Below are 144179 nucleotides of genomic sequence, written 5' to 3'. Positions count from 1 at the left end.
TAAGGAGAATAAAAAAGCAATGAAAAACAACCTTCTAAAATCAGAGAACACTAATTGCATCCTATCCTCCCATCAAAGGAAGAAATGGAGTGCACCTGCGCTCTACTCTTCTTATGGAGTAAATTTTGGAGTGTATTTTTCATCTGAAGTATTGTTTGCATGAAAAGGAATATTCCAGCTCTCTGTATTTTTCGAGTCCATGTTGTTGGATGTTCTATATAAGGTTCCATGGCCTAAATTTTTAAAAGTGACTAGGGATTTTGAGTGCTTCCATTTTTGGGTGTCCCACTTTAGTCACCTTATAGGGGTGTGGTTTTGAAAGGGCAGCCAAAATCATGAGTCATTTTCCAAAATGTAGGTGACTAGTGTGTGTATTGTATTTTTTTTCTTCAGTGCTCTCCTTCCTTTCTTGTGTGGATGGCCTTGAAGGGTAAACATTTAAAGAACTGTAAAACTGCCAAACATCAAACATTTACAACAAAGGAGTCTTAAGGTGTGGCTCTGACAATTCTGTAGTTTTCTCATCTGAATGTCATTTTAGGGCATGTCTACGCTGCAATTAAAAACCCATGGCTGGCAATGCTTTTTTTGCCTCCGTCTTCACAGACAAGGTCAGCTCCCAAATTGCCGCACTGGGCAGCATAGTATTGGGACGAGGTGAGCAGCCTAAGTCACGAAAGAACAGGTTAAGGACTATTTAGAAAAGATGGACATGCACAAGTCCATGGGGCTGGATGTAATGCATGATGTGATTGCAGAGCCATTGGCCATTATCTTTGAAAACTTGTGGCGATCGGGGGAGGTCCTGGATGATTGGAAAAAGGCAATATAGTGCCCATCTTTAAAAAAAGGGAAGAAGAAGAATCCGGGGAACTTCAGATTGGTCGGCCTCACCTCAGTGCCTGGAAAAATCATGGAGCAGGTCCTCAAGAAATCCATTCTGAAGCACTTGGAGGAGAGGAAGGTGATCAGGAATAGTCAACATGGATTCACCAAGGGCAAGTCATGCCTGACCAACCTGATTGCCTTCTATGATGTGATAACTGGCTCTATGGATATGGGGAAAGCGGTGGATGTGATCTACCTTAACTTTAGCAAAGCTTTTGATACGGTCTCCCACAGTATTCTTGCCAGTAAGTTAAAGAAGTATGGATTGGATGAATGGACTATAAAATGGATAGAAAGCTGGCTAGATCGTTGGGTTCAACGGGTAGTGCTCAACGGCTCAATGTCTAGTTGGCAGCCAATATCAAGCGGAGTGCCCCAGGGGTTAGTGCTGGGGCCAGTTTTGTTCAATATCTTCATGATCTGGATGATGGGATGGATTACACCCTCAGCAAGTTCGCATATAACACTATGCTGGGGGGAGAGGTAGATATGCTGGAGGGTAGGGATAGGGTCCAGAGTGACCTAGACAAATTGGAGGATTGGGCCAAAAGAAATCTGATGAGGTTCAGCTAGGACAAGTGCAGAGTCTTGAACTTAGGACAGAAGAATCCCATGCACTGCTACAGCTGGAGACTGACTGGCTAAGCAGCAGTTCTTCAGAAAAGGACCTGGGGATTATAGTGGATGAGAAGCTGAATATGAGTCAACAGAGTGCACTTGTTGCCAAGAAGGCTAACGGCATATTGGGATGCATTAGTAGGAACATTGGCAGTAGATCAAGAAAAATGATTATTCCCCTCTATTTGGCACTGGTGAGGCCACATCCTGAGTATTGCGTCCAGTTTTGGGCCCCCCACTACAGAAAGGATGTGGACAAATTGGAGACAGTCCAGCAGAGGGCAACGAAAATGATCAGGGGGCTGGGGCACATGACTTATAAGGAAAGGTTGAGGGAACTGAGCTTATTTACTCTGCGGAAGAGAAGAATGAGGGGGGATTTGATAGCAGCCTTCAACTACCTGAAAAGGGGTTCCAAAGATGATGGAAGTAGGCTGTTCTTAGTGGTGGCAGATGACAGAACAAGGTGCAGTGGTCTCAAGTTTCAATGGGGCAGGTCTAGGTTGGATATTAGGAAAAACTCTTTCACTAGGAGGGTGGCGAAGCACTGGAATGAGTTACCTAGGGTGGGGGTGGTATCTTCATCGGTAGAGCTTTTTAAGGTTAGGCTTGACAAAGCCCTGGCTGGGATGATTTAGTTGGGGTTGGTCCTGCTTTGAGCAGGGGGTTGGACTAGATGACCTCCTGAGGTCTCTTCCAACCCTGATCCTCTATGATTCTATGTGCTGGCTGACTCAGCCCCACAGGGCTTTGGCTAAGGGGCTGTTTAATTGTGATGTAGACGTTCGGGCTAGGGTTGCAGCTTGGACTCTGGGACCCTCCCACCTCCTACAGTCCTGAAGTCTGCAGCCTGAGCCCAACCGTTTACACCACAATTAAACAGTTCCTGAGCCTTAGTCACCAGCATGGGCCAGCTGCGGATGTCTAATTGCAGTGTAGACATACCCTTGGTGTAGTTTCTTTAATACTGTCTTAGGCTATGTCTACACTTAAAACACAACAGTGGTACAGTTGCAGCAATGCATTTGCTGTAGCACTTCAGTGTAAACACTTACCACAGTGATGGGAGGGGTTCTCTTGTTGCTGTAATAAATCCACCACCCCAAGAGGTGGTAACTAGGTTGATGGAAGAATTCTTCTGTTGATCTACTGCTGTCTAAAGGCTATGTCTACACTACTCACCGTACAGCGGCACAGCTGTACCGCTGCAGCTGTGCCACTGTGAGGTCTCCTATGTAGCTGCTCCATGCTGACAGGAGAGAGGTCTCCCACTGGCATAATTAAACCACCCCCAACAAGCGGTGGTAGCTATGTTGGCGGGAGAGCGTCTCCTGCTAACATGGTGCTAGTCCATACCGGCGCCTTTGTCAATGAAACTTGTCGGTCAAGGGTGTGTTGTTTTTTTTCACACCCCTGACCGACAAAAGTTCTAGTGTAGACAAAGCCTATGTGAGGACTTTAAGGTAACCTAACTATGTCACTCAGCGGTTTGGATTTTTCACACCCATGAGCAAGGTAGCTGATCGATATAATTTTCTAGTGTAGACTAGCCCTAATACTGGGAAGGAGGATATTGGTTAAGAGGCTGGTAATTCTCAGAATTATCTTGTGCGTTTTAAAGTTTCATGTGTTCCTCCTTTTTTTCTTTTCTTTCTTTCTGGATTTATCAACAGAGATAGCAACACTTACTTGTATCCATTTTAGCTGTGGCTAGTGGGACTAATTATGTGCTCTCTCTCTCTCTTTCTCTCTCTCTCTCTCGTAGATTAAAGTATTCTTATGTGGCATGCAAGTCCTGAACTCATTCAAGATACACCTTAGTTCCATAACCTCTGTATAAGAGGAAAGTAAATGGCTCATCCATTTTAGAACCCAATGCTGAAATCCTTGTGCACTGCTGATTCCTACTGACTTCGGTGAAAGCCATGGATGCACATGAACTGCAGGATCAGGCACTTAGTAACAAAACAAACATTTTTTTTTTGGCATTTAAGTGCTGAGCTTCCATATGCCTCATGGATGTCAAAGTGAATGAAAGATCCTCAGCACTTGTAAATCAGGCTGTAATATCCCCTGTAAATATTCAGGGTCTGTAGGACTAGCTGATGTGTCCCCACAGGGAGCTCTGAGAGGGATTCTGCCTCAGGAAACACAGCCCTGCCTTCTTGTTCTGCAGCATGCAGGGAGTGTGCAGGCTACACCACTCCTTTGGATGAGCAGGCTGTTCTTTGTGCCCCATTAGCTACAGGGGCCTATTGAGATGGGGGCAGAGCCACAGCTTCACCTTCTGCCTGCCCCTTTGAGGTGGATTGTATCCTTAGGAGTGTAACTGTAGCAATTTAAGTCAATGGTAAAATACCCCTTGGCTTTAATGAGGCTGGGATTTCATCCCAGGAGTGCCTGTCTGGAGCACACTCAGTGTTGTCCAAATTTAGGGAGTGTGGTAATCTCTGGCCCTTGTGTAAGGAGCACAGTGGCGGGGGAAGCGGAAGGCTTGTTGTACCTTCCCTGCTGTTGCACATCCGTTGGAGGGCAAGTTAAAATCTGTCCCTAAACAAACTTCCTTTGATCCCGATGGGACCCTGTATGAAGACACAAGATCAGGTACTCCTGCGCATTCTTCACTAGTTAGCTATGAGCTAACTTGGCAAATAGAAAAAACTATCACAATGCAATGTAAATATTACATGAATTCTTCTTGACATTAGCCATCCTGGAAAACTCGTAACAATTCCATTTGGTCAGGAGTTCCCGTCACACAAGCTAAAAAACCCAGCCATTCGAACCAACACAAAAATGACTTAGAGTCATTTTCTAAATGTTGAGCAGGGAATTAGATTCATGCCTCTCAATGAAGTTAAAGGGGTCAAGTGGCTAAATTCCCATACACCCCTTTGAAAGTTACCATTGAGACTTTTAATTAACCAAGAACAGAAGGGAATTTCAAGTTATATCTGCCATTAGGCCCTTCATACCTACAAATAAATATTGAAGCACATTTAGGGCCCAGTCCTGTTCACCCTATCCATGGGAATAACCCAGCTGATTGCAGAGGACTCATGTGTCAGGAAAAATGATCTTATGATAAAGGCATTGGACTGGGGACTCAAAAGATTTATGTTCAGATTGTGGCTCTGTTGGGTTCTTTCTGTGTGACCATGGGCAAGTCATTTAATCTTGTGCCTCCGTTCTCTATCTACAAAGTAGGGATAGTTTATTTATGTGCTTAGATTGTAAGCATTTCAGGGCAGAAACACTCTGTGTGTGTGTGTGTGAACACAAGGTGGGGACTATCGGGCCGTCTTTTGCATTCTGCTGCAGGTGCCGATGCCTTGACACCCCCTTCTCAAGAAAAACCCACTCAGAGTGGTCCAGCAAAAAGACTTGGCCATCCAGATGCCTGGAAGGGCCAGGAGGACAAACTGACCGGTCAGGAGCCAGTAGGCAAGTTAAGAAGGCTCATCTGCTTCTTCTTGGGGCATAGCTAGGTGAAGAGGGACAGAGAAGGGCTCCCTCCTCAGTGCTAGCCCAGATCCCGGGGTCAAGCCAGGGCTTTGCCCTCAGTGCTGCAACCTGAGCACTTGCTTTGGTTTGTTTAAAGGTACAGATGTCCAGACTCCGAGTGTTTTGTTATCGTTAGTTAGCAGTTTGGAGACTGACGCTGAGCTTACGGCACAGGCCAGCCTCCTCTGAGCAGGCAGCCGCAACTTGTGGACTAAGGCAGGGAGCCCCTGCAGCACCATACATGGGCTACAAGGGGTGCTACAGAGCAGCCCCACCCATAACAATACAGTACCTGACAGAATGGGGCCCTAATCTTAGCAGAGGCCATTAGCTGTAACTGCACTATAAATAATAATTGTGTAATGGAAGCGGGATTCAGCTCATGGCATGTAGGATCATGTACTGTTTTGAGTTTGTGTAAGAGCAAGAGGGCCAGTCCTGCAGCCTTTACTCACACGAGTAGACCCTTGCAACAGCAGTAAAACTGCAGATAAGTCTCCTTAGAGAGTAGTTACAGTTAGTCAGGTAAAGCAATTGCATACGTATTGTTAGACATTTTTATAAAAAGACCTCTCCCAGCCATGCTGAAGCTCTGTGCCCCATTCTCAGTGGCTGAGCGAGTCTAACCCCAGATGGGTTGCTGAAAATGAGAATGGTTCCAAAGTCTGAATTTGATGGACCCTGACCTCACTTTCACCTTTAGCACCTCAGGCAATGCACCTGGGATGTCCCACTGAACCAGATTGCTCTAAGGAAGGTTGAGTGGAGGAACCGATTACACAGGCATAGACAGGGAAAACTGAAAGGATGTAGGGTTTTGAACGAATGACAAACAGGTAACTGGGTACCACCTCTGGCTATGGTCAAATCCTGTTAGCTGCCAAGCATTAACAGTGTTCTATGACTCAGACATTCATCTGTAGAACAGCTGGGGCCTGAAATATTGCAATATTGTTGATGGTCTTCTGCAAGATGCTGAGCTCCATCAGCTCCCAATGAGAGTTATGGGTCAGAGTCTCACAGAATTGGGCCCTTGCTTATCAACAGTTAAGGTTAGCGGGTTTCTCTGAGAATCCAAGCAAAATCAGGAGCAGTTAAGCCAGCTGCAAGGTCATTAATTACCAAAGAACCTACTTTCAAAGCTTTATTACTGTTACAAACTGTAATAGCAATATTACATAATCATAATAACAATAGTACATCTCTAAATGGCTGCAGACTGCCTCCTTTGACAGCCGTGGTGGAAGATGAATCACTGGATAGTCATGAAATGTATATTTTCCCTAATCAGAACGGAGAGCTTTATTACCCTTATAATTACTTGTTTAGAAGTCACTTATTAGATATTTTTAAAGCTCTGTGAGTAATAAAATGAGCTTGTTTATTAAATAATATTTTAATTAGGAATCATTTTTAACATGTGCCATGTTCTTAATGCTTTCTCCTCTGCAATTTTAGATGAGTGCTTGTATCACTGATAACTCCATTCTCACGATCAGCCAAAGTAGCTATGCCGAAGTTCCCCACTATACGGCTGGTTTCAAATGACAGATTCCAGACATATTAACATGTAGTCTTGCCAGGATTTTAACTAGTAGCATCTCTATTTCTTTCAGTACATTGCATTTACAGCACTGATACTCTGAGCTCCTTAATGACTTTATAGTCCCTCTGAGTCCAGATATACCAAGTAAAACTCCCATTGACTTCAGTGGGAAAAAAGCCAGTCAAAATTTTCTGAAATTTTGATATTTTTCAACACTTTGAGGTGAAATTTCAAATTTCTCTCTCTCTCATGCTGACTCACATTGTTTACAACAAAATTACCTTGAAATGGTAATGGTTTGTGTTATTCAACCAGCTAAAAGCTGGTCAAACTATTTTGAACGTTGATGAAAAATTTACTTGAAATTTGAAACTTTGAGCAAAAAAGACTTCAAAAACTTTTACTAAACTTTTCATCTTACAATTTTTCCCCCTGCATTTCACAACCATCTCAAAAGGAGATTTGCCTATGAAATGACTAGAGGATTGGGTTCTTTCTGTCCTGTCCCCTCCCCGCCCCTTCCTTTTAGAGACTAGCTCTAACAATAGCACATGGTCCACAGCGTCTTTCACTTCATGGGTCAGATCCTCAGCAGGTGTAAATCAGCATAGTACCATTGACTTCAATGGATCTCTGCCAATTTGTACCAGCCTAGAATCTTGCCTGTGAGTGCAGATGCTTCCATTGTGCCCCACTCTTTTGACATGCTCTGCCTCATTTGTGTACCCATGTAAGGACTAGACAAAATCTGTCCCACATTGGTGTCAATGTATCTTAACTTGCTTGATATTTAAAAAAAACAATATTAAATATTGAATAGAAGCCACTATTTCATTTAGTATAATTTATAGCAGTCTAAATCATAGGTCCCAAATCCATCCCTGATGTCAGCCATTCAAAATCAATAGAATTCCACTTGGCCATTGTGTCTCGTCCATAAAATAAGGGATTAGGGCTATTCGGGTGTGACATTCTCCATAAATAAGCTTCTTCAGAGTTCTTCCTGCACGCAATTGACTGTGGGCAATGTATAATGGATGCAGAAGGCCCAGTACACCATTCAAACCCCATTTAAACCTTGGGGTAAGGGTTTATGTAGGTTATAAATGAAGCATAGGGGCTTGTGTGGGTATGCTGCACTGAGGTGAATGTTACCCAATATGTGTCCTGCTCTCCCAGGTGGGGAAGAGGAGAAGCATGAGCAAAAAATTCCCAGCTGCACTACAGAATCTCTGCTTTGGAAATGGTGGTTATAGATAGTTTGTCGGGGCTGGTCTGGCAATACGGAGGAAATTTGGGTTTGGCCCTTCAAGTATAAGGCTGGGAGTGCTCTAGAGGCAGCAAGCTCAGCACCTGATAGTTATACCTTGAGTGCCACAGTCTGATCATTTTAAAGAAGGGACCTGAGAGAGAGAGCCACAACCATTCCTTTGGGCAGGAGAGGGCTTTTTAAGAATGGTGGTGGTGATTGAATGGGGAAGGGGAATTGGGAGATCTCACCCTTATCAAAATGGGAAAATCCAGAATTTTGTCCATTAATCAGATTTATACTCTTTAGAAATTATGTGTCAGATCCCCAGCTGGTGTAGATCAGAGTCGCTCCATTGACTTCAGTAGAGACATGCTCATTCACACTAGATGAGAATCTGGCTCTTATCAGCTGTAGATTTAATACTGTCTGCAAATTGCAGCATAAACACACACTTATTTCTCCTTTGCTGCTAAAATTCTAGGTCTGCTGCTTGTAAAGATTCAGTTCCCACGTCATGTAAAACCTGTTAATTGTTTGTCCCCAGACAGAAACTGCTCTCATAACCAGCAATATTTCCTCATATTCAAAGAGGAGGAATAATTAGCAGATTAGACATACGAGGCAAAGTGTTACAAACAAATAAGCCAAGCAAAGATAAAATGCTTTTATAAAGGCTGTTTACTGATACCCAGACCCTGATTCCTGTTGCAAATTTGACTCCTGATTTCCTGTTGCTTGACTTCGGCATGCTTTGCTGACTCTGGGGACTAAATTCATCCTTTTGTGTAACTTCACTGACTTCAGTCTCTCATTGGATCTAACCCTAAACCATGAAAGTTTTGCCAGTGACTTCAATGGGAGTAAAATCAAGCCCTTAATGGAGTTACCCCAGGGTTGAATATAGGCACCATGTCCTGACTAGAGCCGGATGAGTAGTAGAAACACTTGCCAGTAAAGGTTTGTTAAAATTTGTGAACAAATTTACTTTGACACTTGGTGCCCCTTTTTGGTTTTGCTTTCCATGACCATTCTGGCAGACAGGTTTACTGGCAGGCATGTTTGAGGAAACTGCGCACTTTAAGAAAATATAGGACAGTAGTCCTTTAAAATTAACTTCAAAGTCATAATTGTGAATATGTGGGAGAGAATAAGAATACTGTTGCAAGGGGCTTGAAGATTCTGCTCTCAGTTACAAGGCATAATTGAGGAGTAACGCCACTAAGGGGATGAATGTACTCCTTTATAGAACAGGTGTAAGTGAGATCAGAACCTGGTCCAGTATGTATAAACTCTTTGGGTCCAATTTACTATAACCCTGCACTTTGTGTTGTCATTTACATTGGTGTAAAGTGGGATTTAAAACACTAATAAAACTAGGCTTCCCTATTCACTTACACTGGTTGGAGTACTTTACACTCTCTGGCACAGGTGAAAATTTTGACATAGGATAAGTGTAAGATTTAGATAGTCCCTGCCTCAAAGAGCTCACAGTCATTTACTGTACATTGGTAGAGTGCCTGGTAAAATGGGTTCCCAACTTGTTTGGCCTTTGGATGCTACCACAATATGAATGTATAATAATAAATAACAGTGCAGTAGAGTGAAGAATCAGTTTCTCTAAATTGCTAACTCCATCCTTGCCTTCAGAGGCTCAGCTTATGATAAAGTGCATAGCGAATGGCAGAGTTTGTCCCTGAGTTCTCTCCATAAAGCTGCTCCTGCCTCTCACCCAAACTGCACTGACTTGCACCGCCGCTGTATTAGGGCCAGATTGCAGCAGCATGGCTGTACTCTTTCTGTTCAAAGGAACATTCGAATCGGGTTCATAATTATTAATCGTTTCTGAACAATGTAATCGCTGAACACTTATTCAAATCTTCTATTATTACTGTTATACTTTTAGACAGGAGATCAGGAGCCAGATCCTGGTCCCTGGTTTGGCCTCTTTTTGTGGCTCCTGTGACACAAGAGGGCCAGAAAACTACTCTCAGCCAGAGGTTTCCCTGCAATATCTCCTGTAGCTATCTATATGCCATTCACTCTAAGCTCTCCCCACCCTCCCCCTGCAGCAGAGGGGACCGTGTCAGAGGGAATCCTGGGAGCAGGAGCCTGACCAGGGCACAGTAGCTTTCTGGTGGCTCCTTGGGGGCTGCTACCAGCTGGTGTAAATTAGAGCAACCTGAGGCTGCTCTAATTTACTTAGGGGCTAAACTAGGCATTGGCATCCTTGGCATCAGGGGCACACAAAGATGGTGCCCTCCACAGTTGGACTGAGGTTTGGACCCCCATATATCTAAACTATTTCTTCCTTTCTTAAAAAAGAGCCTTTTGATCATAAGATTGTCTTATCAGGACAACCTTAAAAGTCACCAAAGTGTTTGGAAACATTCTTCAGAATCAGATACGATTAGCTTCCCTTAAAGAAAAAAATGAGGAACTTTGGTGCTCTCAGGATTAACAGAAGCTTTCTACTTGATCAGTAAGCCTGAGAAGCTGCTCCCATGTCTAGCTTTTCTGGTATCAAGGGCAGAGGCAAACAATGGTTGTCAAACTTGACTCTTTTGAAAAGACACTAGCTCTTTCTCTGGTGATGCCCCTCAGTTTCCATTGCACGGACTTGTCCTATTTTAAATTTCTAATGGGGGAAAAAAAAGAATTCTAAAGCTGGTAATCATGCGCCTTCCTCGTATAAAAACACATCTTGTTTTTTATCATCAGTAACCTGTACTACATAAGAGCTCTGACACATACGTTTCTGGATAGATTAGGAATTGCCTGCTGCATTTACATAACATTAAAATCACTGTCTAGATACACAAAATAAAATGAATACCTTCCTGATTCCCCAGCATGGGCTTGCATAAAAATGATTTTACCTTGCTTCCATTTTTTTTAAACACACCAGTCCTTTTTATATATATTTCTTTACTGAGTTGGAGGGGACAGGTTTGCTAGTGGAGTGGGGGGGCACCCATGCAATCTATTTTCCTGGCAGCCTTTGGACAGCAGGTTTGCAGCATTTAAAAAAAATGTTATGAAAAAGTGTGTGTGGACTGTGTAACAGCCCAGCTCTCTCTGACTCCCCATCATTCCTTGCAGCTGCAGGAAGCCACCCGCCTGTCTTTCCAAACCACAGGCTCGTGTGGGTTATGATATGATTTCCTCTGTCTTGTATTTTTTCGAAAAAAGAAACTCAAAAAAACTCTGCACACCCGGTTAATCAAGACAGTCCTGGCCCTTCTCATCCTCCCTTTTGAAGTGATTCTTGCAAAACTGGGAAAAGCAGTTGGAGGATATTTGTCTCTGTCATGAATGGCCCATTCTCAATCTCAATATAAATAGTCTATTTTAATCGTTCTCTATTCTGCCCTAAAATGGGGTTATTTTATATTGGGTGATTTGCTTTGCTTTTGCTTTGTTTATTTGGGTTATGTCCCTTCTCACATTACTAAATAGCATTTCCCTCTAATCAAAGAAAGAAAATGGAAGACCTATAATCTGTCTGTCATTTGTACTAATGTAAAATCTTTATCAATGGACACTGATGAGCTAGTCAGTTGCCTATTGCGAGATGGAATTGCAGAATCAAGACTGGCTTTTTCTTTTATCATCACTGCTTTCTATCTAACATAGTTATGCCAATCTCAGTATATCTAGACATGTTTTAAATAACTGAATTTTTACTATGAAAAGTCACACTAGCAATGAGTTTGGAAGTGTCCATATTCAGATTATTGGAGATTTAAGGTACCACATTATTGTCCAAGCAGTCTTCCCCATGCAGATTTGCTGAAGTCACATTGTCCTCTAACTGTAACATCACCAGGCATTTATGAAAAGACTATTTCAAACAAACTTGATTTTAAATTGGCTTAATGAGAGAAAGTAGTAATCTGGTTTCCTAAACATTAAGAGCCAGAGGTGAATGGCAAAATGCATGTTGAGTTCAGTGTGGCGAGGATTTTACACAAAACGGACTCCAAAAATGTCTTAGCTAGGCACAAATATGTCTGCAAAACATGCAGTAGACTAAACAGGCTGTTGAGTGTGCAAATGCATTTGTTTGCCCAGGCAATTACCTGGTTTCACATGCAACAGCATAATTTGTGTCTGCAAGTAGCTGTGCTTGCATACATCCATTTTATATTCACACATGAGGCATCTGTTTTGAAAATATGGCTTTATCGTTTCTCATCCAGACAGAACAGTGAAGAATTAATAAAAAATCCAGGTCACATTTTGTATTAAGGTTCCATTTACAAATGGTTTATAAAGGGTTAATAAACGATTAATAGATGTTATATGCACATTACAGATGATAGTAGTGTGTGTTGTATAACCATCTATAAACATCAGTTTAAGGTGATACAAGTGGCTATTTACTAACCCCTTTTGGACTATTTATAAATGTGTGGCTAAAGTTGGATATCCATTTTCACACTTTTTTGTGCCAAAACAATAAAAGCGAAACAATGTCTATATTATGCATATTTTTCCCTGTTAGTCATTAAAAAGAATGAGCTGTTAATGGCACTAAATATTGAGCATGTTGTGGACACACACAAATTCTGCAGGGGAGACTGAGAGTTACTGAGAAGGCCACAAAATGTAGATCCCCATTATTTTTACTTAGGGCCTAATCCTGCTCGCTTAACTCATGTAAGAAGTCTCATCAGGCAAATTCTGTGCTGACTTACACCTTGTGCAACCATGTTGGGCCAGACTGGGGCTTTACAAAAAGCTGTATGTATGGGATGACCCATTGCTGCACTACCCAGAGATATGCACAATTGTCCCTTTCCTTTCCCCCTTACTCCAGAGGGCTAGTAATTTGCTACTGGCATAAGCCCTTCCTCCTGCAGATACCCATCTGCACTGGCCAGCCTTGGCTCCATCCACTCTCTGCCCACTTGTTCAAGGGGAGTATTTGGACACTGAGCATTTACTTACTCCTGTACACCCAGAGCAAAGTCTGGATAGCACGCACAGCACATGAAGGTTGGGGGTGAGTTTACTCTTCCTTACATCCGTGGGTGGCTATGCTGTCCAAGGAACAATCAAGCACACTGACTTGAATGAGGTTGCAAAGGGTTTATGGGAAGCAGTGTGGTCTTGGGCACTGGATTTAATGTCAGAAGACCTGCATTTTTTCACCAACTCATTCGCTGACCTGCTGTGTGATCTCAGGGCAGTTATTCTGAGGGGGATTTTCAAAACCACCGAAGTGGAGCACAAATCTCATTGGCTTTCAATGGAACTTATACACCTACGTGACTTAGATGGCTTTGAATACTCTACCCTTCATCCCTCTTTTTGCCTTATTTCTCTCCTTTGTTAAAGCACTTTGAACTCTATTACTATTAAAGCAAGCAAGATTTAACAGTAATGATTAATTGAAAATTGTATTTAAAATATATAAATAAAATCAGTGACGACCCACAAATATCAGCATAGCAGTCTAAATGTTAAAGGTGAACCAAAACACTTTTTATCTGCTAGATCTTGAGATCCAAGATCTGTGTTTCCTCTGCAAAAGCTGATGATATCACAAATTCCTGAAACTGCAGACAGCTTCTGACACTGCATTAGGTGTAATGAAGTAACAGGGGAAAGCAAGAACCCTAAATTCAGGTCTTGGAGGGTAAGTAAAGGATGGACTATTTTTCAAGTATTTTACTTGGAAAAGTATATATTTCTACATGGACCCTTTCCTGCTTTCCTTGTGCATGCTAAATTGCCCATGTGTCTTGTACGTTTAATGATTTGGGGCCTTAAACATTTTGTAATTTTAAAAAAAAATCATTTCAGTTCACCTTTAAATGATAGAAATGGCAATATTCTGGAACTTCTGAGTGTCAACCTGTTGAACTGATTTCTTTTTCTAATTCTCCCTGAAAAATCAGGATAAAGTCCATTACCAGAAACTCTTCTTTGTTTACAACTATTTCAGTAATTTTAATAACTCTATTGCCTTATAAAATGTCTGTGAACTATCATATGTTAAATGTTGAGAGCTAATGGACCAGATCCTCAGCTGGTGCAAAGGAGCTACTTTGATTTATACCAACTTAGGGTCTGGCCCAATTTACATAAATTGAGCTTTTTTTCACTGTGAGTAGTAGCTATCGTACCGAATTTTATCGTGTATGCATCTGGTGGGGAGTTTCATCTTATAAGATGTAACCTATATCAAGAATTGTTTAGTACTGACAACCGACAGCAGCACGGCAGTGGAATAACAGAAAAGAAACCATATTTGGAACATTTGTAAGCTTACTTGAAAGGAGGGGCAGAGCCATAGCTGATGTAAATTGTCATAGCATCAGCTCCAGTGGAGCTATGACAATTTACAGCGGCTGTGGATCTGTCCCAGTAATTCCAAGGTGTGCGCTAGCCATAGGTGCTAGGTTCCTGATCTTGCTGTCATATCAGTCAATGGGAATTGCGTCACTGACTCGGTTGGGTGCAGGATCAGGCCCTATACTTAACAATCAGTTAACTGTATTTTAGTAGTGGTTATTTTTTCATTCCTTTTATCTGTAGTGTCTGGGTACAAGGGTGGGTGGGTGCATGTTTCGTGCTCATTTCATAATATATACTTACAGAATTGCACCATTAATCCAGTAATCTGCACCCTTCAAAATGTTAAAGAAGCAGTATTAGCAATTACAAACGCTAATGTGCATTATGTTTGACCTTTCTTAAGGAGTTTCTTTACCCTCCTATTACAGGCATGGAGAGAATCTTCATGGACAATTAGCTCTTTGACTGCAGTAAAAATGCATCCACCATTACTTACTGACCTAACTGCTGGAGGGCTAGTTCGTCAAAGAATTGTTGTGAAGGTATAAGCACATATCCTCAACTATATAAAGGAAATGAGTGACTGCCCCCTTTACAGTGCTGTTAAGGGGTCCAGGCAATTTCCTTGAACTCAGTGGAAGCCTTTTCATGGAGTTTAATAGCAGCTGAATCAGGCCTATAAAGAATTGCTTAATATCTTTATTTTTTTAAAGAACAAATGAAACACCTGTGTATGAAATCCAGGCAGGTGAGGGTCACTTGGAGTCAGTACATTAGCTCTAAAGTAAGATTGTGTCAAACAAGAGTTCAGATGCAGAGCATGGAGATGTACAATGCACAAAGCATCTTCCCTGACTTCCTGACCAATGCATATCTGTTTAAACACAAGAAGAGGATCCCAAGAAATTAAAGATCATATATATATGCCCACCTTATAGCTTCCTCAGGATTATCTTCAGATTCTGTGAGGGGGAACTGAAATTCCAGTCTCTTGCCAGGAATATCCTTTTGATGCTGGGCAGGGAATGGGGCCGTTGCTGTTAGCCTGACTGCAACTGCATAAAATGTCTTGACCCATGAGTTCAATGGGCAGGAATACATAATTTGACCATTGTACTTCATATGTATATTGGATCCTATTTTTAAAAAACAATCTAGAAAAACATCACAAGATGAAGGTAAGCTGAATTGGTTTTTACTTCAAAATCGTGATAAAACCTTCCATATGGATCCCTTAATTAGCCCAGTAAGAACTGGTAGAACAGAAGAATTACTTTTTAAAAGTTATTCTGTAGAAGAGACAATCAGCAGGCAGAGATCTGAACACAATATATCTGGATACCTGAGTTGGGTGAATATAGTTGTTCTCTTGTCAAGGTTCCTTCCCCACTCTGACTCTAGGGTACAGATGTGGGGACCTGCATGAAAGACCCCCTAAGCTTATTTTTACCAGCTTAGGTTAAAAACTTCCTCAAGGTACGAACTTTGCCTTGTCCTTGAACTCTATGCTGCCACCACCAAGCGTGTTAAACAAAGAACAGGGAAAGAGCCCACTTGGAGACGTCTTCCCCACAAAATATCCCCCCAAGCCCTACACCCCCTTTCCTGGGGACGGCTTGATAACAATCCTCACCAATTTGCATAGGTGAACACAGACCCAAACCCTCGGATCTTACGAACAATGAAAAAGCAATCCTGATCTTAAAAGAAGAATTTTAATGAAAGAAAAAGTAAAAGAATCACCTCTGTAAAATCAGGATGGTAAATACCTTACAGGGTAATCAGATTCAAAACATAGAGAATGCCTCTAGGCAAAACCTTAAGTTACAAAAAGACACAAAAACAGGAATATACATTCCATTCAGCACAGCTATTTTACCAGCCATTAAACCATTAAAAGCCATTAAAAGAAATCTAACGCATTTCTAGCTAGATTACTTACTAACTTAACAGAAGTTCTGAAGAGCATTCCTGACCTGGTCCCGGCAAAAGCATCACACAGACAGACAGACGCTTTGTTCCCTCCCTCCCCCACCTCCAGCTTTGAAAGTAACTTGTCTCCTCATTGGTCATTTTGGTCAGGTGCCAGCGAGGTTATCCTAGCTTCTTAACCCTTTACAGGTGAAAGGGTTTTGCCTCTGGCCGGGAGGGATTTTATAGTTCTGTATACAGAAAGGTGGTTACCCTTCTCTTTATATTTATGACACCTCTGATTAGCCAATGTAAATAGCTACTTATTGTTTTGGCTCAGCAGATGTGATTGATAGTATTCACCAACCCTTGGCAACAGCCAATGAGGACACAGTTGTTTACATGTTCACCCTGGTTTTTTAACACATCTCCAGAATTATTGGCATCTGAGAAGGTAAAGAATAGAGAATATTCTGACTTATCATGTCACTGCTTTCAGCCAGTTATGAGTAAGGCTACGATTTTGTCAGGGATATTTTTAGTAAAAGTCAGGAACAGGTCATGGACAATAAACAAAAAATCATGGAAGCCATGATTTGTCCCTGACTGTTACTAAAACATTCCTGACAAAATAAGGAGGGAGCAGCTGGTGGGGGGGGCTTGTGGCCGCTGAGCAGCTCTGGGGTCCCCCTGCCACCGGTGGCTGGGAGCTGTGGGGCAGTGAAGGGAGGGGATGGCTGTTCGCAGAAGCTGAGCTGCAGGACAGTGGCAGCAGCTGGGCAGCTCAGGGGTCCTCGCTGGTGGCAGTGGCCGGTCAGTTGCGGGGGTCCTGCCATCCGCAGCTGCTGGGCAGCTGCAGGATAGTCGGCCGCAGAGGCTGGGCTGCTGCCGGGGTCCCCGGCTACTGCAGGGGTCCCCCACTGCTGGCTTCAGCATACGTTATTGAGCATGCTCAATACTCCTTAAGTAGCAAATTAGTTGGGGATTGGTCCTGCTTTGAGCAGGGGGTTGGACTAGATGGCCTCCTGAGGTCCCTTCCAACCCTGATATTCTATGACGTCAAATAGCAGTTTTTCACACTGCACTTGGCTGGTCAGCTGCAGAGGCCCCCAGTTGTCACAGAGATCGCTGGAAGTCACGGATTCCGTGACTTCCGCGACCTCTTTGACATAATCATAGCCTTAGTTCTGAGCCAAGATTTGCTTGAATGTAACAAGAAGCAGATATTGACTTCTATGTTGGATGAAGATACAGATGTATTGATTTGAAAGGTAAACAGTCAGCACTGGCACCTTGATCAATATTTACCTTGAAGAACAAAGCATCTTGATAGTCACTTCAGAGTAAATATATATATTATTGCATTCATTGCTTCAGTCAGGTCACTGGTCTAGATTTCCATCCAACTATAATAATAAAACAACACCATCAGGATTTTTTTCCCTCTTGAAATGAGCTTCCTAAGAGGACAAGGCAAGTAGAGGACCAAAAAAAGAATTATTGTTCTCCTTTGGGATAATATTTGTCAATGAACACAACTGAGGCCTGTCAGGATGCACTGATTTCAGTACGCAGTATGAGCAGTTAACATCCCTCCAGACCTCAGCATTATTGGCTTGTGTAAAGTTGAAACTAGAAACTCAGTGGCTCATCATGTGACAATGGGGTAGGAATTTCTTCTTGTATGAGTTCATTGACACAGAATTAACCATAAATTATATAAAGGTAAACTAATTCTAGAGTAATAGTGCAGTTGTGGTACCCATTTCTTTTCATGACATTTATTCTCTGTCCTATAATAGCTGTAATACTGTGTTAATCATTTTTTGCCTCTTCTTTATGGCTAATTTCCTTCTAATAACACCCATCTCCATCTTAGGTCTCCCGAGGCACATCAACAACTCTAAGATAAGGCCTTTCTTTTCTATCCACACAGCTAAACCTCTCAACTAGGCTTTTCATCCTATTGTGTCTTGATTACTGCCACGCAGGGCGGGCCCTAGACCAAATGGCACCCCAGGCAAGGAACATCTTCAGTGCCCCACCCTCCATTTGTTAAACTTTTGAATACTTTGTATTTTATTGCATTTGTAGTCCATTTCACGACCTTGACGTACGATTTGCATGCATGATTTATCCCTATCATATAAAACGATAAATTTGCACGCCAGGATCTGTAAATCTGTATTGATCCATGCCATACGTAAGAAAATAAAAAGAATTGTTTCCTCTTAGCTTATAGAAACTTTTTAATTTTAAGAATAACTGAAGTGTAACTTCAAGAAATTGAACCGTGTACCAACATTGGGTGGACCAGTATTAAATAGTGTTACAGTAGGTGACAGCCTTAGAATGTTAACCCTAGTCCTTTAGTTCAAGAGGTGCTTTTTTCACTTTTTGCCCTCATGAACTGAAGCACAGCATCCGAGAGATCCAAAGACAGGCTAATGGCATTTTCAAGCAATAGAATCGCAAGCAATGTCGATCATCGATCAAAGATATGTTTAAATGTGCCTGAGCTTTGAAAAGCTGCGTTCATCACTTGTGACTATGACTGGCAGCATGAGCAGGATCCTCAAAGCTATCCACACATTAGGAAAAGTGTCCTTCAGCTCCTCATCATTAATGAATTGCAGAACTTGGAACAGAGAGTGCTTCTCATATTGCAAAATGTGATGGATGTTGTCCAGTTCCACATAGGGGTCTTTATCATTGATGTCCAAACATTCTCCATGTGTCAGCATCTGGTGAAGGTCCATACAATTGTTCACAAGGGTTTTCCTGTCTGCCAGCAGCTTACTTAGGTCATAGAAAACCGCCCAGATCTTTTCGTGATGCTTTATTTTTCTAAACCTTTCTTCAATGGACACTCAAGCAGTGTCAATGAGCAAGCAAAAATACTCCCTCTTGAATTTTTCTTCTGAGCTCCCCATCACCTCATCTCTACCCTCGTAAACAAATTGTCTCTTCTTTCGATGAATACAGGTTTCATTGAAGACAGGCTGAACTCCTAAGTTTTCTGCCATTTCTTTGGCAGTAGTGATGGCATCTTCAAATCTGTTGTCTCTGTAGGCCACAATGAAATCAAGGCAGCTTCTCATCAAAGTAGTAGCGGTCGCTATGTCCATCAACTGAGTTTGTAATGCCTTGCTCACAATGTTTACTTGGAAGAGGATATTGTGCCAAACCACAATTCAGACCAGAAATTTGAAGTCAGTGATGTGATTTGCAAGGTTTTGCACCTTGTGTCAGATTCTGGCCTTGGCTTTACTCAATTGTGCCAGTTCTATCAGAGCATTGTAAACCTCAGTCATTTGCTACCTCACTGGCCTTACTCTCTCAATGCGGCTCTCCCAGCGAGTGTCATTTAGTGGCTTCACAGTCAGATTTGTAACATTGTCCATAAGGATCTTCCACCTGATAGTTGAGGCTGAAAATAGAACATATATCCTTTGCATGCTCCGAAGAGAGATACTGAATCAAAAGAAGATGACACTGCATCTGACAAAACCAGACTGAGGGAATGGCAGCCACAAGGCATGAAGAAAGCTCTTGGATTCAATACAAGGATTCTTGCCTGGATGCTGTTGTTTATTCCCTTCGTGTTCTCACTATTGTTGTAGCCTTGGCCGTGTTTTATTTTATTCTCATTCACAACATTCATAAACATTTTTGTTAGGCTTTTTCTAGTAAAGTCGTCCTTAGACTAGAAACAGATGAAGTGTTCCTTTACTTGGATACAGCCATCCTCATTGTCAACAAATCTTACTGTAAATGACAACTTTTCACTGTGTCTAATGTTGGGAGTGCAGTCCATTATTATGGCGTAGTATTTCGCTTTGTTGAGCCTCATCAATATGTAATCAAGCACCTTCCTTGTCATAAGGTCAATCAATTTGTTTTGAATTGTTTTGCTGCAGTAATAGTCCATACCCTCTTTTATGAACTATTTGACATAGCTGCTCATGCATGACATCGTCATGTTTCCCAAGGAGCTCTACCAAACTGGGAAATTACCGTTAGGTTCAGTGAATGTTTTATCTGATGAGCCCCAGAAAGCCAAAATATTTTTTTTCAAGGAAGAGGATAATTGAGATCAGACCCTTGAGCACATTCCTCCAATGTTGGGTTTCTATATTAATAATGCACTGGTTTTCTGCATCTGTGTGTTTATTCAGCTTGAGCCTGGACTCGACCTCCATCCATTTGGAGTAGGCTGTAAAATGGCCAGGTGATTTTTCATGCTACTTCAGAGCATTAGCTAAGTTATGCCAGTAATTGTACCTGGAAAGCGCAAGCAACAATTTGGCATTCCTGTCAAATATTTTGCAACAAAAACAGAACACTTTGTCAGTTGATTTTGAATAAACTAGCCAATGGCGATTCAGTTTCTCGCTATTCTTAAGCACTCTTTTGCAGTGTGACTTTGCCAAGTGTTGCTTCTGATCATTTACTGGAAACATCATATCCTTGATTTTGCCCAGCCCATTCAAAATTGTACGATCAATATCAGCAGAGTTTAGGATCACCAGCCATAAAGCAGGATCTGATATATCCATTTGTGGTGTGCAATTTTTCCTCACTGCTGTTTCTGTCACCATGTGGGGCTGATTCTTCTTTATCATTTCTCTCCCTTTCCTTAAACCACATTCTTCTTTATCATCACTCTCCTTTATGCCACCAGGAAAACTGGATGATTCTTCATCATTTTCATCACATTTCCATTCCTTATCTTCAGGTAAATCTGCTAATTCCTTAGGAATAGGACTTCTATCATTTATGCTGCTCTCCTCAATTTCTTCTGTACTGGGACGACTGCTATTGCTTAAAGCTCGGTCTATGTTGTTCTGTTTCAGATATTTTCCCATCAAATTTGCCCCTTGCTGCAAACTATATGCAAACGAGCTTTTCACTTCCTATACTAAGCTCCTGAATGCTTCTTCAGGGGAAAACAGACAGTATTAGGGAGAGCAAAAGTCTATGTTCCGCAGTCTTAGAAAGTCATTAAACATTATGTATTAAGCATGGCAAAAGAAGTAACAGTACTTCTTGTACATTGTTGCGTAAATAGGGGTTTGACAGATATCTCGGGCATCTCATTAAATATGTCCTTTATTAATTGCTACTTACACTCTTCAAGTCTTAAAACACAAGTACACTTTCTCAATTACACAATAAAACAAGGTTCACAATATTGCAGCTGGGCTCTCACTTGGTAGTTATATTTCACTGACTGTAGATGCCACACCCCTTGTATAACTGCGAGGGCATGGCTGACAATATTCTAGGAGGTTCAAGGAAAATGTAGTTCTCAGAAAGTCCGGAAGGTTCTGCAAGATTCTACAAAGGTCCAGAACATTCTAGGAAGTTGGTGAAAAATGAATCCACACATGGAATACCTGAAACATTTTACTTTGAACATTCCATTTCCCCTTTTGTTGCTAACAACAGAAACAGCATCCCGAGCCTGGTGCCTCTCTTTCACCCCCACCCCCACACCAAGCCCGGCAACCCAGGCAGTCGCATGGGTCGCTTACCCCTAAATCCAGCCCTGCTGCCACATCTTTTTCTCTGGCCTTGACAAATGCAATCTTGCCCCACTCATGTCCATTAAAATTGCTGCTGCATTCTCTTAGTCTATCGCTTGGACCATGTCACCCCTCTCTTTGCATCTCGGCACTGGCTCCCTTTATTCTATTGAATCAAGCATAAGCTGCTTGTCTTCCCTTTCACAGCTCATTTCCCACCCTACCTATCCTCCCATTCATTAGTGAGATGTCAGCTTCCACCGCCAATCTGCCAGTGATGCTAAGCTCCTTCGCCTAATTGTTAAATTTTCAAACAAGCATGTGATAGAACACTTGGTGCACTTCACTTCCTGAACACCCTGTAAAAGTGTTCCAAAGCATTTTGATGTTTTCTCCCATGCTGTCCCTCATGTTTGGCAGGAGATCTCTATAAACAGCCGCAAAGCTACCCGAGTATCCTCCTTCAGAATGCTTCCTTAAAATGCTCCTTTGCTGATGCCTACAACAAACAACTGGTAGGATGCTGTTGAACTGATACCACAGTCTATTATGACAACTAATATTGTCTCACTGTCTCCTTGTACTCCTCCATCTGTCTGTATCCTTCTTATAACCACTTGTCTTATTCAGGGTAGGGACTACATATATCTAACAATCTGTCCTTTTTGTTCTGTGTTGTACAGTGCCTAGCACAATGGGATCGTAGGTGCATGAATAGGGCTCCTAAATATGTCTGTAATAACATTTAGTGTGGCTGTTTACAAGCCTAGCAATTTAAGTTGCTCTTCCATTTATCTGAAGTCGACCTTGTGTCCATGCAATCTTTACGTTTTCTTCTCACAACACTGTATGGAAAACAGAAATACTATAATCCCCAGCTGATAAATGGGGGACTGTGATACAGAGAGGCTAAGTGATTTGCCCAAGGTCACACAGGAAGTCCATGGCAGAGCAGGGATGTGAATCCAGGTCTCTCAAATCTTAGACTAGTGACCAAACCATTGGACTGTCCTTTCTCTCTGTTTGTTAAAGATTTACACAGCAGCCACTTGGATTCTTTAACAGAAATTCTTAACTGTTATTAATCAAAGTAAGGTTTCCAAGGAGCGATAGAGATCACAGCAGCAGTCTGACCACATACCTGTCATTATTTGAAAGCTATAGTCATTTGGAGAGGAAACTAGGGGCACATCTCTTGGCTCCATTGAAATACATTGGAACAGAAGAATATACGGAAGTACAGAGCAAAAGAAGACAGATAAATTAGTGTTAAAAAGGGACATATGTAACCAGCTTCCAGAAACTGCTCTCCATTGTAGAGCACCCACGCAGTTCAAATGAGCACATAAGTGCAAGATCCCACAGAAACAGTGCCTTTGATTTTCAGAACAGGTCATTCTGTATATTTGGGGGAAATAATTCATTTTCAATATACGGCTTGGTCACTTGTTCTTTTAAGAGCTATCGAGAGAGGGAAAGTGAAAGGATCCCCATACTAGAAGGTCAAATTCCCCTCTTGTTACATGTATGGAGTTTACCTCCAGTAAGGAACAATCTCTGAACTTGATGTGTGCTTGAAACAAATGTCATGGTGTCTATAAAACACTGCAGACCAAATACACTCCAGTGTAATTTCCTAAGGCCAAATGTATCAATTTTTGTGTTTGCTTATTATAAAAAGCCAAAGAATTGATTTTTACTGACAAAAATGGTCGTGGAAAGCAAACTTCTCAGTCACATGTGCAAGTATTTACAGAAAATGAATTTTAGATTCACACATGCAAGTGTTCTTGATGGTCATCTGGCCAGGGTTCAGAAACAATGCTATGTGACTTATCTAGCCAATTAAAACTAAAGCAACACTGCATGAATTTTGAATATTCACAATCAGGGTATAGTGTGAAAAGTTCAGAGATATTCATTGAATAAATAGGAATAACAAATTAATTTGAGGAAATCATGATCTGCCCATGCATCTTCCTTGAGCACAAAAGAGGTTAAATAAGTAAATTAGTCGCTGAGAATGATTTGGTCACCTCTATTTCCAACCCTTCCACTTGCAGCCTAACAACATATTTCTCTATATAGGAGGTAACATGGACTCCTCAATGGACCTACTGTGATTTATACCAGTTGAGGCTTTGGCCCAGAAATTTAGGAGATGGTTAATTAGTCTCTGTTAGAGATATTCTTGCAGCAGTTCATAGGCTTAATTCCTTTACCTTATATTGATACAATTCTCTTTAGCAAGAGAATATTCTGAATTCTTCGTTTTGTTTTATGTTTGCCAGAAAATCAAAGGGTAATATTTAAGTTTGTTGCCCCTGTGCATGTCAAACGTAGTTGAAGGGATCCACCTGGCTGTTATCTATCTGCATTTCTAATGCTCCCTTCACTTTAATGTACAAGATTAAAGGTCATATTATATATGTCCAAAGATGGATCTAAACCTTCTCCCTGTTTTGAAGCCACCTTCTCAAGTGGGATCAACCTTAGTAGTCTTCCAGAGGAAATATTACCAGGCTATTGTGCTATTCCATTACTGGAGAAATCCCTAATTAACTAGATGAATCTTGCAATGATCCTGATGTGTGGCAAGACTCAAGATCATCTTGATCTTTGGTGTGGGTTTGGGTCTTCCACTGACTATGTTCTGCCCCAAGATATTACCTTGGGACAGTTAGCTGCACATCTCTGTCAACTGCAACTGCCATAATGAAACACATGGAGAAATTTTACAATAAACTTCTGTAATATCTTATGGGCTGGAGAACACAAAATGAGATGTGATGTTTTCCCTTTGATATGCTCCCTTGCATCTGTGTGGAGTTTACCCTCCAAAGCTAATGTTTTATTCCTGCCTACTTTTTGTGAAAAAGGGCAATTAACTTAAGCAGGATTTTAACTGGAGTATAGTTTTAGTCCACCCACTTTAGGAACTGACAGTCAGGGAAGGGTTAATCTTTCCAAGATTTGAACAAAATGGGAAATGACTGCTTAGGAAAGAATACTAGAGAAAGGGATCTGGGGGTCATAGTGGATCACAAGCTTAATATGAGTCAACAGTGTAACACATTTGTGCCTTTGATTGTTGAAAAAAAAATTCTGGGATGTATTAGCAGGAGTGTTATAAACAAAACGAGAAGTAATTCTTCCACTCTATTCTGCGTTGATTAGGCCTCAGCTGGAGTATTGTATACAGTTCTGCATACCACATTTCAGGAAAGATGTGGACAAATTGGAGAAAGTCCAGAAAAGAGCAACAAAAAAGATTTAAAGGTCTAGAAAACATGACCTATGAAGGAAGATTTAAAAAACTGGGTTTGTTTAATCTAGAGAAGAGAAAACTGAGAGGGGACATAAGTTTTCAAGTACGTAAAAGGTTGTTACAAGGAGGAGGGAGAAAAATTGCTTTCCTTAACCTCTGAGGACAGGAGAAAAAGCGATGGGCTTAAATTGCAGCAAGGGAGGTTTAGGTGGGACATTAGGAAAAACTTCCTGTCAGGATACTTAAGCACTGGAATAAATTGCCTAGAGAGGTTGTGGAATCTCTTGTCATTGGAGATTTTTAAGAGCAGGTTAGACAAACACCTATCAGGAATAGTGGTGTTGGAACAATTTGTATAGTGGGGGTGCTGAGAGCCACTGAACCAAACTGTAAACCCTGCATATGATGGAAGCCACTTCAAGCCAGGGGGTGCAGCAGCACCTTCTCCTCCACCCCCCCTTAGTTCCAGCACCTATGATCGGGGATAGCCTAGATAATACTTAATCCTGCCATGAGTGCCAGGGATTGTACAAGATGACCTCTCAAGATTCCTTCTAGTGCTACAGTTCTATGATAGGAAGTTTCAGACTGGATCAGACTTAAGTTCCACCTAGTTTAGTATCCCATCTCTGACAGTGGCCAGCACCAGATGCTTCAAAGGAAGGTGTAAGCAACCTGACAGTAGGCAGCAGTGGGATAATCTGCTCCCAGGAGTGCTGGAACATAGTGGAGGTGCTGAGAGTCATTGAACCAAACTGTAAACCCTGTATATCATGGAATCCACTTCATGGCAGGTGGTGCGGTAGCACCCCTAGTTCCAGCACCTATGTTTGCTCCCAAAAAATGTCTCACCCTGGACTCTAATAGTTTATAGATTCTCTTAAACCCTGAAGCATGAGGTTTGATGTCTCTTTCAAAAAATGTTATCATCATTAAGTATTATAAGTCTGGATCCTTTTGATATCCATACAGATGTCCAGCCCCTTTCTGAATTTTGCTAAATTCGTGTCCTCAGGGACATACTGCGGCAATGAGTACCACAGTCTAAATTATGTATTCTGTGAAAAAGTTTGTTCTTATATCAGTTTTGAACCACCTTTAAATTCATTGACTGTCCCATCATTTGTGTATTATTAGACAGGGAGGACAGAAGCTCTGGATCTGCCAGTACAACCTTAGCCCATGCCAACTACTGCTCATACTTTTTTTTTTTTTTTAAGAGGAAGGATCAGTACCTTTTCTAGTGATGCCACAGAGCTGGTTTGAATCGAAAGAGAAAGCTTAAGTCTTTTAGTAGGAGAGCCAGTTCAATTAACCATGTCCTCACCATGTCAAAGATTGTTTAAACTTAGCCAAGGCTTTAGCATAGAATCATAGAAATGCAGGACTGAAAGGGATCTCAGTGATTTGGAGAAACATGGTTAGGTTCCATCAAGGATGAACCTTACTATATGCATGTTGTAAAGTAATCGAGTCCCCCAACACCGATGAATTTATCATACAGATAGGACATATTTTCATTAACAAATAGTATATCTAAAACTTCAGTCTGGCTTTTTATTTTTTTCATGCAATAACAGGGTTGATCACTTTAACATTTGCATTTACCCGATATAGTCCTGGATCAAGTATTTTTTTACTACTCCTTTATTTCTCCCTCTCTCTCTCTCCCTGTAAACTTTAGATAAAATGTGTTGTTTTAGAAGAGATCACACAATCATTTTTACTCTTTTCTTTCACATTTTTTTTTCATTTGTCTGTCTTGTTTCTCTTGCAATTGCTTAGCTACTTTGGGTCTTAAGGAAAAATCTAGTAATCTAGAAAATCTGGTATTTCAGCAACAATTTATCAGGGCTTTTCTGTGTTGATGTTTGAGACAGAGAAAGTAACATAGTAAAAATTTGGCTACATAACTACTCTTTTTGTAACACGCTCCTTAATGTATGAGCAAAGTACTCTCTGAGTCTACTTGATGTAAGTTAGGGCTTGTCTACACTGGCAAGTTTTGTCACTGAAACTAATGTCTACATGAAAAAATTGACAGAAGTAAAGTCGCCAAAGCGAGTCTACATTTGCTCCCTCTGTCGACAGATCACGTCCACTTTCGGGGCACCATTGTCGACAGCAGGAGCAATGCACTTTGGGTATGTATCCCAGAGTGCCTGGCGACACCATCTGTCGCTAGGTGTTGTGGGAAGGCAGAAACGGAGCACAGCACATCCTGGGATGTGCAAAATGTCCCGTCATGCACCGCTTTGTGTTCCAGACCTCCAATGGTTTCTGGCTTCCTTTTGCACCATTCTGGCTTTTCTTTTGTGCCGTTTTTCCAACTGTCAGTCTTTGTAGTGCACCCCAGCATCTGCAGTGAGAGAGGATGGATCCCGCACTTCTCTCCTATGCACCGTTAACTGTCGTGAGAACATTGCATATGGCAACAGAGTTACTCGCAAAGCTACTGACAAAGGATGAATCGCAGGCACCCGAGTTTGATATGGACAGCAGCAACTTATCAGTGCTTTTGGCATTCACAGAGCAGCTGCATATGGTAGAGGGTCGCTTTTGGGCTAGGGAAACAAGCACTGATTGGTGGGATCGCATTGTCATGCAGATGTGGGATTACGACCAATGAGTACAGAACTTTAGGATGCGTAAAGAACCTTCACGGAGCTATGTGCTGAGCTGGCCCCCTGCCTGCGGTGCAAAGACACCAGAATAAGGTCTACCCTTTTGGTAGAGAAGCGTGTTGCAATCGCTATGTGGAAGCTGGCGAATCCAGACTGCTATTGGTCAGTTGCAAATCAATTTGGAGTGTGGAAATCCACTGTTGGGGCTGTATTACTCCAAGTATGCAGGGCAATAAATCACATCCTGCTGCGGAGGACAGTGACTCTGGGTAGAAAGTAGAATTTAGCCCATTATCTGTATAAGCTCAACTAACTAAAACTGATACACAAATTATATTATCATTTGAACCTTGCAAACAGCCACGAAACTGTTTTCAGTAGGCCATAGGTTTGGGATTTTGATTTCAGTTACATTTCAGAAAATTCTAACTTCATGGTTATATATCCAGAGTAATTGTTACTGGCCCTTTGAAATGAGATATGGGGTCCTACAACCTCGAATTTTATTAACATCAAAAACAGATTCCTTGTCTGCTGCACCTGGAGTCTTCTGATCATAGACATGCTTGACAATGTTTTCTGTTTTGCTGAGTATTTTAAAAGCCTATTTTCCCCCATCTACCTTACAATTATAAGCAGGTCAGGGGACCTGATTATATCATGGCTGTCTCCTGACCTGGATACAACACAGTTGCATTTTGCTAGATAGGATCTTATCAGCATTGCCTAAAGAGATTGCAAGTTCCCTGGGTCTAGGACTAAGTCTATCATAAACAAAGTAGGGAAATACAAACTAGATGGACCTACTATAAGGTGGGTGCATAACTGGTTGGAAAATTGTTCCCTGAGAGTAGTTATCAGTGGTTCACAGTCATGCTGGAAGGATAATGCGTGGGGTCCCACAGGCATCGATTCTGGGTCCAGTTCTGTTCAATATCTTCATCAATGATTTAGATAATGGTATAGAGAGTACACTTATAACATCTGTGGACAATACCAAGCTGGGAGGGGTTGCTCATGCTTTGGAGGATAGGATTAAAATTCAAAATGATCTGGACAAACTGGATAAATGGTCTGAAGTAAATAGGATGAAATTCAATAAGGACAAATGCAAAGTACTCCAATTAGGAAGGAACAATCAGTTGCACACATACAAAATGGGAAATGACTGCCTAGGAAGGAGTACTGTGGAAAGGGATCTGGAGCTCACAGTGGATCACAAGCTAACTATGAGTCAACGGTGTAATGTGGTTGCAAAAAAAGCAAACATCATTCTGGGATGTATTAGCAGGAGTATTGTAAGTAAGACACGAAAAGTAATTCTTCTGCTCTACTCCATGCTGATTCAGCCTCAGCTGGTCCAGTTCTGGGCACCACATTTCAGGAAAGATGTGGACAAATTGGAGAGAGTCCAGAGAAGAGCAACAAAAATGATTAAAGGTCTAGAAAACATGACCTATGAGAGAAGATTGAAAACATTGGGTTTGTTTAGTCTGGAGAAAAGAAGACTGAGAGGAAACATAACAGTTTTCAAGTACATAAAAGGTTGTTACAAGGAGGAGGGAGAAAAATTGTTCTTCTTAACCTCTGAGGATAGGACAAGAAGCAATGGGCTTAAATTGAAGCAAGGGAGGTTTAGGTTGGACATTAGGAAAAACTTCCTAACTGTCAGAGTGGTTAAGCACTGGAATAAATTGCCTAGGGAGGTGGTAGAATCTCCATCATCGGGGATTTTTAAGAGCAGGTTGGACAAACATCTGTCAGGGATGGTCTAGATAATACTTAGTCCTGTGCTGAGTGCAGGGGGCTGGACTAGATGACCTCTCAAGGTCCCTTCCAGGTCTATGATTCTATGATTCTATTTCTGTGTGTTCACAGTACCTAGACTGATGGGACCCTGATACTGACTGGGGCTTTTTGGCACTACCGTAATATAAGTAATAATATGCCTTCCTTACAAAATGGAACAGTAATCGGGTCCCTGACCCCAAGAAGGCCTAGCTACACTACAATTACGATGATCAGTCATCTGGCCAACAGGTTGGTTAGTCTGCAAGCGTGGTCAGACTAAGAATTACACAGGTGAGTTAGGAGGTGACAGTTTAGAATGTTGACCAGCAATCGTGGATTCAAATTGTATCTGGTTATGCTTGGTCCTGAGATGAAAATTCTTAGTGGCAAATTTTAGAAGGAAAGGTATTTTACCCATTGAAATAATATAAGCATAGACAACCCATGAGTCTGACCCTGCTTTTCTTGCACACCCCAAATTTCCCTTTTCTATAGTGTACAAATTTTTAACCAAGCTAGTTAAAATATATTTTAATAAAGCAAAAATATAAAGAAAACATATTTTAACCCCACTACAATTCCTAAATATGTATAATATGTATAAATCATGGGGAGTTTGCTGTTACAAAAATATTAATTCCTTAGACATTATCTGACATAACCTCCACTTCACTTTGTCAGTCATGATGAGTCAGATAATGTGGCAATCCCTAATGCAAGAAAATATTTCTTCAGTCATATTCAGCACTGTTATGTTCCCTTCCTATCTTCTGAATAGTATTTTTTCATTTTGTAAAAGTAAGATCCTATTAATAAAAACCTTACAATGGTCAAATAAATACAAAAGGTGAGTGAGGAAATCAGTAATAATATGTATGGAATTTTAGTACTTTAATTATATTTGCAATTTAATCGCACAGTTTATGCATATGGATACAGAGCCAAAATCTGATCTGAGTTACGTTGGTATAAATCTGACCCATTATGTGTATGTTACACTAGATCTAAGATGCTCACTTAGCCAATGCTGTCTCACTTAGTCCTTCTGTTGTCTCATCTGAAGTGTCAGGGCAAATAAGCAATATCTCTAAAATAACCCATCTTTCTGTTGTTGGCCTTGTTTACCTCTCTCCATTTTAGGAACAGCATGTGCAAAGGGCTAATTTTCATACCGCTCTGACACAAATTAAAAAACACCCACATCTGCTCTTATTATTATAACTATTTGTTTAAGGTAGTGCCCACAATGTGCTGGGAGCTTTCCAGACATTCAAGAAAGGCTGGTCTCTGCCTCAGGAGCTCACAGACTACGGTAGACACAGGTAAGGGTATCGAAAAGGATTTCCTAAATATATATAAAAAGATTCACTATAGACAACATGAAAAAACAGGTTTTTATGGGGGACTAAAAATAGAGAGGGTAGGGTCCTTGTGGGTGAGTTCTGGGAGGTCAGTCAGTGCACAGAGGGGTTGCAGGGAAGAGGACATGGAGACTGTTAAATGGGTAGACATGGGTGGGAACACTGGAGGAATGGAAAGGGTGATGAAGCTTGAGAAAAAAGAATAAGTAGGGCAAGGGAGACTGAAGAAGGTGATCACTAGTTTGAATATGATGCAATAGTAGATAGGGAACAAAGAGGGGAGTGACATGAACAATTTGATGGGAAAAGGAGAGGACTTTAGTGGCTGCATTTTGCAAGTATTGAACAGGAGCAATATGTGCTTTCGGGAGGCCAGGGATGAAGCTGCTGCTGTCAAGTCAGGATATAAAGAGCCTGAATGAGAGATTTCACTGTGAGGATAGAAAGGAAAGGATGGACTTTGGAGATGCTAAGAAGGAAGACGTGTCAGGTCTCTATAAAAGAGGGGCTCACTCTTTTTTGTAAATTCAAAAGTTCTGAGCCATTAAATAATTGGGTTGCAGTTGATATAAAGTACCACAACAATTGATGAAATAAAGGCATTCGTCCTCTAACTGCCTAATTCATTGCTAGGAACATCCTTGAAGAACTTCTCTGTCTTTGGGAGAGGTGGTCTGAAGAGATTTCTCCTTGCTGTCAGTTCCACTGGGGAAAGCTCCTAACAATGTTGCACAAGAATATTTCCTCTCAGATTCATTCCTATTTACAGAATGTACAATATTTGTACTACGGCATATTAAATTTACCATTCATGTGCCACACATTACTTTTTATAAGATGTAACATGAAGCTGTTGTTTTTTCTGTGTACTGCTTCCCTACATTATTGTCTGTTAGTATCACCATACAGAGTCACCTGTAAAGGTCTTATGTTACCTGCCGGTTATGTCAGCCAATGAAACTGCTGGATGGTTGACAATGAGTCATTACAAACATGTAAATAGTGAAACATCTGTCAGTCAGGAATCAACTTGATGAAAACAGCCTTAACTCTGATTATCTGAAACACAAAATAGGTTTGTTCTCTACACCAGCTAGAGTGCAGCAGATCAGAAATTCCATTACCATTCCAAGAGAACAGATTCTTATCCCCTTAATTTTGTTTCTTTCCCCACCTTCTTTTCCCCTTGTCCAGTTGTTTGTTTCATCTGCCTGTTATGTCTTGTCTTCTAGGCAAAGAGAACCAGGTGAGTGCAGGGGTGCACGTTGTTGATTCTCTTTGTAGGACTGAAGCCTTAAACTGTGAACACTCGGGGCAGGAGTTGTCATTTTATGTAGCTTTGTGTAGCACCAGAGGCCATGGAGATACTGACCTAGTTGAGCCCTCCACATACTAGTACAGTAATAATAAAGGAGAGAATTTTCAAAGGCACAAATGGCAGCTAAGTGTCCAATTACCATTGTGCACTTGAAAATCTCCCCAAAACTGATTAAGCATTTAGTATGATCAATTGTGTTCCACAATCTTAATTCTATATATGCACAAATATTGCGCACTTTTGCTCTCAGATCTGTGGATCTCCCACAATTTGGAATAACTTTGGTGCTGAAGAAGCTGTCGGCAGATTCCACACTGATAAACAGCTATTCTGACATTCTCCAGGAAGTGCAGATCACTAGATCTGCATGTGTTCCACATAATGTTTGTTATTGCACAGATGTTTCTTTTGTTCATAGGTTAAAGATCCGTTAAACCAGAGGGCTGATCTGACAGTTTTTTTTTACTTATGCAAAATTCCCACTGCAGTCTCAGGATTCCCACTGGAGGAAGAACTGTAGCATTAGGCCCTACCTGGGCACTCTGAGAAGTACTGAGGATCTCCGGCGAGTTGTGGATCACCCTCAGCTGAGACTGCCTTGTAGAGGGCACTCAGCATCTTGCAAGATCTGATTCAAAAATGGTAAAATAGCTCTGACGTGTACGGTTGGTGGAGTCTGACCTTACAACGCCTTATCAACTTTTCACGGAGAAATCACAGCATGTATGTTGTGAAATGCACTTAATTTTTTTTTTTTTTTTGCAAATATGGTTTCCCTTCCAGGACACACAAACTAGTCCACTCTATGAACCACTGCCCTGCAAAATTTCATTTAAAAATAATGAAGTAGCTGTGACTTAGAGGAGTTCCGAAAGCATAACTCTTATGTCACAATATCCAAACTCATTTTTTGTAGCAGAGAGCCTCTGGGTACTGCTAACCAGCTTCCACTTTCCATCCCTCTGGTGAGTGAAGTGCTCCCTGTGCATGTTTTCCTGCCTCACTGGCCTAGCATGAAGCTGAATTATTTCTAGTAAAGCTCTTTGGGTTCCTTGGATGAAAGGCACTATCAAAGGGCATGGTCGTATTTTCTTTTTAATGCAGGGGTGAGATCTTGACACACAGAGCCAAGTATTCCTTTCATTTACACACATGCAGTTGCACTGAACCAAATCGACGTGCTCCAGTGTAACTGAGATGAGGATTTGTCTCCAAGTTCCCGCCCCTAGTAAATCTGTATGATCCATTTATAAATCCCTGAAAACGGATTGATAATGGGAAAGACTGAAAACTTTCTTGTTCTCTAGTGACAAATCACAGTTTTTAAAGTATGGCATACATCAGGTACATTTCCCTTCTTACGTTTCCCTAAAGTGTTTGACTCGGTACCACGTGATATTTTTATTAAAAATCTAGACTGATATAAAATGAGTATGGTATACATTAATTGGATTAAAAGCTGTCTAACTGCTAGGTCTCGAAATGTAACTGTAAATGGGGAATTATTGAGTGGTGTGTTTCTAGTTTCCTTCAGGGAATGGTTCTTGGTCCTCACTATTTAAGATTTTTAACAAAGACCTGGAAGGAAACAGGAAATCATCACTGATAAAGTTTACAGTTGACACAAAAATTGGGGGAGTGATAAATAATGAAGAGGACAGGTCACTCATACAGTGTGATCTGGATCCCTTGGTAAACTGGGTGCAAGGAAACAATATGCATTTTAATACCGGTAAATGTATACATTTAGGAACAAAGAATGTAGCCATACTTACAGGATGGGGGACTCTATCCTAGGAAGCAATGACTCTGAAAAAGATATTGACATTCATGGTGGATCATCAGCTGAGTATGAGCTCCCAGTGAAATGTTGGGGCAAAAAGGGCTAATGCGGTCCTGGAATGCATAAACAGGAAAATCTTGAGTAGGAACAGAGAGGTTATTTTACCTCTGTATTTGACACTGGTGCAACTGCTGGAATACTGTGACTAGTTCTGTTGTCCACATGTCAAGAAGGATGTTGATAAATTAGAGAGGGTTCAGAGAAGAGCCATGAGAATGATTAAAGGATTAGAAAACATGCCTTATAGTGATTAGACTCAAAGAGCTCAATCAATTTAGCTTAACACAGAGAAAGTTAAGGGGTGACTTGATTACAGTTTATATTCTGTAAGTACCTACATGGGGAACAAATATTTGATGATGGGCTCTTCAATCTAGTAGAGAACAGTGTAACGTGATCCAGTGGCTAGAAACTGAAGATAGACACATTCAGACTGGAAATAAAGCATTTTTTTTTTTAACAGTGAGGGTAATTAACCCTGTTGGAACAGTTTACCAAGGGTCATGGTGGATTCTGCATCAGAGGCAATATTTAAATCAAGATTGGATTTTTTTAAAAAGATAGCCTCTAGAAATTATTTTGGGGAAGTTCTATGGCTTGTGTTGTACAGGAGGTCAGACCAGATCATCACAATGGTCCCTTCTGGCCTCTCAGGCGTAACAAATATAATATTCAGATGTCCTCGTCTGTATAGTCCATATCAATGCATTTGTGCAAAGTTTCCTGCAGGGAGAGGAGATTGACACTTGATTTTAGGATGGGACCCTTGGCTACAACTTTATTATTATTATTTATTATTTGTATTATGGTAGTTTCTGGAGACCTCAGCTAAGATCAGGCACCCATTGTTCTGGGAACTATACAAATACACGGTAAGAGACAGATCTTGTTCCAAAGAGATTATAATCTAAAATCCCAATCCTGTAAATACTTACACACACGCTTATCTTTACGCCTGAGAGTAGCCCCGTTAAGTCAAAGGTACAGCTCACATATACAAAGTTATTCACATACTTATGTCTTTGTAGGATGAGGGCAAAAATAGACAAGACAGGATGGGAAAAGGTTGTAGTATTATCCTCATTTTACAGATTGGGAACTGAAGCAGAGAGACACTAAGGTTCCAGTCCTGCAAACAATTATGCATGTTTAATATTAATATTAGTTGTGTGAGTAATTCCATTGAACCAATGGGGCCCTGGATTGAAATTCAGGCGATATGGGTTCAATACCTAACTCTGCTGTACATTTTATGCATGACCTTGGACAAGTCATTTAAGTTCTGATCCTGCAAATATTTGATGCATGTGTTTATCTGAACAGTACCCATGTCCTTACAGTTTGACTGATTGGGCTGTTAGTGTAAGGACCATCCTTCCTTTCTAACCTCAGCTATGGCCACACTACTCAGAGGCTGAATTTGAATTGATAGTGTGTGCTAGCTCACCTGTTTAATTACTACAGGACACTGAAAATAATACATATTTGGAGATTTTGAAGAATTTACAGCAGGTCAGATTCTGATGTATATCAGTGTAACTCCTGAATAATTCTATGGACATCAGGGGAGTTATTCGAGATTCACACTGAGTTAATCTGGATCAGAACCTGGCCCACTTTGTGTACGTCGCTCGCTTGTGTACGCTTTATAATACCCTTGCTAAATTCTATTTGTCGGGGTTGCATTTTTCTTTGCTGGCCAAGTAAAATATCATGACAGCAAGGGCAGGTGAGTTGCTTTTCTGCCTAACTTTCAGGATGGTTTTTCCACAGGGCGTTAAATTATTTTATTCTACCGCAAGTGGTCATTGGGTACCCATCCCCAATGGGGCACTTTTACGAGGCTTAAGTTCAAGGTCCCGAGGCTGACCAGCCCCTGGGGAGAAAGCCAGTGTTGTGCATAAAAGAGGAGAGGGGCTGGCTCATCCTGCAGCGCACGAGGGGTTAACAGGTGGGTCAAGGAGAAGCCCGGTCCCGCAGGGCAGCGTCCTGCTGCAGAAGAGGCTCGGTGAGAAAAGAGGGTGTTGCCCTCCTCTGACAGCCTCCGCGAGTCTCCTGCGCTCTTCGGGGCTGCTGGGCTCGCCTTAAAATGAACTGCTCTGCAGGGCGCGGGGGAGCTTAGCGGGAGCGAGATGCCCGCTGGAGCTGGCCGGCTGCAGTCATGTTGCATTGGAATGAGGAAGTGGAGTGGAGAGGGGAGGGACTGAGAGCGGAGCTGCCTCCTGCCGCGGCTCTGCTGCGAGGAGGAGCCGCGGCACATGGAGCTGGAGAGGACTGGGAGAACTGTCTGCAGCCAGCCCCGGCCAGAGCAGGTACCGTACTAAGGGGGCAGCGGCTGAGCTTGGCAGGGCTGGTCTCCTTCGGCGTTGCCTTGCTGCTCGCCCTGCGCCGCCCTCTGCCTTTTGCTGGGCTGCGAGGAGCCGGGGCTGGCACCTGTCTGAGCACTTCGCTGTGCTGCAAACTTTTTTTTTTTCTGTGGGGGGGAGGGGGTCGGGGGAGGAGAGGACAAACTTTGCTGAGAAGAGGGGGCCAGGGGTGAGTGTGGATGGTGCGAGCGGTGGGGAGCTAACTTTTCTGCTTAGGGCAGGAGAGCCCTGCTAATGTTTGTTAGGGGCCAGCGCTGGTGTCCTATCCTGGTGGTCTTGCGATCTGGGATCATAGGATGGTCACAAGCCGCGGACAAGGGGGAAATTTGTCATTTGCAGGTGCCTAGATAAGGATGGGCCGTTTCTTTCGTGGTGCTTTAGCAATGAATATTTGCTTGTTTGCATTATTATTCTATATTTGCCCTGCTAAAAGCGGATCCGCTTCTCCCCCCCCCCCCCCCCATGGATCCTAACCTCCTCCTCTTCAGAAACAGGTAGTTTTAGATGAGATCCTGAGGAGTCCCTGGGATTTCTCTGTGTGTATAGTGTAAATTCCAGGGAAATACACAAGAAAACCTCAAACTAATACAAGGAAGGCTCGCGTGTTTTGTTTTATTTGAAAGAAATAGGGAACAGTGTGAGTTGAGTAATTTCAGGAAGTTGTGAAAGAAAACTGGGAGATTACAGAGACTAAACAAGCTGGTTCTCTCTCTCTCTCTCTCTCTCTCTCTCTTATTTTTTAAATTAATGTTACCAATGTTCCTTCTTATCCTGACTATGCATGCTAGTAGGAAATAAATGTATTGAAATGTAGGTTGCAAAAAAGAGCCAAGATACTTTTGAATTATTCCCTAAAGTTTTTAGAAATAGGCAAAACCAGTGAGATATTTTAAAACAATTATTCGTTATTTTTAAAAAAAATCAGGAGGGTGAGGAAAGTAAGGGGACAGTAAAAACATAATCCCCTCTCAGGAGCATGCTTCAGTGTCTGTGGATCACCCTCAGCACCTAAGTTCATTCAAAGCTGAAATTCAAATAGTTTGCCCCTGTAAATTACAGAAAGAAGGCAGTGGGGATTGCATAAACCATCAGGGACTTGTGAGATGAGCAGAATATATTTATTTGGAGATCTGGCTATAAGGAAGGAACCATCTTCATTGTTTTGTTCATTGTGGTGTAGGCTCTCTCAGTTGAAGATTTGTTCTTTCTCACCACACAGCACAACTTGTTATTTCCATAAGTGACTGTTTTGCCCTGTAGTCACTTTCAAAAAATTAGTATAAAAACAACTTCACACTTCAGATGTCATTTATAAAGAAGCTTCTAATTTTGTTTTTGTTTTTTTAAATTTAAGAAATGTCTTATTTTGGGACAATGTTCTACAAAGTACAGCAAGACTGTCCTGCATTGTACAAAGCATCCTCTTAGGATTTTGAGAGTTAAGATCCTTGATAGTATTGTGGTTATTTTCTGTTTACAGATAACTCTTAAAACTACTATCCTAATACAGTTTATAATCTCAAGCCCTTAGTATGAAACCGGTGTTTTGTAGAATGTAATAGTTTTTAAAATGGTATGGTCTACTGATCAAGCATAGCAAATAATTTGGGAGGAAAATAATGCACTTTTTTTTTAAATGTATAAATGAGCGTGCTTGGTATTTACACACATTAATGGAACTGGAATTTTCAGAAGGGCAAGGGTAAAGATGGAGAACAGAAACAAGACTGAGGACTCTCCAATTCTATTTTGTCCATAGTTGGACAAACATGTCAGTAGGTGGATGTCACATAGGTTGTATCCAGATGCATCCACTGTCTTACAATCCTTGGAAAAAACACCAAAAAGAGTAGCCTACAAGAGAGATTTTATTTGTTTCATGTGTTCATGACTACTTCCACCTTTGCAAGTTTTGTAACAATTAGTTCATTTTAAAAGTAAAAGACAAACTAAGGGCCAGATTCTGCAAACTCTCACATACACATGCATTAACATCAGTGGACTGCTCATGTGGATTGTAACTCATGCAGGATTACACCCTAATTAAAATTGGATACAATAAACAATCATTAAAATATAAAGTTAAAATATTACATTTAATCCCCACTTCCCCACCCAAAACCTGTCAAATAAACTAAAAAGTTTGTCTTGCATCAGTTAAAACAAGGAAATTACATGAGTTAGGTTGCCACTCTCAACTTGCCCTCAACTTCCCTCTTTATGCCCTTGTATTTCAGGGATCTAATGTGAGGAGTTCATGAAGCACTTCTGCTGCAGTATCTAGACAAAATGTGAATTAAAGATGGAGTGGCAGTCTTAAATTGAAATTTCATTGCCTCTGTTGATTTTACAAGCCACTTGAAAATTATTTTAAAAAAGAAGTGGGAATACGTTTTGTTTTTTAATGTAGAAAAATTAAGAAAAAGACAGAAAAAAAATCCATGACTACAGTATTGTATATGAGCTTACTTTAGGCCTGGTATTCCTGCTCATTCGGCTGATATGGAATGCACCAAAATGTGCAACACTTCTTGAAAAGTAATTACTTCTTTCATGTTGGAGCTGCTTTTCGAATATAAATTGTCCATTTACATGATTTGTTTTGTTTTTAAATCATGAGTGTACATCAAAAAGAGAAATATGTTCATTTCAGACCCACGTCTATGTTCATAAAGTTGGAAAGGGGAAAAAAAAAACATAACACTTGATCCTGCATTGAGCACTTGAACTTTTAGTCTGAACCGAACTTGAATGCCCAAGTGCTAAATCTCTGTCCTCTCAAAGAGCAGCTCATGGACGCAAGAAATTGGATGAAAACCCTGTGCACCCAGAGTCTCTGCTGACATACTCTCCTTTTAGAAACTACAATCCTCATTAGCAGAACTGGGTGGGGGAAGACTCGGCTAGCTTGTGGAGCGCTACACTTCACTTTGTATGCGATCCTTCCTTGTTCTAGTGATATCTAGTCCCAGAGATGGGGCCAGGTTTAAAAGTCTTGTAATAAATGTTAACTTTTGGGCATCTTGGAATTGTGTTAACTTTTTATTGGTAACATTTAGTTAAATATTTCTTTTCTACCAAGTGTTGTAAATGAAAATGTGAATATAAATATAAAATAATTAAAGTTAAAATTCATAATCTAAGAACCCACTTTCTGAGTGAAATCCTGACCCTGTGGAAGTCAGTCGGAGTTTGGCATTGTCTTTAATGAAGCCAGGATTTCACCTCTCATGCATTAATATCTGGAGTCAGGACCTACCTTGAATATTTTTCTTCCAGTGGAGCTGCTTTGGAGACACAGGCATAGTGTGAAATTTTGGAGACAGTGCACATTTTCTCCAGAATTAACTGTTGTTACCGGTCAAACCCTGATGTTGAAGGGCACAGCACATGAATTACAGGGCTTAAATGCTTGCCTGTTCCACTATATGCTCATAATAATTGTGGAAACTTAAATGTTTTTCCTTGGTGCATTCTTTATTCCATATAATGTTTTGCTGAGTGGCCACATATCCTGAAGAACACTAAGTAAATTGCAGCATTTTGTAGCATGTGCATAAATTGCAATGGAGCACAAGACCTGTCATACATCTGATACAGCCTAGGTGGCATGTCAAATACCATTGCTAACTTTGGACACAGATTGGTGGAATGCTTCGTTGTGTAAGTGTGCGTATGATAGTCACGCAACGTGCAGCATGATAACAAAATGCAGCAATCCCCATTCCAATATTAATAAAGCAGTTTTTTATTCTGTTGTGAGCTTTAAAGGCTAAAACCTGGTTCACCCGTTACTTCCACTGAGTAGCTACACTAATGTCAAGTGGGGGAAGAGAATCAACCTGTGGTATTTTAAAATAGTGGTAGAAGATTGTATCCATATTGCTCATCAAATAAATTGGATAACTCGAAAATGATGCCACAAACCTTTCCACAAAAAGAAAAGGCGGACTTGTGGCACCTTAGAGACTAACAAATTTATTTGAGCATAGGCTTTCATGAGCTACATGCAGCCGATGAAGTGAGCTGTAGCTCACGAAAGCTCATGCTCAAATAAATTTGTTAGTCTCGAAGGTGCCACAAGTCCGCCTTTTCTTTTTGCAGATACAGACTAACACGGCTGCTACTCTGAAACCAAACCTTTCCAGATATATTTGTATTTGAACTGAGAGATACTTATACCAACTGTTTGCACATTCCAGAGGTAAGGAAAATGCTTTGAACAAGACAAAACACCGAATAAACTATATGTCCTATGTTGGCAGTTTGTGCTAGGAAACTTTAAAAAAAAGAATCCAGTAGGTGTTAAAGTCACTTACCCAACCCAATCCTGTATCTCTTTGGTAGGTAAAACTTCCACTGAAGACTTCAGTGGGATTCTCGTATTTATAAGGACTACAGAACTGGGCTCAAGAGTTAATTTTGTCAGGTTTTCTTAATGTGCACCAATGTACTTGAATGCATTTTGAAGTCACAATTTTTCCTGCTACACAGTGTAGAAGAATTAAACCAAATTTAAAATAAATAGTAATGTGTCGAGCTGATTTTAATATTGGCAACTTTAGAAGATGTTAGCAGCTGTACATGTGCAGGTGCTGATGTGCTGCTAATATTTTAAGGGGTTCCCACAAAATTTCCATTTTGATAATTTCTGTGACAAAACCCTGTGTTCCAGAGAAGCATGTGATCATACAGAGGGGGGGTTGTGAATCTAATAATTTTCCATTTTATAATCTTAAATGGGGAGAAGGCAACATCCCTGGACAACTAAACTAATATTAAGTGCATTTGCTGGAACTGTTTAGAAAAATATGGGGTATATGTTGTGTCATTTGAAATGTGGACAATGAATACGCTTAAAAACAAATAATGTCTGCCTGGGTGTTTGATTCTCTGGGAAACATATTGAAAATCCCTGCCACTTAGTGAAGCAGCCCAAAGGCAAAACCACTTGCTCTTCTCAAGTGTTTTTATGAGCCCCAAAGAATCATTTGCCTGTGGCAGGGAAGATTTAGCAATATCCAGAAAGGTGTGTGAACCCTGTCAGAGGCAAGGAAATTACCCCAAATCACCCTTCAGTTTGGTGGTGAATTTTAACAAGGGGATGCGCCAAGCCCCCTCCAACACGTTATGAATAACTATACCGTCGTATCTCCCTAGTGGCTATGAGTCGGAAGTGATTACGGAGGGCAAGTTGCCTCTACCAAGGTCAGCTTTGACTTGCTCTCCTCAATCCTACATGTGTGCATCATTATGATTTAAAGTCAGTAGGAGTTTTACATGTGGATTGAGCCCTAAATTTGAACAGAACTGAGAATTTTTGCAGAGAGTGGAATGGACTGTGGTACATCTTAAAAAAAAAAAAAGGCAAAAAAAACACAACACCCATAAACCACACCTTTTCCCCTTAAGCCATGCCCTCTTTTGTGCTCTGAGTGTTTCAACATGAAGAGGCTGTGGAATGGGTAGTGATTGACACTACTTTGAGCTGAGTAGACTGTAACCAAGTCAAATTGTACCTGTTGAGTGCAAATCTAGGCCCCAAATCTGCAGACTGATGTATATTCTTAACTTTACTCAGAGAGTCATCACATTGGGAAGTTGTGTGCGTTAGTGCAGGACTGGGGGCTTACCTTGTGAGTGTGCTTCAATACAACAGAATGAATTCATATTGCATTTTTCCATGAGGCATCACAGGGTGATTTAAATAAAATATAATCTAAAATATTAATGATTTTAAAAGCAATGGGAAGCATCTGTTCCTTTAGCTTAATAAGATATATTTTTAATAAAAAAAATAAAACATTTCTATTCCCAGGTTGATGTTTCATTAGCCTTCTCAGTAAAAGAGACACTGACTGACTGATAGATTGTAACCATGAAACTGACTACATACCGTAGACCAGACCCACAGTTAAAACAATGAAGTGACAGCAGTGTAAAACTGGAATAATCAATAGTGGTTTGGGTCCAAAGTATTGCAAAAGACAAAGTAACCAAAAGAAAGAACTAGAGGGGGGGAAATTTGTTAATTTATTTCAATTATAGTAATTTTTAGGAGTTATTTTTAACTGTAGGAAACCCCCTCCTCCTCACATATAATATACTGTTCCAAGCTAATAATGCCCCTTTATCATCTTAAGCAATTTGAACACTGTGAAGAGAAATTAGGAAGTAATTCCACAATCATGGGTATAGGTACTAAACCCCCTTGTCATTTTCACAAACTAAATTGACTGCTGATTCTTACGTCAATATATGGCCTGGGGTATTTGGTAATAAAAGTTCCATCAAATATAAAAATGTCCCTTTCTCTCAACTGTTTTGCTAGATTTGCTGTAATAAACATTTCTGTGTTTTTAAAGTAATACATACAAATTCAGTTCTGTATGGGATGTTCCCCCTGACTTGAGAGGCAGTGTGCAAGAACGTCCTAGAGCAGAATTTGGCCCTTGGATAGTGTGCTTTGTTCGAAGGTAGAGTCAGTGCCTTAATTTACACTCCTGACTTTTTTTACTCGGTTTGTTTATTTGATGGAGGCATGAGTCTCTTCTGTATGATCTTGATTTTGTTTGGCTTAATGAAGAAAGGAGTCGGAGTTCAATGAATTAGTAAAGCATGGCCTCAATTAGGAAAATTGTCTCTTTATTTTTCTCATTGTGCAAAGCAATTTTTTTTTAAATGAATCAGGTTGCAATCTAAACATTTGGAAGATCCTTTTAAATTTTTGCTTTGGCTCAGGTAGGGATATCTGAAAATTGCAAGAATTTGTATACAAAGTGACTAAAAAGGGAAGATATGTATTCCTTCCCTTCGTAATATACTGCAATAGAGATAGAACTGAAATCTTATAGAAAGCAAGTAAGATTATATATGGAATGTATGTACCTTTTAAAAAACACCATCTGCAGTGCTCTTACAATAAATTCCAAAAAAAATGAGAATTATATAGGATGTTTGTTTCAACTTTTTTCAGACCCTCGCAATTGTTCACTAACATGGAGATTAATTTTACAAGTGCCATACATATAAATATTTTGAATCTGTGCTTTTAGCAGAGTTCTTTTTTTTAACTCTCATGTCTTGAATTACAGTGCTTTCCTCATTTTATAGACAGAAACTCTCAATTGTATTTTGACTGTATGTTTATAATTGTTTTGTCAATTCCCATAGTTAACCAGAATTTACCCCTGCTAGGAGTAGAAAAATGACTGCATTAAATAAACTCCTCCCTCGACTTTTTGGAAAATGTTGACTGTAAACTGGGTAGAAGAGAAATTGTGATGGTGAGAGGGAACGATTGATCTTTGTTTTAAACTTCTTCTTTTTATAGAATCTCTTAATAGCAGTGAAGGTATTTTTAACTGTTATTGGAAACATACCGAAATCCATAATGTGATGCTCAATTTTCTGTCTTTAGAAGGGGCCCTTTATTTTTCTTCTGAGTTACTATTTATATTGAGTAGTGTGATGGGGAGGAAATTAAAATAGAATTAAAATGGTTCAAAAGTAGCGTCATTCACAGAGATTGTGAAGTCTACTTTATTAAATTACAGTGATAAAGTTAATTATCATCTGCTTGTAGAGATATTGAACACTTTTAATTAAAACTAGTTTACAGGTTTCTAGCAATTTTCTACAAGTATTTCCACCGCATCCTTCTCAGTTGATTCAGAATATGCTACATTTTACAAAACTTAATAACCTTCCTTCTTTTTCCTTCCTCTTCATCTACCTAATTTGGCAGTAAAGGGTCCCTTAAAACAAAATGACCTCATCGACAGTAGATGCATTTTTTAAAAAAATAGAAGGATAAATACTTTTACAGGGTTTTTCCACTTTGTTAGTTCATCATCTCTCCATGGCCTTTGGTCCAAACCTCAGCTCTAGCAGATTTGAGGGAATTCTCTCAGTAACATTCTGCAGTTTGAAACCGTTTGATGCAGTTAAAGATACAGCTACACTGCAGTTATGCAGATGCTTGCAACGGTTGACTTTTTTCATTAATTGGGACCCGTACATGCCACTCCTCGCTTAGTCATGCTATTAATATACATACACTTTCAAATACTTTGAATGGTATATTCTTTGATGGTACCAGGTTTGCCAGGAAGCTATCTGGGTTGGCTTTATCGAGTTTGACCTCTCTCTGTATTGTTGAAGCTACGACTCATGTGAGATGCATTGCTTTAGCTATGGTTTTTTTATGTTGTATCCTGTCTGATCAAGAGCCACTGAGACTTATATTTCAAAGACCACAAAAAAGGAGACTCACTATAATAACATCAGTAATCATTTAAGGCCAGGTCCTGCAATTCTAACTCAAATGAGTTCCGTTTACTATTTGTGTAAATGAGGGTTGCAAAATCAGCCCTTACTCTGTATGGCTTTGTTGGGGAGGGTTATGGGTTTTTTTAGAATAGACCTATTAGCCCATGGTCATAGCAATGGAAGAGTCCCTGTTCAGCCATCATGTGTGCTGTATGCTTTTTGGGTGGGATTTTCAAAAGTGCCTAAGGCAGTTAGGAACACAAGACTAATTGTAAATAGTACTTGTTCTTCTGACTCCCTTATACACTTTTAAAGCTCTTACCCTTTAATTGTGCACATAATCTGAGAGAGCAGTATCACTGGCTATGTGGTTGTTTAGTTGTGCATCTCTGAGACCTTTCCACTTAGGTATTGGGGCTTAAAAATCCCACAAATTGGGTAGGAAACAAGTAGCGAGGAGTGTAATGTAGTTACCTGGGCCCTATTCATACTTCACAAAATCAAATAAGAAGAACTATATAAACAGAGGGCCAGATTCTGATCTCAGGTGTGCTGGTGTAAGTCCAAAGTAACTGCACTGAAGTCAATAGTGTTACTCCAAATTTTCATCAGTGTATTTGAGATTAGGACTGAGCCTACAGTGTGTTATTATAAGCCTTGATCCTGCAAACATGTATGTACTTAACATAGGCATGTGGGTTGTCCCATTGAAGTCACTACCCAAGTGCTTAAACCAAAGAATGTGGAAATGTAGCAGGATTGGGATAGTACGTTGGAGTTGATTAGGCAATAGGCCTTATCTGGAGTCTCTTCACACTCCAAAGTCCCATTGGTTTCAGTGGAAGTTTTGGTTGCGGAGGATGCAGGCCTGAGCTCTCATGCTTGTACATCATTTTGAATGTATAAAGTACTTTGTAAATGCTATGCTTTAATGTGTATGGTTTACTTTTAAATGTTCATTGAAAAATAGGAGATGAAATAATACACCAACACTCCGTTTGCAGAAAACAAGTTTGGTGCATTTTGAAGGGCAACATCCTGAGTTAGAAAAATTAACCTTTATAGAGATTTCTTCCCCCTAACAGCAGCCTAAAGGACCCCATTAACTTTTGGGCCCAAATTCATCATTGACATAACCCTACTGCAATGAATTGCAATTGATGTGAACACTTAATCTGGCCCGTTTTGACCGTTAGGTGGGGAAAAAATAGCTTGGAGTTTAGAATGCGCGTATTGGGCCACATTCTCCTCTCACTAACAGCGGTGCAACTCAGCTGAATTTGAATGGTGTTGCATGGGAGTAACTGAAGGCAGAGCTTGACCCACTCAACTTTTCTTCAGCCTATGAAAGGTTAAGTGTTCCATGTGAACACATTCAAAATTGTGCATGTATTACACTTAAACATGATGTGGCTGGCATGTGCATTTGCCATGAACAGTGCATAGGCAGAGCTGTAGAGAGGAGTTGACAAGAGGAAAAGAAATCATGTGCATGTCTGCATACACAGGATTTGACCAGATGGTACCCTGTACAGATTCTGTGTATTTGTGTGCATATAAATTGTTTTCTTATTTAAAGCATCATTTTGTGTAAAACAGGACCAATATAGTCCTTCCATTTTAGTGTGTGTTTCTCTAGGATTAATAATGTCACAACCCAAAGATTTACAACATTTTGTTTTCAAAAGCATTATAATTAATTTTTGCAATCAAGTCTCTAGATTATTAAGAGGAAAATGTATTGGTTTGAATTCAATTTCTAAGGAGATTTGAAGAAACTATATAATATTTTAAAGGGAGCTTTGTCAATATTTTCTGTAATGGCGCAAGCACTTAAATCCATATTTAGGCACCTAAATAAAAGAGGCCAGAATTTCCAGAGGTGCTGAGCACCTGCACCTCCCATTGAAGTTAATGGCTCCTTATTTGGGTGCCTAAATGTGGACTTACGTTTAAAAACGTTGGCTTACATTCACTGTTGGCATAAGCAGGGGCAACTGTGTAGAAGGCAGTGAAATTGCACACACTTGTGCCTATAGTGAATTTGAGTTTAAAATTATTATGAAAATTTGCAAGGGGTTGGTTGTTAATGTTTTTCCTTTTACTAAATAATAGTGCTTTCCCCCAATGTCTCATGCCGTATACACTTCTGCAGAAATCCTTTTGTGTCCACCTGTGATAACATTCAAAATCCAGTCTTAAATTGTAACTTTGGTGGGGGGAATCCTAGTGTCCTTATTTAGGACTATATCCTGCTCCCCTTGAAGTCTATAGCAAAGCTCCCATTGATTTCAATGGAAGCAAGATCAGGTCATCAGTTCTTACTCACGCATATACCCATGTCAAAGTCACTTGAACAGGTAGTGCTCTCATTACACAAAAATTTGGCCCAATGGGAGATTATGCCTAGGTAAGGATTTAAAAACCTTTGTACCAGTGCAGGGTTACAAAAAACGTATTGTCCCAGCACTTAGATATGGGTCCAGTCATGTGTCCCTGGTAAACCTAAAACTTTCGTTGGAATTGGTTGGGATTTCACTGGTACCTACAATCTGAAGACACTAGCATTACACTAGTATTTTCCCCCCATCAAATTAGGCATCACCTGCTTTAATATAATGAATTTACCTTTATTGAATGATCAATGCTGTGGGTGCTGAACACACATAAGACTAGTTATGAGGTCCAAAAGACCATTTCAAAAAAGACATTCCTTCTTCTTTCCCAACCAAACTAATATATTGCCCATCCACTCATTCCAAAACCCTAATCAATCTCTTGTCCCCCCAAAAAAGCCTGGGGAAAGAAGTGAGCCTGAGAGAATGTACTGAAGGTGAGCAAATCTAGGCTTTCACAGACCCAGGAGAGGCATGTGCCAGAGTGGAGGATCTCTCCTCAAGAACACTCAGACACCAGTCCTCTCCTATCTAAACCAGGGGACCTCCCCACATTTAGAAAGGGGAAGCCTTTGCAAATTTAACTCCATGTCTGACTCCAGCTAAAAGGCAAAAAGGAGCATGCGTTGGGAGAGTAGGAATGATTCAGTACTTGGTATACTGCAGAAACGTTGGGGTTGTATGGTTTGTCATGGTAAAGGTGGGTAATTATGGGAATAATAAAATAGAAACGTTCATATTCAAATATCCTTTTCTGCCGAAGAGACCATCCTTAATGGATTTATTGAGGAAGAAGAAACCCCCCATATTTTGCTTTGTCTTCTCTGAAGCCCTGGAAATAGAACTCGAAGCATTTTCTAATTATTCTAGAGACACTGGTTAATTAATGTATAGGATTCCCTACCATTGTAAATATTTTCTTGAGTTTTTGTTTGGCTGGAGTTCACCATGACACAATGAAACTGTATGTTAATCAAACAGCTGGATGATCATCTAAGGCACCAAGAGATGCATAGGAATGTCTTTTCCTTCATTTGTGTTCAGTGACCCTTGCAGGAGAACTAAGGGAGTGTGTATATGGAGACTGGGCTTTTGTACAGTCCCACCTACCAGTACATACCACATTTCCAGTAACTGAACAGGTTACAATTAGAAGATGATGCTGGATTTCCCCTCCCTCAAGATAAGTAGTCAGTGGGAAATACAGCCTATCTTTATTAAAAAAATGGACAAATTGAAATCTCTTCTGTCCCATAGAAGTTGATGTAAATTGTTGGGTGGGAGGAAGCTTTTTGTGTTTTGCAAAGCTACAATCTATTTTAGGCAGTGATTTTTTACAAATTGTTTTGGCTGGGACTAAAATTTGGGACTGAAATAAAGCAAAACAAAACGTTCTGGTATGTTGAGTAGCATTAGGGCAGTTATGCAGTGGGTGGAATGCCTGGTGGCATTTGAAGGCATGGTAGCAAAATGCGGAGGGTAAAAGTCTGCTCTTAAATCCACACAGCAGATGTGCACGCTGATACTGGGATCTTCCTTGTGCACAAAGCTTCCATTGACATGAAAGGGAGACTTGCATGTGTCTGAAGAGCAGACTGTTAGATCTGAGGTGCACTGTGTGGGTTCTGAGACTTGCCTGGGAAGTCCATAACATTCATTGGAGAATTAAATAGGACTACTGCTGTTACAAGCCTTTCCTCTGCCATTTATTTGGTATCACGTTACTATCCCCAACAGTACTGATGGTTTCTTTCTTTCTTTCTTTCTTTTTCTTTCTTTCTTTCTTTCAGAAAAAGAGATGTTTGAGGATTTGAGAAGAATGGATGTTGTACACTTGCCCCAAACATCAGACTAGTGTTATAACTCTTTGTACAGTAACGCAACCACTGTCTTCCTCTGTTTCTAACTCTTTCATAGAAATAGGTTTCCATTGCCACCTTTCTGATTCCAGAAAACTAGATTGGTGGTGGTGCCTTGAATGCAGTGACGTCAAAGGAGCCAGATTCTCAGCTGGTGTAAACTGTCATAGTTCCATTGAAGTCAAAGAAGCTATGACAGTTTACATTAGATGAGGACATGGCCCAAAGCCTTGTAGTAGACAGAGTTTACAGGTTAAAGAACGTTTTTCTCCTAAGGTTACCTGAGTTGCCAGCACCATGCTGAAAGTTTAGTATCAGGTTGTGCTGGGAATACCTGCTCTAGTAAGCCATTTATTATCCAAGGCACTACCAGATGTCCACCATAGGCACTTGAGACTTCAGACTTGTAGGCTTGTGCTCCAAGTGAAAATTTTAATTTTATTTCTACCCACTAACCCTCAGTGTGCTTCTCCCCAGAGTTTGTGGTCACTCGCAACTTACTCTCAGAACATTATGTGTTGCAACAGAAGGGCAGTAGCTTCCCAGTATTTGTTACCAATCTGTGGAGCCAGCCATCTGTCAGCAAAACAGGAAGGCCTGGGTTCCCTTTGTCTCCTGGGCTTGTTTTGCTATTTTAGGGAGCTTTACTTCTCCCTGTGTAGAAGAAAACTGATGTGGTCTGAAGCCAGGGCTCCTGAAAGAGTGAGGGCCAAAGACTGAAGCTGCTGTTTTGCCCATCTGCCACTGCTTGAGGTGTATTCATTATTAATGGAGGTAGTGGCGGTTGCTGCTCAGATATGCAGCCCTGCCTGGGTAAATGAGACATTCTTCAGCAAATTGCTTCGTTTTTTGATTGCTGATTGTACGCGTGTCACCAAGCTGACTCAAGGTTCATCGATGCATGCTCAGTAAATTAGAAAGAACATAACTATGGATCAACCAAGAGAATGAATTCTGTGCCTACAATGACCCAGGGCCATTTAATTTTCTGCTTAATTTTGTTGCAGTCAGTTTGCATTTTGGGTTATTATGCAGTAGGAAATTAACAATAAATAACAAATTTGGTCCTCCTGTGCTTGTAATGATATTTTTATAAATCTTTGTAATGCTGTTTTAAAAAGGATCAAGGTCTGTGCCAGTCTGATACCCAGGTATGCAGGGAGGAAAATAAAGAGAAAAATACATTATTCTTGCGAGATAATCTCATAGTTAAATAGCAAAGGATTTTTCTTTCCCCCCACCCCACGCTTTTTGTCTTGTTTTTTGTATTTCACATTAACTTAATGCTCTTCCTCTCTTTCTTAGATTACTTGAGGAAAATGGAAACAGATGAGGCTCAAGATATGTCCCAGGTTTCAGGTGAGATCCTTAAAGAATACATCTATGATGAAAATCCTGAATTCCTGTTAATCTCTGTACCAGAGTGCAGTGTTGTTGTTATTGTCATTATAATTGCTTTGGATCTTTTGTAATGCCAGAGTGGAAAGCAGGGCATAATTAATGGTATCACTTAATATCAAACCTAGTAGTGCATAGGCTTTTTTAAAAGGAACTTTATAATTAAAGAAGCCAAGGAAAATATAAGTAGTTTTGCATTAAACCTACATTAGTATTTCCTTGAAGCATGGTCAGATGCACGTTGTGGGGTATTTTTGGGGGACGGGGGGACAGATAAAAGATTGACTGGTACATGCCAGTTTCAGGACAAATAAACTTCAGTCATGAGGGGAAAATATTAATTAAAAAAATTGCTCACCAAGTAGGTTTTTGAAATCTCTCCCACCCCCTGCCCAAACTCTATTTGGCTTAAGAAATAAAGACTGGATAAATAAATATCTGGGTAGATAGTAAAAGCCATAGCACCAATAGCATTAGACTTTAAGGGTCAGAACTCTTTTATTCCAAGGTGTCAATGCTTTGAAAGAATGTTTAAGTGTTGCTTGGAAGAGTTAGGCCTCTAAAATTTGCCCTGTGAATATCATGATTAGGATTCTACAGCCCCTTGGCTTCTTGCGTTTCTCCCATTGGGAGTTTTATTATTGACTTCATTGGGGATAGGACTGGTCCCTTGGCAAGTCTGGAAATATAATTATCAAGATAATATTATTCTTAATACTTTTGTGCTTCATCGCTAGTCTCAAGGAGCCATATAGTTTGCCCTCTCCATAGGTTCTGTAATTAATATTTGACAACAGCAATGGCAAATGACTTTCAGTTTTCACTCTTAGTATGCTGTCTAAAACAGGCCACCTTTGTTCATTGAGGCCTCCATCCTGCAGACACTTAAGCAGGTGGTTCACTTTAACGGACAACTGTCACAGTTAAAATTAAACATGTGCATAAGTCTTTGGAGGATCAGTACCTAAAGACCAGCTGTATGTGATCATAAAATGGCTTGGACCATAGAACTGGTCAGGGCATTTTTTCATTCAAGAAATTAGATGAAAACTGTAAATATAATTTTCATCTATTTTTGAAGGAAAAATGAAAAAGTAAATTATATATATATATATATATGCAGAACTAAATTTTGTGTGTGTATATATACAAAAAGATTTCTAGAAAACTAAATTTATACATATATAAATTTAGGTTTTTAGAAATCTTTTTGAGTTTTCATCAGGAAAAAAAAACATTTTTTTTTTAAATTTTTTAGATGAAAACCTGATAAGTTTAAAATAAAATGGATGTGTCCCATGGAACTTTCTGTTTTGACCAAAACAAAAAACCCCAACCCATTTTCCATCATACTTTTCAACAGAAAATTTTCAGCTATTCTGTATGGGTTTGTTGATTTCCCCCAAATCATCATCATCATCATTTTTTACATTATAACTAAATATATTGAGCTTCAAAGTTTTATTGCATATTGAAATAATTAAAAACTTGCTATCTGTGTATAGTTTGACACATACACTGCTCAACAGGAAAATCAGTGGAACACAGATCCTGTATTCCTTATACAGACAAAATTATTAGGATCTGTTTAGACTAGAGCTTTTAGTTGTGTTCAAATTCAGTGATTCTGTGTGGGGCAGAATCCCTTACATGGGTGCCTCATCGGGATTGGGCTCTGCTGGGTTCCAGGGGGTTGGAGACAGTTGCATCTTTCTCTGCCTCTATGGCAGCACATGTCCCAGTGGATATCCACACCCAATGTTATGATGCTTAAAATAGCATTAACTTGAACTCCACATCTGCTCCCTCTTGCAATGGTTGGTCAGAGGCAGCATCACCCCCATACAAGGTATGCTGCTGTGAGGAGGAGCAGTATGGTGGGCTAGCTCTCCAGGGGACAGGAGGCTGCTTTGACTCCTGGGTTAGGAGGCGACACTGTCTCCCTCTTTCCTTGCGGGGGAAGATTTGAAGGGAACTCAGTAGTATTTCTAAGTGAGGGGAATGCTTCCAGCTCTCCAAATGCTGAAGGATTGGTACCACTTCTAGTATTTCCGCAGCATCCCTAGGTGACAATAAGTCAGATTCTTTGGAGGTGATTTTCCTTTCTTAAAAAAAGTGGACTCTGAGGTGAATTTTAGCTCCCTGATATAATCTGCCCACAGCAAATGCCCTGCGTAAACCTCCCCACTCTGCTGTGCCAGTGACCCATTGATCTTTTACTCTTGGGCTCCCTCGGAGCAGAGACTGTTCTGCTGAACAGTTAGTTGTGTTTGTGATGTGATCAAATGGCCACAGAATAGCTTACGCTTGCTTTCATTTGTGATCTGAGCTGTGTGTGCACTCGTCATTCCAAAAACAACAGACTAGTGGATTAATTCCTACAGGTTCTTGACTGAGCCCTCATTAATACAAGTAAAGTATTCTGATGTTGATGGTGACATCATCCATAGGTCAACTGCTGATTCAATAAATCCTTTCAATACCTTATTTTTCCATCTGATATTATTGTGTATGTGATGCTGTGTACAGTAGCATGGCCTGGTTTTCCTGCCATGACAAGCAACTTGGGAGCAGGGGGGCAGAATGCTCTTTGGAGCTCACAGGACCGTTGCATGCTGCTTAAACCCCTTTAAGGGGTGTTTCTTATTTCCTTCCCATAAGGCTGGCTAGCTCTGCTGGCCAGTAGGCATGGGATGAAGGGAATCATGCCCTATTGGTATGCTTCCAGGGACGTAGTTGCAGGGCAAGTCTTCTGTAATATGTTGGGGACAAGCTTGGCCCTCGGCCTGAGGGGTCATAACTGCAGCTGTAAATTACCTTGATACTCTTCTCCTGCACTGTGCTTAGTGCTCCTCAGCCCCACTGTAAAATCTGAACCAATGGGCAAGATGTGCCACTGCCTTTCGCCTGGTATAGTTATTTATACTGAGTGAAGTAGGTGTAAGAGCCCTGTCAAATCAGAATGGTAGCATTTGGAAGCCATTTACTTGCATAGCTGTAACTGACACAAGGTGTATCAGTGGAGAATCAGGTCAACACCGCATAAAATGGGCATAAGTGAGATCAGAGTCAGGCCCTTTGTGTTTGCAACACAAATGTTCCCGCTTCTTGGAATTCGGTCACTGCTAGCTCCTAAAGGAACCAAAATGCTCTTTGATAAGCTCAGAGTTCACCCTTTTTTTCTCTCCTGAAAGTGATATTTCGTGAGGCAAGCAGTTGCAGTTCTGAAATGAAGAGAGAGCTGACATACATTTAACCAAACAGTATCCGGTGCCCATACAAAAGAATCAGAAAACACAGATAATATCTCACTTAACTAGCAGTGTTTATCCTGCTGTTTTTTTTTAGTTCTAGATTGGGTCTAACAGTTGAGGGAGAATGAAAAACCAATGTGAATGTTTTCACCACTATCACACAAAGATCTCCCCAAGGAATCACCATTTGTAGTTCTCCACTTTTGCCAGTTGATGAGAAAACAGGGAAGAAGATTTTACTTTTGACATGGCAGGCTAGAGCCTCAGCTCGTGTAAATCAGCTTAGCTGCATTTAGCTCCAGTCACTGGGTCTGATTCTTTTCTTAAACCAGTGTAAATTGGGAGTAATTTAATCAATCTCAGGGACTTTACACCAGTTAAAAAGTGACATAAGTGAAAGGAGAATTAGGTTTCTAGTCTTCAGTCAAGACAATCTTATTTCTTTCTTCTTGCATTACTGTGTAAAAAGAAACAGAGTACTTGTGACCATAGAGTTACTACTCAAAATAACCCTAAAGCTTCAGAAGCCTTTAGCTAATATTAGTTTCTAGAAAAGTAAAGATCCAGTATTTCTAAAAGAAGACATTCACTGTTTTACTTTTAATAATACTGAATGCTTCTAAAGCACCTTTCTGGCCTGAACCTCTGAGGCGTCAAAAAATTGTGTGGAGGTGCTGAGCCAGCTCTGTGCCCATTGGCTTCGCTGGGAGTAAAAAATGCTCAGAACATTCTTGGATTGGTTCCGTAAGCTTCCCAAAACTCCTGTTTGGTAGTCAGTGCTATCATTCCCATGATACAGATGGAGAAACTGAAGTACAAAGAGTTTGAGGACCTTCAGTCTGCAAAATAAACAACTTGCAGGGTTGGGCCCTAATGCTACAATTCTAAATATGGATTTGGGTGGCTGATTTTAGGCATCCAAGTTTAAAATTTTTGGCTTAAGTGACTTACCCAAGGTCACCAAATGACTCAGTGGCAAAGCCAGGAATAGACTTCAGATTTCCCAAAAGTCCTGTGCTTTCCCTCTAAAGCTTTTTATAAACAAAGGCATGTTTTAAGGCTGTTTTTTTTCAAAAATAGAATTTACACCTAGATGCTAGACTGCCCTGTGTGTGTGTGTTTCACACACTTTTGAGCAAAACTATGTATAAGAATGAAGTAAATGGGTGGGACTTCGATGATTTTGTGACATTTTAACAAATGGTCCCAGTGCTCACTATGAGCTTTACAACTGCATCCCTTACATCTGTTGTTATTCTGGACATGCCTGTAAGAAATTAAATGGAGAACTGTTTCTCCCCCCTCCCCCCCTTTTCCATTTTTAAATTCATCTGCAAGACATTTTAGTGAGATTGCAAATCTGTAAGATTGCCATGCAGTAGTGAATTTATCAGGGTGTAACAATTTAGATGTAGTTAAGGCATGAAATAAGAAGATCATGATCTGGAATCCAAGAGAAAAATCATACATAGCCATTTAAAAACTATTATTTTTACCCAGTCTTTTTGTATACAAGGATTGTGCTGTCATGTGCAGTGGGAAGAAATCCCAAGCTTCTGTGACAAGAGTTATTAAAGCAAAGTTTGCAAAGTAGAGTTTCCTCAAACAAAGTAATGTGTTTGATCTTCAGCTTGTGTAAATCAGCTCCACTGAGGTCCACTGATTTACACCAGTTGGGTGTCTGGCCCCATTCTTTAGTAAAACTAAACAAGCAGTAATCCATATCCATCTGGCAAACCTGGTTATTTACTGTAAACTGCCAAAGTGCTTGACCTTCTAATTTTACTTTATTTTTTGAATCCCAAAAAGATTCCTTTAAAGATGTGGTGGTAGGATGCTTAACTTTGGGGAGGAATGAAGTTCTGATTTTATGCTTGCTATTCCATGTGGTCTACAGTTAGCTATTTAAACTGGTCTTTAGAAACACAAGCCAGATGCTTTTTATGATCACTCTTCTCCCAAATCTAGAGTACGTATGTGGGCTTTAACTGGTGTAATGGAGAGCACAATAGGGCCTTGAAACTTGCAAGTGGCTTTTGATATACAAAATTTTAAAAAAAGAACAGGAGTACTTGTGGCACCTTAGAGACTAACAAATTTATTAGAGCATAAGCTTTTGTGGGCTACAGCCCACTTCGTCGGATGCATAGAATGGAACATATAGTAAGATATATATATATATATATATATATATACATTTTGCGAAGGAAAATCTACGATTAGGGAAACCGGTTCTGATTGGGAATGACCCTCGCCCATGAGTTAAATTTCTTCTTCTTCTGCCTTTTTTTTTTTTTTTTTTAAATAGCTCAAATGTTTAAGCCGTATTACCCCACTCTCTGCCTCCTCTCCGTAAGATGCAGCTCAGCTTGGCAAGTTGTGACTTGCAGTGAAAAAGTTGTTAGCAGTTCCTAAGTTCCTTAAAGCCTGTAAAGTAGTCAAGGAAATTACAGGGCTAACTTCACAAAGGAGCTGAGCAAATAACAATCGAAACATTTTAATCAGCTTACTTCCTGCTTTGTTCTTTTTTGCTCTGAGTTCATGCTCCTTCTTTTCCCTTACCCAACCCATCTTCAGCTGGGCATCCACATCTAGTCAGTATTATTTGTCTCTTTACAGAAATACCATAGAAGTTAGAGATGTGAAAGAAATTTTAACTGATATAGTCTGTCCTCCTGCCAGTGCAGGGATTAGTACCCACAGTTTATCCTGAAGTTCTTTGTCCACTGTAGTTTTAAATGACTCATCTGATGCTGCTCCTGGTGCTTCCCTTGGGAGACTGTTTTACAATCTGATAAATTCATCATTAAGAAATTAAGTCAACTTCTTTTTTTTCCCCTTCTAAATTTAATCCCCTTATACCTAGTTATGTAGTCACAAAGTCCTTAGCAGCACTTTCCTTTCTACACCATCTTCAGATACTTGTAGATGATCTTCATTACCTCAGTAATTAAAGCTGTTAAAGTTAGTGGTGTTATTCCAACATCAGTGAGGTCAGAATCCAGCCCATTGTCTATTTCATTCTTTTATTGTTTGATAAAAGAATTGTCTTTTAATAATGGTGGTCTAAATTAATCTCCTAGATAACTCCATTGGCTACAGTAGAGTGACACCAGGCCTGAATTTGACCCATAATGTTTAAAGCCATTGTAAGAGGGCCTCTTGGCAGGATAATGCATGCTATAGTACTACACAACAAGGTTGTACCCACAGTGAATGAAAATTAACACAGGAAACCTCCCCATTTGTCATAATGCAGTAATTAGGAGTGGAATTATTTTCTGAAATGTCTTGCGTTTGGAACTGAAATGTTACCTTTTTAAAAAATCGCTATGGAACCTGATTTGTTTATTCTGCAAAAAGCTTGTATTCAAGCTATTGGTTTGTTTCACTTTGCCAACGAGAGATGACAAAACACAAAGCAGTACCATGTTGGGTTGTACTTGATTCTGGCAGCAGTGCACTGGCAAGCCAAATCATGCAAGGCGCTGAGCAACAGAAGTCACTGGGAGCTGAGACAACTAAGCTTCTTGTAGCGTCATGCCATTTTTAAGCCTGTGTTGTGAGCCAGCCAGTGAGAACTGTGGCTAAGAGTGAAGCCATGCTGTAGACCAGGGGTGGGCAAACTATGGCCATATCCGTCCCATCAGGCTATTTAATCCAGCCCTCAGCTCCAGCCGAGGAGCGGGGTTGGGAGTTTGTCCTGCTCCGACACTCCAGCCGGCATGACCCTCCCCCCCTCACTCGACCCCCTCTGGCTCCTATGTAGTACGCGGGGGTGTGGCCAGGCAGCTCTGTGAGCTGCCCTGTCTGCAGGCACCGCCCCTTCCGCAGCTCCCATTGGCCACGAACCGCAGCCAACGGGAGCTGCAGGGGTGGCACCTGTGGATGGGGCAGCGCGCAGAGCCGCCTGGCTGCACCATGAAGCTGGAGGGGGGGACATGCTTCCGGGAGCTGATTGTGGTAAGTGCTGGCTGGAGCCTGCACCCCTGAGCCCCCCCCATGCCCCAATCCCCTGCCACAGCCCTGATCCCCCTCCCGCCTTCTGAACCCCTCAATCTCAGCCCAGAGCTCGCACGCCCAGCCAGAGCCCTCACCCCCCCCCCCGTGCCCCGACCCCCTGCCCCAGCCCTGATCCCCCTCCCACCTTCTGAACCCTTCAGTCCCAGCCTGGAGCCCCCACCTGCACCCGAAACCCCTCATCCTCAGCCCCCACCAGAGCCCTCACCCCCCCGCACCCTAACCTGCCCAGTACCCTGAACTCCTCATTTCTGGCCCCACCCCAGAGCCCGCACCCCCAGCTGGAGCCCTCACCCCATCCCGCACCCCAACCCCCAATTTCGTGAGCATTCATGGCCCACCATACAATTTCCATACCCCAGTGTGGCCCTCGGGCCAAAAAGTTTGCCCACCCCTGCTGTGCATACTAGTCATTTGTGAGGAGCGCATTTAGAGCATTTAGACAATTTGTCAGTATAGTTTTGCTGTTAGTAGTTGCTAGCACCAGAGCAAAAATCTACTTTTCTTTATGTAGCATCCAGGGAAGAAAGTAAGAAGTCCCTTGGTGTTATGGGTAAAGTACATCTAGCAAGGGTGTTCTTCCGTGCATATAACTCCCACTGCAGGAGGAGCTTTTCATGCAGGAGGATAGCAGGCTAGGGTCCCTGAAAAGTATTTTAGCTATTCCAGCCAATATTATTAATCTTACGTTATTATTTATTCTTCTGTGACTAGGCAAGGAAAGTCCTCCAATAAGTGATGTCCCAGATGATGCAGATGAGCCCATGCCTGTACCAGAAGACCTTTCAACCAGTACAGGAGGACAGCAGAAGAATGACAGAGTTTTGGGTAAGATGGTTGGTCTGTTGTGTTTAGAAATATTAGCCCACCATAGTATTAAACAAAACATTGTATAGTTGACTGGTATACTAGGAAGTCTTCATCCCCTTTAGTAATGGTAATTCAATGAGGTTGTTCAGTGCTTTCCACCCAGCCATCACGTAGGGGAATGCAGTCTGCAGGCCAGTTCATCCTAAAGGAACTAGAAAGATCCTCCCACTTGTCTAGTTTCTAAAGCATGACTGGTTACATGCATCTCCCTCAAGGAGATGAAACCCTTCTAATTCTGCATAGGAAACTGTTCTGCTGTAGAGATCAGTAATAGATTATGAAGTAAGTGGTTCCAAAGCAAAATAAAGCTCACTCCAATTTTGTTAATGTGTGGAACACTCAGTTTTCTGATCTGAACATTAGCTTGGCCATTAGCACATTAGCTCTGTGCTTGGTGAATTTTTTCAGACGTTTCACATTATGGTATATGGTTTGCTCATAACTTGCAAAGTCTTTGGCTATGTATGTCCAACCTTTTTACAAATTGCTCTGCAATGATGCTTACTGTTTTTATTGTGCATATCCTGAAAATCACTTGAATTTCTCTTTCCTGTGTAATCTGCAAAATGGCCAAATCCATTAGCTTACCGCTAATCATGAACCAGAACTGATTTGCAAAGTGCTGATACGTCTTAGACTAAGGGCGGGTTTGCTTCGCCCTTTAATCCACAGAAGACGGGTGTGAATTCTAATGAGCACTGGTGTGTTAAGCACTAACTGGCCCATGTTGACCCTCCTGGCACGCACTAAAAGACCTCCACTGTGCATTAATGTAGTATTGTTGGAAATGGAGCTATGTTAACATGCACTAGGGAAGTTTTCATGCATGCCAACAGAGTCCACAGTTAGTGTGCAACACGATAGTGCACACCAGAATTTACACCTGTCTGTTGTGGACTAATGCAGTGTGTAGACAAGCCCAGAATCATTTACCCACAGCCTAGTGTGCAGGATTGGGTCTGTTGCTGCTTGACACACTCTACTCTGGTAGAGTAAAATATTCAAATATGCCTGTTCTGCTCCTTGTCTACACTGAGGTGGCCCACTCAGAAGGAATTTACAGAGCCACAGAATCAACGTTTCCTCTGCCTTCCAAATCTGGGATTAATACCAGGAAAGACTGAAATGTCCCTTTTGGTAGGAAAAGGCAATACATATTAAAATGCCCTTCTTGCCTGTCTGCCGGCACTGGGGGTTAGTAAAATTCCATTGATATTTGGATAAACAGAGGTGCCAGAAGAAGGGTTTATTTGATGGTAGCAATTAAAGGCCCCAGTAGAGATGGGGACCCATTGGGCGAGAGCCTGTATAAACAAAAGATTGAGAGAGTCCCTGCTCTGAAGAGTTTATACTCTAAACAGAGAAGACACACGAAGGATCGGGGGGAAGAGGAGTCACAAAGAGGGGAAATGGCTCACCCAAACTGACCCTGCAGGGCAGTGGCGGAGCAATGAATAGAACCACCAGCCCAATACTGCCTTGGGAGTCTTCATTTTGCTCAGTGCTTACGCAAATATTCTCAAAAGTAGGAGCATAAAATTAGGCTCCTAAAGCCATAGTTAGGCAAAATAAGTGGTCTGACTCTATTTAAAAAAGAAAAAAAAATGTACAGGTGCTCAGTGTAACCCACACTCTTCCTGGGTGTGGTGTTCTGTCCCATCTAGTGGCACCGAGATCACTTAGAGAGAGATTAATGAGTCTGCTCTACAGCCTTAGCAAAGAGGCAGATGGCTTTTAGCTCATGCAGTAGAGGTTCATGCACTAAGCTCCAGAGGTTCCAGGTTCAATCCTGCCTGCCGACAACTGGGGTCTGTCAGTGTTACACTCAGTAGTTTTGAAAATCAGGCCACTTGTGAATTTAGGAGTCTAACTTTAGGCACCTGTTTTTGAAAATGTTGCCCTTTATATCTTTGTTAACATGATCAGTAAACTGAATCACTCCCCCACAATAACCTGCTATTACAACGTATTCAAATCTTGATTTAAAACCTCCTAATCAAATAACTGGTAAATATAGATAACTTTTAAAACAGCCAATATTTTGATTACATCGAATTTATTTAACCACACACAGATTATGCAAAATGGGCCATGCTGAAACCAACCTTTGCTGGTGGTGCAACTCTCCTATAGGCTTCTCAGCACGCCTGTAGTGAGACTGCAAAGTAGTACGTATCTACAGTGAGTTTTTGTAAAATAAACACATTGTTCTTGGGTTTCCCTGTACAATGAAATGTATCTCTTGTCCTCATAGGATCCCAGTGGTAAAACAGGTCTTCATCATCTTGACTGCAGCATATCTTTCTACAGCTGCTCAAAGACCCTCATGTTCTATCCATGGCTACTTGGGTGACAGGGGTTACATTCTTGCAAGGAAGAGATGCTCTGCCCTATATAACAATAAAGACAATTTGCAATACTCTGCTCTCTGGGCACCATTCATTATAGCCACTGAATCCAACACTTACATTATTTCTCTAGACCCCAGAGCTGGATTTGCTTTCCTCCTTTCTAATAATCTCTTCTCCTGGAGCTAACCATAGTTTTTCTTCGAAAATTATATTATCCTGTTTAAAAGGCCTCAATTTCATAACAACTACCTCATATGCCACACAATCCTAGTGCTGTCTGGAGTATAATACATGCATCTGCTTGCTACCTTTTTTTTAAAAAAAGTGAAGATGGGATTCATAATAAGGGAGAATCTAATTCTGCTTTCACAATACTTATCAGTGCATGTTCCAGGGTCCCTCCAGCTGAACAGGCAGGCATTTTGTTTATCATTCCATCTTTGTCAGAGTTAAATACCTGACTTTCATCTCCCATCAGCAAGGCTTGACATGCAGCATGCATTTTACATAGTCAGTGAAATATGGCCTCCAGAGGCCCTTTGGTTTGATATGGTGGCTCCCCATCCAGAAAAAGGTTAATGTCAGTCAAGGTTTAATGAATGCAATAGCAGAGATACTACAATGTTTGGGCCAAATAAGTTGCTAGAGAGCTAGGAGTAGAACCTGTTACCACTGTGATGGTGGCATAGAAGTGCAGAAACTCCTTACATTGCACGTGAAAGGAGTCATTGCTACTCCAGTTTCTTCCCCTCTCTGTGTGTTATCCGAGATCATAAGTCAAATATCAAGACGACCTTGGAAGGCAGTTTGGAGGAAAGGGGGAGATGGTTGAGGACAGCAGATTATTGTAATGACCCACAAGTTCTATACGCGCTGTAGCAGAGGGAGAGCATGTGGCCCATGGTAATTACACAAGATACAGATGAAAAAAGATGGCCGGGCACATTTTAATCCTAAAGACTTTCCCAGTGTTCTATCTGGTTCCTTAGGCAATGGCAATACTCTGTGCATTCCAGTGCCTTTCAGCCTGTGGTTTTGTTTGTACCATGACCCCTTAGAAGATCAGTTCTCTCCTTACTGCATGCATGTAGCATTTACTGTTAACCAGAATTGTGGGCGTGTGTGCTGAAGAGCAGCTAGACTCTGGAGAGTAGCTGAAATGTAAGCCAACTGGAGATATCATTGGAAATTACTATTTGGTGAAATGGAAGGAGTAACTATTGTCCACCATGAACTGGTAACATTAGATGAGAAATTTTGAAGGGATGACATACCCCTGAGGTTGAAATGTTCCAAATGGACTGCTTGCTTAGTCAGATTTGTAGTTGCACTGAACGAAACGTCTAACCTCATGCTCAGAACGTTAGTTACCTTTATTAATCCATTTAGCATTTTAAAGGTCAAAAGATCAGGGAACATAAGTTATTTTAGACAGAAAGATAGGCACTTAACTCCCCTTTGTGCCTTTGAAAATCTCCTCTCCCACCTCTTCCTATGGTAACCTGAGCGTTGAACCTTATGCTGCAGACCTGCTAAAAAGGGAACATACTGAAACTCTTTTCCCTTGACAGGAAGTGCTCGCTGCATAGATTGGCCAATGCTTACTAGCCTGTCCCGTGCACATGTGTGAATGGTAGCAGGTGGTTACAAGACTGGGGAGAAAGAACAATAGATCAACAAACATGAGCCTAAGTGCCTGCAAAATGCCCCACATAAGCTCTTCTTTCCTTTGGTGAACACTGTGCAGGTGCTTTCACACGTATACACAATACATTCTTGTTAATATGCCACCGTCTCTCAGAGAAGTGAAGGTACAGTTGATTCCTTGAGTAACAGAACAAAATTCACCAGCCAAGATTTTCTTTAGTGACTGGTGATTTTGGGGTGTGTCGGTTTTTGTATGTCCAACTTGAATCAGCTTAAGGGACCCAGATTTCAAGGTGTTAGTGCTCAGCAGTTGTTAAAAAAATCAGGCCTCTTTTAACGTGCCTCAAGATGAACACTCAAAAATGGAGACAACCAAAATCTCTGTCTCTGAAAACGATAGGCAGCTTTGAAAATATTCTGTGCAGAAGTAAACTCATCACTGGCTTCTGAGAATACTCTAAACCAGCAGAGCAAAGCACCAATAAAGAGGGTCAGGGGACATAATTTAAGTCATTTATTTCCCTGATCAGCTTGTCAACTTCTTTACCATCTAACTCCTGGATCATTGTGAGGTTGAATAGCTTCCTCCTTCAACCTCTACTTCTGCTGCCTTGTCTACCAAACCTCCTTCCTGCCTTTCTTCTCCACCCTAGATTTCTTTCTTGTTCTGATCTGGCACCTATAACCGTTTCTCTTTTCTTTTTGCTCTGCTCACCCAGATCCTCCTACTCTGAGTTTCAGGATCTTTACTCCTAGAAACCACACGTGAGATTTTCAAAAGTGCCTAAGTGACTTAGGAGCACAAGTCCCACAGAAAGCCACTGACTTGTGTTAAGTCACATAAGGCCCAGCTTCTCAAAGATATTTAGGCTCCTAACTTCAATGGAAGTTTGAGGATCTGGGCCTTTGGCACTTCTGAAAATCCCATCCTTTGGTGATAAGTGCATTATAACCTTGCATAGATGCATAGTCCTATTTCCCATGTTTAACTGTTAATTAAAAAGCTGACCTGCAATATTTGGTCCCCATTCCCACTGCCCTCATTCAAGTTTTGCAATAAACATTTAGAGCAGCTGCTGTGAATCGTCACTGTTGAGCTCCTTGCATTTGATAGGCAGTTACAGTTTAAGATCTTCTCTGCCCTGGGAATTTGCCCTGATTTGAGCCATCTGTGGCCCGCCACTGATGTGCAGATCCTTAGAATAGACCAGTAAAGCCCCCATTTTCACTGGTGTAACTTATCTTCATTTCCACCAGTGCAAATAGAAGCTTCCTTTGCTTACGTTAGAGTTTACATAAGTGCACCTACATCAATGGCTGGCCACTGATGGCTGAAATAGGAGGCAAATTCCAAGCTTAGATGAAGCCTCAGAAAAGAAATCGTGGGCCCAGGGCTCACTAATTTTCTGAAACTGTAGCTGCCAACTAAAGGTGGGTATCCATATTGCTTACTCACAGCAGCTGCTTTAAACATTCATTTCAGAATTGAATGGGGGCAGTGAAGAGAACCAGTGGCTTTGTAAACAAAAGGTAAAAGTGGCCACCAGCTCAGTAGCAGGTGATTGCTATGGGCTTGGAATTTATAGACCATAAGACCATTCCTCCTCCCCAGAGGAAGTGGGGAAAACTCCTCCCCACAGGTTGAAATGTGGACAGACTGTGAGGTAAAATGCCCAAAGTCACAGGTTTTAGAGGGCGGGGGCGGGGGGTTACTCCTTTTAACCCAAGGCATGATGGCTTTTACTGTAAACTAAAAACTCCAGTCAGTTTTCTCAACTCATTTAAAAAATAATAGCGGGGTGGGTGAAGGGGAAGGGGAGAGCAATAGCTATTCCTCTCTCCTCTGTGTTTGGTAAATGGCTGTTACCTCCCTCCGACAGACCTAATTTGCAGTAGGAGCCTGCTTAGTTACTGAACCTCAGCACCTGGCACCGCTGGGACTCTGACACATCCCTAGCATCCTTTATTCCAGGTGCCTTGGCGATTCAGAGGAGATGTGACTTTTATTACTGCCTTCTTAGATCTGGTGCATACCAGGATTCTCACTCCTGGATACCACGGTCTTTTATTTCTCCTAAAGCACTCTAGCACCTGGCAAAGAGGATACCAGGGTACACAGGTGTCTGAAGGTTCCAGCTACTACAGCTCAACATTAAAATAGTTCTGTGGCAACTCACAACTGGGTGAGTGCAGGCAGAGAAAAAGTGAGAGAAGGCTGCTAAAAAAGAGGGAGACAAGGCAGGAAAACAAAAGGGGAAGTGCACCACCCTAAATTGCAAAACACAGTCCAATTGGTTGCAATAAGTCCATATTACTCTGTCCAGTTAATTGCTATTTTGACAGTGGAACTGTGGGCCCAAAACTATTAAGCATTTAGGAGAGCAACAGAACTAAACTCTTTACGGTCACCCAATCTGTCTCATCCACTTGGTGGCCAACAAGGGTGTGTGCTGTGTATGTATAATAAAATACTTGTGTGTGTGTAAGAGCTCAGAGAGAGCGAGAGAGAGAGTGAATGTAAAGCTGGAGTGTGGCTTAAAGAGTTCACTTTCATCAGTTTGGGATGTCCATGTTGCTCACATGACTGGCAAAGTGCTGAGAGAGTTGTGTGAATCATCCCGAATAAGTGCTGGTAAAACCTTGTGTGTTCTGTAGGCACCAAAGATGTAACAGAAAACTACTTTAGAAATGTTTGGGGAAGACTTGCATGTTTGTATTGGAAGTTCTCTATTAAACCTCCAGAATAAAGCCAGATTTCTGCTGTATCATAAATCCAGCTGAAGAGGTTTCTGACGGAGTGAAAAAAAAATTACAGCCAATATGTTTTAGAAACTTTTTAAAATAGGGAAGCTGGGAATCTCCCCTCTCATATGGGCTAAAGCTTCCATTGAAGGAGTCATGAGATACTGGACCTTAAAACTGTCACTGGTGCAGCTCTGAATATTGCCTGCAGTTGGACCCTGGCCAGTATGATTTTGTGGGAAATTCCACATTTGAGAGGAAAGTAGGAAATATTTTTGTAGAGGTTGTTCTTTTTAAAAATATGGCTGAATGAAACAGCTCAGGGTTTTTGTATATTAGAGTAAATAGGGTGGAGATGGGTTAGTGGGCAGAGTGCAAAAAGGACTCTTAAAGGTGCATGATAAATTACACAAATATCATTACCACATATGTGGGGTGTGGGGGGGTATATGTGATGTATCGTTTATACATCAGCCTGGCAAAAATTCTATTTGCCCATTAGATAGAATGAGACCGTGCACTACACATATTTATATGGATTGCTGGAGTGAGGCACTAAGGTGATGGATGTGGAGGGCTAATGGAAAATAGAAGGATTTTGCCATGCTGCTGAAAACAAGCTGTGCAACACAGACAGGTGACGGTTATTTTCACTAGCTTATAAATGCAGACAAATAGGTACAGATTTCCATGAGGCCCATGAAAGATATTTCCCTGAATCCAGAATTATGTCCCTGCTGCATTTCAAAGGCCTGCTGCAAATAATGGCATGATAACTTCTCAAAACAAAGTTGCAAGAATCATTTATATTGGTAAATGTTAGGTAGTGTAATCATACAGGTCACTGCCTTACTCCTATCATAAAATACTTTAACAAAGGGCACTGTGGAAGGTAAGCCTGGAACCCACCATAAAACCTGTGTCAAATTCTGGTGTTGGGTATAACCACTTGACTTCAAGGACTTCCTTGAGCCCAGAAGTTATCCTAAATAGGATAATACTTTGGGGCAGTGGATGTTATATTCTACAAGCAGCTTTTTCATGCTTTATCCTTTAAGTGGAGGAATGGCTTCTTTACCCAAAACATGACAACATTCTGGGTGGGAATGGTATTTTATTCTTTTTTCATCCAAGTTGTGTAATTTGTAGAACTGATGCCATTTTAAGGGTACCAGAGCATTGCTGAGGGCTGTGCAAACGTCCATTAGTAAATGTCACTTGCTATGCCAGGGAAGAAACTAAACTGTCCAAGTGTTATTTTTTCACAGTTGAAAGTAAGGCCTTGCCTACACTACAAAGTATTGTCGGCAAAAGCTGCCTTTTGCCGACAAAACAGGGGAGGTGTACGCACTGCAAAACTACTTTTGGTAGTAAAATAAAACCACTTCAGCGAGAGGCGCAAAGCTTTTTGCAGCAAGTTAAAGCAACAAAGTGTCAGTGTAGACACTGCTGTGCATTTTGTCGACATAACTGGCTTCCACCAGTATCCCACAATGCCTGTCAGAACCATTGTGCTCACTGTTTTGATCTCTGCTGCCCTGCCGGCATGCCCCGTCCTGCCCTTTCAAAGCTCCGGGAAGTATCTAACAGCTGTGTGTGCTGCTCCCTTTGGGGAACAAAGAGCAAATCACTAACGTGGAACGCTCCTGTTCTGCCCTGCGCTAGGAACACAGTGGCTGGTGGTGGGGAGGGGGGACAGGAGCCATTGCTGTGCTGCTTTGACATTCATGCATGGAGTGCTCACAGAGCTGCACAGGATGCCCCGCAGTTGAGGAGGCTGTGGGAGAACTCGGAGGGAATCACAGAACTATAGGCAGGCAGGCAGAGGAGGCGGCTTTGGGAGAGACTGCTGTGCCGAGCAGAGCAGGGGGCTGACTTGGGGGGTCCCCTCCCCCCTACCTCAGCATAGGCCAGTCAGCCTTCTGTCTCCCCTGCCCCAGACACACCACTCTCCTCTCCCTTCCCTGCCCCCTTCAGTTGAAAAAGGGGCTGATAATCTACTAGGATGCCCCTGGAATGATGGGATTGAGAAACCTGCATCATGTGACGCTGTACCTGTACCATGAGGCATTGCAAACCCTTTCCAGATCGCCTTGTGGCCAGTTGCACAGTGGGATAGCTACCACAGTGCACTGCTCTCTGTGTGGATGCAAGAGTTGCTAGTGTGGATGCACTCTGCCACCACAAGGAGCTCGTGTGGACAGGCAACAGCTGTTTTAATTAAAGCGCTTTAATTAAAGCAGCATAATTTTTGACAACAAAACTTTGTAGTGTAGACAAGACCTAAGCAAGCAGTGAGCTTTGGCAAAACTGGAGACAAGCAGCGTGCATAGCTATGTGGCTTTTAAGTACGGATACTGAGCCTGCTGATCTAATCTACGGTTAAAGGAAGTTGTTTTTTAATCTGTGAAGCACATCTCTTCTGCTCTGATAAGCTCCATTCTAGCTGGGGAGTTAAAATTATCTAGCAGGATCTCAGCCATGGCTGCAGCAGAGCTCAGACAAGTTGGGCTTTTGCTGGATGTGGGGGAGCAGATTTTAGATTGGGGAGGACCTTTGTGACAGTAGCTTGCTAAACCTCAGGTTATTTTAAGGGAATGACTGTGTATAGAGAGCTTGGATGGGTCTCAGGTCCACACATTTTTATATTTATTATTTGTTGTTTACTGTTTGGCTCAGACTCGCTCTCTCACATGTGCAAGTTCTGACTAAACATGAGCATGCTGTAGGGTTGTAGCCAAAGCAAGAAGATGATTGGTGTAAGCCGTAATGCAAAGAGCAACTGTTGCCTGAGCTTTGGAGCTAACTGCTCACTCTGCTTTTTCTAATAGCATATTATCCTCTTGCCACACATGTGTAACTTGGGCTAAAGTTGCACTGCATAACTTAGCGCCAGATTTTCAAAGGTACGCAGGCCCCTAAAAGTTTGGATAGGTGCCTGGTGGGATTTTCAAAAGTGCCTAGACATGTAAGCACATTGCTTTTGAGACTCCCCCTAGGTGTTTATCTGCATCTTTAGGGGCCTAAATACCTTTGAAACTCTGACCTTTAGTGCTTGTGTACATCAGGGGCATTGGCACTGATGTAGTTGTATTGATGCAAACCACTAATATAGATGTGCTATACCAAAGCAAAATGGAGCTTGCACTTGCACCAGGATTACAATAAGTTGCTCCAGGGCAGTGTGTCTACATTAGTGGTTTGCACCAGTGCACCATGTCAGGGTAGCTGCAAATTTCCCTAATGTAGGCAGGCCTTAAATCTCTGATCAAGAAGGGGAAAAAGAAAAGCTCATTTATTTATTCCGGTTTCCTTTTCTAAATTCTTGATCCCATAAAGTCCATAACAAAAGCTCGCTGAGTTCAGTGGGACAGAAATGTGTCCCTGGATCTTTCCAGTTCTGTTAATTGAAGTCCTCTCCAACCCTAATCAAGATGGATCCCTGTAGGGAAATTGTGCACTGAATGCAGAAGGTTGAATTCCTAGCAGCACACTTTTTGCTCTTTTCATTGCAAACCGATGAGACTTTTAGTTATAGAGATAGTGTGAAGAGAACAGGCAGCTGACTTGTGAGCTAAAAGGAACCTGTTCATCAGAGTCATGGCTTCAGGAAACAACTTGTAGAAAGTCCAGCTCTGACCTCAGTTATATACACTTTGGAATGCATAAGATAGAAGAAGAAGAAGAAGCAGGCAGTAAAAAGCTGCACATGCTCTACCTAACATTACAGGCTTCCCCCTGCCACTCCTACCCACAAAGACGGAATTTTATGTTGTAAAGATGAATGTGGGAAAACTAAATATCAGGGTAGTACTCAGTGTTTTTTTTTCCAGTTTGCTGCTCTTTCCTTGTTTCATTTACATTTTTAGATTAGGGATAACATTTTCAAAAGTGACTTAGGACACCATTTTGAAGGTATTTAGATGCCTAAAGATGCCTCGTGGGATATTCAGAAGTGCCTAGTGGTCTAACTCCTGTTGAAGTCGATGAGCTTGAGGTGCCTAACTATATCATTTTTGAAAATGGGACATAGGTTCCTAAGTCACGTGGGCCCAGATTCTCAAAGGTATTTAGGCATCTAACTCCCATTGGAATCACTGAGAGCGAGGCACCTAAATACCTTTGAGGATCTAGGTCTTAGGAACTTTTGAAAATGTTACCCTGGACGTGTAGACAATTCTGTCTATAAAGCAGACAGCTAATTTGCCATTAATTTCCTACTGAGCAGAGAGATGTTTAAATAAATCCAAATTTTGGTTGCCAACTGTCACTTTTGCTCCTCTCCTGCGTTCCCCTCCACCCCAGTTTAGTCAGAATTTTTCTTCCACTCTCCAAAGTGAGCTACCAGAGAATTTTAAAAGCAGAAGAGACTCATGTACTCACTAAAACGTGTAAGTAGAACTTAAATTGTAAGCCAAATTTTCTACCCTATTTTCTGCCCTGGAAAATATATCTTTTGAGGAAGTTGCTCTTACAAAGTTTTCAGTAACCTTGTTTGCTCTGGACTATTATGTGAAAGGAGATGAGCCTTCCTTTTTATTTATTTATTTGAAAAGGAGCTTTAACAGAAATTAGAATTTAATAACCTAACAGAAATTTCTAGGGAAATGAAAGGTGTGCTTTAAGTGAATTTGGAGATGCTTTCAGCATGTGCTGCAATTTATAAAAAAAGAAAAAATATTGTCCATATTTCATCACTTAAAATCATCCTGTATTTACAACAGGCTGTGAGCAGCAAACATCCCCACTTGGATGGATGTGAACTTCCAGACTTATAAATGTTTGCTTCTTCTTGTTGTTTCGTTTAAGCCAGGAGATCTGTGTCTTAATTTTGAATCCTGGCACAATTTTGGGGAGTGAAAGGCTGGTCCTTTCCCTTTCAAGATACATTTGCATTTTAGTGTGGTGTGAACTGGGTTATATGCATGTAATTCCTGTGGTAAATATATGTTTCAGTGTTTGCAAGTGGCATCAGTAGTTGATGTTAATGCAGAAAGTCTTCATTAGCACTGAAATGAGCATTGCCAGCCAAGGAATATCACTAAGCCTGCTTCGTTCACACGGAACAGTCTCTTTTTTGTAAAGACAAGATGGGTGAGGTAATATCTTTTATTGGACCAACTTCTGTTGGTGAGAGAGACAAGCTTTTGAGTCGCAGAGAGCTCTTCAGTTCTGGGTAAGGTACTCTGAGTGTCACAGCTAAATGCAAAGTGGAACAGCTTGTAAACAAATTTTCAGTCTGCCCACATGACAGAGTCTTTTCAGAGAAGAACCTTGCGTGTTTCTTCCTGTGCATGTAAAGAGATCCCCACTAAAAGTAAACTGATAGGTATAATCCTACTCTTCTTACTGCAAGGTCAGTGGGCTGGAGTCTACCCTACTGCCTATAGGTGGGCCCTGAGAGAATTCACCCTTGGGAGAGAACAGACATTTGGCTGGAGAGAACGGTTTTGATTTGCAGCTGGGTTTCATAGGAGCCTTGATGGTGCAGGCTGACTGGGGAATGCACTGAATTGGCCATGTCCCCACCCTGGCCAGCCTTGCTCCCCTTTTGGCCTGAGCCAGCCAACTGCAAATCACTCTGCTTCATCTGAGACCCCCTTGACTTCCCTCCCCACATTCCTCATGCTTCTGCCGTACATTGGTTACTGTGAGTGCACAGCTCACTCAGGTTTCCACTGCAAGCCAATGAAGCAGTGGCTCGCATGGGGATTTTGACTAAACGCTGCAGGATTCCCCCATGGTTCTGTATCACAAGGACACTTGCACTTTCCTTTCTGTACCTGGACTGAGCCTTTCTCCCAGAATCTGAACAATTTTATCACTGAAACATCACTTTGCTGGAATTAGAAAAGGGCTGCTGAACTAAGGGGATTGCTGGAGCATGTTTATACTGCAGGTCTAGAGCAACATTGTTCTAAAAATGAAGTGGGAATTGGACTTCTCTGTCTTGTTTTGTTGCTGCCTGTTTGAACACACAACTGTCGAAATAAGTATAACAAACGTTAATACACTAACAGAAGATTTCAATAGCCCATCACATGCAGAAGGCATGGAATAATTAATGGTAATGAGGTATTACCTGCGGTATGAACACATTTGCTTAATCTTACCACAGCGTTGCAAGTAGATTCTAGTGAAATTGGTATCCTATCATGGGCTTATTGTGATGTTAACTGGAATTTGTTACTCCTTGCAAAACAGTGCAGGAAATGTCTCATTTTGTTAGTTCTGTAATTACACATTAACAGGTCTCCCTCCATGCTATGAAAGAGACTGATTTATAAAGTACAAGTTTGAGCCTTTGGTGTTACAGGGCCAGTGCCGAGATATTTTTAGTTTAAAAATCCTCATCTTTATTTATTTTTTTTTATTTGTTTTTATGGTGACCCCCTGGAAGCTTGAAACAGCAGTGTTTCCGAACCAGCCACTGTATGTTACTCCACCATGCATGAGTTCTCTCTCTCTCTCTCTCTCATGTGTACACACACACACTTATGTATAGAAACACTATTCGGTGTTTGTGTAAATGTATGTAAATACACCCACACCCACACAAGGCTACATTATATACATTTAAAATCAAATCGCACATACAGAGATTTATTGGTGTAGGATTTCTCTTGAGGGCAGGCTTCTAGCAATTTTTTAAAGAACAAAGAGCACTGAAGTATGCATTTTGCAAAATAAATACAAATAACAAAACAGATTTTTTTCAAACACAGGAGAGGAAAAGATTAGTTGCCGCTAATTTGACAGTATCCCTTCTAATCTGACAGAGCTAGCAGTGTAAATTCCACTTGGGAAGTGGGCAGGAGCTGGGGCGAATATGTTTAGTTTTTAGTTTCGTATTCATTGCATCTCTCACAGGTTGTGTAAATGCAGTGTGCCCATGAACACTGTCCTGCGAGCAGCAGAAGAGAGTACGAAAATAAAATGGGCCAGAAAAGTCTTACAAAGACAGAAACAAAATCAACGTAGCATGCTGCACACCCCGTCCACCCCATCTTCACAAGTCCCTCTTTCTTCTTGCCTCTGAGCACTATACTCTGCTACATGGATTTAAGTTAGTCATTAAAGGCAGCATTACTCTGAGGGCCTGATTCTCCTCTCACTCACGCTAGTGTAAATCAGGAGTGAGTGACTCTGTTGAAGTCTGAAGTTATACTAGTGTAAGTGAGGGGACAATCAGACCATCAGAGTCCTCTCTGCAGCATCTACTGCACAGTTAGAGGATGGAGGGCATCCTGTGGCATCATGACTCCCAAGGGAGGTGTGCTGTTGAAGGTGGAAGCCTGCAGAACAGCCCACAGATTCCCTAGGATCCAAGGGATTGGGAACAGAGTTCTCCATGGATACCATGACTCCATAGGTTTAGCCCTTGCCATCTCCAAGGCCCCAGAGAGTAGCAATAGGTGGACACTGCACTTAGTTTCCTGGGTGCCCTGTTTCCTTCCCACAGATAGGGTTTATGGGTGGAAGGGCAAGATGTGGGCCTTTGTCGGAAGAGATGCCACACTCCTGTATTGGACCCAACTGAAGTGAAGGGTAATTGTGCAGTTTACTTCATTGGGAGCAGGATTATCCCCTAAGTATACACAAACTCAGATGCTAACTCACTGACTGGCAAGTGTGCTTTATTTCTTAAAGTTGTTACGTAGAGTGTCAATCAAGTAGAGACTCTATGAGAGACAGAAGGGCAAGTTAATGAAACTTTAAAGGGTTAGTTCAGCATATTCAGCTCTTAGCATATAATTTTTTAGATCATTAAGTCTAATTTTTTACTTTTTTATCATCTGATAGCAAATTTAGTAATGCACACTAGTACTTTTTGAGGCATCTTGTCCTTGGAACAGAGGGATATCCGTATCATGTTGAAAAAACAATCACATAGAAAATACAGATACAATATCTTGTATCTCCTGTTTGACATACGCTTCCCACTAAAAGCTGATGCATGCCTTCTAGCTTGATAACGTAAGAGATGTTTCAATAATGGATTGAGCAATTGAATATGAAAGAGCAATTAAAATAAAGAACAACTCTGAACAGAAGTAGTTAACAATGTTTCTATTCTCCAGTCCCAGAAAATGTATGTGATATTTAAGAAACCACCTCCAATACAGTGCAGGGGACCTACAGGTTGGTGCAAAATACAGCACTTCACAAAGCCTAGGCTAGTTGAGCAAAAAGCAGACCCCAGCGTTCCTGTGTGAGGCCTGGTGTTTGCTGTGTGATCTCCCCCCCACAACTCCCCGCCAGTGAGACAGAGCGCAAGTACTTATGTTACTTGCGTACTTCCTGAGAACACAGTGATCCACACATTCTGGGCTGTGGGTTGTGTTTTTCACATTCAGGCATATGATGGGAGTTCATCAGATAGCTATGGGTAGCTCTAGCGAATAGCATATTTGCATCGGCAGAAGCAATTTCACAAGACCTGCTGGGAAGGTTTCCCACAGCGGGCTGCGCTCCTGCAGTACTAACAGGCACTGCACGTTCGTTTGATGTAAAAGATGAGCCAGAGAAAATGAAACTCTTAACGTTTTCCTCTGTCTCCCCTCTGGGACCATGTGAGAGCCACATTTTACCCTCAGATGCCTGAATGCATGCACACAGTGACTTTGCTGGGAACTCTGTTTCCATTTGTGGTAAAAATTGGAAGAAACAGATGACCCATCTTTTGACAATTTAGATGGCAAACTCTCCAGGCTAAGGACTATTGCTGTGTGTTTGCCTAGCACAATGGGGCTTCAGGCGCTACTGTGATATTATAAAAATAATAATAATGACTGAGAATTTCAAAGGAGCCTAAGGGAATTAGGTGCCAAATCCCACTGAAAGTGAATGGGAGTCGGGCATCTAATCTCAAAGCCTCATGTGAAAATACAGCCTTAAAATGCAGTTCTAGTATCAGAAAAATTGACTGTGTAAAAATAGATGTTCCATATTTTTCTCTGTGACTTCCAGGTCAAATTTGCTTAATTTACAAGTAAAAAGATAGTTTTCTAATGGCCAGCCCTCAAACACTCACATTGGGCTCTGAGAATCTAACTGGGTTGCTTCTGACTTAGGGTTTGTCTACACACACAATTGTTCCTGAATAACTCCATGTATGGACACTTGTATTCCGGAACAAGAGTACTTTGTTCCTGTTCAGCTAAACCCACTAGGTTACTGCAACATCCTTTTCTCTGGCCTTGACAAATGCAGTCTTGCCCTGCTCATATCAGTTCAGAATGCTACTGTCAAGATCATTCTCCTAGATTGTCACTTTGACCATATCACACCTCTTTTTGCATCCCTCCACTGGCTCCCTTTTCTCTATCACATCAAACATAAGCTACTTGTCTTCACTTTCAAGGCCCTTCATGGCTTATCTCCACTATACCAATCATCTCTCATTCAGTATTGAAAGGTGTACTCCTGCCTTCAGTTGGCCAGTGATGCCAGCCTCTATTTCCCACTTGTTAGATTTTTAAACAAGCCCCTTTGTGCTTTCTCCAGTGCTGTCCCTCATGCTTTGGAGGATCTGTGCATAAACGTCCATAAAGCCACTTCACTGCTCTCCTTCAAACCCCTCCTTGCAACTTTCATATGCCATGAGGAAGAATAGTAAAGGACCAATATGGCTCATCCAGGAGCTTTTTAATGACCTAAAAATCCAAAAGGAACCCTGCAAAAAGTGGAAAGATGCACACATGGCTAAGGATGAGTACAAAAGACTAGCACTAGCATGTGGAGACAAAATCAGAAAGGTTAAGGCACAAACTGAGTTACAACTAGCAAGGAACATAAAAAAGAATAAGAAGAGCTTCTGTAAGTACATTAGGAGCAAGAGAAAGATGAATGAATGTGCAGGTTTGCTACTTAGAGGGAAGGAGAGCTAATAACTGATGACATCAAGAAGCTGGAGGTGTTTAATAACTATTTTATTTCATTCTTCACTAAAAAGGTTATTGTAACCAGATGTTTTAGCATAATTAATTTTAACAACAAGAGGGAAGGAATGCAAGCCACAATAGGAAAAGAATGGGTTAAAGAATATTTAGATAAGTTAAATGTTTTCGAGTGGGCTGAGTCTCATGAAATTCTCCCTAGGATACCTGAGGAAATAGCTGAAGTGAGCTTGGAACCATTAGTGATTATCTTTAAGAACTCATTGAGGGTGAGGTCCCACGGGACTGAAGAAGGGCCGACATAGTACCTGCCTTTGAAAAAGGGGACAAAGAGGATCTGGGGACTGCTATGCCAGTCAGTTTAACTTTTATACTTGGAAAGATATTGGAACTAACTATTAAAAAATCTGTAAGAACCTAGAGGATAATAGAATGATAAATAATAACCAACATGGATTTGTCAAGAACAAATCATGCTAAACCAACCTAATTTCCTTCTTTGACAGGGTTACTGGCATAGTGGATCGGGGAAAGATGTAGACATGATATATCTTGATTTTAGTAAGGCTTTTGACACAATCCCACATGATATTCTCATAAATAGACTATGGAAATGTGGTCTAGAATAAATTACTGTAAAGTGCGTGCACAACTAGTTGAAACACCATATTCAAAGTATTTGGTATCAGACTGGGAGATTTATCCAGTGGGGTCCCACAGGGGGAAGTCCTAGGTCTGGTACTATTCAATATCTTCATTAATGATGTTGGTAATGGAATGGAGAGTATGCTTATAAAATTTGCAGATGACACACACTGAGAGGGATTGCAAGCAAGTTGGAGGGCAGGGTTAGAATTCCAAAATGACCTTGATAAACTGGAGAATTGGTCTGATATCAAAAAGATGAAATTCAATAAGGAGAAGTGCAAAGTACTACACTTAGGTAGAAAAAAGTCAAATGCACTACAAAATGAGAATCAAATATGTTAAGAGCTGTTATAAAGAGAAAAGTGATCAATTGTTCTCCATGTTCACTGAAGGTAGGACAAGAAATAACAGGGTTCATCTGCAGCAAAGAAGATTTAGGTTAGATATTAGGAAAAAATTTCTAACTACAAGGATAGTTAAGCTCTGGAAAAGGCTTCCAAGGGAAGTTGTGGAATCCCTATCACTGGAGGTTTTTAAAAACTAGTTGAACGTTTTAAACACCTATCAGGGATGTTTGAGGTGTACCTGGTCCTGCCTCAGCACAGGGGACTGAACTAGGTGACCTCTTGAGGTCCCTTCGACCCCTACATTTCTATGATTCTATGAGGCCTACAAAGAAATTGACAGAGGTTAGGTTGTGGTGTGCTGAGATGACCACTACCTATCATGCCGACCAACATTGTCTCATTGTGTACTCCCCTGTCAGTCTGTCTGTGTGCATCTATTGCCTCTTCTCTTACTCTTAGATTGTAAGCCCTTTGGGGTAGGGGAATGTCTTTTGTCTGTATTTGTACTGCACCTAGCACAATGGTTTCTGGTCCAGACAAGCCCTTAGCCATCAGCGCTAGTAATAAAGATTGTGTAGCCCAAATTCGCTCTTCAGTCATACCTGTCCTCAGATGATGAGGGGAAGAAGATATTTTGCTTCATGGATCTTCTTGTACTCCACACTGCACTGTGGGTACATCAAGGGTGTGAAAGTTTGCTTGAGCTGATAGAAAGTAGTAGCCTCCCTGGAGCTGTTCTGCAGCTGGTAGAAAAGGCTTTTCACCACATTCAGCTGTCCATCACCGCAACCCAGCTACTCTGGCTAGGTGCTGGCATGAGAATTTTGCATGTTGAGGACTGAGTATCACTTCTTTGTGGGTTTGGATCAGCAGTGACCTTACAAGCCATTTGAAGCAATAGTGGACTGACGTAGGAATGTATTTGCTAGGGTTTTTTTTTTTTTTTTTTTTTTTACTTTTCAAGGAAAGGAAAGTACATACATTTTGGACACAACTACTATTTTTGATTTGGTTAAGCAGTGTAGGAGTTGTACTTTATCTGTCCTGGAAAGAGTCTAACTTTCCAGACAAATGGCTTTTCTAACACACTATGACAAGGTCCTAGGAGAAAAACAGTCAAATGTGAGCTGTCCTTCTGGAGCAGCAAAAGCAAGTCTCACACGAATGATGTTTGATAGGATCCTATTCTACCTGTTCTCAGATCTTGACTTTAATGGTGCTGCTCCCATGCATTTTACTCACCTGTTTTAGTGTTTGCAGAATCATGACAATATTTTGGATGTATAAGCAAGCAGTCTATTATTAGTCACACCAATGATCTGTATGCTTGTAGGTATAAATTTGGTCAACTATGTTATATTGGTGAAAACTGAAGGCAGTTAAATTGACAGCTGATAGAAAAAAAAATCCTGTTTCCTGAAATTGATACATGATGCTTGTTGTTTCAAATTCAAATGTTGTAATTTACCTTAAAAAATACACTGAGCAGATGCTTTAAAAAGTCACAGAAAGACTCAGGCAAGCTAATGGCCCCCACATGCTATATGAAGCGTGCAACTAAGAGCTGACAGGAAGTTTGACAAAAACTTTGTCTGCTAGACATTTTTGAAGATTCCATAAAAGCTAGGAGAGCAGGAAACGCCTTTGCTGATAATCTTAACACATCATGAACGCTTGCAAAAGGTAGATGGCCAGATTTTGATCACTCACTTCATGGCTGTCACAATACAGAACTTGTTTTGACTGTGCATAGTTGCATATCCAATATGTTTATTAGCTGGATAAAATTACTCCCCTTGATCTTTTCAATATCTCATTGTTTATGCAAGATTTCAGCCCTGAACAATTGCTGGGGGTAGATTAAGACGTTGACAGTACCTTTTATCTAAAATTGTGTTATTTATTTGTACTGCAATGACATGTAGGGACCCCAATGATGGATCAGGGTTCCACTGTGCTAGACCCTGTACATACACACAACATAAAGATTGTCCTTGCCCCAAAGATCTTACAATATAATTGCCTGTCTCTCCAACAGAGGCAACAGAAAAACTTTGTCTCCATTCCAGTATGCAGTGGCACTGGTTTGACATGAGACGTTACAAGAACTTAGTTTTGTTTAAAACAATATGGCCTAAAAATTCAGAGAGTAAGAATATCCTTGGATCTAAAAATATAGCACAGAATAAATATCAATTTCATTATATGTGGAAGCAAAATAAATAGCACCAGTGGATTATTTTGGGGAAGTTCTATGGCCTGTGTTATACAAGAGATCAGACTACATTATCACAACGGTCCTTTCTGCTCTATGAATCAGGTAAAATAAAAGTTTGTAAGTCAAGTTAAATATATCCTGCAAACCCCTCATTTATTTTGCAATTTTTAAGTATCTGAGCTGCTAGTAGCTGAAAGTTGCTCAGAGAAGCAATTTACTATATCACTCTAATTTCGGGAGGAGAGGAGGAATGTTAACAACTCCTGTGCCTGATTCACCACGGCATTACTCCAGTGTTAAGTCTGTGACTCAATGGAGTTACCCTCATAAAGGAGGCACAATGCAATGATGAAACAGGCCCATTTTGTAGAGATGTGAAGTTTTGGATGTAGGCCCAAATTGATTGAAGTTGAAGGAGCGTGTTTTGGTCTAGGCCTATCTTTGCTACTGTGCTTTTGAGGCTATGGAGGGTGCGAAAGTTGCTTACAGAATAAAAACACGCTGACCATTTGTTTTTGGAGTGAGATTTCACATCTCATAACTGAATTTGAAACATGCATGTTTCAGCATGAGAAATGCTTCAAGAGCCGACCTGGAGATAACATGCACTTTAGTGGTTAGTCATTTCCTACAATAAAGGTGCAGTTTGAGCCTCTTTTTTTCTTTTCTCTGACCGCTAAGAACGTCTGTCATGGCTACTGCAAAGCATGGGGACAGTAAAAATATGTTTTGGAGAAAGGCGGCACTGTGCAAATTTTTCTCAGGATGGTTCAGTTTTGTTTCATTTTTTGTTAACTGTAGGTTAAAACTGAGACTTTACATTTCACCCTAAGTAGAGGGCAGGGCAGGAGCAGCCTAGAAAAGAAATTACAACTCAAAAAGTCATTATTTCCTTCCCTACTTCCCCCAGCACTCCAGGGGAGAAGTAAACTGCCTGTTGCCCTTGACCAGTAGTAGATTACATCTCCCCCTGGAGCAAAGGTCAGTTGGTGCTTTGTGGTGGATAACACCACCCACTTTGTCCCCTGATGCATAGATAGGGTGGCCAAATGTCCTGATTTTATAGGGACAGACCTGATATTTGGGGCTTTTTCTTATATAGGCTCCTATTACCCCCCACCCCCGTCCCGGTTTTTTACACTTGCTGTCTGGTCACCCTATGCATAGACAAGTAATGTGGGAGCATTGTGCATGGAGTAAAAGGTGTGTTTTTTGCCCTTGTGCTGCTTTGTAGTGCAAGATACTGTCTAGCCCTCAAAACATAGTGGCTGAGCTTTTCAGAAGTGCCTAAGGCCAAGATCCTCAAAGCTATTTAGGCACCTATCTCCTTTTGCTTTCAATAGGAGTTAGGCACTTAAATACCTTTTGAGTATCTGGGCCTAAGTGATGTTGGAACTTAAGTCCTGCTGAGTTTCATTGGAGAAACAATAATCCCCATTTTTTACAGATGGGGAAGTGAGACATACGATAGATTAAGTGACTTTCCCATGATCACAAAGGAAGTCTGTGGCTGAGCTAAGAAATGAACCTAGATTTCCTGAGTCTGAGTCCAAGTCCAAGTTCATTGCCCTATCGCCTAGACTCTCCTTCCTCCCTGAAGTCAAAGTCTGGCACGCAGTAAAGCTCATTGCAGGATCAAGCAGGAGACTATGGGCTATGAGAGAGAAGGCTTTTTAAAAGGTAAAGTAACGTTATCAACACAAAAAGAAGTGAAGACAGTCCCTGACCCCTGAATGTCCATTTCCATGGTTACTTCAATGTTCTCCTTTTCCAAGTTTTCATCAGTGTGAAAATCCCCCTACAAAGTTTTTCCTTGACCAGATAACCCACAGTGATAATGCATAGAACCACTGATTCCTTCATGTGTGATCAGGAGCCTCTTGGCCCTTCCCAGCAGAGCCAAAGTTCCATTTTTAAAAAAAATTAACAGCTGTACTGCTCTAAAGATAAATGGCCTTAGGACTGTCCTGGCAGGAAAGCAAGAATATTCTGCGTCTTTTGCTTGCTATCTTTTGTCCAAAATTAAATGGAGAAATTATATCCTTTTGCTGTGGAGAATACTGATAGCTTAGTTACATATTACAGTACTTTTTTTTTTCTTTACAAGGAATTGTATTTAAAACAGATGTAGGCCTGATTTTTCTTTCATTTATGTTGGTGTAAACCAGGAGTAACTCCACTGAAGTCAAACCGGGTGTCAAAACTGATAGCAGAGTCAGGTCCTATGCCTCACGCCCAAAGGTATGCCAACCCTCCTTCGAAATGTCTAAGTGACATTGAGCTGCCAGAAACCTGTAAAAATCACTCACACTCTCACGGAGCATTATTTACTTTCCTTTCAGTTTTGTCATATCTGCCATCACTGTCAAAAAATGCAATGAATAAATAGCTGGTATGCCAGTATATAGGTAGTGACAATATGACAAAATCAACAATACAGTTATCATTTCTGTTGTTTTGATGTTTCTATTGTTGCTTTTACGGTAAAGATAAGGATAGAAAGCACTGTAGAGTAGGTGAAAGAGATCAGATCTCCAGCTGATCTTAAAGGCTAAAGGAATAAGCTGATACAACATAATACAGAACAAAGTAGATAAATAAACAGGTGAAATAAGGTAAAATTCCAAGTCCCTCCCCTACCTAATACACATTAGGCGCAATTCATCCCTCCTCCTGTACAAATCCAGAATAAATGAGCTTTGTGCCTGGAACTAAACATGAGTTGAGGGAACCAGATGACATTCTCCCTACCCACAGGCACGTTGTAGGACTGAAATGCAGCCATTGCCTCTTGACATTCCCTTTGTAGGAGTTCTTGGTGCTCAGATCCAAGAATGCGTAGATCCCGTGGCTCCTCCACTTGATCACTTCATGCCAGCCTGTTCTGACCCATCTCTGCAGTTCACAGCCCCCCACTTGCTTTACGTCTGCTCTGTCCATTTCTCCTCACTCCTCATAGAGGACTGGTCACAGATGGCTTTGAGCGAGCTTGCCCCAGGAGGATGGCTTTTTACCCAGTAAAGAGTAACTAAATATGCCCCCATATATTTTTGGTATACTTCTGTCATGCCATGTCCTGCCTTCATTTACATGTAGTGCGTCACCACTATACTCGTAAAGCAATCTGAAAGTCAGCTTGCCTTAGTCAGGTCCTGAAGTTCTACTCCACCCTTAGTCAGGCAGACTCCTGTTAAAGTCAGTGGGAGCTAGAGAGAGTAAAAACTAAGCACGGGCTGCTGGATCTGGTTGTAAAGGAGGTTTGTATTTTATTTTGTGACTCTTCTGCCAGCAAATGGAGAAGAGAAAACACTTCGTATGAATTTTAAAACCCTTTCTGCTGTCGACAAGTTTCATTCTGAAGTAGTGGGACAGAATTGTACATTATCTCATTGGAAGGACTTCCTAAGTTGTCTGCTCCACCCGCTGGCACTCGTACATGATTGCCCAATAGGCCAATCCTTGCCAGTGTTTAATCTCGTCTCCTAAACCCCTCTGCTCCATCTCCTCAATGGCCACCTCCAGCAAAGGAACCCATTGTCTAATCGACCCTTCTCACCCTTGGAAAAATTTAAACTAGACATTCTGAGCTATTTTCTTTTGAGTTTCTCTCTATTCCTTCTTGTTATGCCCTCCTCAAATTGTTCTTCCCCCTCATTTGAAGATTTTTACAATGCCCCATTATATCAACACCTATTTTGGGGGCAATTCCATCTGTGTGCAGAATTTTCACAATTCGGTAACTGTCTTACGATGAAAAAAATAAAGCCAGAGAAAGCCAAACAGGAGTCTTAATTTAAAAGGTTGATTTAGAGGCAGAAAAGCCAAGCTTATTTTTTTTAAATTGTTTTTGTTATTTTTTTGCTAAGCCACCGAGTGCAATTCCTGGTCTGTGCTTCCCTTTCTGTCACTTCTCCATAATTCTTAGCATTTCGGTTGGGCTGCTGTGTCTCTGCTGCTTCCTCTTTTCCTGCATTCCTATATTTCATTATTTTGCACTTCTTCCTCTTCGAGTGCTTTTACAACAGTGCGAGGAGGATGTGGAAACCCAGTTACAATATGACACACAAACTGCAGAGTCACAATTGCTTGTATTCGGTTTCACCTCCTGGAGTGTGGAGCTGAAGGGTGGGGCAGTGGAGAGAAAGAGACCCATAAGCAGGGGAGGTTCAAGCCTAGAGGTTCTGGAGCAGGGGTTTGTGATGGCAGCTTTTAATGTATTTGTTTCAGTATTGTCTGACGGTGAAGAAGACATTAGGGCAGATCCTCAGCTGGTGTGAATTACTGTGGTTCCATTGTCTTCAGTGAAGCTTTGATGATTTAAGCAGCTGAGGATCTGCCCCATTCCATTAAAGCTGTATTGGCCTAGACCCAAAGTAAAGACTAAACTAGCTGCAGTAAGTATCTGACACATTCAGTCCTTCTTAACTTGCCAGGCAGCTGTGAGACCCCTCCGCAACAATGTTTGCAACTCTTGTACTATAGTGTAAGGAACATTGCCACTTTCTAGGTCTCGCTGTGACCTGGGGCCTCTGCGTTAAGTGGTTCCTCAGCCACAGAGTTTGCTGCGGAATCTGGGCTTTGCTTTTCTCCTAAAGATAAGAGTACAGATCTAGGCCTCATGTTTGTGAAGCGAACCCTTTAAAGGGGTGGTAAATGTAAATGGTGCAGTGTGGTCTTCCTGAGATTGCAGAAAGCCAGAAACACTTGTCCTGAGAGATGTGTACTGCCCCCATCCACTTCAGAAAGGCATTTTCAGGGTTGCTATAAGCACATATTTTACATGGGGGCCTTCTGAAGCCTTTGAACTGGGCTGCCTGGATACGAGGCCTGAGAACCCGTGTAGGACTTTCTCCAAACATCTGTTCCATGATTCACAGGAGGGAAGGGAGCAGCTAAGGAGACATACAAGTGTGGCATGGGAGGAAATAGGTAACATGTCCAGACTGCTGTGTGTTTGTGGGAGCAGTTAGAGGAACAGTAGCTGTAGGTTTCCTGTTAAACCCGACAAGGGGGAAGCTGTGATATGCCTCAGCTATGGCTGAGGTGGAAGAATAGAGATCCTGATTCCTTAGGGGACTCAAGTCTCATGGCGTTCTCAGGGTGAGATTTTCAAAAGCACCCAAGTCCCACTGTGTCAATGATGTGTTTAAAAAATTGTACCTTCAGTCACCACAAAGCAGCTTGTACTCCATGCTATTCAGCAATGGAGCATGACCAGACAGGGGCGCCTACAGCTGCAAAATTGGAAGCAATGTCTGAAAAAGCTCTGGTTGTGGACTCTGAAACCTAAAGAGGACAATACCTGTTAATAATGTTAACTGTTTCTCTGCTGATCATATTAGCAGAACAACCCATCTAATGTGTATATCCCACAGCCCCAAGATACCTTCCGCTCCTCCCCAGATGCCAAAAACACCAACTAACCACTACCCAGCTGACAAAACCTCCAGCTTATCCCCTGACAACTTCTATGACTATGTCTACACCTACAGCGGCATGTAGAGTACCGGCACTGCATGTGTAGCTACACAGCACAGTGAAAGGCTCAGTTAGTGGGGAAGGCAGTGGGGAAAGCCTTTCCTGGAGCCTCTCCCTGCAGCGTCCCCATTGCTGGAGCCTTTCCCCATTGCATCTCCCTGCTAGAGCCTTTCATTGCTGGGGGGGGGAGGGAGGAGGAGGAGGAGGGGGAAGTCTCTGGCAGCAGGGAGGCAGCAGGACACTGCACTGCTTAAAAACAGCAGTGTAGACATGGGAGGCAGTGCTTGGGCATTAGAGAGCAGTGTAGTGTATACATTGTGGGGGTTAAAGCCTGGGTGCTTTCTCTACTCACCTGTGTCTCACCATCTATTCTGCAGTCCCCTCTGTGTTGTCAGTCCAAAAATTGGCAACATGTTAAAAACAAGCATAAGAAAAATTGAAATTAAGACTGAGTCAATAACGCAAGGGCTGCTGTGCTGACTGGATTACTCATTTTCATATTTAATTCATTAAACACTCTCCAGTTTTGAATGTGGAATGAAACTGCTTCAGAAACTGCTGTAGAAGTTTTAGTCTGCTGCAGAAGTCAGGGATACTTGTCTCAGAATATAGTTTAGCTCTCCACAGGCCTATCTATATGTTAGGATAGACAAAACATGTGTGAGAAGCTACCAGAATGCATGCGTGCACATGCACGCATATAAAAAGGGCATGGCCACAATTTTCAAAAGTAACTGGTGATTTTTGGTGTTCATTTTTCGATGCTGAACTTGAGATACCTTAAAAGGGCCTGCTTTTCAGAGAATGAGTGCTCAGCACTTTTGGAAAATCAGGACCTGTAAAAGGGTCTCAAGAATGAGCACCCAGAGATGGAGGCACCCAAAATCATGAATCACTTTTTAAAATGTTTTCTTCTAGGGGTAGGTGAGCAAATAAAAAGCAATTTATTAGGCTTGAACAAAGGAGCGAAAGCTGAAGTTAGACAAATTCAGACTAGAAATAAGGTGCACATTTTTAATAGAGATGGTAATTAACCACTGGAACAACTTACCTAGGGCTGTAGTAGATTTTCCATCACTTGAAGCCTCTAAATCAAGACTGAATGGCTTTCTAGAAGATACTATGGCTCAACCAGAAATTATGGTCTTGATGCAGGACTTACTGGGTGGAATTCTGTGGCCTGTGTTATGGAGGAGGACAGACCAGATCATAAATGGTTCCTTTTGGCCTTAAAATCTATGAAGCTACTAAATATGGGGTGGTATTTATGAGGGCCAGTTTATCAAATGGATTCTGTTTTGGGGATTTCTTGGAGGTATTTGTTTACTGCTGCCAGCAGAAAGTGGTCTGTGGTGCCTTAGTTAACCTCTCTTGTGTGTAGATAAAAATCATTAGAATTTAAGATGCTGGCACTCTGAAAATAATGATTGTTTTGTTAATTATTGTATAAAATAAGTGTGTGATCTCGGCTACCTTTCTAGAGATTATTAAAAGTAAAATTGGCTGCATAATTAGAGTGGTCACTACTGAGCGCACGGCTATCCTTCTTGTCCATTCCCCAGCCTGAAAGTACTGCTGATGTTTTTCTGTTTCTAAATCAGGACTGAGTTTCAGTGGGTTACACACTAGTCTTTGACATCTAGAACCCTGAATTCAGAACCTTATTTAGGGCCCGCTCCAGCTTCCTTTGAAGTAGACATAATCCTTTTCATTAACTTCAGTGGGAGTTGGATTGAGGCCTTAGCTCAAAAGTGAGAATGAATGTTTTTGTCTCCTCCGATTCTCCTATTCTGTATCATAAAACCACTGCACTATTTGGTCTAATTCAGTGTGACTGTCTGTCATAGCTCAAGAGAAGTTCAGGAATTGATTAGCTGGAAAGTTGCAAGTCATGACTCACGTGCATTTGAAGCGCAGAACAGGGAAGCTTGCACCAACATTGCCCACACTAGGTCTGATCCGACTTTAATTGACAGGTTTCAGAGTAACAGCCGTGTAAGTCTGTATTCGCAAAAAGAAAAGGAGTACTTGTGGCACCTTAGAGACTAACCAATTTATTTGAGCATGAGCTTTCGTGAGCTACAGCTCACTTCATCAGATGCATACCGTGGAAACTGCAGCAGACTTTATATATACACAGAGAATATGAAACAATACCTCCTCCCACCCCACTGTTCTGCTGGTAATAGCTTATCTAAAGTAATCTTCAGGTTAGGCCATTTCCAGCACAAATCCAGGTTTTCTCACCCTCCACCCCCCCACACAAATTCACTCTCCTGCTGGTGATACTCTGAAACATGCACATTGTGTAAAGAGTTGTCACTTTGGATGGGCTATCACCAGCAGGAGAGTGAATTTGTGGGGGGGGGTGGAGGGTGAGAAAACCTGGATTTGTGCTGGAAATGGCCTAACCTGAAGATTACTTTAGATAAGCTATTACCAGCAGGACAGTGGGGTGGGAGGAGGTATTGTTTCATATTCTCTGTGTATATATAAAGTCTGCTGCAGTTTCCACGGTATGCATCTGATGAAGTGAGCTGTAGCTCACGAAAGCTCAGACTTTAATTGAGTTACTCTTAATTGACATTGGCATCAGTGAAAGGGGAATACCATTCACTGTGCTTGGCCGAGCCAATGCTATCTGTCTTTCACTTGCCATGCACACTATTGGGTAGGTGTTCAGCACTACAGGGAAGACCTCAGTTGAGCTACACCACTTTATACCAGCTGCAAAGACTTGATTCTGATCTCACTTGTACCAGTGTAAATCAGGAGTTGGTGTCAGTGGAGTCAAACTGGTGTCTGTGAAATCAGAATCAGGCTCAAAAAGCTCAAATTATAAATTGTCACTTCAAATCATCAGCTTGGTCAATTTGACGGTAAACTCCTTTCCCGCTGGTGTCTGGTATGACACCCGACTGACAGCTGTTTTCTTTGAGCACCAGCTTTTTCCTATAGGTGCTGTACTCTCCAATGCACTAGTGTCTTATCGCATACCTGATGTGTGAGGCAGCAGTGAACCTGTTAACAGAAATGTGAGGTCCATGGTGCCAAACAAAGTTTCTTATGGCCTGGAAAAAAAGGAACAAAATTCAGTGCTAAGACAGCACTGTACTAGCTAAATCAACAAAAAATACATCGCACATTGACATTACTTAACAGCACAGCTCAGTAAAAGTGGCCAACAAATTCTAAAAACATACCTCTAAAAGCATACCTTTAGTGCTAACAGATGGAAGGAAAATTTAGAATAGGCCCAAATCTCAAAGCTATTTTATGTCAATCACAGTTTAGGTCATAACAGTTCATCTCACCTAAAGTGGTTACTGACCTGCAAGTGCCTCTGCCTTTTTGTTACAACTCAGTGTAATGTCCCCTGCAGTTCAAGAACCGCCTTTGATGTGGACACAGTGGTGAAATGAGGATAGACACATGGGTGGATTTTAAGTGGCAAGCTGCAAGTTTTATTAAACTTAAACCCAGGGGAGAAGCGCTCCCTGCCCATCACCGGTATTACCCTATAGCAGGTACTTAAGTGGTTCCAATGTGGGGTTTATAGGGCTCCTACCATATAATCCATAACTTGGGGTGGGCTGTCCTCAGCCTCCCCACCAGGACTGTCCTTGTTCTGAGTCCTACCACCACCACCCCCCGCAAGGGGGAAAGAAGGTATAGAAGGGTGAGGACCTCAGCCCATGAGGTCCACAAGGTATCACCCTATTCTATGAAATGAAGGCCCATCACCATAATTCAATGTCTTTTATCTGATTCTCACACTGGAAGCTGGCTGCAAGTTGTGGTGAATTACCACCTCAGCTAGGTACCAAGCACATTCCTACTTAACCCACAGTGGCTTGAAGGTGCTGCAAGAAAGGTGAAAAACTCCCCAGTCCTCTGCCAGTTGGCCCATTGAAGAAAAAATTCCCTTCTGCCCCCTAAACAGGAGATCGGTTAGACACACAGCATCTTTCAGACCGGGTTCCCATTCCTAGTTCAGGTGGGTTGGGTGGGGATGCTGGAACAGAGCCAAAAGAGGCACCACCTGTTCCAGCTCCAGGTGAATCCTGGGAGCTGAGGAATAATGACACTCAACACCACTCCCCCTCAACTGCCAATGGGTGCCAGAGACTGCCAGAGAGTGGAGGAGCTACTGGGCATCCCTGAGCAAGTGTCTCCCTCCTTCACTGCTGGGACTGTCCCCTTTCACCACTGGCCTCATTAAGTTCCCCCAGCCGTTGAGGCAGGTGGGTGGCATTTCTGAACTTCTGTCTTTTTTTAAATTGATTGTGAGTCACTGGGGGTTACACGAGTTCTCACAATCTCCGCTGTATCAGCTGTTATCTTAAACTCCCACAAATTCTGGGTTTGTCTTAGCATTGTGTTCTGAGGTATCTCAGACCTTAGGAAAGCTGCAACAGGCAACATTTGGTTAGAGCTGTTGGATGCAGCACAGAAGAGAAAATTACTTCAGAGACTTCCTCCCACCCAGTCCCAATAATAGTTGGGATCTGACTGTGTCCAGGGGAAGGAAGAAGGATTTGTTTTTTCCCTTGGATGAGGATAAAGAAGTTGAGGATGTGGAAAAGGGGACGGGAAAGTCAGATAAAAAAAGAGACTTTAAAAGGTTGGGATAAATGTAGGCTAAGTAAGATGTTTCCAGCTTGGTCCAAACCTGTTAGTCCTTTGAGGTTCTCCCATCACTGTTCGGAACACCCAATTATTTTTAGCACATACTGGACATTTTCCTTGTCCATAATACCAGATATACGATCCCCACGCTAGCAACAGATTGGCTGCAATACACAAGGGGGAAGGAATCATTTTGTAAAGAGACTTGCTTCAAGGGCTATCTCCATCAGTGAGATCCAAAAAGCTGACACAAGTTTTCAGTGTAATAGTTTTAGGTGTCCTTCCCAAAGATTTAGATCTCATCACAACAGTTGGCTGCTATTGGCTCTAACATCTGAGAAGAAAACGCATCAAAAGAGTCAGACAAAAGTGTCTAACAAGGCAAAGGGATACTGTCATGACTAAGGGCCTGTCTACGCTGCAAAAACACACTAAACCCATAGCAGCAAGTCTCAGAGCCTGGGTCAACTGAGTCAGGCTCTGAGATGCATCCCCCTTGGCTGAGTACATCTCCAGCCTGAGCAGGAACTTTCCGCATGGCTATTTTCAGCACTGTAGCACAAACCCAAATCAGTTGACCCGGGATCTGAGATTTGCTACTGTGGGTTGGATTTTTTTTCACCGTAGACAAATCCTCATAGGCCTGAAACTTAACCTAACTCAGAATTATTTTCCCAATTGATCTAACCCTAGGAAAGAGGGAGGAAAAAAATCTATCGTTTCCATAAAATAAGGCCTGGAACATTATAAAAAATCAATTTCTCTTTTCAGTGACCTGTCTACAAGAGATGGGGTGGCAAGATTCTTGTCTATTTCAAGGTTTGACCTATTCTCAAGAGCAGAACACACAGGCAGCGCAGAGGGATGATGGGATTTGTACAGACACACCCACAAACCAGAACACAGCTGGTAGATCTCATTTTAGGCCTACCAACCTTTAAGACCTCAGCGGTCTCTTAACATACAGTACAATGTGTCACCATGACAGCGGAAGAACCCCTGGTAATAGTTCTATGCCATGCTGCTGTTCTGCCACCAGAGGAGGAAAAGGAGTCTGCTTCATAGTGAGGTTATATCACTTTAAATATGCAAACTAGTACTGAAACAGATCAGTTGCATTTAGGAGCTGATGTAAATCTGCATCCTTCCATAGAAGTCACTCAAGACATGTAAATTGTTCATCGAGTTTGAGCATTGAAAAATTTTACCTTCTTTTTGCAGGGGGTAGTTAATACAGTGTCTTTAATTAATACATCTCTTTCCACCTAAACCATATTAGTCTTATAAATGATCATTCTTGATGTATCCAGCATGTACAGGGATTTCACAGAGGGTTTTTCAGTGGGCTTAAATGCTCTCCCCTAACTACACATCACTTATATATACCTGACCACCAGTCTGTAGCCTTATTCCACTGTCTGGGTTCCTGGATCCCCACCTCATTGTGCCCTTCCTTTGGCTAGGAATCTCTCCAGTGTGGTCTCTTCTGGTAACTCAGCACTGAGCTTTTACACATATAACTACAATGCTTCGTTTATGAACACACCTGTCTCTCCAGCCTGGTAGTTTTCTTTAGGCCCCACTGTTAATTCCTTACCTCAGTGAACCTGCCCTCTTCAAAGACTGGTTCCGCACCAGTCAGCCCTTTTATTGCAATACTAAGTGCTCTCTTTGTGATTGCAAAACTCTCATCTTAAAATTCTCTGGTGTTGCCACACTCCAAATCAGAAAGTGGAATCCACACACAGCAAGGCAGTAGATTTTGTTGTTGTTCTTGTTTGTGTTTAAAAACAGCACATCCTAGAGTGCAGATCAACACTGATAAGTTTCCCTGAAGTGTCCTTGGAGGAAGGATTTGAGAGATAGTGGATGTCTCTCCTATCAGGAGAGGTCATTATTGGCGTTAGGTGTGGTCTGCAGCAAAAAGTTAGGTCGACCCACTATGTTGCTCAGTCCAACCCCTTGAGCAATGGAGTTAATTCGACCTAACCCCTGGTGTAGACAGTGCTAGGTCAACAGACGAGTTCTTCTGTCAACCTAGCTAGCACCTGTCAGGCAGGTGGATTACGTCCACTCGCAGGAGAACCCCTCCTTTCAGCATCGATAGTGTGTACACTGAAGTGCTACGGCTGCTGTGTTGCGGTAGCATTTCAAGTTTAGACAAGCTCTTAAATTATGATATGTATCAAGTTCTGCTTCTTTTGGAAAACTGTTGGTACAACAAAAGCCAGGAAGTTCTGTATCTATAAATTCTTTGCCCCTTAACTGTATGCATACACACAGATGCGCCTATGTCCACTGTGAATATTTTCATATCTGACAATGATTTCATATAACCTTTATTATATATTGTGACTTCCATTATTTAAAAATTCCCCCCAAATGCCCTGGTGTTATTTTCTTATTCTTTAATGTGCCTGCAAAATAAATTCAGGTAGAAACAGAGGAGGCAAGGCACTGCATTTGTGCAACAGTGTGCCCCTGGGTGGGTCACTGTTAGGGAGAATCAAACCTGGAGTTCCTGTACTAAAAGCATGAGCCTTTGCTACCAGTCTTAGGGCATGTCTATAGTACACAATTAAGTTGATTTAAGTTAAGTTGACACATAGCCACCACAGTAATTAAAGCGGTGGTTCATGCCCACACTATGCTCCTTCTGTCAGCAATGCACATCCTCACCTGGAGCACTTCCATCCACTGAAGTGGGGCATTGTGAGCCACTATTAACTGGAGCCCAGCCGCTGCCCTGAACCTGACAGTGGTATGTATGGGGCTGTATGTGTGGGGCTCACAGCTGCCCCACCCCAATTGTCAGCACCGGGGCGGGGGAGGGCAGTTTTGAGCCTGTCATCTGGGGCTGACAGCCAACATGCCGATCGAAAGTTACACAGTGTCTACTACACTGACACTAGTACTGTGCCTCGTGTGGAGGTATTGTGTCGGCATAGCGGACCACTTACTTGAATGCAGAAGCAGCATTCTTGCATAGACGCTGGCACAATTAGGTCCATGTAAGCTGCCTAGCATCAGCCTAACTCTGTAGTGTAGACCAGTGGTTCTCAGCCACGGGTATGTGTTGGGGACACCAGAGCATCCATCAACTCATCTAGATACTTGCCTAGTTTTACAAAAGCTTACATAAAAAGCATTAGTAAAGTCAGTACAAACTAAAGCTTCATACAGACAATGACTGCTTATACTGCTGCATGTACTCTACACTGAAATGTAAGTACAATATTTATAGTCCAATTGGTTTATTTTATAATTAGATGCCAAAAATGAGAAAGTAAGCAATTTTTCAGTAGTAGTATCTTGTGACCCTTTTGTATTTTGATGTCTGATTATATAAGCAAGTAGTACTTAAGTGAGGTGAAAGTTGGGAGTACGCAAGACAAATCAGAGTCCTGAAAAGGGTACCGTAGTTTAGAAAGGTTGAGAGCCACCGGTGTAGACCAAGCCTTAGAAAGCTCACCTTGAATGGTCTCTTAGAATGTGTGCTAACTACTTATGCTAAACCATCTGTTCAATCTTGTGTTTAGCTGTGACACTCTGAGTACCTTTCCCAGACTTGAAGAAGAGCTCTGTGTAAGCTCGAAAGCTTGTCTGTCTCACCAGCAGAAGTTGGTCCAATAAAGATGATATATCATCCACCTTGTCTCTTACAAATCTCAGGTTGTTAGCACCTATAAGTGGCACTTGGCACTTGATCAATGTCTCTGTCTGATAAAACTTTTCTTCCTTCCACAATGCATAATTTTATTGATACTTCAGGTGAACACCAAACAGGCAGCTAGTTAACAGAGATGGGCCAGATAAACTGCTTGGATTCAAACACCCTTCTAGTTTAGATCAGGCCCATTGAACTGATTATAAAGCCCTCTAGAACCTAACTAGTTAGGCCCTGCTTCAGCAAGGTACTTCACATGCTGAAAGCTGGATGCATGTTTAATAGATTTAAATAGGAATACTCACATGCCTAAGTACCTTTTTGAATTGGGACCTTAGATCTGATCATTGTTCTACGTCCAAAATAGTTTCCCACTCCCTAGCCCCCATCTGCTTTTGTTGGACTTTACCAGATCACCTGCATTGCTGCAACAGAATTCTTTGGTGCTTTCTCTTCTTGGTGTGGTGGGGATTTCTTGGATAATCGGACGTTAATAGGAGGCTGTGCATAAATCCCCACAGGCCTGGAGAAATAGAAACCCCTTTTGTGGACATACAGAAAGGAGTGGCTTTTTATGTCCACTCACTTGCATTCACTGTGCACTGACTTGCGTGTTGTACTTACAGTTCCACAAGAAAATGCCAATCTGTTTGCATGACACAATAAGCAAAGGGCAACTTTATTCCTTCAGTAAGAGAATATGGAAGCAGGGGTATTTTGCTCATCAACTGTCATACTGATGTGCTGCTTCTGTGAACTCTAACTCAGGTTTTGCATTTGCAGTGGAAGGAAATGGCAGCCTCAGATCACCAGATGGGTGGAGCTCACCAGAGTGGTTGTCCTGTGGGAGATAGCTTATCTGAAGGCTCCTGTGTGTCTGGAATCATGTATATTTGAGTAAAAGCCAAAATTGGGGTAGGGAACAAGTTGATTCCAAAGGCTGATTGTCTAGGAACCTTGAGTAGAGGGAGTGGTTGAGTTTACTTCAGAAGGATGCATCAGGAATCCTCCTTATCCCACATGCCCAGTTTGCTGCAGTTGCAGGGGGCCTCAAGGCACTGGTGGATCTTAGTGATAACCCTTCTTCTTTTTTTCCTTTTTCCTTTTAAAATCCATCTGAGAAGTGGATGATTCTGAGCAGCTGCCCAATTATTATGAAGTACCTGCAGTTTCATCCACAGTCTCTTCTTTGCCATTTTGGAATTTGTGTTACAGTAAATGACTCACAAACAAGTGGTTGTGAAGGGAAGTCGGCCTATTCTGTCACTAGGTTTACTCATCTGTTTCAGGAGTTAGCTTATATTTGTCTTACTGGTTCTGCTGTTCCTTGGCACACTGAATTCTTTTAACAGGTTGAATCCTTTTCTGATGAAAGTGCTGTACTGGAATTTGTTCAGGTTGGTTTGTAGCCAGGTCGTTTAGGGGGTTGGGAAGCTTTTTTAAAAATAGTTCTTTTATCCATGTGAATAGTGTATTTCAAGGTCCAAATGTTTAGTCAACCTTAAATGGCATCTAGTTTTTTTTATTATTATTATTTCACACATGCAGTGCTTAATTTGTGCCAGAACTTGCCAAGGCTGAGCCCCGGCACCTCTAGGCTTGGCAGTTCATAGCCCTGGCACCTCTGGGCTTGCTGCATCAGTTATGAAAGTAAAAAAATTGCTTGAGCCCTGGCACCTTGTTCATTAAAAATTAAGCACTTCACACATGTAAGTATCACATATGCATGTGCCAGTTGGTACTTGTACATGCAAGTGCAATAACTGCACGTGCAAAATCACAGGCTACTTTTAAAACAATTTGGCCTCATCTCCTTTTTTCTGGAATTCAAGAATCAGTCAGTTTGGGATAAGTCTAGCAAGGCCATATTGTGTCCCTTGAACTGGTAACCTGGACCAACCCCATAAAAAAAAATGATCCAGATAAGGAAACTCACACATTTCTTTACTTTCTCCTTGAAGTGAATGACTGAAGCTATTATTACTTATTGTTATTAACCTCATTATTATCGTTATTAACTTCTGCCCAGACCTTTTAAAAGATATTTCAGAGCTCCATGGAGAAAGCTTTAAAAAGGCATGGGGGGGGGGGGGGTTGGGAAAGAGTTATTAATAAAAAAGTCAAACTAGAGAATAAACTTCATTCATTATTTTACAAGCCAGCCCATGAATTTTGCGTCTTTGAAAATCATTCTGTGGATAAACGCCTCGCCTGTATGTCTTGTATTTCTGTGAATTGTTTCCTCCCTTTGGTCTGTTATACTAAGGATATTTCGGAGGCATTCATAAACCCAGCTGCTTCTTCCTCACCGGTAGCACTGCTCCTCTTTGTGACAGCAAAATTGTTTCCACAGCAACTCGTTGTGATGTCACAGACTAAGTGACTGTGACTTCAGCTGGATAATTAGCATCACAATCTGAGTCAAAACCCCTCCCCACTTTAAAAAACAAAACAAAAACCCCACCACCTCTGATTTTATTTGAAAATCTTCGTAAAATAAAATAATGTGAATTACTGAAAGTATTATATTTAGGCAGACTTTTACCAGGGTGAATGAGAGCAAAGTCTCGCTCCATGTGTTGTCTCAAAACTTGGATTGATTTTCTTGTTCATTTTTTAAATAATAAATAATAATCTGTTCCTGTCTTCTTCAGCAGTATTGTCTGTAATTTCCTAGCAAGGATGGTATTAAAGATATTATTCTCTTCAGCACAACATTTTAAATCCAGTATTCAAATCAATTTGCTCCTGTTGTAGCTTTATCCATCTTCTGCTTCCACAGTTATAGTATCCTTCATGCAAAAATCTTGCTGTATTTTAAATCCATCATTAAAACATCAATTGATAGCAGCAGAATACTTCCAACTTCCCTTAAAATATCAAATTAAAACAAAATTTGCACACACAAAAAATAACCCAAACACTCAAAAGGACCTTTCCTTTGCTATTGACTTCTAGGATGCTGCGAGGTGGGAGGGTCTTAGAATCTGGGCTGTAGCCTGAGCCCAAACATCTGCACCGCTGTTAAACAATGCCTGATCCTGAGCTCCGCGAGCTTGAGTCAGCTGGCACAGGCCAGCCGTGGGGTTTTAATTGCAGTGCACAAATACCCTTAAGTATCACAAAATGAAGATTCCCTAGTGGGATTTTCAAAAGTGCCTCAGCAAGGTAAACCCTTAAGTCCTATTGAAATCAGTGTGACTTGGGCACCTAATTTGCTTAGGTGCTTTTGAGTATCTCACTAGGCATCTCTTTGCATCTTTAGGCACTTAAATACCATTGCAAATCTAGCCCTGCCATCATAAACTCCTTGGAAAATCCCAGCTGAAGAGAATAAGGGTAACATTTTCAAAAGCACTTAAGTGATTTAGGAGGTTTAGCCCTGGTCTACACTAGGACTTTAGGTTGAATTTAGCAGCATTAAATCGATGTAAACCTGCACCCATCCACACGATGAAGCCCTTTATTTCGACTTAAAGGGCTCTTAAAATCGATTTCCTTACTCCACCCCGACAAGTGGATTAGCGCTTAAATCGGCCTTGCCGGTCAAATTTGGGGTACTGTGGACACAATTCGACGGTATTGGCCTCCGGGAGCTATCCCAGAGTGCTCCATTGTGACTGCTCTGGACAGCACTCTCAACTCAGATGCACGATTGTTTGCCGTTGCTCTGACGCAGGGAGGGGCGACTGAAGACACGGCTTACAAGGTTGGCTTACAGGGAGTTAAAATCAAAAAAGGGGGTGGCTTTACATCAAGGAGTATTTCAGGCAGGACTTCACGGAGGATTCCAATAAGAAATGGTGCACCTAAGTTATTGTTCTTATTGGAACAAGGAGGTTAGTCTGGCCTCTGATTGATACATGGCTAGATTTACCTCGCTGCACCTTCTCTGTGAGTGACTGCAGTGTGACCTAGAGGAATGAGTCCCCTAGACGGGGGGGGGGGGGGGGGAGGGGGAGGGAGGGTTTGCAAATGAGTACAGAACAAATCTGGTCTATTTCTTGTTTTGATCCACTCCATCTATCTTCTACATCTTTGGCTGGCAGCAGACGGTGCAGAAGGACTGCATGCCATCCACATCTCATGGCTGCTTGGCAGAAGATGGTACAATAGGATTGCTAGCCATCCTCATCTCTTGCCTGCCCGGCAGAAGATGATGCAATAGTACTGCTAGCAATCCATATCACCTGCCTGCTCACCATGAGATGGTTCAATAGGACTGACTGCAGGACTAAAGAGAATGACCTGATCAAGTCACTCCAAATTTAGTCCCTGAGCCCATGTCTGCCCAGGCGCTCCTGATCGACCTCACAGAGGCGACCAGGAGCACCTCGGACATGACGATGACGGCTACCAGTCCTATTGCACAGTCTGCTGCCACAAGGCAATGGGTTGCTGCTGTTGTATAGCAATGCAGTACCACGTCTGCCAGCACCCAGAAGACATACGGTGACAGTGAGCTGAGCGGGCTCCATGCTTGCCGTGGTATGGCGTCTGCACAGGTAACTCAGGAAAAAAGGCGTGAAATGATTGTCTGCTGCTGCTTTCACAGAGGGAGGGAGGGAAGGGGGCCTGACGATATGTACCCAGAACCACCCGCAACAATGTTTTAGCCCCATCAGGCATTGGGATCTCAACCCAGAATTCCAATGGGCAGCGGAGACGGCGGGAACTGTGGGATAGCTACCCACAGTGCAATACTCCGGAAGTCAACGCTTGCCTTGGTACTGTGGAAGCGCTCCGCCGAGTTAATGCACTCAATGCACTTAGAGCATTTTCTGTGGGGACACACACACTCGTATATATAAAACCGATTTCTAAAAAAACGATTTCTATAAATTCGACCTAATTTTGTAGTGTAGACATACTCTTAGTCCCATTTTCAAAAGTGACAAATACTTAGGGCCAGATTTTCAAATCTATTTAGGCACTTAAAGATGCAGATAGGTGCCTAATTCCCATTGAATAATTCCCACCTTACTCTCCTAAATAGTTTTGAAAGAATGGCCCGTAAGACCCTTTGACTTTCAATGAGTCTTAGGCTCCTAGATCCCTAAGTCACATGGGGCTCTTGAAAATTTTGCCTTGTGTCTTTAGGCTAGAGTCAAGCCATTCTAAGAACTGATGCACAGACACCCAGGGAGAGGATAGCATATAAAAAGGCAGTTCCTTCTCCCAGCAAAAAAATGTAGCTTTCTTTATATGTGGGTTGCATAAAGGGATTTCAGAGCTAGACTAGAAACTATAATCCAGCATGTAAAACAGACATTTACTGGATCGAGACAGTCATAGTCTGTAAACAGCAGGATTTACTGTTTCACCAGAAGTTAGTTAAGTTCTCTGACAAATGGCCTGTTGATCTTGCCTGACTATATTTCAGCAAAGGCTTTTCATTGCTCAGTGAGAACTCTTTTTGCCTCAGATTTCCACCTATTAAATTATACTGCATCCCATGAATAGTGAGTCAAGATTTCTAAGTCGATTCCTTACAACAAGCAGCTTGCACAGTAAGGATGCTTCAAACTGAGGCACTGTGTCTGCTCGGATTCTGCAGCTTCATGGCTTGTGGCTTGAGAGGGGGAAAAGGAGGAGAGAAGAAAACAAAAGAGGAGAGTGTGGGTGTTTCCTTTCCCTTCCTGTGACAAAGTTCCGAACACCCGACTCAACTGCCGAATCCTCTATCAGCTATTAAGAGCCTCCTGTTTCCCAAGCAACCCATTGTGGTCTCTCTCCCACTTCTTCCCAGATGTCAAATCTTCATTCATGACAAAACCCCTCATTTCTCACTCCATGTTGTCCAGCTCCTCCCAGGGGATCATGGGGCACCTAAATACCTTTGAGGGTCAGGTCCCAAATCCTTTTCTCAAAGGGCCAAAAATAACCCAACCTCTCCACCAGCCACCCCTTCACCATAACAGTATGAAACAGTCTCTGTGTAGCAAAAGCCCTGATTTCCTCCTCCAAACCAACAAGAATCCTGAACAGCATTCTGTACACACACAGAGAGAAACACAAATCTGACCTCTATCATCTGAAAATCCCTCTGTCTTCCCTTAATACTTGCTATGCTGTAGTTACATTTTGCTCGTACCAAGTCCCCTGTGTACTGTGCGGAAAGCTGGGCCTGTAACTTCTGCCACTAGCTTCTTAGATTTCTGCAGCACTCTTGTGCAGCAGACTGGAAATCTTGCAGCAGCATCATTTCAGTTTAAAAATTGAGGTTTTGTTGAAACACATGTGAAAAGTAATAGAATAATCATTACATTAGCCCTGCTCATATACTTTGATATTAAACTCAATTTGCTGTCTGTCCTTATATCTGCAGTTTCCAACGTGCTGCAGGTTGATATTACATACCAGTATTGTGGAAATAGTCGGGCGTAGGAAGATGAAGGATTTGGTATGTGGCTAGGAGACAGAGGTGCTTTGGACCCGTGAGGAACCATGTGAGGAAGCTGGGGATTGTGGGAGATGTACATTGGATAGATGGTTCTCTTAATATCATGGTCTCTTAAAATCTGCAAGATCCTCTTTTACCTTTCAGTTGCCTTTCCTGCAATTGTCTTTTGGCATTTATCACATCATTCTTGGGGGACTTGGAAGTTCAGTCACATTGGTGCAATATATGCATTCATCACAGTGAAAGTGGATTCTGATTTAACCTCTTATGTATCTGGAGCCTAATTCACCACCACATTAATCCAGAGTTTTGCTGGTGTAATTCAGTGGCATTACATTAGAGTAAAAATGAAGTATCACTGTGTTGAATCAGGCCCAACCTGTATAGGAGCTTAAAAGGTCATCTCTAACCAAATTTAAGCATATTAATTAAAAGAATAATGGTTTGACTGGGTTAGAAGGGCTAGGTTTTCATAATAATAATATATCATATAGTGTGCCTGGGTTAGGTTATCTGTACAATACTGGGCAATTCATATTTTGTTGTCTGGAAAACATAAAGCATCAAATATTTATTGTTGCATCAATAAATCTGAAATACAAATCCTGCTCCCTGCTCAGATGATGTGACATCACAAGATGATGTGACACTAGAAATACCTCTGTAGAAGGGAAGGAGACCATACAAGGCTCATCTTCCAACTGAAACAGAAAATGTTGATATTTAATCCAATCCAAGTATAAAGCTTCAGACAAAACTTTAAAACTGACACCCATGCCATTGATCACAATTAAAAAAATCTGCTTTAATACGTTTAAACTAATTTCCTTTCCGCATCCCCTCATGTTAAACACTCTCCCTTTCCACTCGTTTTCTTCCCCATTCCTGCTCTAACACATCCAGGCTCCTGTTGAGTACATTGATACGCTATACCTCCATGGCTATTTTCAGTAATTAAAGTACTCTGAAAAGTTACTCTGTAAAAATGTGCTCCATTTATTCGTGCAGAGATCTATTTTCCTAACAGCCAGACCTGTAAATTCCCTCAGAGACAAGCTTGGCTCTTTCCTTCTCTCACATCTTCCCCAGTAATAAAAGTTCTGCAATTGGTTCGTCTCTAAGGTGCCACAAGTCCTCCTTTTCTTTTTGCAAATACAGACTAACCCGGCTGCTACTCTGAAACCAGGACTACCTGTGCAACTGTATTATAATAAATGGGGCTGCTTAGGTGCAGCTGATTGGAATTAGGCCTTGTCTTTGCTGGATTTTTTAGCCACCAGTGTAGCTAAACCAAAGCAGGTGCACCACTGCAAAAGCCGTAGTAGAAGCATTGCCTTGGTTTGTACTATTTGCCATGGTGCAGCTCACCTCAGGTTGCCGCAAGTCAGTACAGTATGTCTGCACTAGGTTTATGCATCAGTGCAGCTACGCTACACTGTTTAGCTACACTGGGGGTGAAAAACCCGTGTAGACAAGGCCTCAATAAAAACAAAATCATGTTGATGATGTGCAAGAACTTGTGGAACTCTGTGGAAAACCAGCATTTTTCAAAGGGAAATGACTGCGCATGTACATGAGGATTCTCCTTCTAGCGATCATTCTGCTGTCCTTCCTTTATATTGTGTTTTTTCTGTGCTATGTCTGTGGTGATAGTTCTGCCTCTCTTTTAGGTAAGCAATGTCTTTTGTAGCAATAATATCATCGTCTTTGACTTTTACTGCTAGCCGTACCACAACCCAGCATTCTGTTTGCCTTCTTTGTTGCAGCTACCTATGGGGCTGAAGGCTTTAGAGATTTTCACGCAATAATTCCCAAATCTTTTTCCTGTAAGTATACAGTGTGCTCTCAATTCACTGACGGGCATGTCCATTTAGCACTTTTATTTTTTCCGTCACTTCAGTGCTCACTAATTTACATTTGTCTGCATTTAATTACATATACTCTTGAAGGACTTAAACGGTCTAGTCCTTTTTGTATCCCCACATTAAGTTTTTCTCTTAGTATATACAAATGTTTTAAAAGTCACATTTGGCTGGGTCTGCTAATACAGAAAAATTTGTAATTTTTGAAAAATAAGGCTAACTTTGTTCAATAATTTATTTCTACAAGCAAGAGAAAAGGGCGGATGCAAGATTGGCTGAAAACAGTCAAGTGACAAGACAGTACATTTTTGGGGTCACATTTGCAAATGAGTGCTTCCTGACTGCCACTGAGTTTAGAGAAAACTACTGATCACTTCTGATTACCAGTCATGTAGTGTATAAATATGTTGTGTTTTTTAAATTGCTAAGAGGTGAGTGGTATTTTTTTCTGGACTTCTGAATTATTCTCCTCATTAGGAAGAAAGCTGGAGAGGAAATGTGTGCACTTGTCCCAGGCTTAGGTTGCATATGTAATAGAAATGCTTTATCTTAAAAACACATTAAAATATCTAGAATGACCCTATAGACCTATAAAAGATGCACAGCCTACCAGTGCCAAAACTAAACTCCTTTGTCTTCAACTTCTATCCTGTAGCAATACATATATTGGGCCAAATTCTACCATCAATTACATCTGTGCAATCCCACTGGAATCATTTTACTTCAGTGCAATTGTTGGGTGTAACAGAGATCAGAGTTTGGTGAACTGGTTTCATATTTAGAAGAACATCAAGGTCTATTGTCCCTTATTGACCTTGGCTTAATATATGTCATTGTTGCATCATCTTTTACATCTCTTGTCGATATGAAATCATTGTTATTACAATGGAAGAAAATCCTGGCTCTGGATTTGGTGAAAATAGGTATGTGCTCAGCCAATCATTTACATTTTTTCATTGCTTTTATTTTGCTGATAAAAATAAAAGTTTTTGGAAAAAAAACCCTCAATTGTAACAATCATTTTCAATTTAAGAAAAGGCTCGTTTTCAACAACAAATAAAATTAATTAGAAAAATTTTGACCAGCTGTAGTATTGAGGAAAAAGATGAAAAGGTTATTACTCTACATTCAATATAATACAACCCCTGTGCAGGGGTAAAGAGTGAATAATGGAGTTATCATAATTGACTACAGGCCTCTCCCATAGTTGGTTAATTCTCAGAGGTTCAGGTCTTTGCTGTGTACTCATAAGATAACAGTCACCTATGCAGCAGCTGCCAAAGGCAGTTATCGTACACAAACATTTTACCTGTAGTTTATTCATATTAGCAAGAGAGAAATTAATTTATGTAATTCAAACAGTAGTACCTTTTTTACCCTTATTACCTGAATAATTACACAGTTTCACATGCATTAAAAAAGGGACTTAAGATAAACAGGAAGAAGCAGATTTTCTGATGCAATTCTTTTATAATGCCAACCCATTCTCTCATCCACTCAGCCTGCATGGGGAATACAGTGACTATGTTTTAAGTATGGGACCGCTCCATTCAGCCACCAGTTCCTGTATCCGGTCTAAACCATTCTCCTATTTTCTCCTGCTGACTTGGCCCCCTTCTCACCACTTGTCCTTGGTTCTAGAGACCTTCTCCTGTCACACAGTAGCATTCAGTCATGCTGTCCCAAGTGCACGAGTCCTACTCCTTTTACTTCAATCACAGTTCCAGTCCCAGACGCCTCAGCCTCTTCCCTCTCACTCTTTGGTTTCTTCATCTGTGCCTGAATCCTCTTCTTTCCCACTGCCATGCTGTCTCCTTCCATAGTGACAAATAATCAATCAGTATGTAGATTCAAGAACGGTACAACCCTCAATCTCTTCCTATTCACAGAAGAAGAGGTGTCTTGGTAAGGCTATCGAGGATAGAGAGTGGCAAATGTATTTTTTAATGGCATCCATTATCTTTGATGGGTACTCATTTTCACTATTTGGTGTCCAAACAATATGGATTCATAATTACTCTCCTTCCATTTCATTTGGATTGACGATGCAGATATTATAGCTGCGGAAATCTGAAAGCCTTAATCATCTTATGTTTGGTTACTGGTATCCATTGCACATTATTCCATATGTCACAGAACTCACCACGTTGCACATAAAAATGTCTCCATATCACTGGTTTCTGTGCCTAGGTATATTGTACATTCTGTTTAGAAGTTTTCTTCTTTGATTTGATTGTTTCTTTGCCACTATGTTTCTTTTGTAACAAAACTGAGTGGCATCCTGTATTGTTTTTTTCAGCCAGTAATATTAAAATAGAGACTCAGAGTGATGAAGAGAATGGGCGTGCCTGTGAAATGAATGGGGAAGAATGTGCGGAGGATTTACGAATGCTTGATGCCTCTGGAGAGAAAATGAATGGCTCACACAATGGCCCAGGCAGCAAAGCTATGTCAGGAGTTGGAGGCATTCGACTTCCTAACGGAAAGCTAAAATGTGATATCTGTGGGATAATTTGCATCGGTCCCAATGTGCTCATGGTTCACAAAAGAAGCCACACTGGTAAGGCCTGGCATAGTTTTTCCTTTAGGGCCAAGAAATGGCCATATAAATAGGAAAAGACTTATTTTATGAGTGTTGGGAGCATGTTCCCTTTTGTATGTCAATGCAGCTTCCTTAAGCATTTGAAACTGTGTTACTGAGCCATTCCATTCTGACTTTGAAATGAAGCAAGATTCCCCCTAAAGTCAATTGATTCCATCCCAGAAAGTCTGAAATTGAAAAGGAACCCATGGTTTAAGGGTTCAGCACTAACATATGCTATCATAAAAGCGGCAAAGAGTCCTGTGGCACCTTATAGACTAACAGACGTATTGGAGCATGTGTCTGTTAGACTATAAGGTGCCACAGGACTCTTTGCCGCTTTTACAGATCCAGACTAACACGGCTACCGCTCTGATATGCTATCATATAACTCAGTGGTTCTCAACGATGGGTCCGGGGTCCGAGGAAGGCCCCGAGCAGGTTTCAGGGGGTCTGCCAAGCAGGGCCAGTATTAGACTTGCTGGGGCCCTAGGGCAGAAACCCAAAACCCCATCGCATGGGGCTGAAGCCGGAGCCTGAGCAATTTAGCTTTGCTATGGTGTAGGCCCTCAGGCAGTTGCCCTGCTTGCTGCGCCCTTGCTTTTGTATGCAGAAAACCAGTTGCTGTGGCACAGATGGGCTGTGGAGTTTTTATAGCATGTTGGGGGGAGGGGTCTCAGAAAGAAAAAGGTTGAGAACCCCTGGTATAACTGACATGAGACTTACATAACAGTTTCACTGATTCCATTACACCATCAACAATGGTAAATTATCCTACTTACAAACATCGATTCCAAAGGCATCCCTAAACTAACTTGACATGGTTCATTTTTTTTTTTAAAATGTAGGCAAAATTACAAGAACATTTTCTGAATGGTTTTGCACTGTTAAGTGAACACTGTTCTTCTGTTTCCAACATTGCAAGAAGATCATGCTATTAAAATGATCAGTGCCACAAATTAAGTAAATTACAAGTCTAAGAATCTTTTTTCATAATTTCTAATAAGGTCTGAAAGCAACCAGAATTGATTTCACTGCAGACGCTTTACAAAATAAAAGCCTATTATAATGATCATCAGCGAGAATTGATTCTGAAGGAGTTCCACTAGGACTTCAGAGAGACATGGAATGAAGTTGTTTTTTCATAAATGGTAGCTTTTCATTATCACGATGCTGTAGATCTTCTGCCTGGGTTCTCTTGTTCTAAAGAGCCTCAAAGAGCGTAAGAACTAATGATCATAACGCCACACAGTAAAGTCTAAGGGCACGATCCTGCCACTGACTGTGCCTGGGGACAGGTCACCTTGAACTCAGTGCTGCTTGGCACAGGCATGGGGATGAGCTGTATGTAGTCAGTTTCAGGATCAGAGCCTAAAATTGTAGCCCAGTTTCTTGGGTATCAAAGGGACGAATTCAACCTTGGAGTTTCCAATTGTTGTTACCTTGATAAATTATGCTGCTTAAAAGAAGGGATGTGACAATTTTGCACAAATACTTGAAGAGGGGAAGCAGTTATTAAGAATGATGTAACCAGCAGTACTAGCCTGTGTACTAGTGAAACAAAGTAGCCAATAGAATTGTTTACCAAGAAAATTGTGAAAGCAACTTCCCTAGAGTTATTCAGGAGGAGGTTAAATAAAATGCTTGTGGGTTCAAAGTAGAGAACAATAATGCACTAACTGGGGAGCATGCATAAAATGACCCAGAATAACCTTTCCAACTCTAGTGTTTATCATTTTAAATGCAACTGTCCAAGCTACAGTCGTGAACTGTACTCTAGCATAATACTGAATAGAGATGATAAGAAATGGTCATGATGATGTTTAGAAATGCTGTAACACTTACCTATTTCAAAACACTGTGTGATTAAATTAGATACAATATAGCCTTCTCTAAGGGAAAAGCAGATGTTTTGTATCTTTATTGGAAAAGCAATGAAAAATTATTGAAAGTGTGATACTGCAATGTACTTCATAGCGGTAGTAAAGGGTTTGGCGGCTTTTTCTTTTATTGAATGTTAAAGTGTAGTTCTTTAAAAATTGATAAAATGTCCACAAGAGTTCTTTTGACAGACCCATTTGGTTTATACATATAATGGTATAAAGAAGGTAGTGTTGCATGAATTGAAACAGAATGTTGTGACTTACTATGGAATTTGAAGACAGAAGAACATTCTATTGTTTTGCCAGATAGCTATTTTTATGAACATGTAATATGCAAGTAGCTCTGTTTTTTGGTCAGCCCAAGGCTTCTGACTGTAGTATAAAGCTACTTGCATTATGAAGCTAATTCATCATTTGCTAAAAGTATGATGCAACGGGTAGGTGGTGAGGGAGGGGAGATACTCACTGAAGTTTCTGAAGAGCAGGGGTGTTAATGGAGGTTATACTGATGACAGTGGTATATAAGCCACCTGGGGGCATGTCTGGCCAAGGTGAAGTTGTGGACACAGCTTTGCCTATCTCCATATACCAGACAGTGTCCAGCAAGCAGTGCTGGGTGGACTGTATACCATACCTTTCAAAATGGCCTAGCAAGGACTGCCTCTGAGCACACTTCAGTCTCAACTCTCCTGGAAGCATATCTGCTTTTGCCTAGCACGTACATAGTGAGCCCAAGTCTCCTCTGCCTTGCAGCTGGTGGAGTCATTTACATCTATGCAGAGTGAGTGTAAAATGTTACTAAACTAGACTGGCAAATTTGCACTCACTTTTGCACAGGTGTAAATGGATACACAGCATGCAAGGCAAGGCAGCATTAGGCCCAAGACCTCCAAGAACTCCCAATGGAGTGTTGCTCCTCTGCAGGGTACAACACCACCTGTAGGATTCTTAATTTGACCCCCTGTATGCAAGTAAAGTATACAACATGTAGATTGGTGTGGAAAATGCAATGCATGCTTTAATGCACTCAGTACTACCTACATCTTTTTTGATTTTTAATAAAACTAAACGTTCTAAAGTTAGGTTCCTTAATTGTCTTGCCAGCCTGTCAGATAAAGTCACTGCTTTGAACAGGGTCTGATGCTGAACTCCTTTTGCAAGTAAATCTTCTGAAGTCCATTGGCGCTCACCTTGTGCAGGAATTGGAGAAGGTGTTCAGGATCAGGCTGGGCCATTCTAAATTAAAGGGATGTCATAGGGAAATAGTAGTAACCATCTTCCCTTTCAGGTCTGCTGTGAAAATTAAAGTGGAAATGGGATACACTATTAAAGACATTTAACTCACTATGCTGAAGCCCAGTTCAATATGTGCCTGATGAGGGAATAAGCCTTGCAAATGAATTACTTTGCTGTTAATTCATGTAAAACCTGCATATCCAGTGAAGTGCTCTTAAATAAATATTTGATAAATGAATAAAACCTGGCACACTAAAACGCCAAAATATGATGACTGCCTGGCCTGATAAGACATAATTACTTCTAATGAAAACACCTGCCAAGTGTAGATATGCAGAGTAGCACCTGATGTTTTCTGCCCACTCCTGTATGCAAGTAGCTGTAAAACCCCGACTACTCACCTATATTGTTACCAGCTTCTCCTTATTGTAGAAAAGGATTCCACTCATGACTATCTGACCCCCCCACCCCATCTGTTAGGTGGTTGATGATATTCAGCCTATTGTTCCTTTCATGTTAAATTTTTAGGAAAGCACTTTTAAAATGAAAAACTCATGTTTGCTGATTTTGAGACCCCTGAGCATGGGCTCATGGTTAACTTGCCATACCGGTCTGTGCTATTTTGGAATCCCTTAGCCAAAGTCACTGGTAGTCCTGTATTTGATCACTGTCTCCCTAGCTAGGTGTCAGAAGCACACAGCCATCACCATATCTGCTACCCCCTGCTATTGATCATTTAAAGGGTTCATACACATTATCCAGTAAGAAGGTAGGGTGGCACGGTGCATTAGGGCACTAGACTTTCACCTGTCAAGACCTGAGTCTAAAATCTTAGCTAAAGTCACAAATGGGGAGGGCTGTGGCCATCTCAACAGAGTCCTCATTTTTCTAGCTCATTAAAACAACATATATGGCCTGATCTTGAAACTTACTTGAGCATCTGCAACTCTCATTGAAGCCAAAAGGAACTGCAGGTGTTTCACACCTCTCAGGATCCTCCCCATAGTAGGGTGTGATTGGCAAAATGTCCTGGCAAGGATTGTTGCAGGTCAGGATTGAAATGCCTTGAAGGACCTGTGTAAGGAATAAGGCCCGGCACCTATCTACACAGGAGCTGGTTTGTGCCAGTGGTTAGAGCAGTGGTTTTCAACCTGTGGTCCACAGTCCCAGGAGGTCCGTAGATTATGTCTAAGGGGTCCGCAAAAGGTGGTTGTTACCGTACAACAGTGGTTTTCAACCTGGGGTTCATGTCCATGACTATGTCTAAGATTTCCAAAGGCGTCTGCACCTCCATTTGAAAATTTTTAGGGGTCCGCAAATGAAAAAAGATTGAAAACCACTGGGATAGAGGATAGCACTGAGAGTGTGTATGTGGGTGCACCTGCAATAAGGAACCTTTTATTAGGGATGAAACAATTGCAAGTAAGGAGGAGATGATAAACTTTTCTCAAGGGGGAATGAAATTCACCCCTACATTGAGAGCTAGCTTGGACCACTAACACTTAAGTGGGACTTAAATGGCACCTAGGCCTTGTTGGCCCTCCACATGAGCTGAATTTTACCCAGGAAGAATAGTGCTGTGCAGAGCAGGAAATCAGAGAACAGTTAAACCAGATTACTCAAGTAAAAAGACAAATTTTACTTTCCGAGATCTGGTGTCTCTCTCTCATTCTGTGGGAGATGCTCAGAGCCAGTGATAGCCCCAGATATATCCTAGGCTGGTTTGCCATTCTTGTTGAAGGTTGTTTGGTCTGTTTAGGTCCCATATTGAGTACATGCTTTTGCCACCCCATAGCTGTAGAGTGGGCAACGTGGGTATTGGGAGAAAATATACATGAATTAGCTGTCTTTTAGTGCAGATGTATTTTCAGTTGTTGTAATACGGTGACTTGAGTATTGATTTCCTAATATATGCTCCCATTTTGAGTTCTGTAGTATTATAGAGTACACATCATTTTCAGTTCAAATTCTCCAGCTGTCTGCCTTTCCTGCCCAATGCAAGGTTTCACCCTGTCATTATGAGAGCTGTAGGTTGGAGACACTTTTCGTTCTTACTCTACATGCCTCTCCCTGCATGCTTTTATTGTCCTTATTTTCTCCTCTTTTGCTTCTCTGAGTAAAACTAATGGAAATGAATGATAGAAAAGCTGCTTAGTAAGAATTAACTGTTTTCTCTCTATTTGTGACTGTCAGTGAGAACTGGCTTCTCAGTCACTGTTTCACTCCACCCTAAAAAATATCTTACTTATTAACTGCTACAAAGATGTAGAGAACACAAACCAGAGGCAGACGCCAATAACTGCTCAGTTCTTTGCAATACCTAGTGTAAACAGCTTCTTCTCAAGAGATCATATGGTACAACCCTGGAGGAATAGCTCCTCAGACTTCAGTGGAGCTGCACCATTTTACACCAGCTGAGAATCTGTCCCTTAAAGTTTCTTGGGCCCAGATCCTCAGTGGTAGTTAGGCATCTCATTGAAATCAATGGGAGTTTAGATGCCTAAATACTGTTAAAGATCTGGGTCATGATGAAGACAGGGACTTATTTCCTAAACTGGGAGATCTAGACATACCAGAGGACACTTGGTCAAACACTCCTTTTCACAAAATAGCCTCCCATTAGCCCATATTTGAATGTTAAAGGATGTGATCCTGATTATAGAGATCAGCCGAGCAAAGGCTTCTCCATAGGTCAGATTGTGCTTCCCTTTTATCTGTTTGTTTCTGAGCTTTCTAACCATATTACTCAATAACGAGAATGGTTATAGCTTGTTTTTGTATGCTCACACACGCAAGCTAGTTGTTTCCAAATGTGCAAGATAACAAGAGATGTTCATATGGGTTGGGGGAAAGGAAGCATTTACTGGTTTAACTTTTTTTAATCATGTGTTGTTCTTTTGTATTGGACAAAACCGTCATTCAAAAAGAAGATCAATTCTGATTTATCCCTTAAACATTAGCTGACTTATCATTATTTTAGTTTTCGCTTAGGACAAACAGATGTCAGAAAATTAGCTTCAAAGGCTGGTTTGACATCAGACTCAGGGACTATTTCTTACAGCAAAAGGGAATGACGGAAGGAATTGGGGGGAATGATACACAGGATTTCTTTCTTATGTAAATTGTCCCATCTAATCCAACCATTTGGTGCAACTCGAAACACAGATCACATTTACCAGAGATTATAAAAAATCACATCCCTCCAAACCAAAAGGGTATAACAACTTCAAAGAGCAGTACCAAAAAACAAACCAAAACAACAACAAAAAACCAACACCAAAGCCATATTTGCATCTTTGTATGGGCAAGCTGACTTGCTCCCTTGATAAAGTGTACCAAGTTAGACAAATGACTGTGCTTCCTAAAGGGTTGTGTGTGTTTTTTTTCCTGAAGTGGAGAAAAGCACATTAATATAACTCCTATGTTAATATCCTGCCTGAGGAGGGTCAGGACGTTTGTATGGCAGGTACAGGGTTTCCTTTACACTGTCTTAACTTCTCATTTTACTTTTTTCTCTCTCTCTTTCTCTGTCTCTTTCCTGATTTGGCTGCTTAGGGACAGACAGGTAATGGAGAAGAAATTGAAAGGGAAAATACAGGGAAAATGTAAATGAAAAGAAGTTATTATAACTGTTATAATGAAGTGCCTTTCATTTAAATATAAGAATGTAACGCTGAAATGAACTTGTGATCCTGAAATGCATTTTTAATGAGTTTCCTTTTTATTTTGCTGCTTCAGTGGCATATTTTAAAGACCCTTTGAAAAAAGCCACATTAAAAACCCCACCAAATGCCACAACATGCAAAATTGGATATTGGTTTATTCCAAAACTGCTGATCAGGAAGAGTGGCTCTTCAACACAAAATGTTGCAGTCACTTTATTTAAATGAGTTTGAATTTGCATTGTGATGTGCCATTCTGATTTAGAAAAAAAAAATTAGATTTTCAGATCAAATTGACCCAGCCAGTGAAGCGTTAAGAAACTGGCAGGTTTAGTCTGAAAGCCTCATGTTATATCAAACCTGCAGCCGGTGGAAGTCATAGAGCACCAGTGAGAAAACAACTTTCTCACTGAAATCTTTTTCTTGTTACTGTGTAAGATTTTTGTTCTCACATATTTCTCCTTCTCCTCATAGGGGAACGCCCTTTCCACTGCAGTCAGTGTGGAGCCTCCTTTACTCAGAAAGGCAACCTCCTCCGCCACATAAAGTTGCATTCAGGCGAAAAACCCTTTAAATGTCACTTGTGCAACTATGCCTGCCGACGCAGGGATGCCCTCACGGGCCACCTGAGGACTCATTCTGGTAAGTAACTACATCCAAGCACTTTCTGGACAAAGTTCGCTCACTTCCAGGTCAGGCCAGGAGTTGTGTGCGTGCTCACTGCCGCCATGTCTCCAATGGCTGCTTGGGTCAGGATACAGGTAGGCTCCCTTCAGGCTTAACCAACTTGTGACGTGAACAAAAAGTGTGTAGCTGCAGTGTTTGAGCAGTAAGAATGCCTCATCAGAAGCTGCTAAACTCTGCTTATTTTAGCAACTCCAAATAATCAGCTTTTCTTTACTTCTTGGCACCAGGCTAGTTGGAAATTCCCACGTTAGAGTCTGATATTTCAACCCTTAGGTGAGCAATCCCTTTCGTGGGACTACTTGCATGAATAAGGGCTGCATGATTCGAGTGAAATGCACCATGGTGCGGAGCCTGCCTAAGGCTTCTGCACCAGTGAAGTCCCACTTAATCCCTCAAAAGAAGGTTTGAGTAATGCATAGGCTTGGTGCTGGCTCTCTAAATATGAGGTTAATTTCACCCACTGCGCATAACATATGTTGTGTGCTGCATTCTACTCGTAGAGGTTTCAGGTGGGGGTTGTTATTTCTTAAATAAAAAGACTCTAATATGGAAGCCTGGATAAATATTTTCTAAAATATTCATGCTTGTGCTCATATCTACCTTTTCATTTAACAAGGCTTCTCAATGTTTAAAAAGGTCACAGCATCACTCTCCTTCTGAGAGCAAATCCCAAATGATACCCACACCATTAAAAGTGCCTGCAACCATGCCAGCTGGGGCTGCGATTTTATCAGATTTCACAAGTTAAGCTGGAATTCTCCTGGTCAGTATTTGGATAGGAGGCCTCCACGGGAAACCCCTTGTGCTTCCGGAAGTGATGTAAAAAAGTTAGCATTCAGCCAATAGCCCTGTATGGTGGTAGCAGGCTCTGGAAGTGCCATTTTTTACATGAGGTGAAAACCTGACCACTAAAGATTGCTCTGTTTGTAAGAGATGTTCTCCCAGGTGTCCAAATCAAATTCCCTTTGGATTCTGCCTATATCAGGTCCTAATTCAGGAAACCATTTAAGCACAAGCTTAATATTAAACATGTGCTTAAGCTCCTTGATTTCAGTGGGATTTAAGCATGGGCTTAAATGATATCCTGCATAGGGATTTTTTTCTGAACTGGGAATATAGGCATTCTGCTTATCTAAAATTGCCATTTCAAGGAGATACAGTATTCCTCTTCACTTCCTCTCCAAACAAGTATTGTGTTGTCCTTTATGCTATTTAGCAGCTGTAGCATTCCATCCCAGATATGGGTGAAGTGATTTCTATACAGTTTGAATAAAGTTTTGAGATTCTTTAGGATATGAGACACTATATAAATATGCAATATTATTATGATTAGTAAAGTGACATCATTGTATGCAAATACGTTGATGGTCTCAGTCCAGTTCCTAGCTGACAGTGGTGGTGAGTGAAACTCAAAGATGAGGTTTGTATAACCATCCAAAAGTACAGCTCCTTATCAAAATTAGCCAGTCTTTTTAGTATAAGTCTATAAATTTTGGGCCAGAAATCTCATGTGAACAGTCATTGTTGTAAGATTCCCAAGTACTTTCGGCATTTGGTCATGCTAGATATACCACAAACAGAGCCTCTGTCATGATATTTCAGTGCTTCTGCTTCTGGATTCTGCCAGAACCAGGAAAATAAAAATATTTTTTATAAAAATTATCCAGGACTGATTTGAACCTAAAAAAAAGAATCTATTTGGATTTGGTTCTAGTTTTAAGTATAGGGTTGAGTTGGTTCTCATTGCATCAGACCTGGTTCATCTATCTCTAGTGGACAGTGGTCTACACAAAAACAGTCACCCCAGTTGGCAGTCTCTGTGCAGAGAGGACTTGGAGACTGAATTACCTTCTCATCCCTACAGTTCTTCCCTCATCAACCTGAGAATTCTTCCCACATCAAGGATGAGGCACATAAGACAAAGAATGGAGGAAGTCTTGTAGCGCTGCGACCCTTTCTGTGCCAAACCGGCAGCTCCCCAATGCAATACATTCTAAGAGGTGGAGTCCAAGGCCCTGAAATTCCAGAAATTGGGATCCCAGCACCCCAAGATAATTTTCAACTTATGAACCCAGGATTGTACCATCAAATGTCCTAGAATTTTGCAAAGCCTTTAACTTTAAAGAAATCATTATCAATATGCAAATCTTTATTTTACAAAACCCAGCAAACTGAATACTTAAAGGATGTTTGCAAATATGATGATAACATTTGTCTGAGGTATTTGGTGCCTCTGTGGTTCTCTGATTTTGCTGTTGCATGCCACCACTCACCAAGACAAAATTCTATTTGATATCATACTTTGCCCTCAGATATTTAGACCAGTTCCAAAGCAGAGAAGAAAACCAATCAGGCCCAATGACACATAAAATGTGTGGGGAACTAAGATTGCCCTAGTTTTGAAGATTTAAGGCCAGATTCCTCGGCTGGTGTAAATCAGGGTAGTTCCATTGATTTCAGTGGAGCTATGCTAGTTTGTACCAGCTGAGGACCTGGTCTTTAAATTAGAGAATATAAATAAATTTTCATTGTTGTTTTGAGAGGCCCCAAATACTCCATTGAGCGTTGGCTGTAGATAGTCACAGCACGAATGATTTCCTGTTGTTATCATTATTATTCTGTCAGATACTTAATTTCACTCATTCGCTAAATTGTGTTTTCTGCAGTTGGCAAACCTCACAAATGTGGATACTGTGGCCGAAGCTATAAACAGCGCAGCTCATTAGAAGAACATAAAGAACGCTGCCACAATTACCTGCAAACCATGAGCCTCTCAGGCAGCTTGTATCCAGGTAGGAGTGAAAAGCAGAAAGGGTAATCCTGGAACCAGTACTCTCCTGTCACTCATTAATTACTAGGGGATGGTCCAGTTGAGCTATCTGGGAAGTGTAACTATCCATTACAGTACCACCACTGAACAGATTTTTGGATATATATTTCCATCTCTGTCTGGGTAGACAGATAATTAGTTGGAACTATTGTTGTACTTAATCAATATTGAGTTTTCTTGTTTTCTTTGCTCCAATCTAAAACAATCAAGCTAAGGTATGAAGGCTAATTTTGGCTTTTACATCTAGAAACAACACCTTCAGGTAACCAGCTACAAGACTTGGAATTCCTTAGCTCACCAGCTGTGCAGGCTAAAGCATAGTTATCCCAACTCATAGGGCTGGAACTTTCCTATTTATTTTGAGTCCTATCGATTACGATACTCAGGGATACAAACTCTTGTTAAAAAGGTAATTCCACTGCCAAGAAGTGATTTAGAGCTAATTTACTCTGAAATGCACACTTTGGTATGGGGTGGGAGAGGTAAGAACCACACACACCCTTACATACCTGCATAGGCTTTCCGGACCTTGTGTCCCAGTGCACAACAATGAGTAGGCGCTCAATGCCAGCTGCTCCTCCCAGGCCAAGCAGATGACCAGGAAGAGAGAAGAACCTTAGCTCTGCCCCACAATGCGCTAGAGGAGCCAGTCTGGAGAGGGTAGTAATTTGCTGTTAGTAGGCACCAGCAGCAAACACCTACCCACCTGAACCAAAGGGAAAGTAGGGAGGGAATCGTGCCTCGCTGCAACACGATTTTTTCCTTTGGGCCTGTGCACCAACATCTGATCCCGGGTCTGGGGCATGTGGCAGAGCCACAATCTGTTCCTTAGAGAACACAGAATCTAAACCTGTGCCTAAAATTGAGCAGGTCTTGCTAATTAGGTGTGTGAGACTGATCACAAGAGGTAGTCGTACCAGATGTGTTTATAGGCATTAGTTCAGGTAGAGAACAGAGTATCAATGTGCTGTGGAATTTAAGGTTACAGTCCATCTGATAAACTGCATTTCTTGCCTACCTTTTTGATCCTGTAAGTATATATTATTCAGTTTGTCAAATGACAAAATGGTACTTTATCTCTGACCTATTTGCAATGATGCCTTATTTAACATTGTATATCTGAACAGCACTTGAATATGTTTTTACACGTTACAAGATAATGTAAAGTATATGCACATAATGATAATACTGAATGCAGCTGAGATTCTTCTTTCCAACAGCATGTTAGAGCAGCACTCCTTCTAATTTTGTTGAGGGATTGGAGAATGTATAAATAGGAGGAAAGCTGGAGCTAATGTACTCAGAGCCATGATATTTATTCTGTAACAGGGTGATAGGATGTAGAAGCAAATAGTCTGTCTGGGGTTAGAATTTCCAGTGCCTGGCATAAAGGTTTGCTACGTCTGTGGGCAAAACAAAACAACAATTTGTGTTAGCTTTTCAGTTACTTGCTGAAAATAAAATATTAGTAAAGAAAAATATGCAGATGAAGCTGAAATCAGTAACCAGAAACTTTAACAAGAAATAACTCTCAAATGTATGGGACTGTGCTTATTATAAACCCTGACACAAAAAGCTTAGATGTTCACAGCAGTTTAGGGTTGTGCAGCTCATTATTTAATATTTGAATCAGATTGAAAGTTGGCATATTCAGAAGTGGTTTTTAAGAAACATTGCTTTCTTGCATACACAAAGAGTATCAGCCAGATCCCTATTATATCTAATATGACTTTGATTTTAGAAACTGGGAGTAAAATCTAAACATTGTATTTTGCCACAGATCCTACTTTTTAACAAAAATGGGTATTATTTCTCAGGTAATAAACCAGTTTTTCATTTAAAAATCCTTTGTTGAAAGTGATCCTGGTATTTTAAATTACATACAATGCTCCCTAACTCATCACAAACACAGTTTGACTTCAAATGCCATTTTTCAATTTTAAAAATATTATATCTGTAAAGAGGTAAATATGCAACAAAGCAGTTCGGAATGAGACCTGGTCCTTTTGGTATTTAAAAATATTTTTAAAGGCATGCTTTTTATACTTAGAAAAGTAAGTCAGTCTTATATGCAAGAACTACTGTTCATTCAACTTTTCAGTATGTATTATGGAGCTATTACTATGATAATAAAGTCCCACTGATTGTTGTATTAATAGAATCATAGAGCTGAGGGGTAGGGTCATCCGGTCCATCTCCCTGTTACTGCAGGATTATTTTCCACAGCATATTTTCTAGTATTTTGTCTATTCTAATTGAAAAAGTCCTAAGCAATTGATTTCTACCACTTCCTTTAGGGGCCTGATACCTCTCATTGGGAAACGTACCTAATATGGGCAGAACCAAGGAGGAGGGTGAAGGGGAACAACATATTTTCTTTCATTTTGTCTTTGAATTTGAAGGAGATTTGGAAAGGAAATCCTGGCCCCACTGAAATCAATGGCAAAGCGCCAAACAACTTCAGTAGGGCTAGAATTTCACCTTAGTGTCTGATGCTGCTTCCACAGACATAAGTGGGAGTTTTGCTATTGATTTCAGTAGGAACGCATGAGACCCTCCAAGTACTATAGAGAATATCAGAAAAGACAAACTATGAAAACTTATAGACTGAGCTTTACTGTTGTGGTTTAGTGTATTATCAGAATCAATCAATAGAGCTATGGCATAGTACAGCCACAAAGATACACAGGTAGATGGTGTAGGCATATACAGATATCAATGTTTTTTGTTCCCACAAAAAAATTCAGTGAAAACACAAAAACAGAAACAATTTTCAGTTTTTGGCAATGAAAACCCCCCAAAATTCAGGTTTGCCACCAATTATTGGGGGGTGTGGTAGGGTGGGCATAGGTTTCAGTTTCCAAAAACTGGAAAATACTAGTTTGGGCCTAAATTTTTATTTTTTGCTTGCTATTTTTCATCCTCCCCCCTCCAAAAAAAAAAAAAAAATCATGGGCTAACCCTCCTTTAATTCTTTGGAAATGTTATTGTGCTACCTTCTTGGATGCCATGGGGAAATGTGTTTGTGTTTGCATTTTGGTGTCAATGTGGAAACTGCTACTTGTCATTATGTCCTTTAGAAACAGTGACTTTTTATTGCTTTGGGCCTTTACCATAGAATTTTACCCTTTTGTGACTTCTAAATTGGATTGTTGTAACATACACTCCAAAGGGCTATTCTTGGAAAACATCTGGAAGTGTTAGCTTATACCAAATGCAGAAGCTTGCCTCTTTAATGGGTGCATTGTAATGAGCATACAACACCAGTGCCCGGTACTGACTGACTATGCCCACACCTTGAATAGCATCTGGAAGTGATCAGTCTTTAAAATCTTAAATGATCTGGGGCCCAGTCATTTCAGCGAGCACTTAACCACTGTAGTATGTCATCCTGCAGCCGTGGTTAAGATCTGCTAGATTGCTCCTGCTATTGGTTCCTAGAGTTGTCTTCCATGGGGGCACTCTTCTCTGAGGGCATTTAACGGCTCCTTCTATTGATCCACCCCACCTGAGTCTGTCAACTTCAGGGCATGATGTAGCCAACCCTATTCTATCAGGCTGCCATTTAAATGACATATTGCTAACATTAGAGAGACAAGGTGGGTGAGGTGATATCTTTTATTGGACCCATTTCTGTGGGTGCAAGAGACAAGCTTTCGAGCTTACACAGACCTGAAGAAGAGTCGAATTGGTCCAATAAAAGATATTACCTCATCCATCTTGTCTCTCTCGAATATCCTGTGACCAATACAGCTACAGCAACACTGTATACATATTACTAGCATGGGTCCATTGGGTTTGCTTATTCTGTTCATGTAGGCAACAGATATGGTTACTTTGACTAGTGTGAGGTGTCGAGTTACCACAGCAGTAGATACCATGTAAACATCTATCAATAAGTGAGCACACCTACTGAGAAGATAACATGTCACCAGCAGACATAGAATATAAAAGACAGCTTGCTGAATCAAGCTTTTTTACTTGATGATCAGATATCAAGTCACAATCTTGCTTAAAATATTCATCTCCGGGCAAAAGATTAAAAAAAAAAAATCCAACGTTACACACACTTGATAAAAGAAAAGGAGGACTTGTGGCACCTTAGAGACTAACCAATTTATTTGAGCATAAGCTTTTGTGAGCTACAGCTCACTTCATCGGATGCAACTTGATAGATCACCTTTTCTTCAGCCATTGGATGCTCAGAATAGATATAGTTTACCATCCTGGAGCTCTTGTTGTGCCAGTTCAGTCTCATACCCCTTCAGCTTCCACCGGCAATTGCTACAAAGTGACATAACAGGAACCTTTTCCCTAGGGGCTCATAGCTAAGAATCTCTTTGCTGGGCTTCCTTTCTAAACCTAAAACTTCTTAGCAGCAGCAGGAAGTCAGAAAACAGTCTGAGTGCAGAAGGTCAATGCTCTATGATAAATATATGTTCAGCCACTGGACTAGCTAAAATTGGATTTTAATGACTAACACTGTATCAGGGAAGTAGAGTAATAGTGAACTCTCAGAGAAGTTGTTTTCTACGTAAATTATAAATACATTCTTCTATATGAAGTGATAGCCATGCCCCATTTCTGTTGAAGCGACGCTTATTGTGCTGGGCTTTTCTGTCACTGAAAGGTAGTGGGGGGTGGGGAGGGTAAGAGGGGGAGTGCTTTGTATCAAAAGTAATATTAAAGATCTTAGGGCCTGATTCTCCATTTTCCTGCACCATGTGTAATTGTTCAGACCATTGCAAGGTGGGTGTAAAACCAAATCAGAGTGATCATGTTAGACATCCATTTTGCACCAGTGTAAATATTAAATGTGTAAATTGTGTAGTGTAAATAACTAGACAGGGCACAGAGCAATTCAAGCCCCAGAAGCTGTAGTTGTACTTTGCAATCTGTTATCTCTACATCCTATTTGAGGGGAAGATGAGAACTGATATAATTTAGTCAGCTTAAGGGACAACGATGCAAACAGTCAGAGTCAACCTGTGCCTGTCAGGTAAGATCCTGGTTTTAGTTGGTTGCATGCTAATGGAAAAGTCTGACTAACACGATACAAAGATGGTAGTTCCATTAAAATGGAGCATGCATGCCTAACCCTCTGATGTCATTTGATTTCAGTCATAAAAGAGGAAACTAACCAGAGTGAAATGGCTGAAGACTTGTGCAAGATAGGGTCAGAGAGATCCCTCGTGCTGGATAGACTAGCAAGTAACGTCGCCAAACGTAAGAGCTCTATGCCTCAGAAATTTGTTGGTAAGAGTTAAACGTTTGCTGTCTCCTAAAAAAGCCTTATAGGGTTTTCAGTCTTGCATCATGATTTTCATTTGTTATCATTAAATTAACAATATATAAATATATAGCATTCGCTAGACGGATGCATTACAAAAAGGATGCTTTCTGCAGCTTAACTTTCCATTTTACAGCTTTTGTGGGGGGTTCAGTATTCTTGCCTTTTCCACTGTTGATGCCCCAGGTTTTCTATATGATCATCCTGGGAATCGAGGCTCCTACTCAGGAAAGCACTTAAGCAGATGCTTAAGGCTACGTTTTGTTAACTTCCCCCATCAGGGGCAGACCCTGTGTTTTGACACATGTGTAAGCATGTGTGTGTAAGTGAGGTTGGGCTGAACATAAGAGGTTAATACTCTTTCACTCTTTCAGAAAGGTTGTACACTGGTTTACTTCATTTCGTTGGTCAAGTATAATTTATAAACCTAGAAATATGTGCCCAGCTGATGAGAATAGTAAAAGAAAAACCAAGATCAATTTATACTTCTACACGTACATACTATAAGCAACAAAAACTTCCATAACCTGCTTCCTTATTTTAGTAATAGACATTTTCTTGACTCAGTGACTTGACTAGGAGGCGGTGTCCATTTTCTTCTTCCAGTTGGTATTCAGTGTGCAGAGCAGTAGCTTGTAGCAAATCAATCAAAGGAAATTGAATACAATGAGAGAGATTACAATAATGTTTAGGTTTAGTTTTAAACCTCAAAAGCATGGAAACTCAAAGGAAAGCCTGAGCGCACTTCTACAGAGAGGCAGACAGAATATTCAGACTTCTCCTAGTTTTATATCACTTGCTTCAGGAGAGGAGTAAAGCCTGTGGGAAGGACTATATTGTAAGAAGGGTTTTGAAGAAAAGGTAGAGACATGACAGACCAGGTAAGGGAGGGGGATTCCAGAATGTAGGAAGCCACATGGAAGGCTGTTTGATACTAAGAGTGGGAAGACACAAGGGAACAGTAACTCATGTGGCATGGATGGAGCAAAGGGGGAGTGAAGTGTGCCACAGAAAGAGACAAACAGGAAATAGTAGGGATCCAAGTTGCGTATGCCTTTTAAGAGAAGAAGCAGCAGCCCAAACTTCATGGCATGGGTGACAGGAAGCCAGTGGAAGGATTTGAAGCAGGGAAGAACACTGGTAGAACAGTAGGCATTCTGTTTTTCAGGGGTTAAATTTGAGCTGTGGGCAGGACATCCAGGAAGAGACAGCCAGAAGTACAAGTATGAATAGAGTGGGTTTAAGTGAGAGGAGAAGAGGCACAACAGAAAACACTGGATGAGATTGTAAAGGGAGAAGAAGATAGGACCAACTCAGAATGCTGAGAGACCTCGGTAAAGAGAGGAGGAAAGAAGCACCACCAAAGAAGATACTGCAGAAGTAGTCTGAGAGGTAGGAAAGGAAGTCTCTGCTATCTAGGGCAGAGAGAGTATTTAGGAAGAGGGCATGATCAACCATATCTGAAATGGGAGAGAGCTGAGAATTATGGAGATGGAGAAGAACCTTTTTGATTTGTCCAGGAAGATGTCATTGGGCCATTTCAGCGGAATGGAGGTAGCCCAATTGAAGGTGATCAAGGAGTGAGTTAACATAGAAGAAGTTAAGGCTACAAGGGTAGAAAACACATTTGAGAATTTTGAAAGAGGAGTGTGATAGATGGAGAAGGAGATGGGCTCAAGGGAGGGATGTTTGAGGCTACGGGAAATAATAGCATGTTTGAAGTCAGAGAGGTGTGAGCCAGAGAGGAGAAAAACCGAGAAGAAGGAAGGGAGATTGTATAAGGGAGGAAGCAAGGGAAGTCAGGAGTTGGAGAGAACACGGTCAAGAGAGCAGATTGAGGGTCTGGTGGAAGAGAGTAAGAGACACATGTCTGAGTCAGAAACGGGTAAGGGAGGAGAGAATATATTGTAGGAGAGGGGAGGAGGAATCTCATACCAGAGTATGTCATTGTGTCAGAAGATAGAATAGTAGGTTTAAAGAGACAGTCAAAGACAGGGAAAAGAAGGTAATGATGTAAGGAGCAGGACTTAATCAGGGCAGGAAATGTAGCTGCTTACCCACTGAGACGGCAGAATTGAAGATGACGACAAAATTGTAGTAGAGGTAAATACTGAAAATGTGGTAAAGAACCCCAAAGAACTGAGTTAAAGAACCCCAAATTGTTTGATGATTAAGGACCAGATTCAACTACTGGAGTAAGTTGATGCAATTCTTCTGAAGGCTCTGGACAGAATTTATCTCAGACTTTTTGTATAAGGAAAAAGTATCAGCTGTGAAGACACCAGGAAGACCAGAGAAATTAATTTGTGTTAGAAAACAATTTTTAATAAACATGAATAAGTAACCTATTTAGAGAGGTTGGGCATGGACTATTTTTTTGTTCTCCATTGTTTGTCACCCTCATACTAACAAACAATAAAGAAACCCAGGCAAATGAGAGACATGGGTAAGGCAGGTTTCAGAGTAACAGCCGTGTTAGTCTGTATTCACAAAAAGAAAAGGAGTACTTGTGGCACCTTAGAGACTAACCAATTTTTCTGTACAAGTTTTTTCATGCAGTTGATAGATTTCCACTCCATACGGCTAAATGCAGTGCCTTGCATAATGACAGGTTTCAGAGTAACAGCCGTGTTAGCCTGTATTCGCAAAAAGAAAAGGAGTACTTGTGGCACCTTAGAGACTAACCAATCCTTTTCTTTTTGCGAATACAGGCTAACACGGCTGTTACTCTGAAACCTGTCATTATGCAAGGCACTGCATTTAGCCGTATGGAGTGGAAATCTATCAACTGCATGAAAAAACTTGTACAGAAAAATTGGTTAGTCTCTAAGGTGCCACAAGTACTCCTTTTCTTTATGGGTAAGGCAGTTTCCTGTCATTTATTCAGTGTGTGGTGTAAGAAGACACCATAATGACAGACAACATTTATGAAGATCTGCTGTCAAAAAAAAATGGCCTCTTTGGACAAAGAGACTCATCAGAGACCCCCAAATCCCCTCCTCCTTTCCCCAGTGCTCACCCCACTTAATATGAAGTACATTACCAGTTGTTCAAACTCCAAATCTGGTCTCCTTGTCCAAAGTCCATTTTGGTAACAAGAAAATGGACATTGAACTAAAGAATTAACTAAGAATACACCAGACACTGAACCAATTTCCAGCCCTCCCCCATTTCTTTAACATAACAATGCCAGCATCATTTAACCAGCGACTAATTTAAAAGACACTGGTCCTGATTCTCCCCACTTACACTGACTTTAAATCAGTGCATCACTATTGATCTCACTGGTGTCACTCGTCATTTAGACAGAGTTAAATGAGAGGAGAAGCAAGCCCAGAAGCACCACTGGTTACAAATGCCAGAGGAGGCACAGGTTTCCTCAGCCACGCTAGTCAAGTATAAGCCTCAGGGGTGGTTAACAAGGTAGGAAAAATAAGGCATGTTGCAAAGAAGAATGCAACAATATTAGAGCTAAGCTAAGGTGCAGTCAGTCCCAAACTCGAGAGAGAAAGAACAGTAAGTTTCTCGAGGTGGATCCTGGTACTTTATAAAGCTGAGTTCGTTCACCAATTTAAATTAATTAGGTGCAAAATTATTTGACAGAAATATTGCCTTTGCAGCACTTGTGTACAGCACCTTGCTTTGCAAATAGGAACAGACCCCAGGACTGAGAGCCAAACTGGACCTTCTAAACTGGGGTTGGAGAGGGACTGGTAACAGTTCAGGCTGAAATATGCCTGATATGTTACAACATCAACCAGAAAAAAAAAAAAAAGCAGCCTATCCGAGCTAAAGAGTATCAGCTATCTGTTAGCATTTGGCTACCTGGAGCAAGAGCCCTGAAACCCTGCACAGTTTCTGAAGATCTTCACACCACTAGCAGTTTACCTTACTTATTCTCTGATAACCATAAAAATAGGTGATTGTTTTTAATGAGCACTCATGTTATCTGCACTGCCCATATGTAAAAATGATACCTGCCTGCCTTCAGCTTGTGTGCATTTGAAATGGTCTTGCTCTGTGACAGATTTTTTCCTTACATGGAGCTATTGATTATATTGGTCAGCTATAGGCTAGTTATGGTACATAATCATAAAGCAAATATTAACCAATAAAGAACACCTAAACTTGTGCCCTCTGGATGCCCAGTGTATGACATATAATAACAAAGAAAGCCCGGGTTTTAAGGATGTACCATACATATATGCTTTAACTTTGTAGTTTTCTGAATTAAGGGTATAAATTCATATTAAAAAACGTGGTAAGCATTTCACACCTTGCCCATGCATTTTCCACAGAGTCCATTTTGAATCTCCAGTCTTTAGCTCTTTGCATTTCAAAACTATGGGATTAGAAATGGTGCATCTAATCAAAATCATGGCATTAGTGGGGAGGAGCAAACACTAGCACTAGGAGTGGGAGGCGGACACTGGTGGGAAAAGCAGCCCAAAAAGCACAGGGTCAGGTGTGGTTGGAGCCAAATTAGGAGCTGTGTATGCCATGCCTTCTTATTGGAAATTTACTCAGGAGTTAATATAGCTCCAAGAAGTGCTAGCTCGAGGGCTGGTCAGAAAACAAACAAAAAAAAAACATTTTGCAAAAAAAGTTGAGCTTTTGACATTTGTTTTCATTTTGCATTGGAACAAAACCTAAAATTTTTAGAAACGTTTCACAAAAAAATGAAAGCGAGTCCCACAGCTTCCAATTAACCAACAGCTCACTGGTTAGAGCACTCGCCTGGGGATGAGGAAAGACTGCTTGATGCAGAGCAGGGATTTGGACCTGGGGTCTCCCACATTTCAGCTGAATAAGAGCCTCCCAGAAGGAGAGAAAAATTCTATCCCGGACCTGAGAAAGTTTAATCAAAAGAGCAAAGATTCCGCAAAAAGTTCTAGTTTTGACTAATCAGCATTTTTCTACGAAAAGACGTTTTCTCAAAAAATTCCTGACCAGCTCTGGTTGGCTCCCATTCTGTGCCTGCTACCTCCCCCGCTATGGAGTGAGACTAGAGCACAGCAGGGAGGAGCCAGGTTTCCAGAGAAGATGGAGGCTCAGGAAGTGCCTGGTGGGCAGCAGGACTTTCTGCACTATAGGCCTGTTTTTTGCAGGATTTCAAGCAAGAGATTGCCAGGCAGCACTCTTGGCCCTTCGTGGAGTTTGGAAATCCCTCCAATCTGAGAGGGCAATTCTGTCCAGTTCATCCTGTGGAATTTCCAGCAGACTTCCCCTCTGCTCCTTGGAGGCTCTTCTACAGGAAGGAACAATTGGGCCACACTCTAGGCAATCTTCTACATGCTGCAGACTAATGGGAAAGTTATTAGTATAGCCCAAGGCAGTATTAACTTTGAAGGGAGCCCCTCTGTATTTTGAGGAGGAGTGACAGCAGCAGTGACTGGTATGAGGGAAGCAGGACCTCACCTCCACTGGATCCCCTGAGATCTGTCAGACCCACGTTGCTCACAGTTCCACAGAGAAATTATTTAACCATAGGACAGTGGTTTTCAAACTTTTTCTGGCGACCCAGTTGAAGAAAATTGTTAATGCCTGTGACCCAACGGAGCTGGGGATGAGGGGTTTGTGGTGTGAGAGGGGCTCAGGGGTGGGGCAGAGGGTTGAGGTGCGGGGGTGAGGGCTGCGGGGTGGGGCCAGGAATGAGTGGGTCAGGGTGTGGGCGGGGCTCGGGGTGCAGGAGGAGGTCAGGGCTCTGGGCCGAGGGGTTTGGGGTGCATGAGGGGACTCTGGGTTTGGGGGGGCTCAGGGCTGGGGCAGGCGGTTGGGGTATGGGGGGGGGGTCAAAGCTCTGAGCTGGGGATGAGGGGCTTGGGGTTCAGGAAGGGGCTCTGGGTTTGGGGGGGCTCAGGGCTGGGGATTGGGGCATGGGGTTGGGGCATGGGTTTACCTCGGGCAGCTCCCGGTCAGTGGCACAGTGGGGGTGCTAAGACAGGCTTCCTGCCTGTCCTGGCACCACAGACCGTGCTGTGCCCTGGCAGTGGCCATCAGCTGGTCCAGCTCCTCGGCGGAGGTGCACAAGTTGCTCCGTGCGTCTCTCGCCCGCAGGCACTGAACCCCCTCCCAGCTCCCATTAGTGGGTTTCTGGCTAATGGGAATGCAGAGTCAGTGCTCGGGGCAGAGGCAACACGCAGAGCCCCGGCACCCCCCGACCTAGGAGCCGGACCTGCTGCTGGCCACTTCCAGGGTGCAGTGCGGCGTCAGAACAGGTAGGAACTAGCCTGCCTTAGCCAGGCAGCACCGCCCACGGGACTTTTAAGGGTCCAGTCGGCGGTGCTGATCAGAGACGCCATGACCCAGTGCCTTCCATTCCACGACCCTGTACTGGGTCATGGCCCGCAGTTTGAAAACAACTACCATATGGGGTGGGGTACACTATCCGGGACCTAAAGGAGGAGCAAACCTCCTTCATGGGACTGGTAATATTGCAGATGTATTACAAATACTGCATGAGAGACTTTTTTGTCATTCAAAGCTACCTGTTAGTGAAGTTCAGTATCATAAGTGATAGTGTAGTGTAGTACACAGATATACTTTATATCAGCAGCTGCATTTTTAAATAATTTCTCTAATTCCCAGGCTTTACTTTTTATTTTTAACTTGTTTCTCTATAGACAAGATTTTCAAAAGTGATTACTGATAATAGACACTTCAATTTTTGGGTGCCCAATTTGAGGCACCTTACAGGGGCCTGACTTCTAAAAGTGAGGCACACCCCCTTTTTAGTCATTAGAAGTTGGACACACAGTAACTTTTGGAAATCTTAGTTTATATACTTGGAAACTGCTCCTTATATTTTTTTTCTTTGCTGATAGATGTGAAGTTGTAATTTTTTCAGTGGACTCTATTGCACGTGTAAGGTCACACCTAGATTTGGTTGGCAAAATGGACTGTTTAGACAGCTCAAAAGAAGTCTCACTCCATGCAGAATGGTAATTTTCAGTTCAATGGCATTATTTATTTGAGAAACATTGCCTTATGTTGCTCCTGCCACTGCTTTTCACTACAGAAAACTTATGGACATGTGAACCTTCTTTTCAGAACTAGCGTCTAGCCTATGGTTGGTCCAAAAAATTTCATTTGAAGTGTTTGATGGAAAATTGACTTTGATTAAATGAATTTGTGAAAAGTGCTTTCCACAGAAGGTTTTGATTTTTTGCCAATAAGCTGAATGGTTGAAAAATGAAATGTTTTTGTTTTTCAAACAAAAACCAAAATATTTCTGACAGACTCCCATTCTCTTCTATGGGCCAGGATCCTTTGACAGACTTTATCTCCCATGATGCACAGTGGCCATCTAACTGCCATGATATAGCACCTCCATCCACCAACAGGGAGGTCATGGCATACCAGAGTCCAACCAAGGAGCCCAGCCTGTAGAGAAGAATGGGAGTTTAAGGCAGTTCAACCACAAGTCTCATGAGGCACCACGACAGTATTTCAGAATTGAATTTTTTTGATTGTTTGCCAAAATATATTTTGTGATCAGTTCTTGTGTAGCGCACTAGGAAATCGAGAGCTCTTCACAGCAGTTCTCAATTTCAGATGCAGATCTGTACCCTGATTTGCATCTTTCTATTTTGATTTTACTGACATAGACATTTGGGATTCAATGTGTCTAAGCATTGGACTTCCTAACTCCTGATTGTTTTGGAATGCAGGTGAGAAATGCTTGTCTGATGTTCCATACGATGCCACCACTAATTATGAGAAGGAGAGTGAGATGATGCAGACTCATGTTATAGACCAGGCCATTAACAATGCCATCAGTTACCTAGGGGCAGAGTCTTTGCGTCCCCTTGTGCAGACACCTCCAGGCAGCTCTGAAGTAGCACCTATTATCAGCTCCATGTATCCACTCCACAAGCCTCTTGGGGACAATCATGCTCGTTCCAATCATACTGCTCAGGACACCGCAGTGGAAAACTTGTTGCTGCTTTCCAAAGCCAAATCCATCTCCTCTGAAAGGGATGCCTCCCCCAGCAACAGCTGCCAAGACTCAACAGATACAGAGAGTAATAATGAGGAGCGCAGCGGTTTAATTTACCTGACGAATCACATAGTTCCCCACGCAAGAAATGGCCTGTCTATAAAAGAAGAACAGAGGCAATATGAAGTCCTGAGGGCAGGTACTGACAATTCCCATGATGCTTTCAAAGTGATCACCAGCAATGGGGAGCAAGTAAAAGTTTACAAGTGCGAACACTGTAGAGTTCTTTTCTTGGATCATGTGATGTACACCATCCACATGGGCTGTCATGGGTTCCGCGATCCTTTTGAATGCAACATGTGTGGCTACCACAGCCAGGACAGATATGAATTCTCTTCTCACATAACACGAGGGGAGCACCGTTTCCACATGAGTTAAGACCCCTCCCACACAGATGCGATCTCGTCAGCTGTGCTACTGGAGCTGTATGAATGACAAAAAACACCAGTCTACTGGACAGTAAAAGCATCCAGAAATGAAAATTAGAAGACCTGGCCCAAGGAGTTTTCTCCTCTTGGTAGCATTGCAACTTAATTTTATAAAATGCATATTGATGTTTTTATTGAAAATATTTGGATCACCAAACCTTTAGTAAGTAGAAGCTTTTGTAGTCAGGTAGCTGAATCCACTTCCTTCTAGCGACTGCTTTCTGCAGACCTCTCTCCCCAACAGTTAGCATGTGCACAATGCACAAAAACTTGGCTGAGGGCTAGAAAGGCCTTGTGCTAACATGCTGAGAATCGGGCTCTTACACCAGACATACTTTTTTTTGACTTCCCATTATTACTTGGGTTACTGGGAAGACTTAATTAAAATAAAGACAAAGCGGCCCCACCAGAACCCTTGGGTGGTGCCATGGAGACCTGGAATGGTGTTGCGAGCCTAGACTCTTGACTGGCACTATTTTAGTAGTGAAGTAAAATAACACAATAGCACACGCCAAGGTGTGGATTTTCTTGCCAGCATGGCATACCTTATTTCTATCGTGAGGCATAAGGTCAGTTGTTTAAAGTACGTGAGAAACACCCTTGTCATACATACTCAGGAGTGGAAATTGCATTTATTTGGAGAAAAGGGTTTTGTTGACCTTTAAAATAAATATTTTCCCTCCCTATTCAATAAAAAAATCACTTTTTCCTTAAAAATATAAGGTTTAAAAATCTTTCCGCATAAGAAAATAGCCATTTATGTAGGATTTTTTAAAAGGAGTTTTAATTATTTAGAAAAATATGATATTCAGTAGGAGAGAGAAAATGTTTGGAGAATATTTTTATGCACGCTTCTTTTGTTTTGGGGGCAAAATTTTTACAGCTGGCTGCAAAATTTCCAATTCACCCATTTTGCATATGAAAAAGCCCATTCTGCTTGCACCGCAAGTCCTCTGGCTAATTTTGTGGGCTGCGTCTGGAAAATTTAGCCTACAATGATTTTTTATTTTAAAGCACTGAGATGAATTAAACAGCCATTTAAAAAACGTATAGGGCCCATCCCCGCTTTTCTCTAAAATTAACGATTCATTAAGGGTTCCATCCTGCAAGATACTGAGCTCTCTGGCCCCAATCTAGCAGAGCACTTCAGCATTTGCCTGAGTCGTCACATAAACATACATGGAACTATTCTTATGCTTAAAAATAATCCCAAATTTAAGGGGTTTTGTGCTGGATTGAGGCCAGAGCAAGGATCAAGCCCTATGAAACCAAAAACATTTATTCTATCTTTTTTTTCCCCTCTAATTCAGAGCCCCCTTCTTGGCAAGACCCTCCCAACTAGCTGTTTAAATTCCAGTAAAATGAAAAGACATCTGACGCACAAAGACAGCTGATAGTAAAAACTGCCAATCTGTTTGTCTCTTCTTTAATTCCTCTTCCAAATAGCTCTTTCCTCTCCCCAAACAGCCTACCGGCTTTAAGACTGGTAATAGTGATATTTATGCAACTTGGTTAAGAATTGCTCTGCAGAGCTGGAATATTTCCACAACAGTACAGGTAATAATAACTAATTGATGGAGTTGCCCGACCCATTGAATGTACAAACATTTCCACTGTATAAGAGATTGGTACTACCCCATAAACAAAATACATATACTGCAACAAGACTATTTCTTAAATCTTGTAATACTATTATGTATTATATATATAGTCATTCATATTATGGACCAAATTCAGTAAAACTAGTGCACTTGCACCAAGGATGAATGGGATCCAATGGGTGTATATATTACATATGTATATTATATATAAACAGACAGAGGGGTCCTGGTTCTGCTTTCACTTATGCAGCTGTAAATCAAGAGCAACTCCATGGAGGCAACGGAATGATACTAGTGTAAGTGAGATTTAAATATGTTTTACACGTCAAACCCTCCCCCCACACACACACACCCACATTATTTTGTTATACTGTACATTCATTCCTAACTATAAGAAATTTACTTTGTAAAAGCCAAGCTCCTTGGATCACAAGGGTGATATTACATAGAAAGAATGTATATAATGCATGGACTATGTAAACACACGCAAACACACTTATGCACATACACTGGTGAAACAAGAATATGAACAACATCTTAAATTGCTGGTAGGATACCAGAAAAGAGACAGTAACATAAACTATAGCCCTGATTATGACCTTACACTGGTTAAATTCCATTGATTTCAGTGGAGGTACTCCCGGTTATAATCTGGCCCCTACGCATCAGGCAGGGCAAAGCCAAGAGGGGCAATGCTATCCACTTTTTGTGCCAAAAAGATTTCCTCACTGAGTCTGTTGCAAATCCTGTGTCAACAAAGACTGTACATACTGGTGAGCCAATAGCATTTAAACATGCTTCTAGGAAGAATCTGATATTAAAACTACAAGGGAAGGGCAGACATAACTTACACTAAGAGGAGTTCTTTTTTTATTTCATAGTTTACATTCTATTTCTTTTGAATTGTCATGCTTTTACAGGGCCTAATTCATCCTCACACCTTCATTGCGAGCTGTTCCCCCTGCCATTCTGACCAGGGAGGTACACGATCATTGCTGAGAGTCTCTTCAGTGACCTCTTTGCGTCAGTGGTAGATAACTGGACAGCTGAGTTACCTTAATCGCCTGGAAACAGGGAGCTGGTTCTGTTACTGATATTCATGGCCCTCTCACAGTTTAAAGTGTTATACAATCTATACGCAGGTTATTTTTAGCTTTTGAAAAAATATCTTTTTCTTAACACAGTTCAGACCATAAGGAAACTCTCTTTTAGGGCATTTCTTTGCTAAAGCCCACAAAGTAGAGGGCCAAAGTCACTACTGATGTAAGCAGGCACCTTTCTAGTGAACTGGTGCCCACTTAAGAGATGTGTGGATTCTGGCCTTTAGAGTGAAACGTTTAATTATAAAATTTCTGATTCAGAGGATTTCTCTGCATTTAAATGGGTTGGGGGCTACGTCACTTGTTTTCTCAACATGCACACACAAGTGTGTGGTTGTGTGGCTCATACATAACTAGATAGAGTTATGTATCATATGATAATTTTCACAGTGGATGTGTTTCTTGGCTCTAGGCTTTTCCTATTTATATGAGAGTATGTGAATGTTGTACAATAAATAATACAGTTGTATAATTTAGCTTATTAATAAGATACAGTGTATCAGAAGGAGTAGCATAACAGCAGTAGCCGCAGCATTCCTTGTTTGTAGAGGGGCTTTTGTTTCACACTGTTTGCACAAAAATCAGCCTCTCTTTGTTTGGAAATAAATGTATTGATAATTTTATTTATGGGGATGAACACAGGAGGGAAAAACGATCCATGTACTAGGAACTCGTCTGTCTGCAGTTAAACAAATTGTGCCCGTAGATAACCATGTTAGTGTAACCTCCCTTTTCTCCTCCTAGGCTCTGGTGTACCAGCCTATCATGGTTTATCTCTACCTTAAAAAAAAAAAAAAAGAGTAAACCTGTTGAACGGCTTTAAGTTAAGTTGATACCTGTTTTAAAAAAGATGTAAATAGCAACGTAGTAAAAACTGCTTTTCAGAATTTTTTCCACAGCTGGTTTCTCCCCGCCGCCTTTTATATCTGATATATAAACAAGTTGTATTTACACATTTTTTTTTGTTGTGAATTTATATTGTAAACCCCATTTTCTTTAAAACCATTGTATTTACATTGCAGATTTTTATGAAATTTGCTTGATTTTTTTTAATTAAATTATGTCTGGAAGGTGAGCTGTATCTTGTAAGAGAGACAGGTTGGTAAAAGACCTGTCTTTAATTGCTGTAGTGATATTCTGCACAGCTTAAACCCTTTCGTGCATGAGTGACTCTGCGTGCACATGTAAGAGAAGGGGGGGCAAAGTGGAACAAGGAAGAGCGCATGAAGCTGTTTTTCTTGATTTTCTGTTCACATCTACACTTGTGCAACTGTATGGAAGTCAGTAAAGTTAAACCAGCCTAACACAAGCGGGAGATAATCAGACCCTTGATCTTTATACATAGCAGATGCAATGCAGCCAGAGAGCGGCTCTTCATTGTGCCACAGCACTGATGTATTTTGGCCATAAAATCCCAAGAGAGGGGCCCTGCCTGAGTCATGCTGGGGGGCATGGATGATCGTGCAGTTTGGTACAGCCTACACAGGGGCTTATAAACCACTAACAACTTCCTTTGCTGCCAGCATATGGGGAAAGAGAAAGGGAGCACGATCCTAGGCTAAGTGTTTTGGGCTCTTACAAGCCAACCTAATTTAGGAATACCTCAGTCTTCTCTACTGCCACATAAAGAGGATGGCATGTAGGGAGCAGCAGGATCCAGCCACTGCAGATGAGAGCTTGAAGCCTCCTATACACCCACATCTAACTCCTGCTCTTCACATTTAAGGCTAGCTTCACAAAAGGATTTCGGTGTCTAGCTGTCATTTTAAGTGCATAAATCCTCAAATCAGGCTTCACAGACTTGCACAATACCTCTGCTTAGCAGCCCCCTCAACTTCCTGCCCTCTCAACTTTTGCTGTAAAAAAAGTTTCCTGGGCACCTGCTTCTGCATAGGAATACTGCCACCTCCATGCCACGTGTCCATCTGCCTAAGCCCCAGAGTGAGTCACAAGCTGAGGCAAGGTGGGTGTTCCTCCACCTAACTCCCCTGCAAGGCTCAACACAGTAAGTTCAGAGCACACCTAACAGATCAGGCCCCTATAGACAAGTTCACACAAAATGGCCGAGGCAAGGGAGAAGAGCTCCCACATAATACTTAGCCCTGACATTAGGCTACTCATCTGGGAGACCCTGTACTGACCACTCAAGTTCAAATATTCCCTCCACCTGAGAGGGAGAAGGGATTTGACCGGGAATCTAGGCAAGTGCTCTAACCACCACTTTTCAGAGGTGCTAAGTGGGATATTCTGCTGTGGGGCTCCCTAAGTCGCTGCTGTAAAAGCGGTTCCATTGTGGACACATTTTTAGAAAGTCATTGGAGCAGGGGGCCTGGGTCTCTCAGCTCCCAAGTGAGCGCTCTAACCCGGCTACAGAGGCATTCTCACATGCACCCAGTGAGTCGGTCATTGTTTAGTCACAGCGGCACAACTTCAGTAGGTGAGACTGCAGGAGCCCCACGTGTGACTATACCACAGGCTGGTGATGTGGGCACTCATGTGCAAGGTGATAGAGCCTTCTTCAAGTCCCTTCTCCCACGGAGGGCAAGGGGACTTAAAACAGGGGGTCTCCCACATCCCAGGTGACTACCCTAACCACTGGGCTAAAAATTATGAGGGAGCCCCTCCTTTCGGCTTCTTGCAAAAATAATCCAGGCACCTCACTCCACCACAGAGGCTGCAGCTGAGAACCCCAAGCAAAAGGAGTTACCTAGCTCTGAGAGAGGGACAGGGCTTGGCATCTCTAGTTTAGGCAGGAAGCTGCCTAATGTGCTGGATTTTGTGAATCACATTTTGAGGCGTCCATCTCTCCCCTTTTGTCATATAGGGAGCCTATGCATCCAACTCAGGTTTGTGAAGCCCAGTGATTTCCAGGCAACTAAAAATTAGGTGTGATGACACTCAGAATTGCCACACCTATGTTCTGTTGTGACTCTAGCCCTTAAGGACAACCTGGCAAACTGGCTCTGAAATTGCTGTTTCAGTGCCCCTTCCCTACAACGATCAGTTTGACTGAGTGGTATTTGACTTTAGTTGTCTCTTTCACTCCAGCCCTCGCTCCGCTCTTTCACTGGCAAGGATAGCTATAAAGAACACAATTGTCCCTGCTTGAAGAATCATGGTAATTAGGAACACAGCACCCTGGAAATTATTTCCATTATAATTTACTGTCACAATGATTTCTCTTCGGGACCTTTCAACAGAGTCTCCATCCCTACTATCGCTTTCAAACCTTCTGCATAAACAACAGCAAAGGGAAATGCAGCTCTGTTTTTGCTTCAGACAAGGAGTTTGTAAATATTTTGTACAGCTGGTGATTTGTGAGCACACTGATGAAGGAAAAAAAGAAGACAGCGTGCGCAACGGTTCATACTTTATGGTACCTCAAATCCAAATTTGGTCAAGTGAATTTACGATTTTGCTACTCATAATAAACCACACTTACAGCTTTGTTTCCTTATTTACTGTAACATGCAAATTATATCAAATAAAATTACACTACAGTTTTAAATTTCAGTAGGCAGCACTTGTGGAAATAAACATGGGCGGTTTTAAGAACTTCCAGTCACATGCACTAGACCAAATCTTGATGGCTTTACTCGGTGTTACTAAGTCCTTGCACTCATCCCAAAAACACCCAGTGACTTAAATGGGAGATTGTGAGACTAAAAACTGCGCAAGGACCTCAGGGCCCATTGTGAACATGCACAATGTTTCAGAGATACCTCATTGCACCTTTTGTAGTACTTGCTTTGCTGTTCTTGCAGCCTGATTAACATAGACACCATTGTAGGTGCAAAGATACCAATTGGCCATAAGTGCTATGTAAGTGCAAAGTACAATTAAGACTGCCCAACATTCTCACCGCTGGGTAAATCTACATTTAGGCATCTAAAGTTGAAAGGTAGTTTCAGAAGTGCTCAGCACCCACAAATCACAGCAAAACCAGTTGGAGCTGTGGATACGCAGCACCTTCAAAAGTCAGGCCACTTTTATTTAAGTATCAAAATGTGGATTTAGAAGCCTAACTTTAGGCAACGAGATCTGATAACATTGGCTATTACCATCTTTTTATTATTATTATAAAAATACATATTCAAACTGTAACTAGAAAAATGAGATGTATTTCTTTCCCTTCCTATAGGCTGAGCATGTTAAATTATTTTGGTTAACTTGAGGTAGTCAGAAAATAAGGGGTATGCCACTGTAAACACTGGCGTTTTCAGCAAAAGGCAAACCAACGAACCTGCAAATTCTTTGGCTTAAAACTCAAATATTTGTATTCTGAAATGCTACTGCAGTGCCTCAATGGGCCAATTGTCTTGGTTGGACTACATCTTCCATGATGCACCACAGTATCCTCTCTCCGCAAGGGGAGGCAATGCATTGTAGCAGTTGCCTGGCCACACCATATCATGGGAGATGAAGTCCAGCTAGGGAGAGCAGACCATAGAGGAGAATGGGAGCTCAAGCTACCTGATGATGGCCTTTTTAATCTGCATGCCTGCCCCTGGAATCACTGCTGCTTTGCATTGGATGAAGTGAGCTGTAGCTCACGAAAGCTTATGCTCAAATAAATTGGTTAGTCTCTAAGGTGCCACAAGTACTCCTGTTCTTTTTGCTGCTTTGCAGACACATGATCATATATAGATGCCTTGGTGGGTGAGCACTTAGCACCCTGTACAGTTACCACAGCTCTGCATGACACCAGCCATCGGTAATTTCATGTTCGAAGCATATTACGAGTGTTAACTCTTCCATCACAGCTGGCAGGAAAGTATGGCAATACTGTTATCCCATTTTACAAACAGGATAACTGAGGTACAAAAAGGTTAAGGCCCAACTTTCCCAGGCCATGGGCTCTTCTTTTTTGGTACTTCAGTTTCTGGGCACACAGCATGAAACACCCAGAGTTTGCTTTTCAGAGGTGCTAAGTAACCTAACTGAAATCAATGGGGGCTGCAGAAGCTCAGCATCGCTGGAAACCTGGGTTGTCTAAAGCTGCGTACTCAAAACCTGAAGCACCAAAACTGAGGATACTTCCCCCCAAAATCCAAGGCCAGAAAGCAAAGTCATTTTCAAAGCTGGGGTTAGAATTCAGGAGTTTCCGAGTCCTTATTGACCATTTTTAGGTGGCATGTGTGAAATGGCAGTGAATATGGATCAAAATTCTGTGGTCCTTAATTAAGGAAAACCCCTATTGGACTGCAAAGACTGCAGTGGGAATTTTGGTCAGTTAAGGACTATGGCATTTAGCCTTGCATTTTTATTATTATTTTTAAATAAGATCTCACTGCTTTAAAGAATGTCCCAGGTCATGGAACGATTCCCAGTTTTATCTGTCCTAACCACATGTATTAAACATGTGAATGATAGAGGGCAGCTGTGGGTGCTGTTTCTGCTGCCACCGCCGGCTGCAAATCACACAAACCAACGCCTTCCTGTCCCTTGGGAGAGAAGTGAAGGTTCTGGTTTGTAAGCAGTTAGAAAAAAATAAATCTACACCTTGCAGCAGACGGTGGGCCTTGGGCTGGCTGGGTGAGGAAGTTAATCAGCACTGAGCAGGCTGTTCGGGATGAGGCCAAACAGATGGTTAGTCTCTGAAACGGCAAAACGGGAAGCAGATGTGGCCACCGCTTCTCCCCATGCATAACTGGGAACCAGCCGGTTGGTGAGGAAATTTGCATAACAAGGATAATTTGGTAGCAAAACTGTCCCTTGAAATGATCTGCATGGATCCAGGCACTGTTGACAATTTTCACTTCTTGTTTCCCAGTCATTGTTCAACTAGATTAAATTTTCGTTCTGAATTTGGTGTTTGCCCAAACCTTTTCTTAGCTAACTTCCAGGGAAAGCTACTGTGCAATCAGAGCAGCAGCAAGCTGGCACTAAAACTATCATGGTGAAATCCTGGCTCCACTGAAATCAATGGAAGTTTTAGTGGCATCAGGATTTCAACTGCAAAGTCCACTGCAAACAATATAAATGCAAGCCTGAAACAAACAATAAAACTGGGTCTGAACTAATAGACTATATTCTAATACCTCTGAAGTTTATGATGGTCAGTTAGGAGATCGGTACAGACACAGGGATGAAGCAAAACCTTGGAAAATTTTGATCCAGAAGTTTTTAAGGTCAGGCTTGACAAAGCCCTGGCTGGGATGATTTAGTTGGTGTTGGTCCTGCTTTGAGCAGGGGGTTGGACTAGATGACCTGCTGAGGGCCCTTCCAACTCTGATATTCTATGATTCTATGATTTGTTCAGCTCTGGCCCATCTCTAATAAATATGTATTACTCTTCTTTGATGGGTAAATTTAACTGGAGTGTCAGCCAGAGTATTCAAGGGCCTTCTCACTGGGCAATAGTTTTTCACACCAAAACATATGTAGAAGTCAGCAACAGGGTAAACTAGGTTGTGTGAGCCTATCTCAGACAACTAGATTATGTTCTTTAAATGAAGGGGTAGAGACCTCCTTCTTCCTCTCTGCTCACCTCTATTTTGGTTTTTGAAGAGGCACAGTTGTTCCTCCTATTTTCTTACCTGTAAATTGCAATGACTACACATCTAGTTTCCTGTTGAGCTGCAGCCAGAACACTAGAATTCTGATATACCAGCAATGCCCAGACTATCGGCTGTAGGGCACTTGCTGGTGGATCTGTGGAGAGCAGGCTGGGGTCATGGTGCTGGCTCTTCATCCTTGTTTCAAGCTGCTAAAAATCACATTAAAAAAAAAGACGCCTTAAATATTTTCATAATATGACTTATCCATGTAAGCAATTGCTGTGCTCACCCAGCAATGTTATGTGAATTTAAATGGAAGGGCAGGTGATTCAAGGGATAATCGTTCTGTCAAAAATGTGGTTCTCACTATGAAAAACAGTTTAAGAACCCATCTAGGCTAGGATACTCATTACCTACTGATTTGGTACTTCAGAAAGACAGCTGGGCAGCCAGCACTGAAAATTCCAGGGGACACAACAGTTGTGAAGGTCTGCATCTTTGCAACATCGTGGCACCTGGTGAAAAGGAGTTTGAGACATAACAGAGCCCAGATGAGTGCTACAGTCCTGCTGCTTTAAAGTAAGGAAGATTTTTACACACACACACACCGCCAAGTGACAATTTTCTGTCTGTGAAGGAGTTTTCGTCTCTTATACCTTCTTTCACCTTCGTCACTACTAATAACAGGTCTATTACCTGAAGTTTTTAGTTTACAGTGAATAATATTACTATTTGAGTTGAAATGAATCAAACATGCTGCAGGCTTCATGGATTCTATGAACTGAAGCTCATATCCAAAGAGCCCTTAGCTATTGGGAAAGTTCAGATCTGGAGCCAAACTTTGTGGCTTGGTCTCATCTTGATTTAAAATATATAAAATTTACTTCTAAAGGGAGGCATCTGATTGGCTGATGGAGTTTCCAGTGTGCGGGTATGGAAACTATTGTGGTGTCACGCTCCAGAATTTTACATAACTGCTTGACAATAAAAAGAGCATAAGGAGCAAATCATTGACTGAAACACACACTTGCAGTAATTAAATCAGAATAATTAAATATATTTTCCTTTTCTGATAGTTTAACAGGACATATTTAAAAGATTTCCCCAATGCAAAAGTCCTACTTTAAAACACAGTTTCATAACACTAGTGACTTGACCAGAGAAAACAAAATTCATATGAATAGACAACCAACATATAAATAGTATGTTATTTGCATAGTCTACAGAGACTTATGTAACACATGTGAAAGTTCAGTGATACACGTATGTGGTTTTTGGAACCCATTAAAATTGGTACAAAGAAGAAATATTACTTCTGCTTTGGGAACATCTGTCTTGCTCTTTTTTTGTAAATGTAAAATGTAGGCAGAGATACTGATGTGAAAATAAATAAATAAATAAAAGATTAGACTAATCCTGAGCTCACTTATTCTGGTGCCTATCAGGAATAAATCCATTGAAGTCACCAGTGTAAACCCGAGTACGTGACAATGCTTAGGCCATTTAAGTATAACAGCTACTGTTTGCAACATTCTGCTTCTCTTGACCTAGTCACAAATACACTGCATTTAAAAGTCCTTTGGGTGGATTGTTGATCCTGGTTTATATTCTAGATATGTGCATGGGGGAAACACTAGGATTTTATGAGGACAGCTGAAGACAACTATTAAAGAACAGAAAAGTCTTTTAAACAAAGGATCTTTACTTTGATTCCCATCCCCAAACCACAGTAAGGAGACTAAATATCTATTTGAGTTTGGTTCTTTGTGGTTCAGCAATAATTCAGTCATTTAAGATAGGGGGAAACGTACTGGAAGCGATAGGGAGACCAGAAGGAAAATGAAGAGTGGTGGAAAATTGGGTGAAAAAATTAATACATTAGATTCAGCAGTGGTGAAGAAGAAAATTACTCCTTCGCCATAAGGGGATTACTACCACAGAATTAGCCAAAGCCAAAACCAGTGCAGTTCAGGAAAAGTTGTGACTCTCGAACCCTTGCTAGTTTACATTGGGGATGAATTTGGTCACTTGTCTTTATTAGCCTGAAATTTATGACATTAAACTGCTTTTGTTTGGATTTAAAAAACAAATGCAGGTGCTGTTCTCCCACATATTAATTCGTTTGTACTTCTATAGCACCTGCCATCAGAGAATCACAAAGCACTTTACAAATATTCATTAATTAATAATCCCACCACCAGCATTGCCAGTTCTTGTAATTTTATCATAAGTCTCACAAAATTTGAGTTTTTTCCCAAAGCCCCAGTGTCTGGCGATTTATTGAGAATTTTTTTTTAGAAAGGACATTTCTAGCCCTCATGGATGTGGAGAAAAGCTTGAAAACGTAACTTGAGTGCAGCCTAACAGCTGAAAAACAAGAGGGCAAACACTCAAATTTATTTTTTTTTAAATATCTCATGATTTTTGAAGCAAGGTGCATGGCTTTCAAATGCTTGGGGTTGGCAATACCTCTATGAGACTGCTATCCCCATTTTACTGAGGGGGAAACTGAGGCATGGCTCAATTACTTACTGAAGGCCACAGAGCAGGATTGGGACTGGGACCCAGGTCTTCTAATTCTTTGTGTACTTTTTCTACCCAATAGACCAATCTCCCTCCCAAAAGCAGGAAGAGAACTCATGAGTGCTCACTCTCGCTGCTTTGCTCTAACTACTTAACCACTCCAATAGCTGGAAAAGGACAAGTTCCGACTGCCTGTAACCTGATCTAGCCACCAGACCACATTACTTTAGGATACATAATTCAAAACATTTCACCATTTATATCATTTGAGGAAGGGGAATTACTTACTTCCCTCTCATTTCCTCACACAAGATTTCATAGTAACATTGCCCAAAAGTTTCAGGTTGTTATTTTGGCCCTCAGCAATCTACATGATCCTCTACATCACTCCTTGGTGATATTCAAGCTTCCAAGTGCCTGTAACGTGATAGATATATAAAAAACAAGAAGAAGTTCCTCTAAGTGCCTCATGGTATTGAAGACCCACTTTGGTTCAGCTGTGGATGTATGATGGTTGCAAAACACATTTTTAAGGCAATAAATTATATTTGACATATTGGCCCCAACCTGAAACACAAAGCTAAGGGGGCTGATTCACCTCTCAATTATTCCAGCATAATTTGGGAGCAACTCAAGAAGTCAGTAAAGCTACACTAGTGTAAGTGAATCAGGCCCAAAGAAAAGGAACTGCTCACTGGATTTCGTTAACATGCTGACTTGCAATACAGTACATAAGGGTTACTGAAAAAAAAAAAAGTCTGCACAACTATCAACATGCAAAATAGAAACTCAAGATAAACCGTGGAAAGAGGGTGGGATTTCCAGAAAATAGAGAAGGACTTGCTACACCCTGCTTGTCAAGTTTTGCAGGATCACCACAGCTTCTCTGGAGAAAAAGGGAGGAAAAAAGCTAACAGCTTTCCTTTTGCTTCTACTTCTCCTAAATAAACTGCTTGCCTAATTTCCTTTGAAATTAGAGAAATGTTCCTTTTGAAAACCATTATTTCCACACGCTACAGGGTCGTGCACATTTTCTACACAGCCTGCTGGAAACTTGCACAGTTTGGGATAATAATATTATTAAATGAACAGCTTGCTTTTCTACGTATGTGTCAAAACCTAAGTAACAATAAACGTAACCAAGTTAATATTTCTGATTGTGTGTGCGTGCGCACCTGTGTGTGGGGAGATTCTGTGTCATTTAGATCTGGAAAAACACTATTCAAAATCATTTCTGTGCAGCAAGGTGGGCCAAATTCTTCTTGTGTGTAACCTTATTTCATTCAGTGGCATTACACGTGGCATGATGTAGCCCTTATTGCTACATATTCTGCTTACGCTTTCTGAAAGACATTTTTGTAACGTTTTATAATCGCAGTCCATTTGCAATAGCTACCACCAAGTGAAATGCTAAAGAAACAAAACTGTTGAATAAGGCCTATCTGTGGTATGTGTGGGGTTTTTGTTTTTTTAGGGGTTTTTTTTGGGGGGGGTGGTGTTATTTTTTGGTACAGCTCCTTCACCAACTAGTCCCTTTCCATTATGATTCCCCCTCTGAACACAATGGCTCTAAGTCCTGCAAACACCTATACATATGCTTAACAGTGCAGGACTGGGGTTATACAATATACCCTGGGCCTGATCCAAAGCCCACTGAAGTCAAATGGGAGTTTTTCCCATTAGACAATCACACAGAAATTCATCTGCTCCTGTTCTTTATTTCCCAACTGAAGCACAAGGCCTTAAGGTGACATAATCATCTTCACCATTTACAACTGGATTAGGATTTTAGGCAGGAGGGGAATAAACAGCAGGAACACCTGACCAGCTAAGGCTCTATTTTCTAGGGAAAATGCTCACATTTCCACCAAGATAAAAAGGGTTTTACTGCCAGCTGTACATTTTAGGCTTTCCTAATGCTTGTCAGGCAGTAGAAAAAGATCAAAAATAGCCTCTTTTCTGCAAATTGTCCTGCGCTGGTTTAAAGAAAACCTGCCTGTGCAACTGGAAGATACAGGAACCCACAAAGCTAAGTAGAGGAAACACTGCTTATTGAAGTTATTCTCCTGAAATTGTAATTAAGTTAGAACCTAGATGGGTGGCAACCCTACCTGGACAGTCTGGTTTTTGGTTTCTGTGTCCAGGTGCCATTTAGATTTGCCAGGTGCTTGGTTTTCAACCGGAAAGTCCGGTTGACAAGAGGACCTGGCAACCCTAAATGGCACCCAAACGAAAAGTCTGGTTACTGCGGGAGGGGAGGGAGCAGGTCGTTAACCTTCACCAGTTCAGCCCAGGCTACCTCCTACTTGCACGCAGGTTCTTTGAGATGAGCCTGCCAGAGACAGCAGGAGAGGAGCAAGCAATGGGGGTGGGACTTTGGGGAGAAGATGTGGAGCAGGGGTGAGGCCTGGGGGGAAAAGTCAGAGAAGGGGGTGGGGCCTTGAAGGAAGAGGCAGAGCAGAATCAGGGCCTTGAAGGAAGAGGCAGAGCAGGGGTTGGACCTCAGGGGCCTGGTTACCAGCAGTTTGTCAACCCTAAATTAAGTGATAAGAAAAAAAAATGAAGTTTTATGAGCAAGCAAACATTGGTCCCTAGAAATCAGGACAAGTGAGGAGACAATTTAATAATAGTGATGTTATAACATATAGGAGCAATTATGGGGCCATCAATTGTAACAGTATATCAGAAGTGTACACCTAAGAATGTTCATAAGCACATTGAGCAGGAAAACTGAAGGACTAGATGACAATTTCTCTCCACAGAAAATATGTACAGGATAAGAAGTAACCCAGTCCAGTCCTACTCCCACGGTAATCATTGGCAAGATTTCCCTGGGAGCAGGTTCAAGTCCATAGTGAAAAAATACGTTAGCTATAATTTCAATCTGAGAAGGCCTCTCACCCCTCGGGTGACCAGTCTTAAACATGTGAGAATAGGGCTTCAGTTGGGAAACATGAACTACACAGGCCAAATACCTTCCAGTTCAGTGCCTGCACTGCTCCACTGTACTATTGCCATTCTATCGCCATGCAGCAGCACTGCATGACTGAATATTAATTCTGGAGCCCAATAATTTTGTGGCTCAGCAGAAGACATCTCTGAAACTATTAAGCTGCCTGACTCAATGACATTTACTTCCTGTTGCTGGCAGAAAGTGAGACTTTATGGTGTTCCCCCTTTTTTCCCTTTAAAAAGCAGTGCCAGGAATCAGCGTAAATTTCCTGACACTGGCTGAAAAGCATCTGACTGAGAAGGCAAGAAAACGAGACACTAAGATTTCAGAAGAGTATAAACTGGTGCTAACCGCCTCCATTTTCAAAAAAATGACTTGTGATTTGGGGTGCTTAAGTTATTGAATGTTCAACTTAAAACACTTTTCAAGGGACCTGATTTTAAGCCAGTGCTAAGCACCTCCCCCATTTATGCAGACCACATTAAGGTGTCTTAAATTAGGCACTAAATACGGAGGCACTCAATCAGCAATCACTTTGGGAAAGGCCATTAACATCTGGTATTGTTCCAATACCAATTTCCTATTGTTCCAATCAAGCCTCTGCAAGATTTTTTTAATTAACATGTTATCTGTTTATTGCCTATTAATAAAACGTTGTGGTAGAAAGAAATATCCCTCCTAACATTTCTTCATCTGAAGATATATCATTTTCCTTAAGACAACTCATTTGTGCTCTTTACCACTTGAGTACTATTTGTTCTGTGGTACAAGCATGTCCTTTGCAGAAGCAAATTGTCTATTACTCCTGAGTAGTTTTTTAAATTATGTGCTCACCTTTCAGCTGAGCACCAGTTAGAGATCCTTTTCTCTACCCCAAGAGTCAAGTTCCTCTTTTATTAAAAATTTCAGGTGAATTTGATGTTAATGAAAACTAGCAGGTTGACAGACCTGGAGACTAAAGCTCTCTGTTTATCCAGAGAATAGACACATCACTGCCCAGCCAACATGCCTCAGTGCTGTAAAGACCTATTGTTTGAACTTTTGTCCTCTCTGGGATTTCTGCTGAGATTGTCAACAGGAGTCCCAATAAGTACTATGATGGTGGATTTCATGATCTAGACTCATGTCTACTACGGCAGTGGTTTTCAACCTTTTTTCATTTGCAGACCCCTAAAAAGTTTCAAATGGAGGTGTGGACCCCTTTGGAAACCTTAGACATAGTTTGTTTCCTAGTACAGTGCTTTTCAACCTGTGGTCCACAGGCCCCTGGGAGTCTGCAGACAGAGATCACCCACTCATTTCACATAGGTCAAACAGCTATGAGATAGCAATGGATGTCAGTTACTACCAACCTACACTGGATTCAGACTGGTGACTTAGAAATGAAAAGCTTCAGATCCCATCACCAATTCATTGAATCATTAGTCATCCACGTTTACTGTAACGCATTTGCAGCTACTGATTTTGTCATCTAAAATATTCAGAAGTTACAGAATACTTCACCATGCTATTCCAATAGAAACACCTCAACTATAACAAAACAAAAGCAAACTTGTGTGTGTGTCCATCCATCCGTCCAAAACTACAGCAAAGAAGAGAATCAGAAGTTTTGCTGCTGACCACAAAAGTGCACACACACACACACACGTGTTCAAATAATTCATTACAATTTTAAAGCAAATGAGTAAAATAAAACCCCACAATAAATATAAAGCAACGAAATACATGGAAAAAGTGATGTATATAGCCCAGATTTTTTAAAATTACCAAATTTCAAAATTTGCAGAACCCAGACCCACAATCCCCTTCTGCCTGTGCTTTGGAGGTAGGATCTAGCAGTTCTAAAATAGCTGAGAATGAGATTCCATGGGGCCTGCTCTCATTTCCTAATGAGAGTGTTAACCTCAAATGGAGTAAGATTGAGACAGTCTACGTGGCTGGCTGCTTTGCTGCAGCTTACCTCTGGATATTGGGTCCCAGAGTGTGGAGCCTCTGAGGTCTTTGGAGGTTTCCCCTCCAGATTTCTGATGCACTGTTTGGAACATCTGAAGAAGAAATTGCGAATCAAGGAATTCATGCAGAGTGGACCCACTATGTTCACTGGCGACAACTTTGGGAGTTTAGTTAGAGCTGTGCAGAAGTCCATGCATTGTGGATATGTATCCAAGTTTCAGTGCATTAATTCAAGGAACTCTAACCTTGGACTGTACATGCCCTTCAGCCACTTCCCCCTTCAACTAGCTCTGATGTTACAACTCTGAAGTCTGAGTGAAACTAAAATCAGGGATTGGTTCAGCAGACACGAATGTAGAATGCTGGGATTTTCATCTGAACTCTTTGCCCAATCCTAATCTAAAATTACACTCCAAGGGACAATGTACAAATTATTGGGAAAAATCCTACCTTTATATAAGCAGGGTGGTCCAAGGATGTCACGATTGTTTTACAAAACAGCCATCAATCAACATTTTGAAAACAAAATAGATCCTCTGGGTTACCGCTTAAACAACTAAGGCTAAATAAAATGCCACTATCAAGTATTCAAAGTCATTAATGGAAGATAACTTTCATATTCCAGAACGGAGAAAGCCATTATTTTTGTTTCTCTGGGTCTTAAGTACTAGCGAGAACGTCTTTGAGAAAAGCACTCCATCTGGTGGCAGGCTGTAAAAAAACAGAACAAAAAACCACCCAATATAGATCATAGTCCTGTCAAGAAGAGCAAAACATAGATGTTGCTGCCGAAGGAGAAAGAGTTGCTATGTCATAAATAAGATTAGTCTGAAATGTTCTAACACTCGGTAAATTAGAACAAGTTTTGCTATA

General features: G+C 41.4%; 1 protein-coding gene and 1 long non-coding RNA gene across 15 annotated transcripts; one reads left to right on the top strand and one right to left on the bottom strand.

The window, feature by feature from the left end:
- Positions 1–35814: 35814 nt before the first annotated feature.
- Positions 35815–130452, top strand: IKZF1 (IKAROS family zinc finger 1). 13 transcript variants are annotated; one of them, XM_077810957.1, is made up of 9 exons: positions 35815–36067; positions 49953–50006; positions 58034–58147; positions 99985–100044; positions 102380–102640; positions 109917–110084; positions 112796–112921; positions 118081–118215; positions 120961–121270. In XM_077810957.1, exons 1-9 carry the CDS (start codon positions 35917–35919, stop codon positions 120963–120965), a joined length of 1074 nt encoding a protein of 357 aa, XP_077667083.1. In that variant the 5' UTR covers positions 35815–35916; the 3' UTR covers positions 120966–121270. The 13 variants fall into 13 exon arrangements, with proteins under 13 accessions (XP_077667083.1, XP_077667082.1, XP_077667072.1 ...); XM_077810956.1 differs by lacking the exon at positions 120961–121270 and adding an exon at positions 119418–120549; XM_077810946.1 differs by lacking the exon at positions 120961–121270 and adding an exon at positions 125920–130452 and having other exon boundaries at positions 35816–36067; positions 118081–118185.
- LOC144261419 (uncharacterized) lies at positions 125192–143941 on the bottom strand. Of its 2 annotated transcripts, none has more exons than XR_013345264.1 (4): positions 143757–143941; positions 136291–136392; positions 135917–136086; positions 125192–126671 (listed from the first exon to the last, which is right to left on the bottom strand). It is a non-coding gene; the product is annotated as an uncharacterized LOC144261419 (long non-coding RNA). The 2 variants fall into 2 exon arrangements; XR_013345263.1 differs by lacking the exon at positions 143757–143941 and adding an exon at positions 138689–138704.
- Between the last annotated feature and the right edge of the window lie 238 nt (positions 143942–144179).

The sequence above is a fragment of the Eretmochelys imbricata genome, chromosome 2, assembly GCF_965152235.1.
Source record: "Eretmochelys imbricata isolate rEreImb1 chromosome 2, rEreImb1.hap1, whole genome shotgun sequence".
Classification (NCBI taxonomy): Eukaryota; Metazoa; Chordata; order Testudines; family Cheloniidae; genus Eretmochelys; species Eretmochelys imbricata.
This window is presented reverse-complemented; position numbering and strand designations above follow the sequence as displayed.

Coding starts and splice junctions, on each gene's coding strand:
- IKZF1 (XM_077810945.1), top strand. CDS start 35,917: ATGTTGCATTGGAATGAGGAAGTGGAGTGGAGAGGGGAGGGACTGAGA. Junction 110,085..112,795: donor CCACCTGAGGACTCATTCTG/GTAAGTAACTAC, acceptor TGTTTTCTGCAG/TTGGCAAACCTCACAAATGT. Junction 118,216..125,919: donor TATGCCTCAGAAATTTGTTG/GTAAGAGTTAAA, acceptor TTTGGAATGCAG/GTGAGAAATGCTTGTCTGAT.